The 130,750-nt window shown below is 44.0% G+C and overlaps 8 protein-coding genes, 2 non-coding genes and 1 pseudogene across 11 annotated transcripts; 7 read left to right on the top strand and 4 right to left on the bottom strand.

The window, feature by feature from the left end:
- Positions 1 to 35,696: 35,696 nt before the first annotated feature.
- LOC139370295 (transcription initiation factor TFIID subunit 5-like) lies at positions 35,697 to 43,759 on the top strand. The gene is made up of 12 exons (XM_071109686.1): positions 35,697 to 36,120; positions 37,319 to 37,559; positions 37,819 to 37,966; positions 38,091 to 38,258; positions 38,466 to 38,629; positions 38,967 to 39,102; positions 39,332 to 39,452; positions 39,652 to 39,781; positions 40,317 to 40,481; positions 40,724 to 40,901; positions 42,718 to 42,895; positions 43,109 to 43,759. Exons 1-12 carry the CDS (start codon positions 35,715 to 35,717, stop codon positions 43,321 to 43,323), a joined length of 2,250 nt encoding a protein of 749 aa, XP_070965787.1. The 5' UTR covers positions 35,697 to 35,714; the 3' UTR covers positions 43,324 to 43,759.
- Positions 43,760 to 43,766: 7 nt separating this feature from the next.
- Positions 43,767 to 45,085, bottom strand: LOC139370296 (ATP synthase membrane subunit K, mitochondrial-like). Its single transcript, XM_071109688.1, has 4 exons — positions 44,998 to 45,085; positions 44,269 to 44,367; positions 44,090 to 44,180; positions 43,767 to 43,891 (listed from the first exon to the last, which is right to left on the bottom strand). The coding sequence occupies exons 2-3, from the start codon at positions 44,353 to 44,355 to the stop codon at positions 44,091 to 44,093; spliced, it is 177 nt and encodes a 58-aa protein (XP_070965789.1). The 5' UTR covers positions 44,356 to 44,367; positions 44,998 to 45,085; the 3' UTR covers positions 43,767 to 43,891; position 44,090.
- Positions 45,086 to 45,250: 165 nt separating this feature from the next.
- On the top strand, positions 45,251 to 68,020 carry LOC139370294 (protein RRP5 homolog). The gene is made up of 35 exons (XM_071109685.1): positions 45,251 to 45,343; positions 46,306 to 46,435; positions 46,982 to 47,119; positions 47,381 to 47,545; positions 48,343 to 48,504; positions 48,810 to 48,930; positions 49,247 to 49,422; positions 49,705 to 49,812; positions 49,997 to 50,203; positions 50,642 to 50,766; positions 51,202 to 51,265; positions 51,516 to 51,662; positions 53,943 to 54,194; positions 54,654 to 54,779; positions 54,979 to 55,173; positions 55,441 to 55,614; positions 56,032 to 56,245; positions 56,447 to 56,599; positions 56,837 to 56,946; positions 57,248 to 57,741; positions 57,894 to 57,956; positions 58,048 to 58,144; positions 58,243 to 58,332; positions 58,513 to 58,618; positions 58,899 to 59,076; positions 59,803 to 59,859; positions 60,066 to 60,188; positions 60,509 to 60,631; positions 60,914 to 61,082; positions 61,532 to 61,798; positions 62,123 to 62,373; positions 63,990 to 64,158; positions 64,403 to 64,556; positions 64,907 to 65,072; positions 66,932 to 68,020. Exons 2-35 carry the CDS (start codon positions 46,328 to 46,330, stop codon positions 67,101 to 67,103), a joined length of 5,424 nt encoding a protein of 1,807 aa, XP_070965786.1. The 5' UTR covers positions 45,251 to 45,343; positions 46,306 to 46,327; the 3' UTR covers positions 67,104 to 68,020.
- Positions 48,574 to 48,719, top strand: LOC139371726 (small nucleolar RNA SNORD15). Its single transcript, XR_011627405.1, has one exon. It is a non-coding gene; the product is annotated as a small nucleolar RNA SNORD15 (small nucleolar RNA).
- Positions 62,399 to 62,641, top strand: LOC139371745 (small nucleolar RNA SNORA53). Its single transcript, XR_011627423.1, has one exon. It is a non-coding gene; the product is annotated as a small nucleolar RNA SNORA53 (small nucleolar RNA).
- Positions 68,021 to 69,615: 1,595 nt separating the features above from the next.
- LOC139370291 (RING finger protein 122-like) lies at positions 69,616 to 75,988 on the bottom strand. The gene is made up of 7 exons (XM_071109683.1): positions 75,768 to 75,988; positions 74,733 to 75,147; positions 72,853 to 73,010; positions 72,038 to 72,080; positions 71,771 to 71,812; positions 71,442 to 71,524; positions 69,616 to 71,155 (listed from the first exon to the last, which is right to left on the bottom strand). The coding sequence occupies exons 3-7, from the start codon at positions 72,954 to 72,956 to the stop codon at positions 71,035 to 71,037; spliced, it is 393 nt and encodes a 130-aa protein (XP_070965784.1). The 5' UTR covers positions 72,957 to 73,010; positions 74,733 to 75,147; positions 75,768 to 75,988; the 3' UTR covers positions 69,616 to 71,034.
- A 16,595-nt stretch (positions 75,989 to 92,583) lies between these two features.
- On the top strand, positions 92,584 to 94,932 carry LOC139369345 (inositol 1,4,5-trisphosphate receptor-interacting protein-like; annotated as a pseudogene).
- Positions 94,933 to 96,015: 1,083 nt separating this feature from the next.
- Positions 96,016 to 99,710, bottom strand: LOC139369344 (zona pellucida sperm-binding protein 3-like). The gene is made up of 9 exons (XM_071108638.1): positions 99,171 to 99,710; positions 98,891 to 99,003; positions 98,642 to 98,742; positions 98,382 to 98,550; positions 96,778 to 96,889; positions 96,579 to 96,667; positions 96,423 to 96,502; positions 96,127 to 96,231; positions 96,016 to 96,035 (listed from the first exon to the last, which is right to left on the bottom strand). Exons 1-9 carry the CDS (start codon positions 99,708 to 99,710, stop codon positions 96,016 to 96,018), a joined length of 1,329 nt encoding a protein of 442 aa, XP_070964739.1.
- Positions 99,711 to 105,107: 5,397 nt separating this feature from the next.
- LOC139370289 (ras-related protein Rab-40C-like) lies at positions 105,108 to 113,488 on the top strand. 2 transcript variants are annotated; one of them, XM_071109680.1, is made up of 7 exons: positions 105,424 to 105,817; positions 106,036 to 106,096; positions 106,188 to 106,248; positions 106,381 to 106,458; positions 108,246 to 108,302; positions 108,473 to 108,695; positions 110,591 to 111,150. In XM_071109680.1, exons 1-7 carry the CDS (start codon positions 105,664 to 105,666, stop codon positions 110,902 to 110,904), a joined length of 948 nt encoding a protein of 315 aa, XP_070965781.1. In that variant the 5' UTR covers positions 105,424 to 105,663; the 3' UTR covers positions 110,905 to 111,150. The 2 variants fall into 2 exon arrangements, with proteins under 2 accessions (XP_070965782.1, XP_070965781.1); XM_071109681.1 differs by lacking the exon at positions 108,246 to 108,302 and having other exon boundaries at positions 105,108 to 105,817; positions 110,591 to 113,488.
- On the top strand, positions 113,466 to 117,771 carry LOC139370288 (WAP, Kazal, immunoglobulin, Kunitz and NTR domain-containing protein-like). Its single transcript, XM_071109679.1, has 2 exons — positions 113,466 to 115,596; positions 115,809 to 117,771. Exons 1-2 carry the CDS (start codon positions 115,288 to 115,290, stop codon positions 117,354 to 117,356), a joined length of 1,857 nt encoding a protein of 618 aa, XP_070965780.1. The 5' UTR covers positions 113,466 to 115,287; the 3' UTR covers positions 117,357 to 117,771.
- On the bottom strand, positions 117,763 to 120,161 carry LOC139370290 (methyltransferase-like 26). Its single transcript, XM_071109682.1, has 6 exons — positions 119,810 to 120,161; positions 119,387 to 119,549; positions 119,189 to 119,248; positions 118,735 to 118,802; positions 118,560 to 118,638; positions 117,763 to 118,328 (listed from the first exon to the last, which is right to left on the bottom strand). Exons 1-6 carry the CDS (start codon positions 120,001 to 120,003, stop codon positions 118,272 to 118,274), a joined length of 621 nt encoding a protein of 206 aa, XP_070965783.1. The 5' UTR covers positions 120,004 to 120,161; the 3' UTR covers positions 117,763 to 118,271.
- Between the last annotated feature and the right edge of the window lie 10,589 nt (positions 120,162 to 130,750).

Raw genomic sequence — 130,750 nt, 5'->3', positions numbered from 1 at the left:
TAGTTATGCAGTTTGTTGTCAATACCTTAAACCATTTCACATGGTAAAGCACAATTTGCAGATCTCACTTAGACTTCTCAGCAAAACTCTAAACACATTCTCATTCTCAAAACACATTCTACACTCTAATGCACATGTCATCCATACTGGTAAACACAAGTGGCAACAATCAAATACAAATAGAGAACATAATTGATTGAACACAACCACTCAAAATTGATTGAACCTGTTTCAAATGATGCGACACATCCAATATAAGCCAGTTCAGAGAGCAAACAGGTTGTTGAAGGTGGGAAGGAGAAAGTCTGAGAATGGATACTGTAGTACAGTGCATTGTAGGCTGTATACTGTACAATGGACAAATTGTATGGCCCTGAACATTGTGCTTTCCATTTATTAAGAGGTTAACAGTACTGATTGCTCAATAGATTTTGATTGGTTGCAGGTTCATATCAACAAAGAACAAGAATTACAGTATCACAGAGACAAAGGACAAGTTTGTGAGATGCAGGGTACAGTACTGTAAAAATAGGGGTACAAGGAGGAGGAAGAACAAAAAACAAAATTGCAAAGAGCAAAGCAGAGTAGTAATTTCTGATCGATTTTGAGCTACTATGATAGAACATGTTTTCGTTCATCAAAAGACAATGACGGAAAAATATGAATATTTTTTTTAGATTAAAAATGTACTTCTCCCTGAGAATTGTATGTTTTGAACAATGTGTTTTCTATTTTTCGGTGTATTGTTTACTGACTGCTTGAGAGTGTATATCATTTTGATCACTTTGTTTATGATTTGAGAGCAGTGTTTGATTTTGAACACAGGTGAAACTGTTTTGAGGCGAATGTTTCATTTTGCAAGAGGAGTCAGAGGTTATGTAAATAGTGCTTGAAGATGAGGTTTTGTGTTTCATGTTTTCAGGAAATGGAGCAAGGTTTCAGAAATTGTGTTTTAGCAATTGAGAAAAACTGTAAACACACTGTATTTGGAAAATGCAGATGGCATATGCAGATGGCATATGCAGATGCTGTGCAGGACCTATGATCTATTTATCCAATCTTTGTAATGTTTCAAAATCCTTTTTTTCTAGGCAGACATAGACAATCAACGTGTAAAAACAACAAATATTAGGAAAACACTTCTTTGCATAGCTTGGTCTCGTTACCTGTAAACAAAGTGTTAATTCGGGGTCGCTAGCGGCTGCTGTTGCCTTGGATACTGTTGCTAACGTCCCGCTGTGCTCTAGCGGCCTTGAGAGCGACCTCTCAGACAAACTGGGCAGTCAGGAAGATAGACAGACAGGCACGCGCACGCACGCACACACACACACACACACACACACACACACACACACACACACACACACACACACACACACACACACACACACACACACACAGAGAGAGTCCTGTCAGTGCCTGGTTTTGCATCCAAAAGACGAAGAAGATCACAGTTTAAACTCATGGACAAGTAGTCTCTCAGTCGATAGGATCCCAAGCCTACAGGTTCAGTAGTCAGGGACCAGTAACCTCTCAGTCGATAGGATCCCAAGCCTACAGGTTCAGTAGTCAGGGACCAGTAACCTCTCAGTCGATAGGATCCCAAGCCTACAGGTTCAGTAGTCAGGGACCAGTAACCTCTCAGTCGATAGGATCCCAAGCCAACAGGTTCAGTAGTCAGGGACCAGTAACCTCTCAGTCGATAGGATCCCAAGCCTACAGGTTCAGTATTCAGGCACCAGTAACCTCTAAGTCGATAGGATCCCAAGCCTACAGTTTCAGTATTCAGGGACCAGTAACCTCTCAGTCGATAGGATCCCAAGCCTACAGGTTCAGTAGTCAGGGACCAGTAACCTCTCAGTCGATAGGATCCCAAGCCTACAGGTTCAGTAGTCAGGGACCAGTAACCTCTCAGTCGATAGGATCCCAAGCCTACAGGTTCAGTAGTCAGGGACCAGTCATTGTTTCATTCAGTGGCTGCAGACAGAGCTCCAGCTGGTCATAGTACAGAGGCTATTACAAACAGGACAGTATGTTTTTTTTATCATGGTGAATTCTCATAGAGGTGTGTTGTGTGCTGTCGTGGCAGTTTACTGTGATTGGAAGGTGTCCCACATCCAGCAAATAATAGGCAAGCGTTGTTTTAGTAGCCTGCTGCCAGCAATAGCTTTATCTCAGTACTCCGACAGTCTCCAATGTCCCGGCCCATTACACAGGCGTATATGTGGTGCCCCTCTGGGAAATCATAGAAATAGCATAAGTCAAATGATGTGGGAGCCCAGAGTCCAACAATCACTATTACTGCAGATAAAAGGGAACATCAAAAACAATAGGTGTCTTCAACAGAAGAGCTGCAGGGGCTAAGAATAATACAGGATATTGACATGGTAAAGGTCTAAAAATAGAATATTGATAAAGAAAATCCCGCTGAGCACACACACTGGTTGAATCAATGATGTTCCCACGTCATTTGAATGGAATTACGTTGAACCGACATGGAATAGATGATGAATTGACGTCTGTGCCCAGTGGGATAATCCAGAAACCAAGAGTATGTCCAAGCAAAATACAATACAGCTAGCAGCTACACCAAACCACATCTCCAATTACTACAATCAGTGTTTCTGTCACGGTCTTCCTCCTCTTCATCTGAAGAGGAGAGGCGAAAAGGATCAGAGGACCAATATGCGGCGTGGTAAGTGTCCATGGTAAATCTTTAATAAAGAAAGACTGAACACTATACAAAAGAGTAACAAAAAACAATAAACCAAATTCGACCGTGAAGCTGCAAAATGAGACCTGTGCTGACACAAGCCACTAACATAGACAATCACCCACAAACAAACAGTGCAACCCAGGCTACCTAAGTATGATTCTCAATCAGAGACAACTAATGACACCTGCCTCTGATTGAGAACCATACTAGGCCGAAACAAAGAAATGCCCCAAAACATAGAAAAACAAACATAGACTGCCCACCCAACTCACGCCCTGACCATACTAAATAAATACAAAGCAAAGGGAATAAAGGTCAGAACGTGACAGTTTCCCCATGAACGAGAAAAAAACTGTGTCACATTACCCAAAAGGATAAGTGACTCAGGACTCTCCCTGCTATGAAAACAGCGTGTTTTTTCCCTCCAGCTGGTGCTGATTATAGATCAGACCGACTCAACAGAGCGAGACAGACAGAAGCAGTTAAACCCTGAACACAGGGATCGGCTGTGCTGCTGCTGTCACCATGGACACCGTGCACTAGTCTTATATAATCTCACCTGGAGGAGATGGAACAGTCTATTCCCTGGTATTATCTGTACTGAGCCCAGAGCCCTGAGCCCTGAGCCCTGAGCCCTGAGCCCTGAGCCCTGAGCCCTGAGCCCTGAACCCTGAATCCTGAAGCCTGAGGGGTCCAGCAGCAGAGACAGAAGAAACAGAACAGACCTACAGTATCTAACCCCATTAGAGACTCAGAAACGGTTCAACAAGATACATACACACATACACACACACACACGCACCCACACATCCCACCCCATCAGTCTAACTGTTCAGATGGATAGACAGACCAGCCTGGGGAGGAAGACAGTGTTATTCTCTGTCTCTTTATACAGCTGACTGGGTTGGTGTGCAATATGAGAATCCAGCTGAGCTCTCCCCTGTCTGTCATACAGCAAGCTAGATGGTCTTTATGATAGTGATACTGCATAAGGCATTTAAATGCTCTGCTGTAATACAGTATAGACTGATAATCATACAGATGTAGGATCTTAATCCGAGGCAGTTTTCTACAGCAGGAAAATAATCCTGCAGCAACAGGAAATGTGAATCTTTATGTGGATTGTAATTTCTGGACATTTTTGTAGGGGTTGATACATTTTTCACAAGGGAAAATCAAGTCTGACATTTGTAAGTGGAAATTACAAACTTCGGAAGCCTTTTTTACCCCACCCCATTTTTCTCCCCAATTTCGTGATATCCAATTGGTAGTTACAGTCTTGTCCCATCGCTACAATTCCCATACGGACTTGGAAGAGGCGAAGGTAGAGAGCCGTGCGTCCTCTGAAACACGACCCCGCCAAGCTGCAATGCTTCTTGACACAATGCTCGCTTAACCCGGAAGCCTGCCGCACCAATGTGTCGGAGGAAACATCCTACACCTCGTCGATCGTGTCAGCGTGCATTGTGCCCACCCCGCCGCAGGAGTTGCTAGAGCGCGATGGAACAAGGACAACCCGGCCGGCTAAACCCGCCCCTAACCCGGACGATGCCGGGCCAATTGTGCGCCGCCTCATGGGTCTCACGGTCGCGGCTGGCTGTGACACAGCCTGGGATCGAACCAGGATCTGTAGTGATGCAGTGCCTTAGACCGCTGCGCCACTTGGGAGGCCCAGAAGCCTTTTTAAACCTTAAAACAACAAGTTTTACATTTCAGCAATGCAGGAAAGTTCTCCTGCAATGGGCTGATCAAATTTAGATCCTACATCTGTATCCATTGAGGATAAAAGCACTGTCTTTAAATTCAACATTCTGGAATATAGGCCTTAGATATATAACTGCTATACATATATTGATGGATGTTATAGTTAGTGTTGTGAGTCAGTGTGTTGATGTGGAGTGTGTCTCTGCAAAACTCCTCTTAAAGCCAAGCCTTTTCTCCTCCTGTCCCTGGGGAGCCCAACACCACGTCACGCCACTGCCGTTCTGACTGCGGCAGAGGATGGCACACACAGAGAGAGAAAGAGAAAGAGACAGTGTGGGTAGATCAAAGCATAACGCAGGATAGCATTTGTTTTCATTTGCATTAGTTTACATTACAAGTTATTGTTTTTGCAGACTTACAGTATAACACATTCATCTTAGAATTGCATAGCAACATGTTCCTTGTTGTACATCACATGGCAGAGAAAAGCAGTAATAAAGCCCACATAAAAAAATACTACAGTATATAGAATACTATAGTATTTACAATGGAATTACAGTGCATTCGGAAAATATTCAGACCCTTTATCCATATTTTGTTACGTTACAGCCTTATTCTAAAATATATTCAATTCACAAGCTCTGTCAGGCTCTGTCACAAGCTCTGTCAGGTTGGATGGGGAGCATCGCTGCACAGCTATTTTCAGGTCTCTCCAGAGATGTTAGATGGGGTTCAAGTCTGGGCTCTGGCTGGGTCACTCAAGGACATTTAGAGATTTGTCCCGAAGCCACTTCCTGTTGGAAGGTGAACCTTTGGCCCAGTCTGAGATCCTGAATGATCTGGAGCAGGTTTTCATCAAGGATCTCTCTGTACCTTGCTCCGTTCATCTTTCCCTCGATCCTGACTAGTCTCCCAGTCCCTGCTGCTGTAAAACATCCACACAGTATGATGCTGCCACCACCATGCTTCACCGTAGGGATGGTGCCAGGTTTCCTCCAGATGTGACACTTAGCATTCAGGCCAAAGAGAATCTTGTTTCTCATGGTCTGAGAGTCCTTTAGGTGCCTTTTGGCATACTCCAAGTGGGCCGTCACATGCCTTTTACTGAGGAGTGGATTCCGTCTGGCCACTCTATCAAAAAGGCCTGATTGGTGAAGTGCTGCAGAGATGGTTGTCCTTCTGGGAGGTTCTCCCATCTCCACAGAGGAACTCTGAAGCTCTGTCAGAGTAACCGTAGGCTTCTTGGTCACCTCCCTGACCAAGTCCCTTCTCCTTCTATTGCTCAGTTTGGCCGGGTGGCCAGCTTTAGAAAGAATCTTGGTGGTTCCAAACTTCTTCCATTTAAGAAGGATTGAGGTCACTGTGTTCTTGGGGACTTTCAATACTGCAGAAATGTTCTGGTACCCATCCCCAGATCTGTGCCTCGACACAATCCTATCTCTGAGCTCTACGGACAATTCCTTCGACCTCATAGCCATGGTTTTTTCTCTGACATGCACTGTTAACTGTGGGACCTTAAACAGACAGGTGTGTGCCTTTCCAAATCATGTCCAATCAAGTGAATTTACCACAGGTGGACTCCAATTAAGTTGTAGAAACATCTCACGGATGATCAATGGAAACAGGATGCACCTGAGCTCAATTTCAAGTCTCATAGCAAAGGGTCTAAATACTTATGTAAATACATTTGAAAAAATATCTAAAAACCTGTTTTCGCTTTGTCATTATGGGGTATTTTGTGTCGATTAATGAGGGAGAAAAAAAACTATTTAATCCATTTTAGAATCAGGCTGTAACATAACAAAAGGTGGAAAAGTCAAGCGGTCTGAATACTTTCCAAATGCATTGTATGTGTGTGTGTGTAGTCTAGTAGGCCACAGGCCTGAGACAATGGACATTCAATATGTAGCCTAGATGTAGTCTAGTAGGCTGAGGTTAACTAGCTAGCTAACTTCGCTGGTTCATTGTTGCCCATGCGAGTAAGTTAGGCTAGCAAGGGTTTTCAGCTAGGTAGCCTATGACAACAACAACTAAAAGTGTACTGTATGACAGAGCCACAGACCGTTTTGCCAACATGAAAGAGAGGAGGATGGCATTGGTTTTCAGCTAGTTTGTAAGTAGGGAGAGTCAAAAACATGTTTTTACTTGCGCAAAAACGCTACATTAAATACTATAGTATATACCACATTATCCTTTTACAGCAGTATTTATACTATAGTTAACTGTAAATATAACAGTACACTACAGTCAATACTATGGTATTCACTGTATCGTTTCTGTAGACTTTAGTCTTGTCACGAGAATGTTCAATCCCAATCATAATAACTGACAATCAATAGCTCTGACCAATCCCCGAGATCTGTAAGACCATGGGTTTATTAATAATTAGTCAAAGACTCAGCTTATGCAATAAGATAGTACAGTTTATTCACGAGAACATTCTAAAGTCCATTATACAAAGACATCCATTGTATAGCTGTGGACATACTTCCACACAAACAGTAGGTATCCTACGCACATACTTCCACACAAACAGTAGGTATCCTACGCACATACTTCCACACAAACAGTAGGTATCCTACGCACATACTTCCACACAAACAGTAGGTATCCTACGCACATACTTCCACACAAACAGTAGGAAGGTTTTATCTCCATAGTCCTCACTACTGTGTATCACTGCCCAGCCGACAGTTCCATTCCCCCGAGATTAGGGAAACCTTGAGAAGTACTCCCTATGCTCTCATAGGTTCCTCCGAGGCCTAGCCAGGCCAGTTCAAACACAGTTTGAATTGTTCTTCTGTATTTTCCAAGGCACCCACACACAAGTTCAAATCCTAAGCTACGCCTTGCTCAGACAGTCAGATACAGATACATTGTTCCACCTAGTTCCGACTAAAACTGCACACATCCTCAGATTATAATTTTATGATTCTAATCAATTTCATACCGTTATAAGGTTCCAGAGTGGAATTATTTTATCGTTATCTTTCAACATGTGCATTCTTTTATCAAGACCTCAGTCTGCAGAAACACTACAGTGAATACAGGGAGTATTTTTTCATGTGGGAGACTGTGGCAAAATGCTATTGAGGGAAAGACTTTTAACCAGAATCCACTTCACTCAAAGGCCGCTGATCAAAGAAACAGTGAAAGAATGAGATTTCGCCCCCAACTCCCCTCAGGCCTGGCAGAGAGAGAGAGAATTGAGAACAATCGTGTTCGTGAATAATTTCACAATACTGTACCTCAAGCAGCCTCTCACAGCAGAACAGAAGAACGTTTTCAGGAGATGTTAAAAAGAGAGACACTTAAAAACTCTTAAAAGACGGACTCCAACCTCAATCAGCAAGGACACTTTCTTAGCCATCTGCAGCAGCAGAGTCCTGGAGGCAGATAGAACTCTTCAGGGTTCCTCTAGTTCCTCTAGGATGCTCCTGAGATGCACTTCAAGTGGAACACTAGTTTTCAACAGATCGAACGCCAGTTTGCCTTCCAGGAAATCGGAGGAGTTAGACATTTTTTTTTAGTTTTCTGCCCATATGAAAGTATGAGTTTGAGATGCAGGACTCTTGATATGGTTGCTGTCTATAATTTGGATGTGGATACGTTTCTGGATACTAACTATCCCTGTGGGTGCATTCTGAATATACATGGCAAACCAATCCATTGTCTCCCTTAGAATGTACAACACTATACAAACGCTCCTCCACTCCAGTTTTTGGCTATATTCTACCATTGGAGTATTCCCACAAAACTCCAGAAACCTTCTTAGACTACAACACAGAGACCTTGAGCTGCGTACAAATCAAACAGTTACATTCGAAAGCTTTCCTTTAACGATTAGGCCTCTTTGTCTCAGCAAATGTCTTTGACTCTAGTTGTAATTACTGCTCAGGATTTCCAGTGTAAACTGGGAGGGGAAACAGAGAGATGTTTAATCTCTATTCAGATGGGACTCGTTATTTTTTTTAGGGCGCATCACAGGAAAAACAACCCTGTCCAATGGGGAGTATCCTGACGCCGGTGACATTGCAAAATGGAGCATAAAATAGTCCTGGGCATCAGAGAGATTATGTTGCATGGCAATGCTGAAAATGTAAAGTACAATCAATATCAGGGCAACTCAACATTATAGGGAGGAGAGAGACAGCATGACATTGCAAAATGGTGGTGACTGACAATTATTGATAACTCAAGGTTGACAATATATTGATATCTATGCTCAATAATATGGATGGCCTCCTATTATAAAAAAATATATAAATGTTGCGACTACTCCACCTCACTCAAGCTAGTCATTCATACTCCCAGCTAAATATTCCATAAAATCTCACTCACTCATCTCACTACAAGCAGGGTACAGCATTTATTATAAATCAATGACGACTGGCCAGGTTAAATCAACAATGATTCAAGGTTGCACTCCAACAATCCTACAACCGCCTAGGGTGACTTGGCACTTTGAGAGAAGGGACGAAAAAAAGCTACAAAATGAACGGACCTAACCAAGCCGCACCGGTCAGGGGAAAATAACACTTTGGAAATAAACGCCACAGTAGGTGACGATAACCCGAAGTGACAAGGTGTTCTGTGGAGTGCAGTGACACTTTCGGGGGGGACTCGACTGCGGTGGAGGCTGATTTCATACATCAGAGATGGAACGGATTGATATGTGGGTGTATCAGACAGAATAAATAATAGAACGGATTTTGAACTTCCTGTCTCTTCAGAGAATCTCTTCAAGATTGAAAAGGCAGAAATAAGGCAAAGGAAATACTTTTTTTTTTAATGGTCTCATTTATCATTTCTGTCAGGAGAAACCTGATTTTCTCAAAATAATTTTTTTCTACCTTAAAAAAATCGTATTGAAAATAGCAAGAAAGCTGATTTACATGTAAGAGTGGTTAAGTTTCAGTAGGCAGGCCTATGTGGAGTTATCAATGTACAGAAAACACTTACATCTGCAACGACAAGATTTCATGGCTTAATTACAATTAACTGGTTCACAGCTTAATTACATCAGCCCAGCTGACTTTTGGCCGGCTTAGGCAGTCATCCCCTTAGTGGTATAGTAGTCCAGCTGTTAAACAGGTGGAAGGGTGGAGGAGACGGAGGGGGACCCTACCCTTCTCCAGACCTCTCTCAGGAGGTGTGTGTATGTACGAGCCAAGGTGTGAGTGGTGGGGGTAGGAAGAGGGGGTTGTGTGTGTGTGTGTGTGTGTGTGTGTGTGTGTGTGTGTGTGTGTGTGTGTGTGTGTGTGTGTGTGTGTGTGTGTGTGTGTGTGTGTGTGTGTGTGTGTGTGTGTGTGTGTGTGTGTGTGTGTGCGTGCGTGCGTGTGTGTGTGCCAAGGCACTGCACCACATTCCTAGTACTTGCTCTATCTGAACTAGAGGACACGCAGCTCTCAGAGGTTCTCTCAGGTTATTAATAGCACTGCTCCATCAGAGGAGATTTTTTTCAAAGCCGTGTTTGTGAGCTTTTCACTTAGAGCATCAGGATACAAATAGAGAATAACAACATCGGCTGCGTTTGGCATATGCTTTATTTAACCATTTCCCCTCACGATCTGGGAACGATTAGTCTCCACACAGTATATTCTATGAAGCTAAATGACTGGATGTAGGGAATAACAGTAGCTCTGCCACATTGAGATTCTAGCTAGCGACTATTTTCCGTGCAACCAAATGGCAGGTTGACGTTTATTGTCATGTCCTGGAGGCAGAACTGACCGATTTCTGCTTAGATAGGCCAGCTGCAAAGTCAAAATTGGCTATATTGTAAAAATGTATGAAAACGTATTTTTTTTGTCTTAGTTTAAGGTTAGGGTTAGTAGTGTGGTTAAGGTTAGGTTTAAAATCGGATTTAATCACTTTATGGCTGTGGTAGCTAGTGACCACTCTGCTGAGCTGCCTGTGGAACAAGGGTCATGGCGAAAAAAGCTAACCTGCTTCCAAATCACTATACAGTACAAGCAATCACATTATTTGTACTCTACAGTCTTCAGCACACCCGTGTTGATTCCAACAAATGGGCCACAGTCAGATTCTAGCTGGCGTGATGGGAGAGATAGAGACACACCCATACGGAGTTGTACTGCAGGCTGGTGTGCTGCAGAGATAGCGATTACACCAGAGGTGTGTTTAATTGAGAGATAAATCTGTTTTCGTATCAAAGTGTCACTGACTGAGCACTGTGTTGTCCCACCCTAGGGCATCTGTTAGACACAGAGCACACACACTGCGTGGGTAGGTGTGTGTGTGTGTGTGTGTGAAACCCACATGATGGAACCCGCCCTATATCTTCCAGTTGAGAATTGATACATCACTGGTGCTGGAGAAATCTTATTCACTGCTGCTTCCCCTGCAATACTGTAGCACTGCTCAGAGACAAGATCAGACAAAATACAAGAAAGATATGATTAAATGAGATGACACAGAATATAATTAAACCTTGCCATTGTAGTATCCAACTTTTAACCAAAGGACAAGGGAGAATACTAAAATCTAACAAAATAGGGGCTGATATGATTTGGTCAGGAAAGATGGCCAAACCTATTGCAGTTCCATTCGATAGTGTGTGTGCTAGTGGGTGTGTGTGATGCATGTTTCCCCAAAACTGCATACATGTTACTGCAGAGGTCTTAGAGAGAGAGAGAGACAGAGAGGGAGGGAGGGAGGGAGGGAGGGAGGGAGGGAGGGAGGGAGAGTGAGTGAGAGAGGGATAGAGGAGAGCAAGAGAGAGAGAGAGAGAGAGAGAGAGAGGGAGGGAGAGAAAGAGGGATAGAGGAGAGAGAGAGAGTGCGCAAAGTAGTACCTGCAAATGGACAAAGCTTGTACTAGCTGGTCCTATGAGTCTGTTACAACTCTATTGTAAACAGGACAGTCTATCAAAATGCTAAACACACTATCTGTCTGTCTGTCTGTCTGTCTGTCTGTCTGTCTGTCTGTTTGTCTGTCTGTCTGTGTTGTTTGTCTTTGTAGGAGGTCTGTCTCTTGATGCCAGGTGGGTGACTGAGAGAAAATGTATTGAGTGCTGCTACATTATCACCATCACCATCTCTCCTGTGCCCTTACCTGCCAATGGGAATGTCTATTTTAACCTTCAGGAACGCAACCGCAGGCACGCACACACACACGGGCGCACACACACACACACACACACACACACACACACACACACACACACACACACACACACACACACACACACACACACACACACACACACACACACATATACAAAATCCCCTTAGAATTACAATAGGGGATTTTTCAGGAAGTGGGTCTCCATCTAACCTGCCAGTCACACGTGACTGGAAGGCAATTACGAGGCATCATTCAGAACCGTAACGTTGAATTAATTTATCACCATTCGATTTCCTCCGATGGCTTGGCTAACACCAACAGCAGAGGCAGAAGGCCAACAGTTAATGGAGCCATTACTCTCTGACCAACAGTGAATTTGTTCTGGGGAAATGTCACCGGGTCTGACTTAATGGTAATGCTGGTATTAATCATGTGTTCCTGTACCTTAGAGAGGGAAGTGAGTGGAGAGAAATAGAGACAGATGTTGTTTATATTATGTTGTTATGTGGAATCCATTTGTTACGGGTTTGACAAAACAACTGTACTGAAAAATTACATTGTTTAAGTCAACGTATTTTATTGCAAATATGATGAATGAAAAATGTGGTTGTTTAAGTCCATTTGCAACGGTAATGACAAGCATTATGCCGTGTTATGGGTTTGACAAAAACACTGCGTATGTCCAATGAAGGCAAACAAACTGAGGGTGTAAAAATAGGATATCAGTTGTTAATACTAATTTAAGGCCATATGTTACGGTAATGACAAGCTGACTAAACAACTGCACACATATGAGGCTCTATGGAGATCTGTCACGGAGGAATCAGGAACTGTGTATCTGTCTACTTCCATGCCAGGTAGTTGCAGATGAAGCTCTGTGCAAAGTTAGAGGGGAGAGGGAGCTAGGGGCTGTGTAAGCCCTCTAGAGTTGATGGAGAACACACACACACACACACATACTTACACACACACACACACACACACACACACACACACACACACACACACACACACACACACACACACACACACATACTTACAACACACACACACACACACACACACACACACACACACACACACACACACACACACACACACACACACACACACACTTTTACTCCATATCTCTCCCTAACTATGAAGTCTCCCTCCTCCCTACCTCCCTCCCTCCCTGCACAGCAGTGCTGAAATCATGACAGACCCTCATGATGAAAGAGGGTCCTTCTGTAGTTTTCATTCCCACCCACACTGAAGAGACAGATATGAACCCTGACACCCCTATAATGAAATCCATTAAAGATTCTCTCCAGATTAGAGTGGAGAGCATCATTTAATTATATTGTCTATTTTTGGCCACAGAAACATAAATTTAGGTTTTGAGAGATGTTCCAAAGCCAGAGAGCCTGTCCATAAAACACTGATAATGTCCTGCCAAGTTCATGGTGATAGTGAACTAATAGTGACAGAGTACTCATCATCGGCTACTAGTGACAGAGTACTCATCGGCTCTCGGCTGTCCCACTGGAGGGGTACTACACTTCAACACCTCTATGGCACACTTAAAGATCCATATTAACCAATCATACACAATAAAACAGTAGGTTTTATTCTCACAAGCCCCAGTCATCCAGACAACAACACGTGCAGTAGAAGGGCTTGTTCTCCTGGTGTTTTGATGCTAAAATATTTACCAGGCATCTGCAGCAAAGCGAATCACAGTCATTGGATAGGGTGGAGGGGTGTGTGTGTGTGTGTGTGTGTGTGTGTGCTTGTGAAGTGTTCTATACTATGCCAAGCCCCTATAATTAGTGAGCAGCGGAGCATTGGATAAAGCAGGATCTGGTATTAAATAAAATGTAGCTTAGAGAGGGTTTGTTCTGTCAGCAGGTGGTGCAGTCAGGGAGGGGTGATATATCACTGCCTGCGGTGTCTGTGTGTCTGTCTGTGTATAGGGTAGGGCAGGTTGGATAGCCAGGATAGCAGTCTGGCTGGAGCAAGCAATGCCAGCTCAGTGACTCTGCAGGGTATGAGAGTGACAGGCAGAATGATAGATGATGATAAGAGATTTGAAATCATCATCTCTCACTACTTAATGTATTTTAACCAGTGCTCTCTCACTAAATAGTCATCATCTTGACCAGCTGAAAATCTTGCTCACTTGAAATAAAGGGCATTATTGGAATACTTTTCAATTTAGAGAATGAAGGATTTGCCAAGTCTTCCTCACCTTTGCAGAGGTGCAGTTTACAAAGCAGTGAGTGTGTGGGTGGTAGTCAGGAGATGAAGAGCTGACACAGAGGATCTCATACCCACACACCAAGCCAGTTTACCAGACAGATAGAGAGATTCCTAACTGATCCCTGAAACTGCTGCTCCAATCAGGCTTTGAGAGCCAAGATGGATGCCAACTTCAGTGTTAAATGTGAAATATGCCCTGGCTCTCACTGTAACTGTCTCCTCTGCCTCATTAAATCCCCCGTAGAGCTTCATTTTGACACACGGAGTGTCCATCATCGCTAGGGGATATGCAAATAACATGGTAATCGTTCTGACTTAGCGTTTTGAGAAGATCGTAGAGTAGACAACATTTCATTAATTTACATATACTGTTAACCTCTAATAGAATGAGAGTTGCAAACTGTTCAATTAGTCCAGAGCCACAGTCTCTCTCTCTCACGCTCTCGCCACTTATTATCGTTGTTCGTAATGTTATCTCTCGCCGTGAAATGTTTCTCAGCTGAATCTGTATTAAGCTATTTGAGGCGTCTTTCCTCTTAGCTTTGAGTGCCAAATTGAGAAAAGGTTGAAGTGTGAAATTATAATCGGTTTGAATATGTGATGATACTGAATGAATGTGGAATTAGATTGGATGAGTAAAAAGAAGAGAAGAGGAAAGGAGAAAAGTCCTCAGAACAAATGGTACCCTATTCCCTATGTAGTGCACTACTTTACCCTATTCCCTATGTAGTGCACTACTTTACCCTATTCCCTATGTAGTGCACTACTTTACCCTATTCCCTGTGTAGTGCACTACTTTACCCTATTCCCTATGTAGTGCACTACTTTACCCTATTCCCTATGTAGTGCACTACTTTACCCTATTCCATATGTAGTGCACTACTTTTGAGTGCACTACTTAGAGAATATGGTGCCATTCGGGACGAACACCAACTATATTTCTGTATAACTGGGCGTTTCGGAGGCGTGATTTTCCCATTTCTCCATCCAAAGTGATTAGGATTTTTCATAAATACAAAAAAGCATTTTCTGTCTCATTCTGTCTGTGGCATTGTATTACTGTTACTGTAATGTACTGCTCACAGATTAGAAGAAAGATAGGGATTTTCCAGAGCTGTATTTTGAGCCGTTCATACCTGAGGCGGAAATTAAACTGTGATGCAATGTGTTTGAAAGCCCACTGTCTGTGTGAGCATATGTGCATTCTCAACAGATATGTGGCCGCAGAGGGAGGGAGGGAGACAGGACAGCTCGGACGGACAAAGGTGAGTGTGTGTTTGTGTTCGTGTGTGTGTGTATGTGTGACATGAAGGACGGGCTGTTTTGACAGTCACACTGTTTACATAGGATGGCTGGTCACTAGGGACAACCCCTCCTCCCCCTCTCCTTCAATCTCCCCACCTCCCCCTCTCCTTCAACCTCCCCTCCTCCTCCTCCCCCTCTCCTTCAACCTCCCACCTCACCCTCTCCTTCAACCTCCCCACCTCCCCCTCTCCTTCAACCTCCCCACCTCCCCCTCTCCTTCAACCTCCCCTCCTCACCCTCTCCTTCAACCTCCCCACCTCCCCCTCTCCTTCAACCTCCCCTCCTCCCCCTCTCCTTCAACCACCCCACCTCCCCTTCAACCTCCCCCCCTCTCCTTCAACGTCTCCACCTTCTTCACCCTCCCCTCCGTCCCTTCCACCTCCCCTGTTACTACGACAAACCAGATGCTGCAAACACACACACACACACACACACACACACATCCTCCAGCATGTGTGTGTGGACTGGGGATGATGAGTTACTGTTGGCCCATGCAGCAGCACAGGCAGCAGAAGCCAGAAAAGTAATACGTCTTCTGTAATAAATTGAATGGTAAGCCAAAATGAAGAGATGTCCCAGATGACTCCTTTGCAGTTGTCAGAGCGTGTGTGTGTGCGTGCATGCATGAATGCGTGCGTGTGTGTGTGTGTGTGTATATGTGTTACGCACGCCTCTATGAAGAGGGAACGCAACACCCTGCTACAACTCAACTCTCCGTGAAGTGAAAGAGGTATGGACTGTAGGTGCGAGTAAGGATGACAACAGGCAGAATGTGGTACCGTTTACAAGGACTTTATTCCTTCATACGGTAATATGGGGGAAAGGGGGCTGGACGGAACCAAAGCAAAGAAAGTAAATCTCAAAGCCCCCTCTCCTATCTTACCTGCCTAACCACTACTTACCTAATTTAGCACCACTTGGTGCCCTAACAAAAAAACAGGGTGTGGTCCGCCCAGGTCTTACCTTGTGTGCCTAGACAGTGAATATACTACGGGTATATGTATGCCCGCGGGCCTCTTGCCTAAGCACTCCCTAGGTGCCTTCCCCTTCCCCCCTGGGAACAAATGAAACAGAATAACACAAACAAGTTCAATAATCAAAACACTGCGTCCTACTGACACACAGACATAACCAATCAGCTCTCTCCCTCAACCAATACAGGACACACTAATCATCTCCCTCTGAGAACAACCAAGACAGCATATCACCCTCAGCCATCAGCCTCCTCTCTCAGCAATGATCTTTCTGCAATCTATATCTCTGCAATGACCTCCCAGCAATGATCTCTCTTGATCTCTCTTCTGAACAGAACACTGTATAGCTTCAGAAGGAATGGGAATTTGGAGACAGTTGCATCTTGACGAGGGGGCGGGGTCAGCTCCAATTAGCCATGGAGTCGACCAATCGGCTGCTTGGGGGATTTCAGGAAGCCATCCTGAAACACACAAAACAAACCACCACCCAGAAACTGGGTAACGTAACAGTATGTATGTGTGTGTTTGTGTGTTTGTGTGTTTGTGACAGCCATGGAGAACTGATTCGATTTTTGTCCCCGGACCAGCCAGGCGTGACATACAGAGACCCTCCACCCATCACTCAGCGACCCCACCGAAAGTGCCACTTCGCTGGGTTAGGATCAACAGCAACCTATCCCCCTCTGAAAGATTCCTGGTTGACGTGGATTGTGGATCCCGTGACCCACCGCCTGATTAATTTGACCTCGTAAGGGTGACACAAAGCTGGGTAGGGCAAGGGCTTAAGCCCTATAGTCCTGTGGGACAGTGGGGTGGAGAGCCTACTGTGTGTTCAGTGGTGTCAGTTTCTGTAGCCCCTTTTACACTGAACTAGGTTTCTCCAGGGAATAACATGGGATTCTAAACCCTAGCTGGTGAAAGCAGAGTGTCTGGTAAAAGCAGAGTGTCTGGTAAAAGCAGAGTGTCTGGTAAAAGTAGAGTGTCTGGTAAAAGCAGGGTGTCTGGTAAAAGCAGAGTGTCTGGTAAAAGTAGAGTTTCTGGTAAAAGCAGGGTGTCTGGTAAAAGCAGAGTGTCTGGTAAAAGCAGAGTGTCTGGTAAAAGCAGAGTGTCTGGTAAAAGCAGAGTGTCTGGTAAAAGCAGAGTGTCTGGTAAAAGCAGAGTGTCTGGTAAAAGTAGAGTGTCTGGTAAAAGCAGGGTGTCTGGTAAAAGCAGAGTGTCTGGTAAAAGCAGGGTGTCTGGTAAAAGCAGAGTGTCTGGTAAAAGCAGAGTGTCTGGTAAAAGCAGAGTTTCTGGTAAAAGTAGAGTGTCTGGTAAAAGCAGAGTGTCTGGTAAAAGCAGAGTGTCTGGTAAAAGCAGAGTGTCTGGTAAAAGCAGAGTGTCTGGTAAAAGTAGAGTTTCTGGTAAAAGCAGGGTGTCTGGTAAAAGCAGAGTGTCTGGTAAAAGCAGAGTGTCTGGTAAAAGCAGAGTGTCTGGTAAAAGCAGAGTGTCTGGTAAAAGCAGAGTGTCTGGTAAAAGCAGAGTGTCTGGTAAAAGTAGAGTGTCTGGTAAAAGCAGGGTGTCTGGTAAAAGCAGAGTGTCTGGTAAAAGCAGGGTGTCTGGTAAAAGCAGAGTGTCTGGTAAAAGCAGAGTGTCTGGTAAAAGCAGAGTTTCTGGTAAAAGTAGAGTGTCTGGTAAAAGCAGAGTTTCTGGTAAAAGCAGAGTTTCTGGTAAAAGCAGGGTGTCTGGTAAAAGCAGAGTTTCTGGTAAAAGCAGAGTGTCTGGTAAAAGCAGAGTTTCTGGTAAAAGCAGAGTTTCTGGTAAAAGCAGAGTTTCTGGTAAAGTTTCTGGTAAAAGCAGAGTGTCTGGTAAAAGCAGAGTTTCTGGTAAAGTTTCTGGTAAAAGCAGAGTGTCTGGTAAAGTTTCTGGTAAAAGCAGAGTGTCTGGTAAAAGCAGAGTTTCTGGTAAAAGCAGGGTGTCTGGTAAAAGCAGAGTTTCTGGTAAAAGCAGAGTGTCTGGTAAAAGCAGAGTGTCTGGTAAAAGCAGAGTTTCTGGTAAAGTTTCTGGTAAAAGCAGAGTATCTGGTAAAAGCAGAGTTTCTGGTAAAGTTTCTGGTAAAAGCAGGGTGTCTGGTAAAAGCAGAGTTTCTGGTAAAGTTTCTGGTAAAAGCAGAGTGTCTGGTAAAAGCAGAGTGTCTGGTAAAAGCAGAGTTTCTGGTAAAAGCAGAGTTTCTGGTAAAAGCAGGGTGTCTGGTAAAAGCAGAGTTTCTGGTAAAAGCAGAGTGTCTGGTAAAAGCAGAGTGTCTGGTAAAAGCAGAGTTTCTGGTAAAAGCAGAGTTTCTGGTAAAAGCAGAGTATCTGGTAAAAGCAGAGTGTCTGGTAAAAGCAGAGTTTCTGGTAAAAGCAGAGTGTCTGGTAAAAGCAGAGTATCTGGTAAAAGCAGAGTGTCTGGTAAAAGCAGAGTGTCTGGTAAAAGCAGAGTTTCTGGTAAAAGCAGAGTTTCTGGTAAAAGCAGAGTTTCTGGTAAAAGCAGAGTGTCTGGTAAAAGCAGAGTATCTGGTAAAAGCAGAGTATCTGGTAAAAGCAGAGTTTCTGGTAAAAGCAGAGTTTCTGGTAAAAGCAGAGTTTCTGGTAAAAGCAGAGTTTCTGGTAAAAGCAGGGTGCCTCTAAGTAGCAATGCTGTGACCTTTTAAACGTTTATTCCAGTCTCTCTCTCTTATCTCGTCCTCACAGCAGCTGTCAATCAAGCAAGGAGGAGGGCCAATAAACCATTATCTTTAGACACTGTCACTAGAGCATACAAAGGCCCTGTTTAAAATGAGCTATCGAAAGAGGCTGTGTGTGTGTGTGTGTGTGTGTGTGTGTGTGTGTGTGTGTGTGTGTCTGTGTGTGTGTGTGTGTGTGTGTGTGTGTGTGTGTGTGTGTGTGTGTGTGTGTGTGTGTGTGTGTGTGTGAGAGAGCTATCTAAAGCGACTGTGAATGTGGGACAATAGCCTTCATAAAGTCCAGGATGTAATTTCAACAAAGCAGCGATAATGTTATAACAATGTTGTTACATTGTTACATTGTTACATTGAACAGGAACAAGGTTTTGTTAAAACTCAAAGGGAGCCTGGACTTTAGTCTTTTTACACATTTTAGCAAGTCTGTCATGACACGACAGTGGAGCAAAATGGCTAACACGGACACAGACTGAAACACGGACACAGACTGAAACACGGACACAGACTGAAACACGGACACAGACTGAAACACGGACACAGACTGAAACACGGACACAGACTGAAACACGGACACAGACTGAAACACGGACACAGACTGAAACACGGACACAGACTGAAACACGGACACAGACTGAAACACGGACACAGACTGAATACAGGAATAAAATACTTCCAACTTGGATGAGGAAACACAAGTAACAAGGTAAAAAACAAACTGAGAAACTTCAAATGGAAGTGGTTTGGAATGAAAAAGTCACAATACTGGTAAGTGATCCTTCTGTAAACTGTGTTGTGTCGCGGTTCTGTGATGTCGTGCGGTGCACTGATGTAGCGAGGAGCCTTATTCATTTTAGATGCATTATTCAGACTAATAAAGAGACTGGGGAGATAAACATTGGTGTTCTGAAGAACCCGTGGCAGTGAGGACGGGGATCGGGCTGCCTGGTGTGTGGGAGGGAACAGAGAGACAGAACTATAGAGCGAGAAGGAGAGAGAGGAATTAGAATTCTGCAAAAACTTAAGTTGACAAACTAAGGCTGGTACGGAACAATTTAACCCACTATATCAGACTTTGTCCTTCACAGTACAGTCCAAACCCAAGATCACCAACCATGAAGTCTATTTAGGTCCTCATGCTTCATCATAATTCATTTAAACCAGGTACTACTCCCATGCCCCCATCATTGTATTTTATACTGCATGCCCAGCTCCAGCTCCATCTTGGGTTGGGCTGGTACTGAATAATGGAGGCTCCCCACATTTTCTCCTGAACAGAGCAGAGAGACCACTGGTCCCAGAACTCTGCCTGACAGCCATTATCATGCTACACTGGGCAAAAGGCTCTGAACGACCCCCTACACACACACACACACACACACACACACACACACACACACACACACACACACACACACACACAGGATAAGAGCAAGAAAGGTGAGGTGAGGACAGAGGAGGGGAGAGAAGGTGAGAGGAAGGGAGAAAGAGGAAAGGAGAGGAGAGGAGAGGAGAGGAGAGGAGAGGAGAGGAGAGGAGAGGAGAGGAGTACGGAGTGGAGAGAGAGGGGAGAGGAGAGGAGTATGGAGTGGAGAGAGAGGGGAGAGGAGAGGAGTACGGAGAGGAGAGAAGAGAAGTTGAGGGGAGAGGAGTGGAGGAGAGGAGATGAGAGGAGAGAGGGGAGAAGAGTGCGGAGAGGAGAGAAGATAAGAGGAGAGAGGAAAGGAAAGGAGAAGAGAAGACAGAGGAGAGAGGAAAAGGAGAGATGAAAGGAGAAGAGAGACGAGAAGAGAGGAGAGGAAAGAAGCGAGGATAGGGGAGAGGGGAAAGGAAAGGAGGGGAGAGGAGAGGTGAGGTGAGGACAAAGGAGGGGAGAGGACAGGAGGGGAGAGGAGGGGAGAAGAGGAATGAAGAGAGGATATAGGAGAGGAGAAGGATAGGAGGGGAGAGGAGAGGAAAGGTGAGGTGAGGACAGAGGAGGGGAGAGGAGAGAAAGGGGAGGAGAGGATAGAAGAAAGGATATTCGATAGGGGAAAGGATAGAAGAGGAGAGGAGAAAGGAAAGGAGAGAGGAGGGGAGAGGCGGGGAGAGGAGAGGAGAAGACAAAGGAGAAGGGGAGAGAGGGGAGAGGGAGGAGGGGCGATAGAGGACGGCAGAAGAGATGAGATGAGAGTAGAGGAGAGGTGAGGTGAGGACAAAGGAGGGGAGAGGAGGGGAGAAGAGGAAAGAATAGAGGATATAGGAGAGGGGAAGGATAGGAGGGGAGGGGAGAGGAGAGGAAAGGTGAGGTGAGGACAGAGGAGGGGAGAGGAGAGAAAAAGGAGGAGAGGATAGAAGAAAGGATATTCGATAGGGGAAAGGATAGAAGAGGAGAGGAGAAAGGAAAGGAGAGAGGAGGGGAGAGGTGGGGAGAGGAGAGGAGAAGACAAAGGAGAAGGGGAGAGAGGGGAGAGAGGGGAGAGAGAGGAGGGGAGAGAGAGGAGAGGAGAGGAGAGGAGAGGAGAGGAGAGGAGAGGAGAGGAGAGGAGAGGAGAGGAGAGGAGAGGAGAGGAGAGGAGATTGGAAAGGAGAGGGGATTGGAGGGAGAAGAGGAGAGTAGAGAGAAGAGGCAGATGAGATGAAAGGAGGGGAGAGGAGAGGAGATGGGAGGGGAGGAGGGAAGGGGAGGGAACAGGAAAGGAGAGGAGAGGAGATGAGAGAGGAGGGGAGATGAGAGGAGAAGAGAGAGGAAAGGAGAGGAGCGAGGAGAGGACAAGGCATGAGAGGATGAGGGTGGAGGAGAGAGGAGGTTGGAGAGAGGAGATAGGAGTGGAAAGGAGAAAGGAGAGGAGAGCGGAGAGAGGAGAGAGAAGAGGATATGAGAGAGGAGAGAGGAGAGGGGATAGAGGAGAGGAGTTAGAAGAGGATATGACGGGCATGATAGACTAGCACAGGATGCCGCGCGGTGAAACATTAATTTCATTGGAAGGAAAGCGGTGAGAAGCGGAGAGGACGGAGGACCTTTGGGCAGTGAAAAATATCAACTTGCACCAACTTTATCTTAAACACCAGTGGCGAACGCTAGGCTGTGACCAATCATATTGAGTCGTTCCCATGACGAATTTGACACTATGCGACCCAAGGCTGGAGACTTTCTTCAGCAAATGATGGCTGAAAATTTCAAAAAATGTACAGTTGACAGGAATATGTTAGTTAATGTTAGTTAATGATTATGCATATTTTTTTATCATAAAGTTAATTTACGAAAATCGTGATTTAGCAAGCTAGCTGACTAGCTAACAATCACCAGCTAGCTTTATGGGTGTTGTGACATGAGTATGAAATTGTAATTCTGGTTGTTTAAGGTTTTAGGGACAGAAACAGCCAGCAAACCAGGCTGTCGTCGTCTGAAACAGTGGATGTAAAGAATCTAGCTAGCTAAAGGATTTACTGCAAAATGAATGTACAATTTTGTAAGCTTGCCTTGCTGATATTTGCCATGCAATGCAGATAGATAAAATAACGTAGCTAGCTATGCTCTTGCTTATTGTGCAGTGGAGGATATAAATACCTGTATGCCTATGGATGTGTAGCTAGCCATCTAGCCAATCTGTGTATGGACCCAAACGTTTGGTATACATAAAAGTTCAGAACCGAGCTATGAACCTCAGCTCTCATAGCCAGTAGTATCAACTTCAAAACAGTCTGAATGATATTAATGAAGCCTATGGATTGAGTAGAATATAATATCACTTTGTGCCAAGGATGCAAGTCGTATATACATGTAGTTATTACCATGTATGAGATCCCCACATTGTAGCCTGTACATTTAATATAGTGACTGGTCATGTACTCTACCTTGGCAAATAAAGGTGCAATTCAGGTATGAATGTCTTTGAGATGATTTTTCAGTCATATCCAATACCAGGAGTATCGAATTCCAGTCTTTGAATGATGCTGTGTCTCCATGTATGTATTACAATTATACACTTTAACAGTGTTTACCAATCTTGGTCCTGGGACATCAACGGTTACACATTGTAACTAGTAGACTAGAAACAGGATTTAGCTAGTTAAAGGCTGATTTGTCGTTCATATATACAGAAATATAATTAAAAAAAACAGTACACTGCCCTTCCTATGCATCATGTAAATACTCTAAAACCGGTTCTTCTCAATATCTAATGCCCTTCATCTGCATTGATCTGATAAACACAGGATAGGTGTAGTATTTCGTCAAATGAGAGACTTAATTTCAACCAGTAGAGAATGTGAAACGCTTTATTGAAAGAAGTTCATCGTCCAAGTGTTATAAATACATGCATTCTAAATATTATAATTGTAACATTATAAATACAAGTTCAATCTGTACTTCAATGCACATCTGTTGTGTATCATAAAAACAGAGGAAGAAAGAGAAGGTGGCGAGAGAGGTGTAAAAGCGGGTGAGGTGGCGATGACGGGACTGGGGGTTGGCATCTTATCTCACATCAAAACATATCTGCAGACGAGATGCAGAGGGAGAGAGAGATAGCATTGTTTAAGCCTTGTGTTTCTAATTTTTATTCTTGTGTTTCTATTTTTTATTCTAACACTGTCAGTCATCATAATCATCAGGAGGTGAAATGCAAACCTGACCTTGGATCCTTATCTCTGGGACGACTGCATCTCTATCTGCATTTCAATGTGAGGCATCTCCTTAATAATACTTCCTGTTGACCTGACCAAGTGACCTCTCACCTCTGATCGTGCTGTGCCCTCTACGTAGCCAGTTCAGATGCGGGAGGGGTTCACCGACACAGCTGATATAACCTAGAGGATTTATGGAGAAGATGAGAGAGGGATGAAGTGAAGGAGAGAGACTGTTATTGAGAAAATAAGGTAGTTAAAGAGACGGTGTTCAACAGGAATCTGTGTGTGTGGCCTCACCTGGTGTCCACACTGAGTGGCTGCAGAGTACTTTATGCTGAAAAACATGAACGGACACACGAGGACAAACAATATAGCGTAGTTATAAAAATAATGAAGTGTCTTACTATTCTCCATGGTTGGGCCCTCTTGCCTATTCTTTGAAGGTGGAAGGAGCCACAGTTATACACCTGAGCCTGCTCACTGCACAACACAATCCATCAATCAGATTGATATATGAATGTGTAGGTGTGGGTTATAGGGTGTCTAATTGTTCTACATTTTTCAATATGAGTGATTTAAAATGTCCGTTCAAAAACAAAACAGGCTATCACACCCTTACCTAAACAGCACCCTCACATGAGACGTAGAAATCAAAGGGAGAGAAACTGTGAATTGAATAACTGCAGTTGACATAGCTAAGTAAATGGAAGAATACTCATATTGCAATGTGAATGGCTCTAAAAAGAGCCTCTGGTGGTGCATAGTGTAGTCTATGGTGTTGCCAGGGAACAGCACCCTCTTTCAAGAAGTAGGAGGTGAAGATCTCCTGCACACTGACTACCTCTCCTGCTGTGTTGTTGGACTCCATCCTTGAAACGTCCTGCAGAGCAGCAGACTTCTCCTCTGGCACATGGTGGCGAGATGCAGATCCCCTCCTGGTCCTGCTGTCCACCCTCATGAAGTTATGCAGGACAGAGGTAGCCTCCACATACCTGAATTCCTCCAGGAGGCAGTCTCAGATGGCCATGGTCACCCAACCTTGCAGTGCCCTACAAGTTAACTGTAGGCAATCGTTTTGAAGGAGTCTCCAGTTACAAGGTATCTGTAGGAATATGGAAGACAATGTCATTATTAGACTTACACATCACCAGGTCATCGTGGATTACTAAAGTATAATATCCCTGATAACAAATCATGATAACATTGGATTGATAGATGCACGGGCACACATACATTTGAAGTCAGAAGTTTACATACACTTAGGTTGGAGTCATTAACCTCTCTGGTACAAGTGGGACGCCTTGACAACAGCCAGTGAAATTGCAGGGCGCCAAATTTAAAACAACAGAAATCCCATAATAAAAATTCCTCAAACATACAAGTATTATACACCATTTTAAAGATAAACTTCTTGTAAATCCAACCACAGTATCCGATTTCAAAAAGGCTTTACTGCGAAAGCACACCATGTGATTATGTTAGGTCAGCGCCTAGTCACAGAAAACCATGCAGCCATTTTCCAGCCAAGGAGAGGGCTCACAAAAGTCAGAAATAGCGATTCAATTAATCACTAACCTTTGATGATCTTCATCAGATGGCACTCCCAGGACTCCATGTTAGACAATAAATGTGTGTTTTGTTCGATAAAGTTAATCTTTATGTCTAAAAACCTCATTTGAAATTGGCGCGTTATGATCAGAAATGCATTGTCTCAAAGAGTGTTTTCTATCCAAATCTACTAATTATATGCAGTTTAATTTGGGCATGCTTTTCATCCAAATTTCCGAATGCTGCCCCCTACCCTAGCAAAGTTTTAAAACTCGTTTTTCAACCAGTCCACAAATGTCTTGTTAACAGAACATAACTAGGATAGGAGAGGGGAGAGAGGAGAAGCAGAGGAGAAGAGAGAGAAGAAGAGAGGAGAGAAGAGTGGGGGAGGTCAGACCGGAGCCACACAGAGAGATGAGGGAGTGTTTTCATCAGACCTGAATTCAACAGCATTTGTTTTCTTTCAGCATTCTTTGAGTGTTTGATTGAGACTGCCTGATGTGCCAGGTGGGAGTGTTTTGCACTTTTGGGACTAATCCATTAATTCCATTGCGCCAGGCAAGCCCAATCAAGCCCAATCAAGTTCAGCTAGAATATTTGCAAGAAAACAGATACTATTTGAACCTAGGTCTGGTGAGAGGGCTAGCCCAAGGCTAGCCCAACCCTCTTCACCATCAGATCTGTCTTTGAGGTTGGCAATGAAACAATGTGGGGGTTGGATGGAACAGTAATTGGATGTGGGGGGATGTGGGGGATGTGGGGGATATGGAGTGGGTTGCCAGATTGCCAGATGAAAAGGTTCATATGATGACTGGTCTGCTGGTGCCTCAGTTTGCCAGGTCACCTGTGTGACTCAGGTGCAAATGAAAGACAAGAGGCTGGTATCTGCTGTGATGTGAGGCAGCTAGGTGGAAGCATCTGTTGGTGCATGCCCGTTAGGCATTCAGGGGTTGCCCTGGTAGCCATAGGCGAGGGATTATTTACTCTCCATTAGGTTTGGATTAGGGAGGATGGGGGCTGATGAAAGAGGTGTGCCTCAAGGAGAAAGAGGGAAGGTCTCCTGGATTCACTCTCTCTACCTCCTTCCCTCTTTTCTACATCTCTCCCTCTCTCTCTTTTCTACTACTTCCCCACGTGCCATATTCATCTCCACCTCCTCCCTTTCTACCTCTCACTCTCTCCTCTCACCTCTCTCTCTCTACCTCCCTCTCTTCGACACATAGCCCATTTCCACTTTTCATCCCCATCACTCTTTCTACCTCTCACTCAATTTCTCTCTCTCTCTCCTGCACTCTCCTCTCTGCTACATCCTCCACCTCTCTACATCCTCCATCCTCCACCTCTCTACGTCCTCCAACTCTCTACGTCCTCCACCTCTCTACATCCTCCAACTCTCTACGTCCTCCACCTCTCTACGTCCTCCACCTCTCTACATCCTCCAACTCTCTACGTCCTCCACCTCTCTACGTCCACCTCTACATCCTCCACCTCTACATCCTCCACCTCTACGTCCTCCACCTCTCTACATCCTCCATCCTCCACCTCTCTACGTCCTCCAACTCTCTACGTCCTCCACCTCTCTACATCCTCCACCTCTCTACATCCTCCACCTCTACATCCTCCACCTCTACATCCTCCACCTCTCTACATCCTCCACCTCTACATCCTCCACCTCTACATCCTCCACCTCTCTACATCCTCCACGTCTCTACATCCTCCACCTCTCTACATCCTCCACCTCTCTACATCCTCCACCTCTCTACATCCTCCACCTCTCTACATCCTCCACCTCTACATCCTCCACCTCTCTACATCCTCCACCTCTCTACATCCTCCACCTCTACATCCTCCACCTCTACATCCTCCACCTCTACATCCTCCACCTCTCTACATCCTCCACCTCTACATCCTCCACCTCTACATCCTCCACCTCTACATCCTACACCTCTACATCCTCCACCTCTCTACATCCTCCACCTCTACATCCTCCACCTCTCTACATCCTCCACCTCTACATCCTCCACCTCTACATCCTCCAACTCTCTACATCCTCCACCTCTACATCCTCCACCTCTCTACATCCTCCACCTCTACATCCTCCACCTCTACATCCTCCACCTCTCTACATCCTCCACCTCTACATCCTCCACCTCTACATCCTCCACCTCTACATCCTACACCTCTACATCCTCCACCTCTCTACATCCTCCACCTCTACATCCTCCACCTCTCTACATCCTCCACCTCTACATCCTCCACCTCTACATCCTCCACCTCTACATCCTCCACCTCTACATCCTCCACCTCTCTACATCCTCCACGTCTCTACATCCTCCACGTCTCTACATCCTCCACCTCTCTACATCCTCCACCTCTCTACATCCTCCACCTCTACATCCTCCACCTCTCTACATCCTCCACCTCTACATCCTCCATCTCTACATCCTCCACCTCTCTACATCCTCCACCTCTCTACATCCTCCATCTCTCTACATCCTCCACCTCTACATCCTCCACCTCGACATCCTTCACCTCTACATCCTCCACCTCTACATCCTCCACCTCTCTACATCCTCCATCTCTCTACATCCTCCACCTCTACATCCTCCACCTCTACATCCTCCATCTCTACATCCTCCACCTCTCTACATCCTCCACCTCTCTGCATCCTCCATCTCTCTACATCCTCCACCTCTACATCCTCCACCTCGACATCCTTCACCTCTCTACATCCTCCACCTCGACATCCTCCACCCTCTACATCCTCCACCTCTACATCCTCCATCTCTACATCCTCCACCTCTCTACATCCTCCACCTCTCTACATCCTCCACCTCTCTACATCCTCCACCTCTACATCCTCCACCTCTACATCCTTCACCTCTCTACATCCTCCACCTCTACATCCTCCACCTCTCTACATCCTCCACCTCTACATCCTCCACCTCTACATCCTCCACCTCTACATCCTCCACCTCTACATCCTCCACCTCTCTACATCCTCCACCTCCATTTCCCTTTACCCCTTTGTCCCCCCTCCTTCCTACCCACCCTCCAGCCCCCCCCCCCCCCCCCCTCTCTCTCTTTCTCTCTCTCTCTGGGTGTTTTCTGCTTCATCTGTGAGCCACACCTCATGAATTATTCAATGTGCAACACAGTGGGAGGTGAGGAGCCGCACCCTCACCATTTGCACATACACACGCACGCACACACACAGCTCAAATACACCCACCTCAGCAGGGACCTTTCAAACAGCAGATGCATAGTCGCTCGCTTGCTAAGGGTAAGCAATGCCTCGAATACTCACGACTTTGGCTAAAATATGAAAATCTGTGTTCAGTGAGCAGTAAGGACACATTTTATGATAAACTACAACCCAGCACTGAGGAAGGGCAGCGAACACAAGGCCACCAGCATCTTATCTTTCGAGAAACAGCTTGAGGAACTAATTCACTGACCAGGGGCTTGAGCAATGACAGAACACAGCTATTACAGAGTCTGAAGGCAGTTAAAGACAGCAAAGCAAAGGCCTTCTCTCACAGACTGAACAGATAGAGAGGGGACCAAAGACTGACAATACTGCATGGCTATTATTTTACACACACACAACAAAAATCATTTTGGCAGTGTGTATCATCCTCTCACAGAAGACCTAATAAATGATAAATGATAAATGATTTGTTAAAAAGTATAACATACAACTTGTTATCAGGATTTCACTATCTTTTTTGTATCTTCTTGTTCTCTGTGCCATGTGCTTTCCCTGAAACACAGACACACACACCTAACAAGAGGGGTAGTGAAAAGGGGGAAGGGAAGTGTGGATGTACCACGCCCTATCTCAGTCCTCCTCTGTCATAGAATGGTGTTACATTGCTCTCCTCTGCCAAGTGGAAAACACACACACACGCACGCACGCACGCACACACGCACACACACACACAGCCTTCACACATTTCAATCTAATAAGAAAGAAGACTATTCACCAGACTGGGCATTGAAGGGAATTACATGATTTTTTCAACTCAATGACTGCAGATTGATATCAGACTAATTGGAAAACCCCAGCAGGGAAAGAGGGCTCTAGAGAGTTCTGCCATCAGAGTACCTAGCGAGCACCTGAGTGTGACAAAGGAGATCTCTATGGCTACAGTCACCAATGCTGCAGACTGCAGTGCACTTAACAGACAGTCAATGGCTGTAAAACTCCCAAACGATCTCATCTCCAGGGCAGCATTTTACAAACAGGTTAAACAAGACAGCTTTAAAGGGTCATTCATCAGATATTTTAATAATGTTCAGTTTGGCATGTGGCTTAGATTTACGCAGTGCTACTGAACTGTAGATAAAATAGTCCTTCTTGTTTCTTGGAGTGCTGGCGTGAGTGCGTGCGTGGTTGCGTTTGTTTGTTGTGCATCGTTGGTAGTGTTTTTGTCATGCGGTGCGACAGTGGTAGTGCCACACCCTGTTGTGTTTCCACACAGTCAACGTGAGGGATGTGTTGTAAATGCAGGAGGGAGGGAGGGAGGGAGGCAAGGAGGGGGAGAGAAAAGAAAAGAGGAGAGAGAATGGGTTTGTTCTGACACCCAGCGTGTGACTAGGGGAGTTGTCACTCTCCTTCTGTGAAGCTACTGAACATGTGAACCGTCCCCCCTCACACACAACCAGCGGGCAGACACACACAGACGCTCGGAAGAATATGATGGAGTGCACTGCACACGTATAATATGGAACAGCACGCACCCGATGGTATTAAAGCACACCAGAATACACACACACACAAACACAAGCTCACAGCGTACCCCATGAATATTCATAGGACACTAAATCCAACAGCACTGCAAGTTTGGGCACAGAACACATGACCGTATAACATTACACATCAACATACAATACATCCACTTCCTCTCAAAGTATCCCACAGAGAAAGAGTAGCAAACTGTAAAACAATAGTAGCGGAAAAACAATAGTAAAAATACAGGAAAAAAAACACATTGGCATGGTTACCTCTTTAATCAGTTGGATGCTTTCACAAGATTTACTGGCGTCCAGGGTGTGTTCATTTCACAAATCAATCTGGCACTGTATGTCTTGACGAGAAATCGAATTACTCCGTTTTATTTCAAATCACTGGCAGCCGCAGTGCCAACTGCCAAGATACTTTCAAGCTCTTAGACAAGCATCTGGGTCATTGCCAACCAGAACATCATTCATTTGTTTCTACCAAACAACATTTCTGTTTCATTTCCTTACAACAAACAAACTACTACTACATCCATTCCCCAACAGTCTGTTGTATTTTGTAACGGCAGGAGCAAATGAAACAACTAAGGAGAAACAGACAGAATAGAAGCTGTGATCTACATATTGATATCTAAAGGATGGGCACGTTTGAGACGGACTACCTTGTGCTGCACATGATTCCTGATCTACAAATCACCTTGTGCACACACACACCGCACACAACGTCATGGCGACACAAAGATTCAACGATGCACCACATGGACACTCGGGAAGAGAGAAGCTGCTGTCTGTACGTTGATGCTACAGGAGGTCTGCAGCATGTCTATGTGGCATTTCAGGAGGCAGGCGGCAGAGTACGCATTAATTAAGACGACACGCTGCAGGTCCAGTCTCTGGTAATTGCTTTTGGAGGTGAGGAGCCAAACAGCCATTGATCTAAAATCAATAACCTTAGGCCCTTTTACGTGTTCTTCTGCCCTGAGCCAGCATTAGTAGGGGGCAGATCTACAGTTCTATACATTATAGATCTATCTGGGGGGGGGGGGGGGGGTTATTAAAGATTTTGTTTTTAGGTGATGAAGAAAGCATTAATATCGCTATTAACAGAAACAGTAACCCATCTAGGAAAGTTTGGCTTATTTCTAGGGAGTTGTCTGCGTGACAGGTTCCTCCTCATCTCCAGCAAACTACTGATGTCCAGATTCTCTGTAGACCGCTGCTTCCTCCTACCTACAGGGTGTCATTACACTGACATTCCAGCACCAGGTTTTACATGGACCAGGGTCCTTTTACAGGGGAGGAGGAGGTGTAGCTGGAGCACTGCGTTTGTTGCATAACAGCTGCAGCAGTCTAGGGCGGTGTGGGGGCGAGGAGAGGGGAACGCACAGACGTTAGCATTACCCAGCCCAGGGTGTTGGCCATCAGTGCTTGACTTGGCCAGGAGCTGAGTACCGGCACCTCAAATGTTCTACTGCTTGAGCTCCTGTTCCTCATATAGAATATTAGCTCAAAAGTACCGGCACCTATTTCAGTCCATGTCGAGCATTGGTGGCCATGCGTGTGGACTCACAGGGCTTTAGCACTGTAGACACATACACACATGCTGTTCCTCCTCCACATAACTTGTGATCTTTTTATGTGGTTTCTCACCTACCAAATACACTCATGCAGGAGCAGATGTGGGACTGAAAGTCCGTTCTAGTACCCTCATCTTCATCCCCCAGACAATCTCTCTGTTGTTTGATCCAGAAACAGACATTCGAAATGTTAAACGCTCGTGTTTCACTAACTGCTTATTCTAATAATAATAGATGCAGGGGTTAATTAATTCATTTGTGACCAGAATGGTAGCCTAGCGGTTAAGAGGTTGGTCCAGTACCCGAAAGGTTGCTGGTTCAAATCCCCGAGCTGACTAGGTGAATAATCTGCTGTTGTGTCCTTGAGCAAGGCACTCCACCCTACTTTCTCCAGTAAGTTGCTCTGGATAAGAGTGTCTGCTAAATGACTAAAATGTCAAATGGATGGACCGGTCCCCACAGAGTATAACTTTCAACAGAAACCTATTGAATTTCCAACTTTATGCTGACAAGACTTCCTGCTATGATATTGTATACGAAACATGCTAGTTTGCCTTTCAACTGAAATTGTGCATAGTCTTCCTGTACTTTGTCTATGTAATTGATAATGAGGTCTGGTGTACAGCCCATACTGAGGAGTCTGGGGGATTCTGTACGAAGGACTGCAGTGCAAGCTCAGCAGGTGTGCTGCAGAAGGGGATCTGATAACCCCCTCTCCTTCCCCCTTTTCTCTCCTCCCTGTAACACCAATCACATTGAACAACAGAGGTCCCCCAACTCACAAAGTGCATCCAAAATGGCATCACCCTGATCTGTTTCACCTGTCTAGTGCTTATCCCCCCCCCACCACCCACCACCAGGTGTCTCCCATTTGTCCCCATTATCTGTGTATTTATACCTGCGTTTTCTGTTTGTCTGTTGCCAGTTTGTCTTGTCCTATCAAGCCTTACCAGCGGGTTCCCGTGGTTCCTGTGCGCTAGCTTTTGGTTTTCCTAGTCGTCCCAGTTCTGACCTTTCTGCCTGTCTTGATCCTGTCTGCCGTCCTATACCTGCCTGACTCTGAATTGGATTATGAATCTTTGCCTGCCTTGACTTCCCTTTTGCTGAACGGATGTTCTCTGCATGTGTGGTTCCCACCGTGAAGCATTGCGGAGGAGGTGTGATGTTCTGGGGGTGCTTTGCTGGTGACGCTGTCGGTGATTTATTTAGAATTCAAGGCACACTTAACCAGCATGGCTACCACAGCATTCTGCAGCGATACGCCATCACATCTGGTTTGCGCTTAGTGGGACTATCATTTGTTTTTCAACAGGACAATGACTGAACACACCTCCAGGCTGTGTAAGGGTTGTTTGACCAAGAAGGAGAGTGATGGAATGCTGCATCAGATGACCTGGCCTCCACAATCACCTGACCTCAGCCCAATTGAGATGGTTTGGGATGAGTTAGACTGCAGAGTGAAGGAAAAGCAGCCAACAAGTGCTCAGCATATGTGGGAACTCCTTCAAGACTGTTGGAAAAGCATTCCAAGAGAGTGCAAAGCTGTCATCAAGGCAAAGGGTGGCTACTTTGAAGAATCTAAAATATATTTTGATTTGTTTAACACTTTCTTTTGGTTACTACATGATTCCAAATGTGTTATTTCATATTTTTGATGTCTTCACTATTATTCTACAATGTAGAAAATAGTCCAAATAAAGAAAAACCCTTGAATGAGTAGGTGTGTCCAAACTTTTGACTGGCACTGTATCTACATTAAAATAGTCATGGGAAGCACAAATATAACATCACAAATCACCCAGAAAAAGAAAAAAAAAATACATTCCTCAACTAAGTCCCCAATCAATGTTTTAAATTGACCGACTGGCATCAGAACATCAAGATGAAATGTACACTACCGTTCAAAAGTTTGGGGTCACTTAGAAATGTCCTTGTTTTTGAAAGAAAAGCACATTTTGTGTCCATTAAAATAACCTCAAATTGATCAGAAATACAGTGTAGACGTTGTAAAATAAGTCCTGCATCCCAGAGTCGCCGCTTCCCTGTTGACGTTGAGACTGGCGTTTTGCGGGTACTATATAGTGAAGCTGCTAGTTGAGGACTTGTGAGGCGTCTGTTTCTCAAACTAGACACTCTAACGTACTCGTCCTCTTGATCCGTTGTGCACCGGGACCTCCCACTCTTTCTATTCTGGTTTGAGACAGTTTGTGCTGTTCTGTGAAGGGATTAGTACAGTGTTGTACGAGATCTTCAGTTTCTTGGCAATTTCTCGCATGGAATAGCCTTCATTTCTCAAAACAAGAATAGACTGACGAGTTTCAGAAGAGTTATTTGTTTCTGGCCATTTTGAGCCTGTAATCGAAACCACAAATGCTGATGCTCCAGATACTCAACTAGTCTAAAGAAGGCAAGTTTTATTGCTTCTTTAATCAGACAACAGTTTTCAGCTGTGCTAAGATAATTGAAAAAGGGTTTTCTAATGATCAATTATCCTTTCAAAATGAAATACTTGAATGAGCTAACACAACATGCCATTGGAACACAGGAGTGATGGTTGCTGATATTGGGCCTCTGTACGCCTACGTAGATATTCCATTAAAACAAATCAGCCGTTTACAGCTACAATAGTAATTTACAACATTAACAATGTCTACACTGTATTTCTGATCAATTTGATGTTATTGTAATGGACAAAAACTGTGCTTTTCTTTCAATAACAAGGACATTTCTAAGTGACCCCAAACTTTCAAACTTTTGAACCAGCAATAGGGTGCATTCAAACTAAAAGCGGATTGATGCCCCAGACCGAGGGTGATTGACCGTCATCATGAACTTCTTCCATTTTATAATAATTGCGCCAACAGTTGTTGCCTTCTCGCCAAGCTGCTTGCCTATTGTCCTGTAGCCCATCCCAGCCTTGTGCAGGTCTACAATTTTATCCCTGATGTCCTTACACAGCTCTCTGGTCTTGGCCATTGTGGAGAGGTTGGCGTCTGTTTCATTGAGTGTGTGGACAAGTGTCTTTTATACAGGTAACGAGTTCAAACAGGTGCAGTTAATACAGGTAATGAGTGGAGAACAGGAGGGCGTCTTAAAGAAAAACTAACAGGTCTGTGAGAGCCGGAATTCTTACTGGTTGGTAGGTGATCAAATACTTATGTCATGCAATAAAATGCAAATTAATTACTTAAAAATCATACAATGTGATTTTTGTTTTAGATTCCATCTCTCACAGTTGAAGTGTATCTATGATTAAAAAAAATGACAGACTTTGTAAGTAGGAAAACCTGCAAAATCGGCAGTGTATCAAATACTTGTTCTCCCCACTGTATGTACGTTGGAAATCTACACAAAAATCTTTTCCATATATAGTGAATTCATGATTCAGAAATCTGTGAAATGTTGTTTTATTGAAAGCCTCTGGCAGAATTAGCTATTTTGGTCAAAAGTACTATAGGTTTGAGTCAGGAAATGTTTACTTATTCACCTAAATTTCTCCTTATTGTCCGATCAGGTAGCCTGATTTCAGATGTGTCCATGTAAACTGGATTATTAGGAAAATCGTTCTTCTTGCAAAGCATGTAAACAGTTTAAACAAACTATTATATTAATCTGGCTATGCACAATAATAAAATCAAAATTGCATTATTGTATTATTGTGTGCATGTAACCGTACTCAATATGTCTTTCTCATAAAATAGATTGACAGCACAGCATTGCTGAAGGAGCAACAGGTAGCTTGGCGATTAAGAGCGTTGGGCCAGTAACCGAAAGGTCGCTGGGTCGAATCCCCGAGCCAACTAGGTGAAAAATTGGTCGATGTGCCCTTGAGCAAGGCACTTAGCCCTAATTGCTCCTGTAAGTCACTCTGGATAAGAGCGTCTGCTAAATGACTAGAATATAAAAATGTATTGCTTTTTCTGTCTTTTTTTTACACCATTTAATTGAAAACATCAGCAATAAAAAATATACTGGTATTGCGGAATCCCTTTAAGGAGATTTGATCTCTCAAACGTCAGGGAAAGTGAGTGGGCACAAAGTGCCACCTACTGGTACAACTGACACATGACTGGCACATATAGATCACAGATCCCCAGCCAAGGATAATCATTTTTTGTATATTTTTGTCAGCAGGTGAAACATATATACTAACTAAAACTAAAAGCAATACAAGTAATGCAAAAAATATTTACCTCTAAGCTATTAGCTGTCCTCTTCAATAATGTTAAGTTACAAATACAAGATTTTCATATAATACAAAAATGTAAACATCATAGCACAATATTTCTACAAGCAAGAAATATGATTTGGCCATAATAAATCGTTTCTAAAATATAAACTCGAAATTTGATTGGCTGCTGTACAGGAATGACGGTCCTCTAAGAATTCGCCTACACCACTGAGAACCAACGAAACTACAATTTCTTCTTTGGGAGGACCAATCAGAATTTTAGATATTGTGCGGTCCACGTTTTTTTTTTTTGCCCGTACATGCGCACTTCATTTCGAAAATGGCGGCTGTGCAAGATGGTCAGCTCAATATGGAGGTCGAAAAAGACATAAAAACAGAAATAACAAACGATGGGTCTGGAAACATAAATGCAAACTCTTCGTCACCCGGTTCTACGTCTTCAGGCGGTAAATCGAAATCTCCAGCGGGATCGGGTGAAGATCAACAGACACTGCTCGCGGTGTTGCAATTTCTCAAGAGGAATAAATTGACCGAGTCGGTCGACATTTTGCGGCGAGAAGCGGGCTTATCTGCAGATGCAGATGATTCCCCTGTATCCGATTCGGCAGGAGCTGGATCGGGTGGCGTCCCAAATGTCAGTGCTGATGGGGGGGATGCCAACTCTCTCCTCAGCCGAGTGTCAATCGCCACCCCCGTCGCACCCCCGGCCACCGCACCCCCAAAAGGTCTCGTGCGATCACATTCAAAAGTCATGCGTATTGTTTTGATTTGCCTTGTTAGCTAGCTACCCAGCTAAGATACCAACATACATGATATTATGCATATTCACAAGAGCATGCAATGCAATTGATTTGTTATTGCCAGTTGGCATACTGTTGAATGAATGAGGGAGCTTGACAGCCAGTCCTGAAACTGCTGTTTTTGTTCCTCATACTGTTGCTGGTAGATGTATGAAAACAGTTCTTGCGATAAGACCATAGCCGCGGGAAGTATGGGTGCTGAGTTTGTGCAACACCCCCTGAAAAAAACATAATAAAACATTTAAAAAATAGTAATGCAAAATAGTAATATTTTTGGAAAAAATATTTTCACAAAAGTAGTGCGCTCGGCCTTTATTAGTATAAGCGGACTGATATAGAGGTATGTTACCGCGAAGCACTTGTTTTCCCTCCAGCTTCTCTGCTTTGGCAAAAAAAGGTAGTTGTATCATTGCAGGATTCAATAGTTGGAGTTGTTGCCCTGTCCCTTTCTCTGAGATTGTCATTCTAATGGAATCTAGAAAGAACAAGACCCTGTCCTCAATAATTTACATCAAAAGGTAGAAAGTTATGGGCAAAGACACAAAACATCCAGTTCAAATTAAATATTTTTTCTTGACCAAATAAAATTGAAAAACCACAATTTAACATCCTTACAAACCACTTAATGTAAATGTACATTACTGTATTGTACATAGGCTGGTCATCTAGGTTTGTACCTGTAGACTTTCCATCACCATGAAGAACAACAATGCACAATACAGTAATTGAGAGCATTGAGACATCAAGTGGTTTCTGATGTGGCTCAGGTGGTAGAGCATGTCGCTTGCAGTGTTAGGATTGTGGGTTGGATTCCCACGGGGGGCCAGTATGAAAATGTATGCACTCACTACTGTAAGTTGCTCTGGATAAAGAACGTCTACTAAAATGGAAAAGGAAAGAACAGACGGTTTTGTACAGATAATTATCAGACTCTGGTTACAAACGCTGGTAAACACTCAAAATAGATTTAGCTTCTGTTTTCACAAAAGTAGTGCACTGGGCCTTTACTAGTCGCAGCACCCCAACCCCAAAACTACTATGGATAAGACCAATAGTTATATTACTATTAGTTAGCTACTCTAATATATTCATTCTTCTAACAACTACTACTGTGCTTGTACAGTGGTGGCAGCATCAGGTGGGGAAGACCAACCAGACGTCAACGTTGTCTTGTCGGCCTATAGCCAGCAGGGGGACCCTGTCCTCTACCCACTCTACTATAACGGCCTGAAGAAGTTTATAGAGTCTGTCCTGGACTGCCACAGAGCTGAACTCTCCCAGGTCTTCTACCCACTGTTTGTCCACATGTACCTGGAGCTGGTCTACAACAACCACGAGAATGAGGCTAAACAGTTTTTTGAAAAGTAAGTGTTGTGGACTGGTAGTGTTGTTGCTCCTTTGTAGCGTCTCCAAAGTTCCTGCCTGTCAAGTACATGTCTTTTATTGATTGTAGGTCCAACTGGTGTATTGATTTGTCAGGGACTTTTAGGGAGTTCCACAATCAAATGGGAAACAACCTGTTCTATTTGTAGCTGCCTAACTCAGTGTAATGTGACACTATGCATGCGTTATTTAGTTGTTAGATCCACTGACTCTGCTCCCTGCTGTCTCTCCCTACCTCAGGTTCAGCGGTGACCAGGAGTGTTACTACGAGGAGGACCTCCGCATCCTCTCCAGCATGTCCAAGAAGGAACACATGAAGGGAAACGAGACCATGCTGGACTTCAGGACCAGCAAGTTTGTCCTCCGCATCTCCCGAGACTCCTACCAGGTAAGTAGCCTTGGTGGGCCAGCAACTTCAAATCCCAGCACTGACTGAGGGGGGGGAGGAGAAACCAGAAATGTCAAGGTCTCTGTGGCAGTTGACAATAATGTATCGTATGTTATCTTACCAGCTACTGAAGAGGCACCTGCAGGAACGTCAGAACAACCAGATCTGGAATATTATACAGGAACATCTCTATATTGATATCTTTGACGGGATGCCTCGGAGTAAAAGTCAGATTGATGCCATGTCGGGCAGTCTGGCTGGGGAGGGCAAGAGAGATGCCAACAAAGCCAAGGTGGGTGTGGGGGGGGTTGTCGGTGTGAGTGATGCAGAAGCAAAAATCTGTTATAGCTGGTTTGTTTTAAAGTGGTAGTGTTATCATTGTATGTGTGAGCAAGCCAGTGAGTTCATTTTAGATATGCATTACTGTATTTTCTGATTTGAGAGATTAAAACTATCTGTACTGACTAGACTTACTGTACCACTCCTGGCTGTTGTGCAGGTGTTCTATGGTCTTCTGAAGGAGCCAGAGATCGAGGTACCTCTGGACGATGAGGATGAGGAGGCAGAGAACGAAGAGGGCAAACCCAAGAAGAAGAAACCGAAGAAGGACAGCATGGGCTCCAAGAGCAAGAAACAGGACCCCAACGCACCCCAACAAACTAGGTACGTCACCACGGACACGCATTTCTTTAGTTTTGCGTTGCTTTCCTTAGTGCACACGCCCTAGCGAACCGTTTTGCTAGGGAACATTTTTATTTTTTATTGGACCAGTCCAGGTAGTCCCTTTTTCAGTCCGTTTTCATTTGGTGCCTAATGAACACAGCCCAGATTTCCTTGTGTTTCAGAGACCACGAACAACATTTGTACTCTATTCTTGCACTAGAGTTAGCCACGAAGCTTGTTAGCATTTGCAGTCCCTCCACATTGTAACAACTGTTACTGCCTGATTATGACTTATGAATGATGTATAAATTGACCATGTTCATTTTTAATATCCAAGAATCCCCCTCCCCGAGCTGAAGGACTCTGACAAGCTGGACAAGATCATGAACATGAAGGAGGCCACTAAGAAGATCCGTCTGGGCCCAGACAACCTACCCTCCATCTGTTTCTACTCCTTCCTCAACGCTTACCAGGTCAGCCATGCTTGGATATGGATTTTGAATGTTTGAATGATAACTTTATTAGTATTTATTTATCAAGTATTAGTACTTGATTTCAATATTTTTGTGATGAGCTCAGTGTTATCAACATGAAGCTTCTAAAGCATCATTTTTTAAATATTTTGAATAAAATTTTATTCACAGTATTACCACAAAACAATGCAGTAACATACAGTATTCTGTCTTGACCTTTGACCTGTAGGGTCTGACAGCGGTGGACTTCACAGATGACTCCAGTCTGATCGCGGGGGGCTTCGCTGACTCCACCGTTAGGGTGTGGAGCGTCACACCCAAGAAACTACGCCGGGTCAAATCTGCAGCAGGTAAATGACAACGGTGACCACAGAGATAACATACAATGCATCGTGCACACATCCAAACACATGTTATGACCAAGGCTGAAAGTAGCATTCCACAAGCCATCTATAACCATTGTTGAACTTGAGATCATAAGCTTGCACATAAATTGATAGTAACCATGACTTTAAATCTGCTACCTCTCTCTCTCTCATCTCCCTGTAGACCTGAGTAATATTGATAAAGAGTCTGATGACGTGTTGGAGAGGATCATGGATGAGAAGACGGCCAGTGAGTCTAAGATCCTGTACGGACATAGTGGACCAGTATACGGCATCAGCTTCAGCCCTGACAGGTAAGATGTTATAAAGGGATCATTGGGGGGGGGGGGGGGATTTTCCAAACTCAGATTAAACCTGGTCCTGGACTATGAAGAATGCTCAATGAAGAATGCCTAAGGTAGGGGTGTCAAACTGATTTTGCCCCGGGGGCCGCATTCGATCTTCAATGAGGTCTGGAAGGCCGCACTGAAACTGTCTTATTTCGTTATCGTCAAATTTTCAGTCCACTATACATCGTTAATGGAATTTTTTATGCTCCCTGACTGTCTAGTGATTAATTAGCGAGCTGGATAGTCAAGAAACAGTTTTTATTTGACACCCCTGGTCTAAGGGCTTTTTAGTCCAGGACGATGCTTAATCTGTGTGTGGAGAACTGGACCTGGGTGTATCATGTAGTGGGGCGTATTGGACTAATGTTAAAGAGGAGGCAAGGATGCATAGTTTGAATTAATGAACCTCATAGAGATTTGAAACACTAGAGTTACTGTCTTTTCTAGTGTTCTTATTTCTACGGTTAACTTCAATTCTCCTCTAATCATGTATTTTTAGGAACTACCTGTTGTCCAGTTCTGAGGACGGTACGGTCAGACTGTGGAGTCTGCAGACGTTCACCTGTCTGGTGGGGTATAAAGGACACAACTACCCTGTCTGGGACACTCAGTTCTCACCCTATGGTTACTACTTTATCTCTGGGGGACATGACCGAGTCGCTCGGTAAGAACCCTCATTAACACCTAATGTTCCATTTGTTTCAATGCAATTGATGAATGGCATTCTTTGGGCCTGTTTCCTGGACTGAAAAGGATGTTCAATGGAAATCCTCTATTGAAAGGACTTTCAAGGTTTAATTTATGTCTAGAGAAAAAGCCTGACTGTAATTTGGTTTTGTTTACCTGATGGGTCACAAGAAAACAGCCACTGGTCTTTTTGAGGTTTTGCTTGGTCTTCTTCTGCAGTCTGTGGGCGACTGACCACTACCAGCCCCTGCGTATGTTCGCTGGTCACCTGGCTGACATCACGTGCACCCTCTTCCACCCTAACTCCAACTACGTGGCCACGGGTTCAGCTGACCGTACCATCCGCCTCTGGGACGTCCTGACTGGAAACTGTGTCCGCATCCTCACGGGTCACAAGGTACGAAGAGTTCAAGGTCGTAGGGCACCTGGTGGTCTGTTCTCTTCCAATAGAATGTGTATAGGATGGTTTGGTGTTCAAGGTCATGTTTAGTAGGCGCGAAAGGAACAACTTGAATTCATTTTTTTCACAGCCCTGAGTAACATGTCCTTTTGTACAAATGTACACTGCTCAAAAAAATAAAGGGAACACTTAAACAACACAATGTAACTCCAAGTCAATCACACTTCTGTGAAATCAAACTGTCCACTTAGGAAGCAACACTGATTGACAATAAATTTCACATGCTGTTGTGCAAATGGAATAGACAACAGTTGGAAATTATAGGCAATTAGCAAGACACCCCCAGTAAAGAAGTGGTTCTGCAGGTGGTAACCACAGACCACTTCTCAGTTCCTATTCTTCCTGCCTGATGTTTTGGTCACTTTTGAATGCTGGCGTTGCTTTCACTCTAGTGGTAGCATGAGACGGAGTCTACAACCCACACAAGTGGCTCAGGTAGTGCAGCTCATCCATGATGGCACATCAATGCGAGCTGTGGCAAGAAGGTTTGCTGTGTCTGTCAGCGTAGTGTCCAGAGCATGGAGGCGCTACCAGGAGACGTGGAGGAGGCCGTAGGAGGGCAACAACCCAGTAGCAGGACCGCTACCTCCGCCTTTGTGCAAGGAGGAGCAGGAGGAGCACTACCAGAGCCCTGCAAAATGACCTCCAGCAGGCCACAAATGTGCATGTGTCTGCTCAAACGGTCAGAAACGGACTCCATGAGGGTGGTCTGAGGGCCCGACGTCCACAGGTGGGGGTTGTGCTTACAGCCCAACACCGTGCAGGATGTTTGGCATTTGCCAGAGAACGCCAAGATTGGCAAATTTGCCACTGGCGCCCTGTGCTCTTCGCAGATGAAAGCAGGTTCACACTGAGCACGTGACAGTCTGGAGACGCCGTGGAGAACGTTCTGCTGCCTGCAACATCCTCCAGCATGACCGGTTTGGCGGTGGGTCAGTCATGGTGTGGGGTGGCATTTCTTTGGGGAGCCGCACAGCCCTCCATGTGCTCGCCAGAGGTAGCCTGACTGCCATTAGGTACCGAGATGAGATCCTCAGACCCCTTGTGAGATCATATGCTGGTGCGGCTGGCCCTGGGTTCCTCCTAATGCAAGACAATGCTAGACCTCATGTGGCTGGAGTGTGTCAGCAGTTCCTGCAAGAGGAAGGCATTGATGCTATGGACTGGCCCGCCCATTCCCCAGACCTGAATCTAATTGAGCACATCTGGGACATCATGTTTCGCTCCATCCACCAACGCCACGTTGCACCACAGACTGTCCAGGAGTTGGCGGATGCTTTAGTCTAGGTCTGGGAGGAGATCCCTCAGGAGACCATCCTCCACCTCATCAGGAGCATGCCCAGGCGTTGTAGGGAGGTCATACAGGCACGTGGAGGCCACACACACTACTGAGCCTCATTTTGACTTGTTTGAAGGACATTACATCAAAGTTGGATCAGCCTGTAGTGTGGTTTTCCACTTTCATTTTGAGTGTGACTCCAAATCCAGACCTCCATGGGTTGATAAATTTGATTTCCATTGATAATTTTCGTGTGATTTTGTTGTCAGCACATTCAACTATGTAAAGAAAAAAGTATTCAATACGAATATTTCATTCATTCAGATCTAGGATGTTATTTTAGTGTTCCCTTTATTTTTTTGAGCAGTGTATATTGTATGTATGATTTAAAATAGCTTGTTGCATACTGTACACCAAGAGTAGTGTGTATGATGTTACTGAACCTCCATCTCAATAAACCGGTTTGGTTCCCAGGGTCCCATTCATTCCCTGGCCTTCTCCCCCAATGGGAAGTTCATGGCCTCGGGGGCAACTGACGGCAGGGTTCTACTGTGGGATGTTGGTCACGGCCTGATGGTCGGAGAGCTGAAGGGACATACTGACACCATCTACGCCCTCAAGTTCAGCAGGGACGGAGAGATACTAGCCTCAGGTTGGTGCCCCTTTAGTCTAACTGGCATGTAATAGCCTTTTTACACTACAGAGCCCTTTGTGCTGGCCTGGTCATGCACCCACCATACTTGAAAGGACAATGCGAAAAGAAAATATCTGAGCAAGCACAGTATGGTTTAGGGGGATATTGGGTCTACAAGAAATGTATGCTTGTAGTTTTACACCACTCCACTTATATAATATTATTTTCCAGGCTCAATGGATAACACTGTTAAACTGTGGGATACACTGAAGGCCTTTGATGATGTGGAGCTGGATGACTTCACCGCAGCAACAGGTCACATCCATCTACCAGAGAACTCCCAGGAGCTGTTGCTAGGCACCTACATGACCAAGTCCACCCCTGTCATTCACCTGCACTTCACCCGCAGGAACCTACTGCTGGCTGCAGGGGCCTACAACCCATGAGGACATTCAAAGAAGCCCCTGCTAAAAAAAAAAAGACTAGGGTTGTGTGAGATGAGAAATGACAAAAGTCTTATCCAACCACAGACAGTGGATCAAAGCAAAATGCCCAACCAGTTGAATTGGCTAACTGAAGTTTATCAACTGTGATGCAGACCTAAGGACCTTGCTTGTTCCAAAAGCTGATCTAGGATCTGAGCCCACCCAGCCTAAAATTACTCTGGGGTGGGTGAAATTGCCACTAGATACTGATCCAGGATAAGCTTGTCCTCGCAAAACTGACCCAGGACCAGTGTCACCTTACTCGCCTAAAGAGTGCCATTACTAGCCTATTAAAGAGAATGTTTTTTTTCACTGCCACAAACAGCTTTATGTGGCTGTCATGCTATAGTCTTTTATAACGGTGCATATTGTGTAAATAAAACACTTTTTATTGACTTGGTGGGTTAAAATTTACATTGTTTTTATTGTTAATAACATGGCGATGCCAAGTAATATGGCCTTAATTCTTGCAAGCACATCCAGCTGCCGTCAAGCTTCCAACCACTATACTACAGAACAGTCAGGACACCTGTGGGGAAACGAGAACACATGGGATATATACAGTTAGCTTTCCACCAGAAACATGTGTTGTCCATACAAAGACTCCTGATTAGTCAAATACACATTTCTGAATAAAACAGTGCAGTCTTAACACAATTATAAAATGGTAAGTTTGCTAGACAAAATGGGTACGAGAAACTGACGGTATCCTATGCAATACACTCACATCACTTTGCCGTGACAGCCGCCTGTTTCTTGGGCTTCAACTTGAAGAAGAGGGCAATGGTGGCTATGCTTGCATATGTGAGCAAGACACACTGTGGACAGAATAACACACGTGTGACCTTTCTGAGAATGTGAACTGGTTGTACACCATCTTGCACAGTAATTCATGCATGAACTTACGTTCCTCCTGCCTGTGATTGTGTATGCATTGAAGTACTTGGCAAAACCAGTAAACTGGTGACTGGTTCCTGCGTCGTGTCCGCCCATGTTGGATAGTAGCTGGTCCCGAGAGAAATATATTACTCAGTCAATTACAATGCATTGAGGATTGAGGATGACAGAGGGCAAGTAAAAAGTAATGCCAATGCCAAATGATGGATAGGCCTATTTCTAAACACCCACGAGCAAGTAGTTATCAGTACTCATTGTGTACTTATTGTACTGGGGGAAAAAATTATTACTCAAGACAACTTGCCTGTCAAACATTGAAGCTCAGTAGCCCTAGTTGACAAGCCTGACGGCCTGCAAGCCAGACAGCTTCATCCCACAACAGTGGAGACAAATGGGCTAACAACGTTAGCTAGTTACAGTAATTGTGTGGTACCATTCAACCCAAAGCGGAATGCTATATGTGTGGGTATTGTTTGTTAGCTGGTTCACTTTCATTCAAAAACAGTAGCTGGCCAGGCAGTAGCTAGCTACCGCTAGAGGTTAACGTTAGCAAACAATCTGGCTTGTCTTGAGCTACCTCGCTAACGTTAGCAATATTGGCTAGCAAGATTAGTTGGTACTGACAAACTAAACGGGCATTTTAGAGACACCACAAGCAACAGCGTCCTGGACAAGGCTGTTATAAAACATAGGAAAATTAATAAAGCTAGATGTTATACTGATTGTCACTTTTCTTACCTTGTGCACGGAATTGTACAAGTGCCCTTCAACGAGAGAGGCCGAAATGCTAAAAGTATCAGGAAATCCCGCCTACTCTCTACAGCGCATGTTCAGTGGTTAGTATTTAGTGAACCAATGTTTGTGGACGAAGCTAACGCCAGTCAATTAATAACCCCGCCTTTTTCAAGTAAAATTGAACAGTGACAGGTTTGTTGAAACGTCAATCACTCGAAAGATGGACGTGAATGGACACTTAGGGAAACACCTACTCAAGACCGTTTCCGGTTTGAAAACATTGCGTGCTTCTGATCCACACATGTGAGCTTGCGTACCAACTTCTGAACTGGATATTTAAAAGAAAAAGGTAGAGTTTGCTGGTGGATGTTACATTTTTATAAACATGTACAATCGAGGAAAATGTTGGCACGTTTTGATTGTTGTATTTTTGTGTTTTAACCGATTGTTTGGTACGTATAGCTTGCATGCTAATGGACTGTAGCTTACTAGCTAACGTTAGCAATGTTGCTGATGTGTTTGGGATGTGCTAGTGGGGATGTAGCTAGCTAACAAGTCATCGAGATTCTAGTTAAATATTTTGTGAAGCAGAAGGTAAATAATACACTCAATGCCCATGTAGCAATGCCAAAGTCTTCACAATCAAAAGTTGTATTAGAAATAGTAGATATATGAAACTGTACAATCATACATTGCTTGACATGTGCAGTGGTGTAAAAATACTTTTAAGTACCACTTTAAGTCGTTTTTTTGGGTATCTGTACTTGACTTTAGTATTCGTATTTTTGACTACTTTTCTAAAGAAAACAACGTACGTTTTACTCCATACATTTCCCTGACACCCAAAAGTACATTTTGAATGCATTGCAAGACAGGACAATTGTCCAATTCGCGCACTTATCAAGAGGACATCCCTGGTCACCCCTACTGCCTCAGATCCGGCAGACTCACTAAACACAAATGCTTCGTTTGTAAATTATGCCAGTTTTGAACTGTGCCCATGGCTATCCTAATAAAAACAATAACACTGTGTCGTCTGATTTGCTTAATATAAGCTATTTTAAATTATTTATACTTCTAATTTTGATACTTAAGTACATTTAACACCCAATACTTTTAGACTTTTACTCAAGTCGTATTTTACAGGGTGACTTACTTTTACTTGAGTCAATTTCTTTAATGGTATCTTTACTTTTACTCAAGTATGAAAATGGGTTGCTTTTTCCACCACTGGCATGTGTTCTAAAAGAGCCCTTATCACCCCCTTTCCTCTCTGATTGATAACATTCACTGTGTATTTTGTCTCTGTAGACCTTTAAATCAGTTAACAACCATGGCAGCAACAGAGGAGGACTTCCCTCGCGGAGGTAAAACCAAGCAGACGACTGAAAGTAAAGCAGAACCTGTGAGAAGGCATAAAGAAGTAGACAATCTGTTCGAGGTAAAAACACGAGTCTTGTCAATCATCAAGGTGATATACGAACCTTATTGTTGTTTTAACTCAAATTAGCTCTGGTCCAGAGATTAGTTTGCGACAGTGCAGCCGACTGACACTCTGGCGACAGTGCAGCCGACTGACACTCTGGCGACGGTGCAGCCGACTGACACTGGCGACGGTGCAGCCGACTGACACTCTGGCGACGGTGCAGCCGACTGACACTCTGGCGACGGTGCAGCCGACTGACACTCTGGCGACGGTGCAGCCGACTGACACTCTGGCGACGGTGCAGCCGACTGACACTCTGGCGACGGTGCAGCCGACTGACACTCTGGCGACGGTGCAGCCGACTGACACTCTGGCGACGGTGCAGCCGACTGACACTCTGGCGACGGTGCAGCCGACTGACACTCTGGCGACGGTGCAGCCGACTGACACTCTGGCGACGGTGCAGCCGACTGACACTCTGGACCAGAGCTAAGCTCAAATGTGCATCTCAAACAGTATTCTGTCCGTCAGTAAAGATACTATTGTGGTTGGCTCTTTCAGACACATACAGCAGAGGAATCCAAGAAAAGGAAGGGACAGAAAGGGGATGCCTTGAAGAAAGCTAAGAGGCAAAGGACGAGCAAAGAGGAGGCGCTGAAGCTCAATACAACAACCTCTGTTGATATCCTACAGTTAAAAGTAAGTTCAATCAACAACATACTTTTTAACATTTTATATTTCTCTCCCATCTCATTTCCTTTGCACACCCTTTGAATGTGATCTGAACCTGGGTCGTGCTCATAAGGGCACAATGTTGCATTTTTTTTTTAAAAGGTTGTGTAACGGGGAAAGGGGTAAAAAAGCGTTTCTTATTGGACAAGTCCAGGGAGGCCCTCTGTTTCAGTACATTTACTTCTGTTTGATTACTAATGAACACAATCCTGTTTTTTTTACCCCCAGAGCCTGAAGGTGGGTACCCTACTGCTGGGCTGTGTGAAGGAGGTGGCCGATTTTGAGGTGACGATTAACCTGCCCAGCGGCCTTTTGGGATACCTGAACATTTCCAATATCTCGGACTCGTACACCAAGATACTGAGTGACCACCTGGACTCTGCTTCTTCAGAGGTAACACATTTAATGTAACTCCTACCGAGGGGATTGTTCTGTCTTATATAGGTAAAAGGCTATGCACTAGTTTCTGAGATGTCTAATAAGGCAGTTCTAAGGGCATGTCTACACTTGACACATAGATGCTACTTCTGCTATCAGAATACGATAATCACTTAAAAGACAGTTCTAGGCGCACAAAAGTCGCACTGGGTTCATATAAGGCTGATCACCTCAGGGACGCATTGTGAGGATCGTGTTTGCTGGCTTCATAAATGCAACCCAGCTGGCTAATATTTTGAAAAACACAATTGTGTTTGGCTAGAGTTCTAGAGATGGTTATGCTAACCCCTTTAGCTTTCCGAGCTTGCTGGCTAGCTACAGGGGCTAGTAGACTAGTTACAGTGTTTTGCTACTGCCATCAAGTTCTTGTGCTATTATCATCTTTTGCCTATGCCACCGTTTTGCAGAATGCTTACTGACATTTGAATATAGTGCGGGGAAGGGAATCCGGACACGGTAGACCATGTTTAAATGTGGCGTAGTTGCATGATCAAAACTCCTCGATCAGAATACAAAAACTTAATTAACTGTAGTCTATACACGGCCTGTGAGGTCTTATCCTCGTATTGTACAATATTTAGAACTGTGCTCTGAGTTTTAAAAAAAACGTATACAGCTTTAATATTTTTTTTTTTTGCTTGGTGCACCCTGGGGCTCCCGACCTCACGGAGTTCAGAAGACAATTCCTGATACTGTACGAATGAGGTGTGAACAACACATCCTAATGGATCCACTTTGCTCTTTCTCTCCAGGAGATCTTCTCTCTCCACAGTCTCTTCTCCCCGGGCATGCTGGTCAGGTGTGTGGTAGCCAGGTTGGACACTGCCAAAGGAGGATCGGTCAGCATTCAGCTGTCAATCAAACCCAAAGAGGTCAACAAGGGCTTGAGTACTGGCTTTCTGAAGGCTGGCTTGGTGAGTCAACACCTACAGTATACGTGATATAGTACAAATTAAAAACAGGATCTGGGCCTGTGATATCCTCTTCAGTGATGATACGATGACGAGTCGGAACGGGGCACAGTCTGTCTTGGGGGGTCACTGAGTCAGTCATGTTTTGTGTCTCTGGGTTCAGTTCCCCAGAGCAGTGTCTCTTCAGTTGAAGACATAGAGGCATTTGTCTAAGAAGAGCTAGAAAAATAAAGAAAAGTTATGATATCCTGTTTATGTTTTGAGGTCATGCTTTAGGCTTAGACGGATGTGTCACGTTTTTGTTTCAGATCCTGAGTGGTTGTGTGGAGAGTATTGAGGATCACGGCTACCTGGTTGACCTCGGCATCAAGGGAACCAAGGCCTTCCTGCCCAAGCAGGCAGCCAAAGACAAAACGAATAGTCCGAAAGGTATCTAAAGAGTCCCCTTTCACATCAAATATAGTACGCTTTCCATTCAATGTCACGCTGTTAGGTTCTCCAGAAGTCTGATACATTTCTTCAATGTACTCTGTAGACGTCAAAATGACTAATGTGTTATTAACTGTGTTGAATGTGACTTTTCTGGGTCATGTTCATTGTGGCTCGCAATTGAAAAAGTTTAAAATGTTTTGCAACGGAAAATATAAATGAGTATTTCTTGTGGGACAAGTCCCGGTAGCCCCTTCCCGTTTCAGTCTGTTTTCTTCCGTTTGATGCCTAACGAACACAACCCTGGTGTTCGCAGAGCTGAAGGTGGGCCAGTATGTGACTTCTCTGTTGGAGGAGGTGAAGAATGATGGGTGTGTGGTCCGTCTGTCCATCAGCCCCACGGCGGTGGCCCAGGCCGTTGCAGACACCGCGCACGGCTGGACCCTTACCAACCTGCTGCCTGGCCTACTGGTCAAGGCCCAGATCAAAAAGGTACATTGACTGAGTACTCTTGTATTCTAATAACAATCTTCTACATATTAGTAGTCTAAGCACAGAGAAGTGTTGGCTTACTATGATTATAAATGAACAATTACACCGTTTCGTGGTTTAGTATTGTTGGCAAATGTCTCTTGTTGCTTGACATATAAACTTTTTGTAATATTGATAGCAACTAGAGAACTTGCAATTTTGTATATCCTGAGAGGTCTCTTTTTTATAAAGTCAATAATATGTTGATGTCCTGTTTCATTGTGGTTGACCCTGTGGTTCTAGGTGACCCCACGTGGTCTGATTCTGGAGTTCCTCTCCTCCTTCACCGGCCTGGTGGACTTTATGCACCTGGAACCAGAACAGGCCTCCACATTCAACGAGGGAGACAGCGTAAGAATTTACAGTCTATTAGGCTAGATGCAAGAGTTGTACTTATTTCTACCTCAAATAACAAAACAAAAGCCAAGATATTCACGAGAATTTCAAATTGGCCGATTATGACTGTAATCTAATTTAGACATTACATTCAGTTGACCTTTATTGACCTTTGACCTCTTACCTCTTTCTCTCCCAGGTGAAGGCCTGCGTCCTTTATGTGGAGCCGTCCACCCGGCTGGTGGGCCTGTCCCTGCGCAGCCACCTGCTGCAGCCAGGGGGCGACGTGGACCTGGTGGCCACTGAGAGGATAGGGGAGGTGGCGCATGGCTGCAAGATGACCGCTCTCCATCACCTGTCTGGAGCCATGCTGGAGCTGCCTGACCAGACTGTGGTGTTTGTACATGTGAGTCCGTGTTGTTAGACCATACTTGCGTTGTCTTGTGAGTATAAGTACCAACTCGGGTCTTCGTACATGTTAGTTCCTATTGTTGGTAGACCATATTGTTGGTGTACCATACTAACTATAGCCAAGGCCCTCTTTGTAGACCTGGTAGAGCACCTTACTACTGCCAAAATGCTAAGGATTAGCCACTATAGGACAAAGACAGTGTTGTAGAGAATATTGTGATGTGTTTTGTAAGAGGACGTTCTTCGGCTATGGTGAGAACATAATGGTGAGCCCATGCCCCTTGGATCATGTGACAAGCCAACATTAAAAACAATACAAAAACCTCAAACCCATGGCTGCTTTGACCTGGCCCAGTGAAAGTGGACTAATGTGGTCTGTGACTGGCCTAGTGGCAGTGGTTTGATTTGATCCGTCCGTTTCTCCCGTCTCCAGAGGAACCACATGAAGGAGCCCATGGAGGCGTTCAACCTGAACCGTGTCATGGCCAAGCCTGAACACACCTGTAGGATCATGGACTTCAGCCCCATGGAGCAGGTGCACCTGGTCAGCCTGCGTCAGTAAGTGTGGTGTGTGTGTGGATGGACATCCTGTAGTGCAGTGGTATTCAAATGTTTTCATTTTCTTGGCCAGATTTCTGGCGACCCCAACCTCTCACCCAAAATCAAATGATTGACATCGACACTTAACCATCAATTCATTATATTTCAATATTTTCTATCAAAATTAGGGGAACCAATAAATACATTAATGAAATAAAATAGTATTTTCAAACAATCTTTCTCAAACGTTTTGTATATTGTCCCATATAATAATCTGTATGTTTGTTCCAGCTTGTAAAGGACGTCTGTTTGTTCCAGCTTGTAAAGGACGTATGTTTGTTCCAGCTTGTAAAGGATGTCTGTTTGTTCCAGCTTGTAAAGGACGTCTGTTTGTTCCAGCTTGTAAAGGACGTCTGTTTGTTCCAGCTTGTAACCTTGCTGTCTCTCCTATAGGAGCATCGTTGATGCCCCGTTCTTCAGAAGATACCATGACATCCAACCTGGACAGATTGTTCAGGTAAGATATTTTGTCTCTCTCTCGCACAACACCTGAAAGGTCTTCAAAAAAAGATACCACATTAGCCCATTAAAGCGTCATTGTGATTGTTGCGTAGGGTGGCAAAAATCTGGTAACTTTCCTGGGTTTTCTAGAAATCCAGGTTGGGGGATTCTGGATGATTTGCTCCTGATTCCAGGAACCTTCCAACAGTAAATTGTGCATTGCTAGTGGCATGTGTTTAACCCAGTTTGTCCTCCCTCTCTCCCAGGGCATGGTGACGTCCCTCCAGAGCCATGGCATGATGGTGAAGGTGACCGACTACATCAGAGGCCTGGTTCCATGGACACACCTCTCTGACATCATCCTCAAGAACCCAGAGAAGAAGTACACAGTGGGCATGCCCATCAAGTGCCGGGTCAGTAGTACTATGTGACCTTTAACCTTAGGGAACCAATCATTCATGAAACACCTACTCATAATTCTCTTTAGCAAATATTAGGTGTAGGTTAATCTACCTAATAAGTGTCTTGTAAGGATCTGACCCTTTTTTAAAATTTTTGCCTAAAATGACATGAATCTAAAAAATGACCCAAATCTAACTGCCTGTAGCTCAAGACCTGAAGCAAGAATATACATATTATTCATACCATTTGAAAGGGAACACGTTGAAGTTTGTGAAAATGTTAAATTAATGTAGGAGAGTATAACACATTAGATCTGGTAAAAGATAATACAAAGAAAAAAACATACGTTTTGTACCATCGTCTTTGAAGTGCGAGAGAGAGGTCATAATGTATTATTCCAGCCCAGGCGCAATTCAAATTTTGGCCACTAGGTAGCAGCAGTGAATGTGCAAAGTTTTAGATTGATCCAATGAAACATTGTATTTCTGTTCAAAATTGTCAATACTGCCCAAATGTGCCTAATTGGTTGATTAATAACTTTTCAAGTTCATAACTGTGCACGCTCCTCAAACGATAGTATGGTATCTTTCACTGTAACAGCTACTGTAAATTGGACAGTGCAGTTAGAGTAACAAGAATTTAAGCTTTCTGCCAATATCAGATATGTCTATGTTCTGGGAAATGGTCTTGTTACTTACAACCTCATGCTAATCGCATTAGCGCACATTAGCTCAACCGTCCCGTGGGTGGAACACCGATCTGTAGAGATCCTTAACTTCTCTGGGATATGTGGGACTGTAGTGTTCCACCTCGCCAACAGCCAGTGAAATTGCAGGACGCCAAATTCAAAACAAAAGAAATCCCATAATTAAAATTCCTCAAACATACAAGTATTTTACACCATTTTAAAGATAAACGTCTTGTAAATCCAGCCACAGTGTTCGATTTCAAATAGGCTTTACGGCGAAAGCACACCAAACGATTATGTTAGGTCAGCACCTAGTCACAGAACCATACAGCCATATTCCAGCCAAGGAGAGGGCTCACAAAAATCAGAAATACGATTAAATTAATCACTAACCTTTGACGATCTTCATCAGATGGCACTCCCAGGACTTCATGTTACACAATAAATGTCTGTTTTGTTCGATAAAGTTAATCTTTGTCCAAAAACCTCATTTGAAATTGGTGTGTTCAGAAATTCATTGTCTCAAACAAACATCCGGTGAAAGTGCAGAGAGACACATCAAATTACAGAAATACTCATAATAAACACTGATAAAAGATACACGTGTTAAAACATGGAAATGTAGATAAACTTCTCCTTAATGCAACCGCTGTGTCAGATTTCAAAATGGCTTTACGGTGAAAGCACACCTTGCTGTTAGGTCAGCGCTAGTCGCAGAAAAACACCCAGCCATTTTCCAAAGAAGGCGAGGTGTCAGAAAAGTCAGAAATAGCGTTATAAATATTCACTTACCTTTGATGATCTTGATCGGAATGCACTCCCAGGAATCCCTGTTCCACAAGAAATGTTTTTTTGTTCGATCAAGTCCATAATTTATGTCCAAATACCTTCTTTTTGTTTGCGTGTTTAGCCCAGTAATCCAAATGCATAATGCACAATCACTTGTTCCGACGAAATATTTAAAAAGTTATATTACAGTTCGTAGAAACATGTCAAGAATGTATAGAATAATCTTTAGGATGTTTTTAACATAAATCTTCAATAATGTTCCAACCGGAGAATTCCTTTGTCTTTAGAAATGCAATTGAACGCAGCTACCTCTCACAGGAGCACGCGTGATCAGCTCGTGGCACTCTGCCAGACACCTGATTGAAACCGCTCTCTTTCTCTCCCCCTCACAGTAGAATCCTCAAACAAGGTTCTAAAGACTGTTGACATCTAGTGAAAGCCTTAGGAAGTGCAATATGACCCCATAGACACTGTATATTCGATTGGCTATGACTTGAAAAACTACAAATTTCCCACTCCCCGGTTGGATTTCTTTCTCAGGTTTTTGCCTGCCATATGAGTTCTGTTATACTCGGACATCATTCGAACAGTTTTAGAAACTTCAGTGTTTTCTTTCCAAATCTACTAATTATATGCATATGCTTTTGGGCCTGAGTAGCAGGCAGTTTACTCTGGGCACCTTTTTATCCAAGCTACTCAATACTGCCCCCCAGTCCCAAAGAAGTTAAGAGGTTAATGTACTCTGTGCTTGCTTGTCTGGTTTGCTGTTTAATCTCTTAGTTGAAAACTGTTTCCCTCCATCCCTCTGTCTCAGGTGTTGTCAGTGGACCCACAGGAGAAGAAGCTGACCCTAACCAGGAAAAAGGCCCTGATAGATTCCTCCCTCCCCCCATTCCTGACCTACGAAGATGCCCGCCGCGGTCGCGTCTCCCACGGGTTCATCGTCTGTGTCAAGGACTTTGGCTGCATCGTCCGTTTCTACGGCGACGTCAAGGGGCTGGTGCCCCCCAACGAGCTCAGCACGGAGCCAGTGGTAGTTCCTGAGAACATGTTCTACGTCGGACAGGTGAGGGGAAACAAAATGGCTGCCTGGAACTTTTCTGTATCTTGATCATTCTTATGCGTTGTAGATTTGCTGTTGTTTTTCTGTGTTCTTCTTGCGATATAGGCTAATTGTCCTCTTGAATAACTTTGAAGTAGCCTACTGATAGTTATTGAACTTTGACACATAAAACAGTCACTTTAACTGAAGTTCTTCCACAAGTTTGTCTTGCCGGTGTCAGAAAAGGTTCTGTTTTAAACTTCTGTATCAAAACAGGGAAGTCTTAGTTTAGACTGACAGCCCAATTCGGATCTCTTTTTCATTAATTGGTCTTTTGACCAATCGCATCTGAAAAAGATCTGATGTGAAAAGGTCTGATGTTAATTGTCAAAATACCAATTATTGTATAAAAAAAACTATCAGAATTGGGCTGCCTTTCTAAACGCAGTCTTAACGGCTACCTTGGTTCTCTGTTCTGTTCAGGTGGTGAAGGCTAAAGTGCTGAACTGTGACGTGGAGAAGGAGAAGCTCCTTCTTTCCTTCAAGGCAGTGGCAGGAGGAGACACTGAGGGACCGCCTAAACCCAAGTTTGACTTTGAGGTTGGGAAGGTAAGAAAATGGCAGCACATCCTTTCATATTGTTAACACATATAATCATTTCTGAATAAAAACATTTAAAAAGATGGTCTCTCTTTTATATAGTTGCATGTTCTATGCAGTTGTTAAATGTGTTGGGTTAATCTCGGTTGTTGGCTTGGATTCTAGACTGTTCTTTGCTTTCTGTTTTTTGTCTTTTTTATTGTTTTAGAAAGTGGAGGTTAAGGTGGTGAGTAAAGTCCTTACCGGTCTGGAGGTGTCCATTCTCCCAGAGGAGACCACCGCCTTGCTACCCATGATGCACCTCTCCGACCACGTGTCCAACTGTCTACTGCTGTGGGAGGGGCTTCAAGAGGGTGACATCATCTCCAACATTGTCTGCCTCAGCGAGAAGAAACCGAATATTGTATCCTTTTCATACTTTTGAACTTCAGATCGCTCACTTACCTTCACACATTGATTTCAGACACACAGCCCAAAACATAACAGAACGCTCATCAGTGTGGCTGAATGCTGTGTTCGTCTCACCATTGCGGTTGGCTGTCGTGGTTGTGTTTAGAATGTAGTGGCTATACCAAGGAAATGACTACCTCTTACTAAAGGACATCGTAACCACTTTTTACTGTAGTACGACTACACAGTACCTCTTTCCCTTAACCCTGCCTGTCTCAAGACCCTGACTAAAAAGCCCACTCTGAAGTCATTCCTGGAGGAGGGGGGCGTGGTGGCTAAGGAGTTCTCTGACATCACAGTTGGGGTGCAGCTGATTGGCTGGGTCAAGAACATTATGCCCTACGGAGTGTTTGTGGAGTTCCCCTATGGTCTGGTTGGCCTGGCCCCTAAAGCGGTGAGTTGGTAGGAAAGGAGTTACTAGTGACCCCTACTAACTCTTAGTAAATTCCAATTTACTCCCACTAACTCAATTGGAGTAAATTGGAATTTACTAAGAGTTAGTAGGGGTCAATGGGAGTTAGTAGGGGTCAATGGGAGTTAGTAGGGGTCAATGGGAGTTAGTAGGGGTCAATGGGAGTTAGTAGGGGTCAATGGGAGTTAGTAGGGGTCAATGGGAGTTAGTAGGGGTCAATGGGAGTTAGTAGGGGTCAATGGGAGTTAGTAGGGGTCAATGGGAGTTAGCTAAGAATATATTATGCAGTTTGTTGAAAATGTGCAGCTCACGTCTCCTTTCTCCTTCAAATCATCAATAACATTGTCTAAAAGCCATTACTATAGAATAATTGAAATTGACATACTCTTTCTCCTCTAGGCCATGAGTGACAAGTTCGTCAGTGACACGACATCTCACTTCCAGCTGGGCCATACGGTGTTTGCCAAGGTGACCAACTTGGATGAGGAGAAGCGCAGGTTCCTGGTCAGTCTCAAGGTGTCAGAGGTCCCCTCCCCTGAGAGAGACGGCCAGGCCAGGCTGATCCGAGGCCTGCAGGAGAGGAAGGAGGTGATGGAGATGATGGCCAGCAGAGGTACGTGGGTGGAGTTGTAACGTTGTTGTCAACTGTTCTAGGAACTATTAGTTTTCTTCCGTTTGCTAAGTTCCCTTTTCCTAGTAGGTTCAAAAGTGCTATTCCAATACATTTAAATTGATCAAAATGATTATGCTAAGAGTTACCTTTAACTCCCTCTTTTCTCTTGTTCCTCCTCTCTCCTCCCTCTGTCTCTGACAGGTGACTCTGACCTACTCAAGCAGCTGTCTGCGGTGACCATAGGCCAGAGGATGAAGATGAGCGTAGACGAGGTGAGGGAGGACGGGAGTGTCACCTTCAAGTCAGACGAACTCAGCGCAGCCACCGTACTGGCCACCAAGGACCATGCGCCGGGTGAATATTCACTATATGTCCAATCAGGGTCGGGCTCAATCCTCTTTCAATTCAGGAAGTGAATTGAAATTACAATTTGTAACTCCTGCATTGACTGAATTTACATGGAATTGACCGTGTACCCAGTGGAACTTCTACCAGACACAACACAAGGAATCTTTTGAGTGTGACACTCGGGGAATGTTTTGACTGTTACATCATAGTTATAATGTAAACTAAATGTGTGTAATGTTTCAGGTAAGTTGGCGACGGGACAGGAGTGCATGCCGGTAATCCTCCACGTTGACCTCGTGACCTCTGAAGTCTACGTGTCCCTCTTGGCTAAACTGACCGGCAAGAGGAAAGCGGTGAGTACTTGGCTGCATCTCAAGTGACACCCTAGTTCCTATATAGAGCGTTTGGAACACTGCCCTACTATAGCTAGTTTCATTTGGGACTATGTGAAGCTTCTTTATGAGTGGTTGGGTGGCTGAGAAGTCAATAGTGGTTCATTTGGTTTAAAAAAAATCATTAAATGAGCAACTATTCAATGCAATAGATCTGTTTTCTCCCTCAAGTTGAAACTCCCTGCACCCTTATGGACTAAACAATCTTTAACACTTTGAAAAGCCTTCAAATCTTGATAGTTTATAACCTGTGTCCTTATAGGTGGAGGCAGGGTCCACGCACACTGCCACTGTGCATCACGCCGACCGCGACTTTGCCGTCATCTCATTGGGCGACACGGCCCAACTGACGGTCATCCAAACCACCAATCACCCCAACGAAACTTTCCGCTTTGACTCTGAGAAACTGACCGCCGGTAAAACCCTGACGATCACCGTCACCAAATCCAGCTGCGAGGAACTAGAAGGGCTCCCCCTAGTGTCCTGGGAACTCGCCCCGCCCATAAGCAAAAGATTAATCTCCGTCTCCAAGGGGTCAAAGGGCACGTATCGCTACGGCGACGTGGTCAAGGGGAAGGTGAAGACAGTGAAGCCTACGTGTGTGCTGGTGACGCTAGAGGACGGGAGCACGGGGTGCGTGCACGTGTCCGAGATACAGGAAGTGGTGTGCGTGGGAACGTTCCCCACTTCCCTCCTCAAGATAGGAAGTGAGGTCACAGCCCGGGTCATCGGAGGACGGGAGGGCAACAGTCACAGGTAAGGATAACAATATAGTAACAGATTTAAGTAGCCACATTTTGTTATATAGTTTGATAATTTGAAGGATATATTTCTGAATTACAGGTATTCTGTTTGAAATATCTGCGTTATTTTAGAGTTGCAAATATATATTGTCTTTTTTATTTTAGGTTCTTGCCGTTCTCCCATCCCAACTTCACGTACTCCATGCCTGAACTCACACTTCTTCCCAGGTAAATGTTCTGAACATTTAGAAGAACGTATTCTGTTATTATACTGCCTTTTTGGTTTCTTGTTAGATAATCTTTCCCTCTCTGGTCACAGGAACCTGAAAGAAGACGCAGATGTTAAGCCTGTCAAGACCAAAGAGAAGCTGAAGCGTTATCAGGTCGGCGACGACGTCATTTGCTTTGTGTCAAAGGTGAGTTTGAACAAATGTTAAGTGACTTGTTATACAGAATGTGTGAAACATGTTTAGTAGTAGTACTAAGTTGTGTTAAATGTGTATTTCTTCCTCAGTACTTTCCAAAGAGGAAGTGTCTAGAAGTGACTACTGGTCCCTCAGTAACTGGAACTGTTGAACAACTGGCCATGACCTCTGACCCTGAAGTATGTTTTATATACACTTAACTCAATGTTTTTCTCATTAATTCTATGGGGAATTCCTTCAAAGACCTCAAGACATTTTTGTGAAACGGTAAAATGAAGATGTTGATGTCCCTTATACTGTATGGATCTGTGTTCACCCTAATAGGTTCACTAAAATCATTTTTAATTGTACTTATTCAGGGTGCCAAACACCCAGAGAAGCTGTTCAAGCTGGGCCAGGCGGTCAGTGCTAAGGTGGTGATAGTCAGCTCCTCCAAGCCCTCACGCCTCTCATTGTCCCTCAATGGTAAGGACACAAAATAAACACAAGAAACACAACCCTCTTCTGACCGTCAATACAGTGAATATCCAACCATCAATAGTACATTGAATATTACATAGAACCTTCTAAACATCAGTACATTGAAAATAGGCCCTGCTAACCACCAATACAGAAATATCAACGCATAACCAACTTTTAACCTTTGAACCATCGATACAGACATGTCGACTCACCATATACAGCTCTCTCGCTATGTTGTGGTTGCATTTACTCACTCGTAGTGTTGGTTGTCAATCGCTGTCAGGTGTACACAAGTTGGAGAAGGGCCATGTAATCATGGGGTTGGTGCAGAAGCTAGATCCAGTCCTGGGTCTGCTGGTGAAGCTGCCGTTCAGCGCCATGGGAACGGTTGCCATGGAGGACCTAGCCGACAAATATAAGCCAAAACCTCTGGAGCGGTACAGCAAGGACCAGCTGGTCAGGTCAGTGGCACACTTTTTAAACCTGGGTTAAAGGCTAACTGGACCAGCTGGTCAGGTCAGTGGCACACTTTTTAAACCTGGGTTAAAGGCTAACTGGACCAGCTGGTCAGGTCAGTGGCACACTTTAAACCTGGGTTAAAGGCTAACTGGACCAGCTGGTCAGGTCAGTGGCACACTTTTTAAACCTGGGTTAAAGGCTAACTGGACCAGCTGGTCAGGTCAGTGGCACACTTTAAACCTGGGTTAAATGCTAACTGGACCAGCTGGTCAGGTCAGTGGCACACTTTAAACCTGGGTTAAAGGCTAACTGGACCAGCTGGTCAGGTCAGTGGCACACTTTTTAAACCTGGGTTAAAGGCTAATTGGACCAGCTGGTCAGGTCAGTGGCACACTTTTTTAAACCTGGGTTAAAGGCTAACTGGACCAGCTGGTCAGGTCAGTGGCACACTTTTTTAAACCTGGGTTAAAGGCTAACTGGACCAGCTGGTCAGGTCAGTGGCACACTTTTTAAACCTGGGTTAAAGGCTAACTGGACCAGCTGGTCAGTTCAGTGGCACACTTTAAACCCGGGTTAAAGGCTAACTGGACCAGTCTAAAAGTTAGTCAAGTTAAAAATGGTTTTGGAGTGTTAACTCTCTAAAGCTGGTCTTTTTATTTATGTAATTCTTCAAGTTATTTCAAGGTCATACTAAGTAATGTGTTAATGTTTTTGTGCTCTTTCTCTAGGTGCTGCATTGTAGGAGAGGCGAAGAGCAATTGGCAGTTGTCCCTCCGCTCTTCGAGGTACGATTCCCCAAAATTAGAGTTCAAGTGTATTAGGAAATGACTCCCAAAGCAATAACGACACCCTATTCAACCCTATACATGTCTCTCTCTTCGTTCTTCTCCTCTATTCAACTGGTCCATTCTAACTATCATATATCTATGTTAGGCACTTTGAGCACTGGAAAAGGGCATTTTCTAAATGAATCATTTGAATGATCTTTCAGGACGAACCCAGAGAAGGCCTCGGTAGTACAGGACCCAGAGATTGTGTCTCTAGAAGACCTGTCAGAGGGGCAGATCGTCAGAGGATATGTGAGGACTGTCAATGCACAGGGAGTCTTTGTTAGGTAACTCAGTACATTATCTCTTTATAGAAACCAACCCTTTTATTAAAAAAAAAAATGACATACCTTTACAATGTCCTGGAAAGATATGAAACAATGAATGGAAAATACATGTACGGTATTCATTACTTCTGTATTATACTTAGACAATATATCTCAGATTCACAGTCCCTTTAGTATACATGTACAATGGTCTGGGAAGATATTAAATTATCATGCAGCTTTTTCCTGAAGAACGATTGTGATTATGAAAACCCAATGTAGAAAAGCTGTTGCTATGGTAATATAGCTAATTGAAAATGTTGCCTTTTTGTTTTTGACAGTTTGTCTAGATCCATAAAGGGCAGAGCCCAGTTCCAGAAGGCCACTAAGTACTTTGTGGCTAGCCACCAAGACTATGCCAAGAAAGTACCGCAGGCCACACTGCTCACCACCAAGATCCTCAGGTAAGACCCCTCCCCCTCCCTACAATAATTTGGTACAACCCCACCATCACTGCTAGGGGAATAGGTCGGCCCTTACTGACCATCTCATTCTAGAATAGGGGTGTTCCATAAAACAAGGAAGTTGTTAGTCATATTTTTGGGTAATAACCTAGATTTATTTGTTATATTGAACATGTCTGTAACCCACAGGGTTATTATGGAGCAAACACGAGCCCCAATGTGTAGGAGTTGTTAGGTTTCTACGTTTAGTTTTTTTTAACACAAATGTGTTGTTCCTCGCAGCATCGACAAAGAAAGCGGGCTGGTGGATCTGTCTCTGCTCCAAGAGGACACTGGGAGACCAGACGTGCTCCCAGAATCCCTGGGGCTGCACCTGCGCCTGACAGGAGAGGCCAAGGAGAAGCGTGACGCCACCAAGAAGAGGAAACGCACGGAGTCGGAGAGCATGCAGGTGTCTATTTGTCCCCCTTTTGTTAATACAAGGTCATTTAACGTAGGAGGCGTCTGAGCGGGGTCACCACATCCAGTTTTCAGAGGTAAAGGAAGCTACATTGGAGGTGTTGTATCCCTGAAAACCAGATGTTTCTAGTGACCCCACTGAGTGTGAAATACAAGCTAATCCTTTTTAGTTTGAATAAACAAAGTGATAGGACACCTGCAACAATATAACTGAGATGTGTGAGTGCTTTTTAATTATAAAAAATGAATACATGTAATACAATTTAAATAATTAGCTATTTTAAAAGGAAACCTGTCCTCTTCCGTGATGTCACTGATACTAATACTACTACATAGAATAGAGGAAGCACTGATCACTGTATAACTTGGGTTGCCCTAGCAGTTTGACCGGGGACTGGAATGTCTAATCCATATAATCACTTATCTTCTGTCTTAACGCAGGGAACCGCAGAAAATGTTTCAAAGAAGAAGAAGAAGGGGAAAGTGGAGGACAGCGACAGCGGAGTGGAGGTGTACTTCAGAGAAGAAGAGGAGGAAGATAAGTTGGAGCCTGCGGAAGTAGAGAAGCCCGTCCCAGTGCAGCCGGCCAGACTGCAGGTGACCGGAGGGTTCTCCTGGGATGCAGCGCTGAGCGCCCTGAAACCAGCGTCCGCTGCCCTGGGGGGAGGGGACTCCAGCGACGGGGAGGACGGCGAGGTGAACACTAAGGTAACGAGTAATGCTGGGGTTGTACGGCGAGGGGAACACTAAGGTAAGGAGTAATGCTGGGGTTGTACTATGAGTGGCACCTACTAAAGGAAATCACTTAGTTAAGGAATATTTGCTTTGCATTTGCTATGAGGGTTAGAATGGCTGTACAGCCTCAAATGTTCATGGAGGTGTTCGTTTGACCTCTCCCTTGGATTATTTATAGTACTGGTATTGTTTTCATGTTCTTGTATGACCTTTCTCTATCTATCTTTAGCTGCTCTCTCCTCTAAATCCTTTCTTTCTTTTCTTCTTTCCTTGCTTTCATCCCCCTCGTCCACCCAGCCCCAGAAGAAGTCTCACCATAAGCAGGAGGTGGAGAAGCGGGAGGCTGAGAAGGCCCTGACCAAGCTGGAGACGGAGCTGATGGACCCAGGCCTGCGACCCCAGACGGCGGCTAGCTTTGAGCGCCTGCTACTCGGCTCCCCTGACAGCTCTCTGCTCTGGCTGCAATTCATGGCCTTCCACCTGCAGGCCACACAGATCGAACAGGCTAGAGCGGTGGCTGAGAGGGCTCTGAAGACTATCTCCTTCAGGTTAGTGGTGTGTGTGTGTGTTCATAACACGCTCCTTAGATCCACTTCTGGAGGGTTCTCCTGTGCTGGTGCTGTCGTCGCTCTCTGAGTGCTGCAACTCCAGCCTGGAGGCCCTCAACAGCTTTCTGGCTGTACAGTTGGAGGTGCTTGAGTCATTGGTGTGTGAGAGCAGTCTACCTGCCCCGCCCAGCCCCACTGTTGCTCTGGCAACCCTCAGTCCTACTGGGGGGGGATTCTACTAGAGCAGCTAGGCTGGGGGGCGGACAACACGAAGAAGAAAGCGGGCCCTGTGGGTGGGTTGGCGTGGAGGGATATGAATATGTTGATTAGGGCTGGGCAGTGTACTGTATTTTATGATGTACCGGTATTGATGCACGGACCACTTTTAAAAAAAAATGTTTTTTTAACTTGACCTTCTAAAACGGTATTTGAATGTTTGGTTTGTTAAATGTGATACCCTGTGTGTAACGTCCATTTTTATAGTTTACTTCGCTACTTGGGTCATCTCTCTGCTCTCTCTCTCGCTTCATGCCTGTTTCCACACACCGAGCCCCACCCCCCGTCACTCAAGGAGTGCATTTGTTGTTCCTCGACCACGAGACACTTGAGTTCAGTCTGCATGGTCGAATGCAACAATGTTGATGTTTTCACTTTGCTTCTTAATATAAATCCACTAGTGTTCTACAATTACACTTCATTTTTGTTTCTTACATCTGCAAACAGCTAATTTGTCTTTTCTTAGAAAAATTGGGCCTTAATCTTATTTACCGCTAATGCTAATCCCTAGTTAGCTGGCTAGCTATTTAATAAATGTACTGAGTCAGAGCAAACGTAATCAGCTATACAGCCTGATAATATGTGTATCTTCTAAATCAGAGGAATACGCAAAGCATGAATATGTTAGCTAAATTAAGTAGCTTGAAAACATTCAATGTAGCCAAAGATTATAGGGTCCCCAAGGAAACACTTCTCAACACTTTGGTTCCTACCCTGTCACAATAACTCCTCCCTGGCATTTTCATTCATTGTCATGTCAAACAACACTATTCAAAGTGCCCACTATTACATTCCAACTATAGAATGATTATTCTAATTCTATTTCCATGGTTCCAACAGTTCACCCGTGTTTTTGCTCTGAATTGCAAGTCAAATCGCAGTTGCAACATTTCGTTAAAAATAAGGCCTAGATTGTTTGCCCGTATCGTGCAGCCCTACGTGGCAGTATGAAAATGATCTCAAGTTAGAGCAGGAAATACAGAGATTTATAAAAAATGTAGATAAATATTTTTGGTTGAATTGAACAGTATTAAACAATCAGAATGCAGAAAGACCCAGTTGAAATCACTTAGGATGATGTATGTGTTGCCACCCTAGGGTCACGCACTACTCATAAAGCACATTTACAACTTTTATTATTCAAATAGATAAAATACTATCATTCTGCCTTTTAAAAAAAATATATAAAAAATAGTGTTGATTGTGTGTCATGTCTGTATCCTGTCTGTCATCAAATAATTCTTACAAAAATTGTATCACAAAAAAAAAGTGAAAGAGAGAAAGAAGGAAAGGGTGTATATAACGTATGTATTCTATAACACGTGTGTATTCTCCCTCAGAGAAGAGCAGGAGAAGCTGAATGTGTGGGTGGCTCTGTTGAACCTGGAGAACCTGTATGGGACAGAGGAGAGTCTTCAGAAGGTGTTTGAGCGAGCCGTGCAGTATTGTGAACCCATGCCCGTCTACCAGCAGCTGGCTGACATCTACGCCAAGTGTCAGAAGACTAAGGTAGCTTACTGCCAGGGCTCACAAACATTTATTACAACGGCTAACATTCCTTAATGAACAAAAAGTGATATACTTTGCGTATTTACTTTGTTGTATTAAAGCCCGTTAGATGTTCTATTGGGAGTGTTTTTTTTCTGAGCTTCTTGTAGGTTTTCTTCTGTTGAATGTTCATACTAGCTCGCTGTTTTTACTGGTACGGTTTGGAGTAGGTTCTCATCAATTGTGTGTGTGTCTGTGTGTGTAGGAGGCGGAAGGTCTGTACAAGACCATGGTGAAGCGGTTCCGTCAGGAGAAGGCTGTGTGGCTGAGCTACGGGACCTTCCTGCTTCAGCAGGGTCAGAGTGACGCGGCCAGCGCCCTGCTACAAAGGGCCATCAAGAGCCTGCCGAACAAAGACAGTAAGGCCCCTGTTATCGCCTTTAGGACTCATACACACCTTTTGGGAGCCCCTTACCTCAACACATTCCCTATTCGACCTCTAGCTCCTATTGGACACTGGGTTGGATTGATATAAACAAGATGGCAAATAGCACTGTCTTGTGGAATTTTGGCTGTATTGCTTTACGCCAATCTTTCCTGTCCTGTTTCTACTAGTCCGTTTATCTTTCAACAGATCTACTCACCAAGTCATTTGTCCAGGTTGACAGCTCTTAGTTACTACCTTTTTGTCATAGAGTGAAAAAGGTACTAACACCTTACATACAGTATCTCCATGTTAACCATCCACCTTCTCTGTCGTCCTCTTCAGATGTGGATCTGATAGCCAAGTTTGCCCAGCTGGAGTTCCGCTACGGAGACGTAGAGCGAGGAAAGGCCATGTTGGACAGGATCCTGACCAGCTACCCCAAACGCACCGACCTGTGGTCCGTCTTCATAGACCTCATGGTCAAACACGGCTCCCAGAAGGAAGTCCGGTGAGTGAGCCCGACGGCGCCTCACTGGTTTTTGTTATGTTTACGAAATGACGTTGGAATAGCCTGATCCCAGGTCTGTTTGGCATGACAATGACCATAGGAGTTGGCAATAAAGCACCAACACATCTGGGACCAGGCTGACCCGGTAATATTTCATTTACGAAAACATGTAATATTTGAATATTAAATATGATCAACTTTAGTCTAGGAAGTGTAAGTTCTTCACCACCTCAACTGACAAACTTGTATTCATTAATTTGGGGGCGGCAGGGTAGCTTAGCGGTTAGAGGGTTGGACTAGTAACCGAAAGGTTGCAAGATCGAATCCCCGACTCGATCTTTCCCCCGTTCTGCCCCTGAACAAGGCCGTCCTAGGCCATCATTGAAAATAAGAATTTGTTCTTAACTGACTTGCCTAGTTAAAAAAAGGTAAAATAAAATTAAAATACATTTGACTTTTGTAACACATAACTAGTCATGAATTTAGGTGTTAAGGGCATATGCTAACTACCATATACAGTGCATTTGGAAGGTATTCAGACCACTTGACTTTTTCCACATTTTGTTACAGCCTTATTCTAAAATGGATTTAAAAAATGTAAATCCTCAATCTGCACACAATACCCCATAATGACAAAGCGAAAACAGGGTTTTGGAATTTATTTTGTACATTTATTCAAACTAAAAAACAGATAGCCCTTTGCTATGTAACTTGAAATTGAGCTCAGGTGCATCCTGTTTCCATTGATCATCCTTGAGATGTTTCTACAACTTGATTGGAGTCCACCTGTGGTCAATTCAATTGATTGGACATGATTTGGAAAGGCACACACCTGTCTATATAAGGTCCCACAGTTGACAGTGTATGTCAGAGCAAAAACCAAGCCATGAGGTCGAAGGAATTGTCCATAGAACTCAGAGACAGGATTGTGTAGAGGCACAGATATGGAGAAGGGTACCAGAACATTTCTGCAGCATTGAAGGTAAAAGTCACATGACGGCCCGCTTGGAGTTTGCCTTAAGGCACATAAATGATTATCAGACCATGAGAAACAAGATTCTCTGGTCTGATGAAACCAAGACTGAACTCTTTGGCCTGAATGCCAAGCGGTATGTCTGGAGGAAACCTGGCACCATCCCTTCGGTGAAGCACGGCGGTGTCAGCATCATGCTGTGGGGATGTTTTTCAGCGGCAGGGACTGGGAGACTAGTCAGGATCGAGGGAAAGATGAACAGAGCAAAGTACAGAGAGATCCTTGATGAAAACCTGCTCCAGAGCACTCAGGACCTTAGACTAGGGAGAAGGTTCACCTTCCAACAGGACAGCGATCCTAAGCTCAGGGCCAAGACAACGCAAGATTGGCTTTGGGACGAGTCTCTGAATGTCCTTGAGTGGCCCAGTCACGGACTTGGGCCTGATCGAACATCTCTGGAGAGACCTGAAAATAGCTTTGCCTTGACGCTCCCCATCTAACCTGACAGAGCTTGAGAGGATCTTCAGATAAGAATGGGAGCAACTCCCCAAATAAAGGTGTGCCAAGCTTGTAGCGTCATACCCAAGAAGACTCGAGGCTGTAATCGCTGCCAAAGATGTTTCAACAAAGTACTGAGTAAAGAGTCTGAATACTATTGTAAATGTGATATTTCATTTTTTATTTTATTTTATAAATTTGCAAACATTGTCATTATGGCGTATTGTGTGTAGATTGAGGGATTTTTATTTCACTTTAGAATGAGGCTGTAACGTAACAAAATGTGAAAATAGTCCAGGGGTCTGAATCATTTCAGAATGCACCGTCATTGGTAGCAAGGTGTTTCCTGTCATGTGACCTGGTCTAACATCCTGTTTGCTGTGTTCAGGGCTGTGTTTGACCGTGTGATCCACCTGAGTGTGGCGGTGAAGAGGATCAAGTTCTTCTTCAAGCGTTACCTGGAGTATGAGAAGAAGAGCGGCACGCCAGAGAGCATCCAGGCTGTCAAGGACAAGGCTCTGGAGTATGTGGAGTCTAAAGGGACAGAGGCCGCCAGATAGAGACACACACACACACGTCATGTTTTGGGTATTTTCCAACAGCTGTTGTGCAACTGTGGGAAAAGAAGCAAAGAGCTCAAGGGGGAAGCCTGACCTGAGTGTCGTAACAGCCTCGACACACACACAGATGTAGCCACACAGATACACACCCTGCTGTTGCATATTCAGAGAAGACATTTTGTTAATTGCGTGAAAGCTTTCAAATGGTGACATGTCACACATGATATGGACTTGGAAATGTGGGAGGTCATTCTACCTGGTCGTTTTAACCCATTTTGTATAAATAGCATAATTTAAAATAAATATACTTTTTTGTGTGTATGTATGGATGAAAAATCACGCTGTCCTGACTGAGTAGAATGACAATCATTTTGTAATCAAATAAATGATACTAAATAACCTGATCACGTCTTATATACCATCTACTAATCACCACAGAAGATAAATCAAATCAAATTTTATTTGTCACATACACATGGTTAGCAGATGTTAATGCGAGTGTAGCGAAATGCTTGTGCTTCTAGTTCCGACAATGCAGTAATAACCAACAAGTAATCTAACTAACAATTCCAAAACTACTGTCTTGTACACAGTGTAAGGGGATAAAGAATATGTACATAAGGATATATATAATGAGTGATGGTACAGAGCAGCATAGGCAAGATACAGTAGATGGTATCGAGTACAGTATATACATATGAGATGAGTATGTAAACAAAGTGGCATAGTTAAAGTGGCTAGTGATACATGTATTACATAAGGATACAGTCGATGATATAGAGTACAGTATATACGTATGCATATGAGATGAATAATGTAGGGTAAGTAACATTATATAAGGTAGCATTGTTTAAAGTGGCTAGTGATATATTTACATCATTTCCCATCAATTCCCATTATTAAAGTGGCTGGAGTGAGTCAGTGTCATTGTCAGTGTGTTGGCAGCAGCCACTCAATGTTAGTGGTGGCTGTTTAACAGTGATGGCCTTGAGATAGAAGCTGTTTTTCAGTCTCTCGGTCCCAGCTTTGATGCACCTGTACTGACCTCGCCTTCTGGATGATAGCGGGGTGAACAGGCAGTGGCTCGGGTGGTTGATGTCCTTGATGATCTTTATGGCCTTCCTGTAACATCGGGTGGTGTAGGTGTCCTGGAGGGCAGGTAGTTTGCCCCCGGTGATACGTTGTGCAGACCTCACTACCCTCTGGAGAGCCTTACGGTTGAGGGCGGAGCAGTTGCCGTACCAGGCGGTGATATAGCCCGCCAGGATGCTCTCGATTGTGCATCTGTAGAAGTTTGTGAGTGCTTTTGGTGACAAGCCAAATTTCTTCAGCCTCCTGAGGTTGAAGAGGCGCTGCTGCGCCTTCTTCACAATGCTGTCTGTGTGAGTGGACCAATTCAGTTTGTCTGTGATGTGTATGCCGAGGAACTTAAAACTTGCTACCCTCTCCACTACTGTTCCATCGATGTGGATAGGGGGGTGTTCCCTCTGCTGTTTCCTGAAGTCCACAATCATCTCCTTAGTTTTGTTGACGTTGAGTGTGAGGTTATTTTCCTGACACCACGCTCCGAGGGCCCTCACCTCCTCCCTGTAGGCCGTCTCGTCGTTGTTGGTAATCAAGCCTACCACTGTTGTGTCGTCCGCAAACTTGATGATTGAGTTGGAGGCGTGCAGTCGTGGGTGAACAGGGAGTACAGGAGAGGGCTCAGAACGCACCCTTGTGGGGCCCCAGTGTTGAGGATCAGCGGGGAGGAGATGTTGTTGCCTACCCTCACCACCTGGGGGCGGCCCGTCAGGAAGTCCAGTACCCAGTTGCACAGGGCGGGGTCGAGACCCAGGGTCTCGAGCTTGATGACGAGCTTGGAGGCTACTATGGTGTTGAATGCCGAGCTGTAGTCAATGAACAGCATTCTCACATAGGTATTCCTCTTGTCCAGATGGGTTAGGGCAGTGTGCAGTGTGGTTGAGATTGCATCGTCTGTGGACCTATTTGGGCGGTAAGCAAATTGGAGTGGGTCTAGGGTGTCAGGTAGGGTGGAGGTGATATGGTCCTTGACTAGTCTCTCAAAGCACTTCATGATGACGGAAGTGAGTGCTACGGGGCGGTAGTCGTTTAGCTCAGTTACCTTAGCTTTCTTGGGAACAGGAACAATGGTGGCCCTCTTGAAGCATGTGGGAACAGCAGACTGGTATAGGGATTGATTGAATATGTCCGTAAACACACCGGCCAGCTGGTCTGCGCATGCTCTGAGGGCGCGGCTGGGGATGCCGTCTGGGCCTGCAGCCTTGCGAGGGTTAACACGTTTAAATGTCTTACTCACCTCGGCTGCAGTGAAGGAGAGACCGCATGTTTTCGTTGCAGGCTGTGTCAGTGGCACTGTATTGTCCTCAAAGCGGGCAAAAAAGTTATTTAGTCTGCCTGGGAGCAGACTAAATAATGCACCACAGAGAGGATACAGATGCACCACAGAGAGGATACAGATGCACCACAGAGAGGATACAGATGCACCACAGAGAGGATACATATTTTATTTAAAAGCGACAAACAATACAAAATTACAAGATGGGAGGGGTCACAACGTTACATACATACAAGCAAGACTAGCTGTCTATCAGTCTTCGAGGTTATGGACCTGGTTTGTGTCAGAAATGGCACCCTATTCCCTATATAGTACACTACTTTTGACCAGGGCCTGCATAGGGTTTTGGTCAAAGGTAAGTAAGGACTCTGTAAGGACACTGTAAGGAATAGGGTGCCATTTCAGACACACTCCTGGATATATAGTTCTGTACATCAGAGAGCTGCTGTAATGTTGGTATTGGACTGGTTTTGTGATTCCAGCCTTTGGCCGCGTTCCAGACCAACTACATTGCAGTCGCTTGCCAGATCTCAATGGCTGCGTTCCAGACCGACTACATTGCAGTCGCTTGCCAGATCTCCACGCCTGGATAAGTGTTTCACATATCAGCTAACCGCATACGACTACGCAGTCTATGATGTGGCATAGAACCATTTGTTGCTGCGTGTGGCACGACTGCAATGTAGTCGGCCTGGAACGTGACCAATGTTTTGACTACCTCAGTATAGTGTTGCCTTGGTTGGAGTTGGCAGTGTTGGACATGTTCTGTGTGTGGCACATGGTATTGAATGGCATGTTTGTGCTGGCTTGTATTGTAACACCCCTGAGGTATGAGAGGTATCCATTTACATCAATCCTGATACTCGACCAATGACCTTCTCAGAATGCCAGACGTGTCGTTTGTGATTGGCTGTTTCTGGCAGTGTTGTACCAGGCATCGTCCAATGACGGGGAGAACTCGATATTCTAAAGTGGCTCCCGTTCCTATGTCACTTTCCTCTCATTCTCACTGGAGATACCATTAGTACGCTGCTGAAAAATGAATATTTGGGTCAGGAGTGTCCGTATAGCCTTTACTCATTCTCGCTGATCTAAAGGGGGAGGCTAGACGGCAGCTTTATGAAGCTCCACTGCTAAGCTAGGAGGGCCCAATCCCAAACTGACCTGCTGCACCCGAGCCCCTACCCTATCCTTAATTTCGTGTGGGAAGCCCCATTGGCATGCTAGTATGGCCAAATTCCAAACACCACATCCCTCAAGGTTAGAGTTATCATTTTGTTTTTAGGTTCCATTGCTAAACTAGTAGGGCCCGATCCTGAAACACACTCTTGCGCCCTGCCCCCTCGGTCATCGTTGACTTTCTTGACGATCTGAAAGGCCTGGACGGGTGTAATCAACATCCATGTACAGTACCCAAAACCCAGCCATATTGATTAATGCTCAGTCAAAGACTAACACCATGGAAGCCACTTTAAGAATACAATCGACTCTGTGATGTCCATAAAATGACCATCAATTCCGTGTAAATGCGTACAGGTGCGTATGGCGGTCGTGGTGGCCCCTGAGGGTCCTTCACACCTCCTCTGGGTCCTGGGGCCCCTCAGTTCCCTGTGTGGGGTCTGGGTGGAGCCTGAGGATGGGCTTATTACACATGGGGCACACGCTACGGATCTCCAGCCACTTCAGCAGGCACCTGGATGGGACACACAAAATAGACCGATTTTCCTCAAAGTGCATAACCTGTTTAAATATTATCGAGATGCATCCTTCATTTATTCTGTCTGTCCTTCATTCCTTTCTTCCATGAGCTAATCATTGATCTGACAAGGATGTTAACTTCAAGGAAAGGGGGGATGGAACCAGAAGGATTTATGATGTGATCATGTTAGTTTCAGCTGCCTCTGGAACGTCATTATGACCACAGACGTGTTGACATTTTGTAAGCTCTGTCTATAAGGCGAGCCTGACGGTTAACTCACTTCTTGTGAAATGCGTGCGAACACGGACACACGGCTAGCTCATCTCTGGTCCGAAACTCTTCCAAACATACTGCACACGTTTGCTTTAAGGGCAAGAAGAAAAAAATGGTGTTAGTGTGCGTGTGTGTGGTCACATTTACAAGAACAATGATCGAGTCAACCCGCCCTCAGCACGAAGTTAAATACATCATCTGAGTTCAAACACTCGACACCAGGTTAAATGAACGGCATTGCATCGCCCACACAGAAATGGGTCAGAAAATGTTACATTATTTTCCAAACGATCTGCATATTGAAATAAAAACGTCACACAGAATAACACGACTTACTCCTAGAAGGCTCAGCTTCTTGCCTGCCCCTTTAAGAACCACCTATTGAGAACAAAAGAGCAGTTTGTACATATGTTAGATGTAAGCTACTTGACACACACACAGGTATTGGCACAAATCCAAGGTTGACGTAATGGAAGGTTAACTATAAAGAGTAGTGGGCGTTGTTTCAACGCACGCTGACGACAACAGTGTGAAATACTGTAGTAGTAGTTGAACCCTGGTCAGACCCCAGTGCTACATGTGCTCGTGTAGAGAAAGGCCTACCTCATTGTAGCTAAACTGCTCCCTCGTCCCTTGCTGTTTCAACCTACAAAGAGAACAATACAAAATGGCCGTGTATAAAGATGGAGTCCGGGAAGCACTTAAGTTGACAAATAAACTTTGATTTACAAATTTGAAACATATTGTGTGAATTGGAATTCATAACATTTCTTATTTGGGGGGGGATAACGTACACGAAATGGATGACGTAGTACACAATTTGGCATCACTTTAAAATGTCTGTCATCAACGCAAAGGGTGGCTACTTTGACGAATCTCACATATAAAATATATTTTGATTTGTTTAACACTTTCTTGGTTACATGGAATCATGTAATGTGTTATTTCATAGTTTTGATGTCTTCACTATTCTACAATGTAGAAAATAGTAAAAATAAAGAAAAACCCTGGAAGGAGTAGGTGTGTCTAAACTTTTGACTGATACTGTATATAAATAATATCATAGGCCTATAATATGATATAATACATAATTAATAATAATGCTCTTGAAGCATAGTAAGTGAAGCCTCCATGTGGATAAGTCTACATGTTAATATCCTGATTGCAATGGCAACCAGCCAGCAGCCATCTTTGTTTGTGTCCTTCCCCCTACAGTTTCCAAGCCACAAAGTCAAAATTCACTATATCGTAAAAATTAATGAGCACAAAAAGGAGCTTTTTGGTCTTAATTTAAGGTTTGGGTTAGGCATAAGTTTAGCAGTATGGTTAATGTTAGGTTTAAATTCAGATGTTAAATTGTAGAAATAGGCAGGGTTTATCACTTTGTGGCTGTTCCAGCTAGTGATGACCCTACATACCTGAAGAGGTAGCAGCAGAAGATGAGGCTGAGCATGAAAACGAACAGGCCGATGCCCAGCACTATCACATAGACATTGAGTGGCAGGTGGTAAGTGGTATCCATCTTGCTATGTCCACAGTACTTCTCAAAGTGCTGGAGACCTAAACCACAAGCATCCTGAGAAGAAAAATATATATTTGCACACAGGTTGTTGTCATGAAAGAGGTTGTCAAAACAACAGAGGGACATGAACGAAAACATGTCACAGCTTACCTCACTTACCATATAATGTAAGTGTTACAAATACTAATATGTTTTCCCCTCTCAAAACAGAGGAGCCGGGGACATATCCCCACATGCAAACGGCTCACAGCTTCTTGTTTACACACCTTTTAAAACAGGAGAGACACTAAAATGGAACGCAGAATCTCTCGCTGGTTCACTTCTCACGTAGGTGTTATAACTAGAGACATATTTATACATGGACTAATATATTTCAGTCTAAATATAAGGCTCTCGTTATAACTGCGTTGCTTATTGTATGGTATTCCTCCCTTAGACATCTCCATTATACCCTCCATGTAGGACACCAGAGCCACCGACATGTGTTTTACTATCTAGGGCTTCATGTTAGAAAGCCTAGTAAGCCTTGTATTGACAATCCAAACCACAAGGTCAATATTTGGTGGGGAGGGAGGGGGAAGTGACTGCCTGGTATTTGGCTCCCATCCCACCCGTACTGCTCTGTATTGCTCTGCTCTGACTGGAGCCGAGGCACGTAATTGGCAGTGAACTAAACCAACATGGAGTACGGTGGCTCCACTTCCGTCGGTGGGCCATCTGTTCCACAGACTCCCCTTCACAGACTAGGTGGCTGGTCTGTGGGTTGTGTGTGTGTGTGTGTGTCATGGGTGGGGGTTGGTTGGGGGCTTTAGCTAGCCTTTTCATGAACAGACACACAACACTCTAGGGACTGAGGCACCATTTGGCAAGACAATGGTAACCAGGAAGCATCACTTCCACCCATATGCCCCATGTGTTCTGTTCTTGTGAATTTGCCTCACCACGGACGAGATGCCCCCTTACCCCCCTCTCTTTGCCAGTCTGTTTTAACGGCCATGGCCATGTCACTTAATGAGTGATAGAACGGGTACAGCTTGAGCACAGTGGGGGGGGATGGGATCATTCATTTGACATTGGGGTTAAGGGAGGGGCGAATGGGAGTAAGGGGGGGGTCTTAGAATTGAAACATGGTTACATAGACAGTTTATTTTCTCAGATGTAGAATGGACCATATGCAGAGACCGGCTAGGTATTGAATAGCTAAACAACCTCTAGTCGTACCGTTAGTTACAGTTACATGATGGTTGCTATGTAGCCTATATACAGTGGGGTAAAAAAGTATTTAGTCAGAAGTTACAGGTCTGTGAGAGCCAGAAATCTTGCTTGTTTGTAGGTGACCAAATACCTATTTTCCACCATCATTTGCAAATAAATAAAAAATCCTACAATGTGATTTTCTAGATTTTTTCTTCTCATTTTGTCTGTCATAGTTGAAGTGTACCTATGATGAAAATTACAGGCCTCTCATCTTTTTAAGTGGGAGAACTTGCACAATTGGTGGCTGACTAAATACTTTTTTGCCCCACTGTATATATAACTAACTAAACATCACCCTGGAAAATTGAATTATTTTGAGTGCCGTTTCACCCTTTCGACAAAACCCAACTGAACCCACATTCAATTTCGTCATTTCTCAAGCATATCAATTACAGAAGCCCTGTTAGCAGTAAGTAAAGAGTTGAAGGGAGGGGGGAGAGTTATAGTGGAACACACAGGCTGTGTAAGCTACAGACTGCGTTACATTGACTTGGCAGAAGGTTGGGGGAAAACACTCACCGTTACACCATTGGAATGGTTGCATGAAATCTGACTCCCAGGACTGCAGCAGTAAATCCAGGCCCTGTCAGGAGAAGGCTGGACCTGTATGAGGGCCAAACTACCAGGTTACCCCGACGCCCGGAAGCCCAAAATCAGTCTCTAAACTGGGGCTAAAAGAAGACAAATGAGTCGCTGGGGTGGTTTGAGGTCGTGGTGGATCGTCCACAAACAAAACCATGAAGATGATCAGAATTCCGAGAAGAAGATTGTGCAGATTCTGGCTGTGCGGTTTTGTCCACTCAGCAATCCATGCGCAACATTCCCAAATCTGGATTAGCTCCCGACAGTTAGGAATGGGAGATGTGGGATTGGGAGTGCTGCAGTCCTCGTGTGTGCTCCTTCTCCTCTCTCGACATTGACGTCCAAGTGATGACTGTCAGAGAGAGATGAAGAAATCAGTTTAGTCACATGGCTCTTACCTCATGTCAATGTCCACTGGTGAAATCTTCTCTCGACACGGAGCAAAACAACACACATTTCCTTTCCTCCCAATCAAAACAACACACATTTCCTTTCCTCCCAATCAAAACAACTTGCATTCAGGAGAAAAACAGCCCCATAAATTGCAATCCGGTAAACAACAACTGTCCAGTTCATCACAGTGACAGAAAACCATTCCAAACGACAGAGTCCCTGCTCTTATTCCAGTGTGGGAGGTATTAGTCCCTGCTTTGTCCCCCTCCAAATCCTTCTGAACAGAGGGATTTTCACAAGCCTTATCCCCTCTGTCTGCCCTCTCTTCTCCTTCTCTTCCTCTACTCCTTCAGGGCTCTGATCTACTAGAGGGGTAGAGCGTACTCTTCACAGCAGGAAAAACATGATTCGCCCAAAACACAAAGGACAGTCTTCTAGCTGGGATATTTTGCTAGTGTGTACATGTCTGTGTGTGTGTACGTGTCTGTGTGCGTATTTAGGAGGGGGAAGTTCCTACTCTCCCTCTAACCATCTGCTGCTTCGATTGAGAAAAATGTTGAGACAAAGACAGTCTCCCACCTCCAGCTGGCCTGGTCATGGTGGCAGGGTTCCCTCTTCGTCTCAATCCATAATGGTGGTCTAGAAATCTGCCTCGATCCTCCTCTGCTGCTTCTGCTATTGCTGCTGCTGTTCCTATATTTCTGCCTCTGCCTCTCTCAATTCAATACAAGGGTCTCTCTCTCTCTCTCTCTCTGGTTTGTAAACAGAGCTCTGGCTGTTGGTCATGTGACCAGTCCTTTGCCTCGCAACTCTCGTTTCCCTCCCCCCCTCCCTCTCCTTTGGACCCTCCCCCTCTCCCTCCGTCCTCCAATCCCTGTCTCTCTCCCTCTCTCCCTGGGAGAGATGAAAACAGGCATAGGCAGGAGGGTAGGCAGAGGGGCTTAGACATAGACGAATGAGACGACTGGATACGGTGTGAGGGTTGTGAGTTTCTCCCTCTGTGTGTGTTGGAGTCTTGCAGGAAAGACAGGGAGGGCCCAGTCAGTGACATGTGCACTGCTGCTGTCCAGACAACCAAACAACATCCCAGTTGCTCATTAATTATGTGCTATATGTACGTTGCAACCCAGCAATGCAAAGCCAGGCAGGGTGAGGGAAAGGCCAGCAGCCAGCCCTTTTAGTCAAAACAACAAAACGATCACTGGGCAACAAAACCAACATGGCTACCACAGCCAACGCATATAGGGGGATTGGGAAGCTAGCTCTATCAGTCAAAGCCCTGATTATTTTCCAGTTTTGTTTCTCTTGATCTATAGTCTATATATAAACGTGTTGCTATCATGTTGGTAGAGAGACAGGAGCAGGGTTGGAGAGAGGGAAATACCGAGAAAGGGAGATCAAAAGAAAGCAGAAAGAAAGATAAATACTAGAGAGTGAAAGATGGCCAGAGACATCCCTCCTTCCACCCCCACACGTCAGTCCTGCCAGGCCAACAGGCCTCAGAGACAACAGCTGCAGGATTTGGGCTGTAGGGTAGGGAGCTAGGAAGGAGGATATATGCTTTCCTGGCACCCTGGTTCCCTGGGCCATGTTCATTAGGCACCAAACAGAAGAAAACAGACTAAAACAGCCCTTATGGGGAAAATAACAAATTAATTTCACATGTGAAGGTTCCCTGGGACATGTTCATTTGGCACCAAACGGAAGAAAACAGACTAAAACAGCCCTTATGGGGGAAAAAACAGATTCATTTCACATGTGAGGTATTCCAAAAACACGTTTTCATGTTATCATGTGATCTTATGTGAAGTTAATGTGTTAACACATGGCAACATGAAACTACATGTGAAAACGTGATCACGTGCAGTGTTCCAAAAACACGTGAAATCATGTGTTTTTCTGTCATATTTTTTTTCTAGAAAACCATTTTTACATTAGCAGATGTCACAAAGTGATTATACAGAAACTCAGCTTAAAACCCCAAAGAGCAAGCAATGCAGATGTAGAAGCCCAGTGGCTAGGAAAAACTCACTAGAAAGGCAGGAACCTCAAGGGAAACCAGGTTCTGAGTCGTGACCACTCTTCTTCTGGCTGTGCCAGGTGGAGATAATAAGAGTACATGGCCATTATAGCCAGATTGTTCTTCAAGATGTTGTAAAAGTTTAATAGATGACCAGCATTGTCAAATTATATTCACAGTGGTTATAGAGGGTGCAACAGGTCAACATCTCAGGAGTAAATGTCAGTTGGCTTTTCATAGCTGAGCATTCAGAGGTTGAGATAGCAGGTGCAGTACAGAGAGAGAGAGGGTCAAAACAGCAGATCCGAGATAAGGTATCACGTCTGCTGAACAGGTCAGAGTTCCATAGCCTCAGGCAGAACAGCAGAAACTGGATCAGCAACATGACCAGGTGGACTAGGGAGGGGACGGCCAGGAGTCCTCAGGCCAGGTAGTGCTGAGGCATGGTCTGGTCCTAGGGCTCAGGTCCTCTGGGAAGGGAGAGGAGAGAGAGAGAGAGAGAGAGAGAGAGAGAGAGATGGGAGAATTCGAGGAAGCATACTTAAGATCACACAGGACACCAGATAAGACAGGAGAAATACACCAGATAGGACAGACTGACCCTAACTCCCTCGCTCATCAGGGAACACTGTGGCCCTGTCTGACGATACCCTGCTCTCCCATAGCATACCAGGGAGGGAGTGACTCCCTGAACCTATCTAATGAGAAACTGTTGTTTTCTTACTAATGAAAATGACCAGTGTGTGGGAGGATACCCTGTTCCCAGATCTGCTCTATAGGTCATACAAGTTGGCTATACAGCCCAAACTGATCTGGGACGAGCTGCTATGAGGAGGAAGTAGAGGCTTCCGCGGGATCCATTACATTCTCATCATCCTATAATTATGACATCATCATTATCCAGCACAGCTGTATTGTCTGTCGGTCCAAGATGAATCTCTGCTCCCAGAACCAAATCAGCTACTCTGTTCAACGCTTCCACGAGAGTGTAGTACAAAACAAGATGAAGATGTTCAGTCGATATGGACGTTTTTGATTTATAAGGATGCCCCAGGCTCCATTAACATCCTCAAATCAAATTTCATTGGTCACATACACGTGTTTAGCAGATGTTATTGTAGGTGCAGCAAAATGCTTGTATCTGGTGTCCTGTGATTTAAAAATGAGCAGGGTGTTGACCATTCTTTTATACCTCAATGGTGTTGACAAGCAGCTTTGGGAGGTTAGATTTGGCATTTGTAGTTTTTCTACCCTCTAGTGGTATGCTATAGGAGAGCAGTGTTATGTCAAACCGTCAACAACTCACTGATATATGAGGATAAATGTCATCTATCGCCATGCATATGTAATTAAATAAATTGAATTTTAAGTAATGTTATTTTAAAAGCTTTATGACAGATAAAGTGAAGTAAACATTGATTGCCAATGTTGACTGATTAAAAAGCACTTTACCTGAAAGCTTGGGAGATAGGATGAAACGAAAGATAGATGCAAATCCTGACCCTGTTTCTATCCCATCATGTAAATTGTTATGGCCGAATGTGTGTGTGTGTGTGTGTGTGTGTGTGTGTGTGTGTGTGTGTGTGTGTGTGTGTGTGTGTGTGTGTGTGTGTGTGTGTGTGTGTGTGTGTGTGTGTGTGTGTGTGTGTGTGTGTGTGTGTGTGTGTGTGTGTGTGTCCAGTGTACATGCAATGACTGAGTGAGATGGATTATCAGGTCATGAGGACACTTGTCATGGTTGAGAGAAGGCTTGGAATTCTTAATTGAGTCCCACATGTAAGTACCATATGGAATTACATACAGTATGCTGATGTTTTAGTATCTGGGTTACAGTTGACAGATGTTCTTCAATTTGTAAATTCTGTTTTTTACAGAATTGTGACAATCAATAAAAGTTCCTTTTGAGTGTGTCAAAGAACATTCCAGAACAACAATCTAACACTATCGGTCAGCATTAGAGTATGAAAGGAAGTTTAAATCATTGATTGTTTGCAAAATGCCAGTAATACAAACCGTACTACTCATGGTAGCTTTTAAGCCAGCATTCAGGGCATTCTGATCAAAATCAAATCAAATTTATTTATATAGCCCTTCGTACATCAGCTGATATCTCAAAGTGCTGTACAGAAACCCAGCCTAAAACCCCAAATAGCAAGCAATGCAGGTGCAGAAGCAGGGTGGCTAGGAAAAACTCCCTAGAAAGGCCAAAACTTAGGAAGAAACCTAGAGAGGAACCGGGCTATGAGGGGTGGCCAGTCCTCTTCTGGCTGTGTCGGGTGGAGATTATAACAGAACATGGCCAAGATGTTCAAATGTTCATAAATGACCAATATGGTCAAATAATAATAATCACAGTAGTTGTTGAGGGTGCAGCAAGTCAGCATCTCAGGAGTAAATGTCAGTTGGCTTTTCATAGCCGATCATTAAGAGTATCTCTACCGCTCCTGCTGTCTCTAGAGAGTTGAAAACAGCAGGTCTGGGACAGGTAGCACGTCCGGTGAACAGGTCAGGGTACCATAGCTGCAGGCAGAACAGTTGAAACTGGAGCAGCAGCACGGCCAGGTGGACTGGGGACAGCAAGGAGTCATCAGGCAAGGTAGTCCTGATGCATGGTCCTAGGGCTCAGGTTCTCAGAGAGAGAGAAAGAAAGAGAGAAAGAGAGAAAGAAAGAGAGAAAGAGAGAATTAGAGAGAGCATACTTAAATGCACACAGGACACCGGATAAGACAGGAGAAGTACTCCAGATATAACAAACTGACCCTATCCCCTCAACACATAAACTACTGCAGCATAAATACTGGAGGCTGAGACAGGAGGGGTCAGGAGACACTGTGGCCCCATCCGATGATACCCCCGGACAGGGCCAAACAGGAAGGATATAACCCCACCCACTTTTCCAAAACACAGCCCCCACACCACTAGAGGGATATCTTCAACCACCAACTTGCCATCTTGAGACAAGGCTGAGTATAGCCCACAAAGATCTCCGCCACGGCACAACCCAAGGGGGGGCGCCAACCCAGACAGGAAGATCACGTCAGTGACTCAACCCACTCAAGTGACGCACCCCTCCTAGGGACGGCATAAAAGAACACCAGTAAGCCAGTGACTCAGCCCCTGTAATAGGGTTAGAGGCAGAGAATCCCAGTGGAGAGAGGGGAACCGGCCAGGCAGAGGCAGCAAGGGCGGTTCGTTGCTCCAGAGCCTTTCCGTTCACCTTCACACTCTTTGTTTGGTATTCTACAAAGGGTTTAGCAAAGAAACAACGATGCTTTTAAGGAAGACAAAAGTTGATTCCACAAGCATGAGACGCACCCAACAGGGTAATTCTGGCTCGAAGTCTCATTGGTTTTGGAATTACAATATCTTTGTCGTGGAACCTCTCATAGCCAAGTTGATCACACCAATGCTGCATTCATACAGTTGAAGTCGGAAGTTTGCATACACTTATGTTGGTGTCATTAAAACTCGTTTTTCAACCACTCCACAAATGTCTTGTTAGCAAACTATAGTTTTGTCAAGTCGGTTAGGACATCTACTTTGTGCATGACACAAGTAATTTTTCCAACTATTGTTACAGACAAACTATTTCACTTACAATTCACTGTATCACAATTCCAGTGGGTCATAAGTTTACATACACTGAGTTGACTGTGCCTTTAAACAGCTTGGAAAATTCCAGAAAATGATGTTATAGCTTAGAAGCTTCTGATAGGCTAATTGTCATCATTTGAGTCAATTGGAGGTGTACCTGTGGATGTATTTCAAAGCCTACCTTCAAACTCAATGCATATTTGCTTGACATCATGGGGAAATCAAAAGAATTCAGCCAAGACCTCACAAATCTGGTTCATCCTTGGGAGCAATTTCCAAACACCTGAAGGTACCACGTTCATCTGTACAAACAATAGTACGCAAGTATAAACACCATGGGACCACACAGCCGTCATACCGCTCAGGAAGGAGACACGTTCTGTCTCCTAGAGATGAACGTACTTTGGTGCGAAAAGTGCAAATCAATCCCAGAACAACAGCAAAGGACCTTGTGACGATGCTGGAGGAAACAGGTACAAAAGTATCTATATCCACAGTAAAAACGAGTCCTATACCGACATAACCTGAAAGGCCGGTCTGCAAGGAAGAAGCCACTGCTCCAAAACCGCCATCAAAAAGCCAGACTACGGTTTGCAACTGCACATGGGGACAAAGATCGAACTTTTTGGAGAAATGTCCTCTGGTCTGATGAAACAAAAATGGAACTGTTTGCCATAATGACCATCGTTATGTTTGGAGGAAAAAGGGGGAGGCTTGCAAGCCGAAGAAAACCATCCCAACCGTGAAGCACTCGGGTGGCAGAATCATGTTGTGGCGGTGCTTTGCTGCAGGAGGCACTGGTGGACTTCACAAAATGGATGGCATCATGAGGAGGAAAATTAAGTGGATATATTGCTTGGTCGCAAATGGGTCTTCCAAATGGACATTGACCCGAAGCATACTTCCAAAGTTGTGGCAAAATGGCTTAAGGACAACAAAGTCAAGGTATTGGAGTGGCCATCACAATGCCCTGACCTCAATCCTATAGAAAATTTGTGGGCAGAACTGAAAAAGTGTGTTCGAGCAAGGAGACCTACAAACTTGACTCAGTTACACCAGCTCTGTCAGGAGGAATGGGCCAAAATTCACCCAACTTATTGTGGGAAGCTTGTGGAAGGCTACCCAAAACTTTTGACCCAAGTTAAACAATTTAAAGGCAATGCTACCAAATACTAATTGAGTGTATGTAAACTTCTGACCCACTAGGAATGTGATGAAAGAAATAAAAGCTGAAATAAATCATTCTCTCTACTATTATTCTGACACTTCACATTCTTAAAATAAAGTGGTGATCATAACTGACCTAAGACAGGGAATCTTTACTCAGATTAAATGTCAGGAATTGTGAAAAACTGAGTTTAAATGTATTTGGCTAAGGTGTATGCAAACGTCTGACATCTACTGTATTTCCTGGTAGGAAAACTAAATTAAATCTTAGAAACACATTTTTGGGGGGGTTGATCTCAGAATTATGCTTTTAATGTAAGCTAGGATTAATTAAAAAGTTCTGTATGTAGGCTTCCACAGTAGCGTTAGGCTAAAGGAAACATTTCATCTTGATTCTACAAGGAGCCATTTGATGTTTGGTTTAACTGATAAAGAATTTTTCAAAAGTCTACACAGAGCAGTAATAACAACAAACAGACTGTACATCATCATGACATATCTGACACATTATGTACAACAACTCAATTAAGGTTCTCCCCTTTGGGTACTCTAACAAAAAAATACAGTTAACCATCCTGAAACCAAGGAGCAACAAAAGTGCCAATGTGGGAGTGTTTGATGTTGGATGCCAGGAAACATTTCCAACTAAGCCCTCCATCAACTAAGCCCTCCACAACAAGGACTTCAATTCTATCTTTAAACCACAGACTAAATCTTCAAGGACAATCAGTCTTATCAGTCTAAATAGTCAATCAGTGCATATCCCATCCTACAGTGAATGGTGCTTTTCCCTCTTGAAATGTTCAAACTTTGCTGTAGTATACCGCCCATTCCCTCTTAGGCAAATCAGGAGCGTGACCGTTAGCATATCCATTTGGTCCTCCACTGACTCCATGGACGTCTCCATTTGGTATGAGCCCTTCATGGGATTCCTCAGTGCCAGAGGCGGCTTACACGTGTGCCAATTCCACAGAACTTTATTCATATCGTCCTGGTCGCGGATCCCGAGAAGCTTGTCCCCGTCGGTCTTTTCCACTCCTCAGCTAACATCGAAACATTGTTATTCAACACGAACCCTAGTAGGAAGAACCAGTAGTCCAATCCCATAGGCATAGTTGTACTCCGGGATACAAGGGCAGCTAAACTCGAAGGCTGAGTAGAGCTGGGCGCTAGCTAGGGCCATGATACCACAGATGCCATTCATGAAGGACTCCTGATTGGATTGGAGGAACTGGAACATCATACGGAACTTATCCATCTTGAATGGTCTGCTGGTGGCGCCTTTTTTAAATGTACTGAGATCTATAGAAAAAAGATGGATCCAGTTGTTTGAAAGCAATTTGATAGTGCTGCCTCTGAAGTATTCAAATCTGTGGGAAAACACGGAGGCAGATGTTTGAATTCAACAACAACAAAAATGTGACCGGGCCCAAAATGTGAAAGGCACTCAGTCATTTGATGTTGGAGAAATCTTGTAGCCCTGTGTCTGTGTAAATTGATGTTGTTTACAAGTAGTACTGACTAAACAATTGAATCAATCTCCCACTGCTTTATAATGAAACATCAATGGTTTGAGTGTCTGAAGAGCTCACAAATCATTCAAGAATGACTTATTTTTTATTGAACAACTGGTAAATCAATGTTCAGTTTCTTTCCAGCAAGCCCTAAATGATTTACGTGTCTGAAAAAGCCTTAACAAAATAGACAGTGAAAAAATCAATCATCTAAGTAACTGAAAAAAAAGGCCTACTTGTGTCACAATTGGCTTTTCTCCTCTTTCAAGTATGCAGGTGGTGAAATAATCTCAAATGATGATAAGGTAACAAATGGACGATCACAAATATGTCTTCAACTTCTCTTGATACACTCCAGCGTTGCCAAACCTCTTGGTATACTAACTATCCTCTTTCTAGTAGGCAGTCTTTGATTAAATCAAGATCAAGTTCAATGAGCTCAAATGACGATACGGTTGAAAATGTATGGCAAATAGTTCTCCAGGTACTTTTGGAATATTGTTGATTCTGATGCTCACTCAACCCTTCAAGAACAGTCTATGGGGATGTGGAATGGTAGAAAGCAAAGGCAAGGTCACGTCATCTGCCATCAGCTAGGCCCCTCCCTGTGAAGGCACCTGCACTCCTTTCTCTGTTGTACTGATGTAACAGGTTTCCGATCTCCCCCTCGCCATTGTCCCAAGAGCAAGAAGAGGTTTGATATGTCTATTTGCAGTTGTCTGGAGAGGATGAGGTGGTTTTCTATAACCAGAGTGGCACAGCTGAAATTCCCACAGCTGAGATGCAAGAATAGTTTCAGCCCATTCAAATGATCTGGGTTATTCTCTGAAATATTTGTTCATAGATTAATGAGTCACTGTTTCCACTTGGGAATCACAGTGATGTGACTGGCATCTCTGTATTTAACAATATTATTTATAGACCAAATCCATTACTTTATAATGAATTATACCAGTACACATACAGTATACTGCTGTCATCTTATATACCCACGTGACTTTTACCATAGTACATAAGGTTTAGGCATCCTCTGGCCTGCCTTTCTGTGTTGAGTCTTGCCTATACAATAGTAATGGGCTTTACGTGGCATCCAACTGCACCTAGGAGAAGGAGGCACAGCCGGACAAACCAGTCAAAGCTAGCTAATACCAGTTCATACCCCACAGGACCATATAAAAGCTTGTGTTTAGTCCCCTATTGTGGGACACAAGTCATTTTTCATACATTGTTAGCTTTTGTTTGAACAGCATTGTTAATGCTGGGTTATGATCAAAAACATGGAATAGTCTATTATTCTACTCATGGCATCACATAATGATATATTACTATTGTCTGGTGTTGTCCTGCTATCCAGTAGTGTAAAGTACTTAAGTAAAAATACTTGAAAGTACCACTTAAGTAGTTGTTTTGGGGTATCTGCACTGTACTATTTATATTTTTGCCAATTTTTACTTTACTACATTCCTAAAGAAAATAATGTACTTTTTTACATCATCCATTTTCCCTGACACCCAAAAGTTATCATTACATTTTGACAGGAAAACGGTCCAATTCGCACACTTATCAAGAGAACATCCCCTGGTCATCTATACTGCCTTTGATCTGACTCTCTAAACACAAATGCTTCATTTGTAAATGATGTCTGAGCGTCCCCCTGGATATCTGCCAATAAAAATAAAAATGGTGCTGTCTGGTTTGCTTAATATAAGACATTTGAAATGGTTTATACTTTTTCTTTTGATAAAGTACATTTACTTTTGATACTTATGTATATTTTAAACCAAATACTTTAACTTTTGCTCAAGTAGTATTTTACTGTGTGACTCCCTTTCACAGGAGTCATTTTCTATTAAAGTATCTTTACTTCTACTCAAGTATGACAATTGAGTACTTTTTCCACCACTGCCAGTAGCTTTGGATGTATGTCAGTAGTAGAATCTTTCTACAGACGGCAAAGGAATTTACTCAAACGAAGTACAGTTTACTCTTGGATTTACTCTGATAGCCACAGAAGGATGTAGCAGACTTGAGAACTTTGGAAGAAAACGGTCTTCTCCCCTGCTTTTTAAATGATAGTTGATCAACAATTTCAGAGAAAATAAAATCAAAAACATGGAAGAAAGGAACATATTGAAGCATTTTCAGAAATTAAGCAAGAATGTGTGCTTTTGAATGAATAAAATCTAAAGTCCCAAATCGATTTTAGTCATCCATTGACTAACGAAAGAGATAAATGTAGTCTTGGTTTTATTTGGAAAAGTAAGTTTCTCCACCAACTGTGTGTTTAAGTTTTTGGGGGGAATAGTTCATTAATTTACAAGATTTCCCATTAGACATTTATTTTCAGATTCAAAATGGCTTTATTGGCATGACAAACATTGAGCTAATGTTGCCAAAGCACCACTACAACTGCATTGAATGGTATACATTGTAATAAATAAAAGATACAATGACAACAGCGAATAACAATAAAAAGCACAATAGGCTAAACATGGTAACAATAACATGCTACTACCATTAGGTCTCACACAGAATAGCTACTGTGACGATAAGGCAGGAAGAAAATTTGGTTTTTAGAATACTGTGGTGCAGGTGGTATAGCCTCGTGTTCTACTGTGCACATTCAGTATGCATGATAGCCGCTCATTGGTTAGTGGGCGTGTCATGTTCACCTTAGCCAGGTGTTCCCACAGATAGGTTTGCTCGCATGCTCATCGCACGGACGTCGATCTGTGCCCGAGCAAGAGCGCCGAGACAGATACTGGTGATAACACATGCGAAGAACAAATCTACTGAATGCCAGTATCGTCATGCGAATTCCCATCATCATACCTGTATCATCTGCAGTGCCTGACTTGGGCAGGAGCTCACTGGAGCTGAGCACTGGCACCTCACATGTTCTACTGCGTGAGCTCCTGTTCCTATCGTATCCTACTTGAGATACGTCTATAGTTGACTCTGCTTCCTCATGTACATGAAGCTCGAGGTCAAAAGTTCACATAAAGTGGAAGGTCTGTGAGGCAGTAGAGAAATACGTTTAGCAGAACCTACACCACTCCAGGTTTAAACAAACGCATGGGGAGCTATGCCAAACACACATGCAGGTTCTTAAAGTTTGGGTTGAGTGGATAAATAAAGTCAAAGTGTTGTATTATTTTCTCCTTCACCATTAGTCAAAACCTCAGACTATCTTTTAAGCCTGGTCAAAGAGTACACATGGTGAAATACACAAACAAAAACAGGTTTTGGTTCAAGGGAATCACTACCTAAACTTGAATTCAATTTCAAATCATGATACTGTAAATATATTCTCTAAAAACTGAGTCAGTCAAACACTAAAAAGGCCACAAGGCAATTTCCCCTTACCTGCACCTTTCCCCCATAAAGCCATACCTTAAAAAAAAGAGACCCTAATTTAAAGAAACAGTCAACCACTGAAATGATATCAAATTGTATTTGTCTCATGCACCGAATGCAACAGACCTTACAGTGAAATGCATACTTACAAGCCCTTAACCAACAATGCAGTTAAGAAAAATACCTAAATAAACAAGAAATAAGGTAACAAATAATTAAAGAGCAGCAGTAAAATAACAATAGCGAGGCTGTATACAGGGGGTGCTGGAACAGTCAATGTGCGGGGGCACCGGTGTCGATGTAATTGAGGTAATATATACACACACGTGGGTTAAAGTGACTTATGCATAGATAATAACAGAAAGCAGCAGCAGTGTAAAAGGGGGGGGGGGGGCAATGCAAGTAGTCTGGGTAGCCATTTGATTAGATGTTCAGGAGTCTTATGGCTTGGGGGTAGAAGCTGTTTAGAAGCCTCTTGGACCTAGATTTGGCACTCCGGTACCACCTGCCGTGCGGTAGGGTGGCTGGTGTCTGACAATTTTTAGGGCCTTTCTCTGACACCGCCTGTTATAGAGGTCCTGGATGGCAGGAAGCTTGGCCCCAGTGATGTACTGGGCCGTACGCACTACCCTCTGTCGTGCCTTGCGATCGTAGGCCTAGCAATTGCCATAACAGGCAGTGATGCAACCAGGCAGGATGCTCTCGATGGTGCAGCTGTAGAACCTTTTGAGGATTTGAGGACCCATGCCTGATAGGTGAGAATTGTCTGTTAATTGAATGATTAGAATATTCCGCCCTGAAACATATAATTGTATGGAATTGATTCGAATGTATAAAATCATAATCAATAAATGTGTAGTCCTAGTCAAAATTAGGGTAAAACAATATGTCTTTATGGTGTTTTAAACACAGACTGTCTGAGCTTGGTGCCGACCTGACTAGAGATTTGGGAGAGAACGGTGTCACGCTCGCTATCCTCAAACTCCCTGTCATAAATCGACCAAGGCGCAGCGTGCATGTAGTTCCACATCTTTTAATGAAAGTAAAACCGAAATAACCAAAAAACAAACAGGTAAACAGCAAAGAGTGTGACGCAACCGAGGTGCACACAAACGGAAAAATAATTACCCACAAAACACAAGTGGGAAAAGGCACCAAGGTCTCAATCAGAGACAACGATTGACAGCTGCCTCCGATTGGGAACCATACCAGGCCAAACACATAGAAATAGAAAAAACACATAGAACGCCCACCCCAACTCACGCCCTGACCAAACCAAAATAGAGACATTAAAAAGGAAGTAAGGTCAGGACGTGACAAACGGGGAGTACGTCTCACGGACAAGGTCACTATCTCTGTCGGCTGGGTAGTGAGACAGACAGTGTGTGCGTAGCAGGACATGTGTGTGCGTGTGTTTGTGTGTGCGTATGTTTGTGTGTATGTGTGGGCGTGAGAAGTCAGTATAAAATGAATTGTTTTGTATTGACGGGAGAACGTTCCTGTGAATAAACCTTTTTGTTTATTCAGCTGGGCCTCCGTCTGTTTCTTTAAACCAGGATCTTACAAATTCTGGTCTGCAGACAGAGTAATATAATTAAATTTGGTTATGTAACTGGAGAACATAATTCTCTTATCAATGCCAAACCTTTTCAGTCTCCTGAGGGGGAATAGGTTGTCGTTTGTTGGTAATGTGGACACCAAGGAACTTGAAGCTCTCAACCTGCTCCACTACAGCCCCGTCGATGAGAATGGAGGCGTGCTCGGTCCTCTTTTTCCTGTAGTCCACAATCATCTCCTTAGTCTTGATTACGTTGAGGGAGAGGTTGTTGTCCTGGCACCACACGACCAGGTCTCTGACCTCCTCCCTATATGCTGTCTCGTCGTTGCTGTTGATCAGACCTACTGCTGTTGTGTCATCCGCAAACTTAATGATGGTGTTGGAGTCATGCCTGGCCGTGAAGTCATGAGTGAACAGGGGGTACAGGAGGGGACTGAGCGTCACCCCTGAGGGGCCCCAGTGTTAAGGATCAGCGTGTCGGATGTATTGTTACCTACCCTCACCACCTGGGGGCGGCCCATCTGGAAGTCCAGGATCCAGTAGGGAGGTGTTTAGTTCCAGGGTCCTTAGCTTAGTGATGAGCTTTGAGGGTACTATGGTTTTGAACACTGAGCTGTAGTCAATGAATAGGATTCTCACATAGGTGTTCCTTTGGTCCATGTGTGAAAGGGCAGTGTGGCGTGCAATAGAGATTGCATCATCTGTGGATCTGTCAGGGCGGTATGCAAATTGGAGTGGGTCTAGTGTTTCTGGGATAATGGTGTTGATGTGAGCCAGGACCAGCCTTTCAAAGTACTTCATTGCTACAGACGTGAGTGCTACAGGTCGGTAGTCATTTAGGAAGGTTACCTTAGTGTTCTTGGGCACAGGGATGATGGTGGTCTGCTTGAAACATATTGGTATTACAGACTCAGACAGAGAGAGTTTGAAAGTGTCAGTGAAGACACTTGCCAGCTGGTCAGCACATGCTTGGAGTACACGTCCTGGTAATCCGTCTGGCCCTGCGGCTTTGTGAATGTTTCCCTTTTTAAAGGTCTTACTCACATCGGCTGTGGAGAGTATGATCACACAGTTGTTCGGAATAGCTGGTGCTCTCATGCCTGTTTCAGTGTTACTTGCCTTGAAGTGCCTGTGATAGCTTGCAAGCCCTGCCACATCCGACGGGTGTCAGAGCCGGTGTAGTACGATTCGATCTTAGTCCTGTATTAACGCTTTGCCTGTTTGATGGTGCGTCGGAGGACATAGCAGGATTTCTTATAAACTTCCAGGTTAGAGTCCCGCTCCTTGAATGCGGCAGCTCTACCCTTTAGCTCAGTGTGGCTGTTGCCTGTAATCCATCGCTTCTGGTTGGGGTATGTATGTACGGTCACTGTAGGGACGACGTCATCGATGCACTTATTGATGAAGCCGGTGACTGATGTGGTGTACTCTTCAATGCCATCGGAAGAATCCCGGAACATATTCCACAGTCTGTGCTAGCAAAACAGTCATGTAGCTTAGCATCTGCTTCATCTGACCACTTTTTTATTGACCGTGTCACTGGTGTTTCCTGCTTTAATTTAGAATTATGGTCAGATTTGCCAAATGGGGGCGAGGGAGTGCTTTGTACGTGTTTCTGTGTGTGGAGTAAAGGTGGTCTAGAGTTCTTTTCCATCTGGTTGCACATTTAACATGTTGAGAGAAATGAGATAAAACGGATTTAAGTTTCCCTGCTTTAAAGTCACCCGGTCACTAGGAGCGCCACTTCTGGATGAGCGTTTTCCTGTTTGCTTATGGTGGTATACAGCTCATTGAGTGCGGTCTTAGTGCCAACATCGATCTGTAGTGGTATATAGACAGCTATGAAAAATACAGATGAAAACTCTCTAGGTAGATAGTGTGGTCTACAGCTTATCATGAGATACTCTTCTATTCATGCCGTCGTTCAGCCACAACTCGGTGAAACATAAGATATCCCAGTTATTAAATGTCCCGTTGCTAGGATATACGTGCTTTTAGCTCATCCAATTTATTTTACAGTACTACGGATGGCAAGGGCAGATTAGCCACTCGTCGGCACCCCTATCAAGGCACCCCTATCTCTTTCCGCAATATCTTTGCCTTCTCTTCCTCGTGCGAATGATGGGGAGGAGGGCCTGTTTGCTTGTCTGGAGTAAATATCTCTTGTCCGACTCATTAAAGAGAAATTCTTCACCCAGTTCAAGGTGAGTAATCGCTGTTCTGATTTCCAGGAGCTTTTTTCGGTCATAAGAGACGGTAGCAGCAACATTATGTACAAAATAAGCCATCCTCTCCAGCGCCAATTACAGGATCAATCATTCAATTAGCAGGGCAGAAGCATGCATAATAATCAATGGAGGCTCATTGTCACACTTGTGAAAAGTTGAACCATTCTCCCTTACAAGTCAAAGTCTTCAGATTTTACTGACAATTTTTTATTTATTTTTTATATTACATAGGATTTTTTTCTATCAACGTACACAATCTACTCCACATTTCCAAAGTGAAAGAACAATTATAGAACATTTTCCAAATTTTGGGAGGGATTACTCCATTTAAAAGAAAACTCATTATTTATTTATCTCCCTTTTTGTGCATATTCAAATACTTTACCGTCAACGGATAATATATGTATATAAAAATAATGTTGACACTAGGATATAAAAGCATGCTGATGTCATTGACATTGAGATAACGAGTCAGATCGGCCTCTGTGTGCCATTGTATTTGACATTTTTGTGGTGGCAGCATCATGTTATGTGTATGCTTGCCACCGGCAGGGGCTGGGGAGTTTGTCAGGATCAAAAGAAATATGAAAGGAGCAAAACCCAGGTAAAAAGTTAGAGGAATACACATCTCAGTCTTCTGAAAACCCTGGGATAGAGTTGTATCTTTCAGTGGGGCAATTACACAATTTTCTATGCAAAAGACACACCAGAATAGCTTTCCAAGAGGTGTTGACTGTTCCAGCCTCAGTCCTGACTTACATTTCAGAGACAAGGAATGAATATTGCTGTCCATCAATTAATTACAACTCAATTTACTGAGCTTGAGCAATTTTGACAAAAACAATGGATAAATGTTGCCCTAAAACAGCTTTTCCCAAACTCGGTCCTGGGGACCCCAAGAGATGCAGATTTTGGGTTTTGTCTTAGCATTATACAGCTGATTCAAATAATCAACTTAATCATCAAGCTTTGATTATTTGAAGCAGCTGTGTAGCACTAGTTCAAAAACCAAAACGTGCACCCCTAGTTTGGGAAACGCTGCCCTAGGAGTTGTTTAAAATTGTTAGAATCTTATTCAAAACAATTCATAGCTGTAATGGCTGCCAAATGTGCTTGGGGTGTTAAAAAATATATATATATAATTATTTGGAAAATGTTCTGTAATTCACTTTGAAAATGTGGAGTAGGTTGTGTAGATTGCAAAATGTGAATCCTTTCACAAGCGACTGTATGTACAGTACCTCTATATTTGTCCCCGCTGTGTTGTGTCTGATGACCCTGATTTTATCTGAACAGTACAGGAGGTGTGCGCTATCCGGTTTGCTCTGTGTATTGCAAAGTAAAGTGTCGCACAGCCACAGCACATGGGCAGGGTGCTCACTCAGGAGCTCACTCACAAGTCAACCTGCCACTGCATCTAAAATAGGAAGAGATAGCAGTGTTTCTGTGCAAGGATCTCTTTTTCGTTTCCTCCACTACAGCACATCCATAACGACCATTGCCGAGTACAACTAAATGTACAACTAGACTACTTATTCCAGTCAGGTAAGTGTTATTATTGCAACTTTTATTTTGATTGAGAAATAATGCTGTTTTGTGTGAATTTCTCAAAAGTTAGATGCTTTTGAGTCAACAAGGAAGTCCCCATCGGTCTCTCATCCACTCACTGTTCTTTATGCTAAGCATTGTCGTTTTTCAACTGATAGGACACATCAATATGGATTTCTGCCAAATCAGAATTTCACAGAAACTACCTGCACCTTTGATTTCATTGTGCACACTGATGCAGCCATCGAAAGTTTGGTATAATTTATCATACTGTACGTTCTCATATTGGACTTCACATGTGTTTTGAATGAGAAGGATGGGAAAATAGATATATATCAACATGATACCATAGAATATAAACGGACATTTTTCATATGTCTTATTCTACTCCACAGAGACAACGTTAAGGATGCAAGATACCATTCTTCGGGTGTTTGTGCTGGCAGTTAGTCTATCGTATCCCGTCCCCAGAGAGGACAGAACAGGACAGGTTCAGGAGCAGGATGATCACATAATGGGCATGCAGGAGCGTGAAGATTGGCTGCTGAGGGAGAGGGCAAAGCTCAAACAGGAAGTGTCACCACTGGTAACCCAAGAGGAAGGGCCCATCGACCAAAAACCCTTACAACTTGAAGTACAACAGGTCTATCAAATTGACCAGAACCATTATCAAAAGGGCTTGGAAGAGACTCTCATCGAACAGAAACATTCTCAAGAGAACAAAGAGAAAGATGAAGAGAAAGAGGGATCTCACATTGACCATAAGCTTTCACAAGTACACCAAGATGTACCTAAGACAGAGCAAAACCTCTCACCAGAGGACAAGGAACAGTCTACCATTGACCTCAGGCTATCATTAACGCTTTCACAAGGAAACGACCAAGAGCAGCCTGCTTCGGACACAGAGGCATCTCACAATGACAAGAAGCTGTACCACTTGGACAAGGACATGGCGAATGTCAATCGACAGTGGCCACAAGAGGTCCAGAGTGGTAGTTGCCATAGTGACCAATAGACATCACCAGAGCGTCAGGAAGAATCTCAGGTCGACCAACTGCAATCGAAAACAGACCAGGAAGCAGAACAGGAGGTGCCACTCATCTTCAGTACATCATCAGAGGGGAACCAGCAAGAGCATCTCACAGACCAGCCGTCTAACACACATCAGGAAGTAAAAGTACCACCTAACCTCAGAAAGTCAGACGACCAGCAACATCTCACAGAACAATATAACATAAACCAGGAAGAGACACAGATTCTCAGCGAATCATCAAAGGATGACCAGCAGTAGGAGCATGTCAATAATATCATAGACTCGGAGAGCGACTACACCTGGTACCTATCGAACACATACTCCCTCATCTCTTTTGTTCATTTCTCCATTACATTCTTTAGAAGACGTTTACAGAAGAACCACCATCCAGGAGAGATAATTCAGGAGGATATGAAAGACATCTCTGTCATGAAAAACCTCTCGGCTGAAGTTCCGCTACTGGACTGTGATACACAAGTTTTTATGACAAATGTGTCAAAGTCTCACCCAATGAGAGCTGGAGGGTGACTGAGATTGTGGAGGGGTTTGCTAATGACCTATTAGAAGCCATGAGGAGCATGAGTGATGTGGAGGTTGGCATGGTGATTGAAGACTTTGTGGTGGAGGGCAGGATCAGTTCCCTTGTGTGTGACATCATCGTCCCCATTGCCCCGTTAGAGACATACAGTTTCCCGTTTCAACTCTTGTGTAACCAGGCTATTGATGATATGCCACCTGAAATGGAGGGCTGTGGTAGAGTCAAAATGGTGGATGGTGGTGTGAACCAAAATGGCTGCCCGTGTCGCACAGCTGCCATAGGAGATGATGATATGCTATGCCTGCTGTGTTGTGACAATGAGAAAGTCAAAGTGGTAAAAGTCACTGATGTATTGGATAGCACTCTTTGCTCAAAACACACCCCTTACCTGGCCAAAACCCAGGTTACCAAATGGTTCCAGACCACAATTAGAAAAGCTTGGAGACAGATATCCCACAAATACGAATTTGAGCTGACATTTCTCAACATAGACGCCCCAGGAGCTCTGATGGTTCTATTCAGATCAGGGAAGGTGATAGCCTTCGATATGGCTCCCGTGGTGAAACTCAAAGACACGGAAGCTTATTTCACCATTTCTCCTTCCACCTCAACTACGAACAACTCCTTGGACACATACTGGAGCCTCTCATTGACCACTTACGAGGACCACTTCCTGAAGTACCTGGCCCATCACCTGCCTGAAAACTCCTGCCACATTCACTGCCTTGGAATTGTAGCATTCCTTCACAAAAAGCAAACGGGCCTCACAGGCAGAAGTATCCTGACAGATCATCACTTCAAAAGTGTTAATTCACTTGCTTTTGAGTAAAGAGCCTTCTGACTGGTAACCTGAACACTTGGCTAGCAGGTTACATGATGCATTGAGCTTCCTAGAAAATAGCCTTCAGGGTAGGAAGTTGCTTCACAGCTTTATTGGAAAGCCTCTGGTTCCAAGTGAGATTGGACTCCCTGCTGTATTTAGTGATGCAGAGCCTGTAAACCTCTTCCGCCCTCTTGGGGTACAAAATGGCAGCTACACCAAGACTGTAAAGCACTTGGAAGAGATGCTCAGGAACTCTTCTATGCTGATACAGGAGTATTTGCCAAAGCCGAAGGAATGCAACGGTCTGGACAAAACTTCAACTGGTAGAGTGTTGAACAATTTAAGGTTAATACTGGACAATTAACTGTAAAGAGATGCCAAATCTATAATGCCATTGAAATGCAGAGAAGTACATCATGAGGAAACCTGCTTAAGTGGTTTCATGTTAAAATCAGAAGTTCCAACCCGGACCCAAATAACTGCTTATTTGAAAGTTACCTGAAATACTTCAGCATTTTCCAAATGTGGCCCAAAACTACATTGGAAACATTTCAAATAATTTCTTTTAGCCTATTTGAAAAAGTAACAAAAAAACCAAATACCAAACAGACCAGGGTTCAACTGCATGGGAGTATAGACACTGAACAAATTATTTTACTAAGTTCAGTTCTTAAGGAAATCAGTCAATTTAAATACATTAGGCCCTAATCTACATATGTCACAGGACTGGGAAGGAGCACCGCCATGGTGGGAAGGAGCACAGCCATGGTGGGCCCTCCCACACCCACCAACTTGGGAACAAGGCAGAGCCAGGCTCAGAAATACTTAGGTTTCAGCTCTGAGTGGCTGGTCTCCAATGATCCTACAGGTGAAGAAGCTGGATGTTAAGGTCCCGGGCTGGTATAGTTACTCGTGGTCTGTAGTTGTGAGGCCAGTTAGACAATATCCAGTTCTAAAATGTGCAGCAGTTTATGGTAGTAAATTTACAATTCTGCACACTCCCTCAATTTAGACATGTCTTGTGTGACAACTGCGAATATAAGAGTGGCCTTGTGCCCATCACAAGGTCCACCTGTGTAATGATCATGCAGGGTGATGGAGTCTCTTGACAAAGGAGAAATGCTCAAACATGGATTTCAACAAATGTGAACACTTGAACTAAGCTTTGTACGTATGGAACATTCCTGGGTTCTTTCATTTCAGCTCATGAAATTAAGTTCACATGTTGGATTTATATATTTGGGGATTTTAAAATGACATACCAATAATTTCCAGACACATGCCAATAGTCAACTACTTCAAATAAAACACCCAAATATGTATGTCTGAAAGTAATCAACTTTAATATTTCAACCCAGTTCTGCCTGTACCTCTGCAGCCATTTTGAATGAAGTCAATACACATGATAGTTTAAAAAGTTTATTTTATCAAAAGAACTGTCCACTGCTCAAACCCTCCCAACAGCACCTAAAACAATGAGGGAGAAAGCTATTATTTTCAGAAATTTGTGCTCATAATATATTAACATATGAAACATTCTTAAGAATTAACCAGCTACCTTCAGTAGACCCATCGGTGAAGGTTTCCACGCTCCATGTTTTATTTTTAGCATGGTCGTCATGGGCCATCGTCATAAAATGACTGGTCACAGTTTGTGCGTGAGCTATGAGAGCGTTTTCAGATCATTATTGCATTTTCCACAGAGATTAGTCAAACCATAATGTAAAATGGTGGTATGAATGCCCGCATTAAGTCGTCAAAATGGCTTCCCATTCCCCATTCTCTAATGCGCTCAGATGAAAGGGTTGGTGACAATGAGACAAGACTGGTCATGAACCGGGCCTATACACTCACCGGAGGGTTGTAGAGAAGGAGAAGGACAAGAGCCGACACAGCATGAGCAAACCGCAGCTTCACCACACAGTTCCACCCACCTAGGACAATCACAATAAATATTAAACCTCATAGCAAGGAGGTCCCTCAGAACTCAAATCACTCAGGTGAACCTACTTTTTAGTCTTTGTGTCATAGTTGCAGGATTTGAAACTTGGAGTTGGAGTGACATTCCCTGTAGTTATTTCACAGTGCAAGTGGAGTTTCTGGAAGAAAATAAAATGTACGTTCTTTAAGGTGCATTACTGTAGGCCTATAGTATTAAAGAAGCAAACCATCATGATTAGTTGTTTGGAGAGTCACACATGAGTCAGACCTGATTGTCCAGGCCCTGGAAGATGAAAGCTCCAACAGTGAACCTCAAAGCATTGTTGGTTGTGTGTGACAGGAACTTTGACTGGACAGTATTCTTGCCATCCACCATGCATCTAGTGAAGAGAAGATCGTGTACTTAGCACTCCAATTCGGGACAAGGTTCACTCGCTGGTTCTTATTCTCACCTTGTAAACCAGGGACTGAGTTACAAAAGACACTAGGGCTGTTTATACAGGCAGACCGTTCTGATTTCTCTTGGTTGAGGTTTAACAGCACTTGGCATCCCATATATTGCATTACCACCCCCAACTGAATTATAGGCCCATGACACTGTGATACAAAATGGTAACCAAAAATACACTGAATATTACCCTACTTTAACCTCATCTGATCCTTCCCCAGGCCAATGGGCTGAGAGGACAGGACACTACCATGCTACACACGCTGCGCTAGTCCTCTGCACCTTACTGAAGCATACATGTCAGTCATTGGCCTATCCCTCTGTGCTGTCAGACATCCCATTCACAGGAATCCTCCGAATTGCTCACCCTTGACCCATTCTCTACTTCACTCCCTCAGCACTACTCTGACTAGCCACCGAACACGTCTGATCCCCAGCGACATGTGCACCCTACAGTTGACCACTTCATCCAACGGCACTACACAACCCTCTATCCCATGCCCTTCTGCACACATCCACATTTTGGAATCTCCCTCCTACACTGTGACAGGACCATAAATGTTGCAGCTGAAACAGAGCAGTGGATTCAGCACAAAAGCGCCAACAGGATAACTGATACATCCTAACATGATCTTGTCAGGTAAAGACTGACTCAACTCAAAAGGGCTGACAGTGACAGTGTTGCCACTGGGTCTGCGTCGCACCAAACTTCACACAGGAATCTTCAACTTCCATTGCACCACCCCAGAAATCACTCCCTTCAATGGTGCGCAAAGCAAGACTATACTAGTTGCGGCGCACAGAGCGCCTGCTCCCTCTGATCTAAAGAAACAAGTCCAATCCACCGACTCAAAAGCACACCCTCTTTTCCACCCCTGGATCAGCCAAAAGACCTGGTTCCATCCTCTTCCAAAATCTCAGTCCCACTGGACCAAAAGGCATCATCATCATCACCATAACATCAACACAAGGCTCATGCTCCTCACAAACCTTTACCCCTTCAATTTCACCTCCATAACTCGAACTGGCATCTGGCCCACTTGCAACTTCAGTCTTCCTCGACATACCCCTTTCCCTGTTATTGCTAGAGTCAAATTCAAACCCATCCCCTTTCCCTCCAATCCTCTTCCCTTAACCAATTACCCGACTCCTGAAAATAATCCATTTCCACAAACCAAAATTTCTTTAGCCTTGGGAGACATGCTAAGCTCTGTACTCCCACAACAAATGTCAATTTGACCAATCAGATAAGTTGACTTGATGTGATTGGTCTTTCAAGCAATTAGTGGACAAAGAGAATTAGGCTGCCTGTGTAAACTGCCCAGCTGTGGAATCTAGCCAATTAACAAGCAAGAAATTAACTACCATGAACAAAACAAAACCAGGCCAAGATAAATTGTAGTTCTGTAACAAAGTAGTTTTACCCATAGTTGTCGACCACAGTGTATTTGAGAGTGGAGTTGGGGCTAGCAGTCACATAACAGTTGTTAATATACACCCGCCGATGCAAAGAAATAGTGGGAACTTTGGCCTCAAAGTACATTGGTTGTCCAATGATATAGGTTTTATTTCCAGTGAGCTTGTTCCATGATTCTGAAGAGAAAGGATAGAGTTAAGGTTCATCAATAGAAAACAATACTGCAAGTGCATTCAGATTTAGGTGACATCTGTCAAGTCAACTCACCATCATAAGATATGAGGGTGACGCCAACCTTGGATTTAAGGGCCTTGAAGACTTTTCCCGCCAAACGAGGATGAAAGCCAAACTTGTAAGAGTGGTGGATCCTGTAGAAAATGGCCATTAGTGCAGTCAGACACTCAAATAATATCCAGACTAGCATACTACCTAGTATGGAGCCATGTATAGGATATGCTAGTGTGGACATTGGAACGTAGTCATCAAATGTGAAATCATGATGAAGTGGTGGTTCACCGATTGTAGCGGCATTCGATGTGAACAGAGAATGGCAACTCCCTCACAATACCGCCTATGGCCTCTGGCTCGTACTTCAGCACGTTGGAGTAGGAAATATAGTCAGCGGTACACTGGAATAGGAGAAACAACTCTAAAAACCACCAAGACATCTGAACATACTCAATCATTACAGCCATGGAAATATAATCCCTTCAGACCATTGCAAATTGACTGGATCACATTACATTTGATGTCTGAGTGACAGGGGATTGTATTTCTGATGACATTGGTAGCCAACCTTTCTATGGAAGTTACAGCTTTTGATGTTGTAGAGCATGTAGTAGTGTTCTGCGGTGGATTGGTTGACTTTGCATTTGTGGAGTTTGAGGTACTTGCAGGCGTCGGGGTTGGTGAACGCGTCCTTTCTGATTCTCACATAAATCCTGTCGAGGTGGCACAGGACCTCAACCTTCTTAGAGTGAACTGGAGGAGTGGTGGGCGGAGATGCGGTGGGCAGCAGGATGTGCTTGACTGAGAGTGGCAGCGGCCTGAACTTCCCTTCAGGCTTGAAGACATCCGCTTGGTCCTCAGAAGCACGAATAGGGATGTATTCTGGTAGCTTCAGATAGTCTGGCTTACGAGAATGCTCCAACATGGGAGTGGCCACGATTTGGGAACGAGATCTGACCTTGGGTTCAGATTCGTCATCAAACCTCAACTTCTCACCCCACAGAACCTCAGTGTCAGTCCCATCATCAACAGCTAAAGGGAAGCCCTTACCTGGCAAACCATAGGCAGAGTAGTAACTCATGAGCAAAAGCATCAATTTCACCACCATCTTGTCATTCACCACCAAATCTCTCTCAATAATCCAGAACAGTAAAAAAGGTGTATGAGAGAACCACCATTTGCTTGTGTGTTTTATATACTAGCTACAGCACCCAAGTAATTGCAACACCTGGTGATGACTTTAATCAGTAGCAGAATCAACCAATCAGCAGTCACCAGGGCCCAGTTTTTCAAAAGTTATATGATCACAGTTTCATTTTAAAGCAGATATAAATCGCCTTGTGACGGGGAATGGATGTTTATTATGTTCAACAGGGAGGGGCAGTTGAAAGTAAGATTCAGCCCATCTGCTTTTATACTATAGTTTGACTATAAGTTGTTAAATGTTTCTTCTGAAATAAATATTTTAAAATAAATATAGTTTTACCACATGAAAACAAGAGCTCAGTTCAGAGTTGACCTTAAAATTAGGGACAGACGCAAATTAATCACATTAAATTAATAATCTTCAGAAATGATTTTGTCAAAGCAGCAAAATAACAAAGCAACACAATAACTAGGGCTTTACAATGATGGTGGACTCTTGGTATTAAGTAGGGTTAAAATCTTCCATAGAAGTCAGAGGGTGCGCAGTCACATGTCAAAATTAGTCATTTTGGCACTTTAGCAAGTCATTATTCATATTAAAAATCTGTTTATTGAATATGTGGTATATATTTAAGGGCACTTCAATTAATATAACAGGCTTTTAAAATGCAATATCGATGCACAATTTTGACCTTTCTTAAATAATCAAAGAGAAGCAAAAGGCACTCATTTTGTGGAACGACCCAACTGCTGGTAGCAGTAAATCACCAACCTTGGTTTTATACCTTTTCAAACAATACACTCCAGGTGGCAGTATGCACCCTTTCAGTTTGTTGACCAACTCAAAGAAGTAGTAGAATAAGAAAATGGGCTACTTCAAAATGGAGATGAGATGGCCTCAATGTTGCTGCCCATGCTCTCACAGACACCATAATGGGACAGATACAATGTTGCGTCAGAGAGGAAGCCCAGTGGCTGGAAGTGGGAAAGTATGGAGCGAGATGGAACTGGGCCGACATTTGGCTGATTTTCTCATCGAAGAAAAGCCTGATCTCAATACAGTTTTCTGTTCCCAAAACTATGATCAGTTACGAACAGAGTACACTAAGTTTTGTAGATGTGACCCTTTGCCAAAGTTTTTAAAAATGGCATTGTTTACATTGAATTGAGTTATCGCACACTTCACAGAGAAGGCGTTCCCTTCTTCTTCTTCTTCTTCTATTTTGTATTTTTCTTCGGTGGGGTTTAATGAATGTTGGCAATATTTTGCATTACCGCCCCAACTGGACTCTAGTAGAATATTTTATTTTATAGAAATAGTTACATGAGGTATAAATGCACAGTGAATAACAAATAACAATAACAAGTAAAAAATAACATGACTATATACAGGGAGTATCAGTACCTAGTCGATGTGCAGGGGTACGAGGTAACTGAGGTAACTTTGTAACTTTGTACATTTACAATAGTATTCAGACTCTTATTCAGTACTTTGCTGAATCACCTTTGGCCGCGATAACAGCCTCGAGTCTTCTTGGGTATGAAGCTACAAGCTTGACACACCTGTATTTGGGGAGTTTCTCCCATTCTTCTCTGCAGATCCTCTCAAGCTCTGTCAGGTTGAATGGGAGTGTTGCTGCACAGCTATTTTCAGGTCTCTCCGGAGATTTTCGATCGGGTTCATGTCCGGGCTTTGGCTGGGCCACTCAAGGACATTCATAGACTTGTCCCGAAGCCACTTCTGCGTTGCCTTGGCTGTGTGCTTAGGGTCATTGTCCTGTTGGCAGCTGAACCTTTGCCCCAGTCTGAGGTCCTGAGTGCTCTGGAGAAGGTTTTCATCAAAGTTCTCTCTGTATTTTGCTCCGTTCATCTTTCCCTCGATCCTGACAATTCTCCCAGTCCCATTCCGCTGAAAAACATCCCCACAGCATGATGCTGCCACCACCGTGCTTCACCATAGGGATGGTTCCAGATATGACGTTTGGCACGCAGGCCAAATAGTTCAATCTTGATTACATCAGACCAGAGAATCTTGTTTCTCGTGGTCAGAGTCTTTAGGTGCCTTTTGGCAAACTCCAAGCGGGCTGTCATGTGCCTTTTACTGAGGCGTGGCGTCCGTCTGACTACTCTACCATAAAGGCCTGATTGGTGGAGAGCTGCAGAGATGGTTGTCCTTCTGGAAGGTTCTCCCATCTACACAGAGGAACTAGAGCTTTGTTCTTCCCTAGATCTGTGCCTCGACACAATCCTGTCTCGGAGCTCTACGGACAACTCCTTCGACGTCATGGCTTGGTTTTTGCTCTGTCAACTATGGGATCTTATATCGACAGTTGTGTGCCTTTCCAAATCATGTCCAATCAATTGAGTTTACCACAGGTGGACTCCAATCAAGTTGAAGAAACATCTCAAGGATGATCAACAGGATGCACCTGAGCTCAATTTCGAGTCTCATAGCAAAGGGTCTGAATACTTATGTAAATAAGGTATTTCTGTTTTATATTTTTTATAAATTGGCAAAAATGTTTTTTTTTAAAAATATTTTTGCTTTGGCATTGTAGGGTATTGTGTGTAGATTGATGAGGGGAAAAAAATAATTGTAGCAGTTTTAGAATCAGACTGTAATGTAAAAAAATGTGGAAAAAGTCAAGGGGTCTGAATACTTTCCGAATGCACTGTATACGGTTTATTGCATCGGCGCTATAGATCTATAATCCATAGAAGGTTTATGGAACCTCTTACCCTGGCAACTTGACTATTCATCTCATGGGTACACTAGCAATGGCTGCCAGTCCTGACTAGAATGGGAACTGCCATCTGTGGATTATATTTCTATGGTTGGGTACAGCTGTTATCCTTTGGCAAATGTAAAAATACAAAAAACGTACAGTTTGGAAAGCAAATGCCCACTTCTGACAAGAGAAGACTAACCTGTCTGTAGAACCAATAGTAAAAAAAAATTCTCAACAACTCCCATTTTTTTGCAAACAGCAGCACTGTTTTTCAAAGTAGGTTACCTCCTCTTGAGACAGGCTATTGCCAAGACTCGTGCATCGGCCATCACCGTGAGTAGTAGCATATGGCTTCATCTTCATTATTAGGTGAGTCAGTGTGCCAATGTAAATGTTATTTAGTAGCCTACTGTAGCCTAAAATGTTCCCCATGTGTGAAAATCCTAAAAACACCTCAGTTCAATTGTAGCCTACGCCACATCACAAATGTTGTTATAGTTTTATTATAAAGGGGCTTTTTCTTCAACAGTAATTGTACCACGCTTTCGAATTGCATCTTGGTGCATGGATTTGTATACAGTACGAGAAGAAGATGAAGACGTCTTGGCCAAAGTATCCATGGAATTGTTGCTTGAATCTGAAAGTACGGCAAGTGAAGTGTGTGACAATGAGTGGAACATGGTGAAATCAAAGAATGGAACGAAACGAGCTAATCAAATCAAATTGTATTGGTCGCATACACATATTTAGCAGCTGTTATTGCGGGTGTAGCGAAATGGTTGTGTTCCTACAGTAGCTCCAACAGTGCAGAAATATCTTACAATACACATACACAAAAATACACATAAATCTAAGTCAAAGAATGGAATTAAGAAATGTATAAATATTAGGACTAGCAATAAATATATGATGGGATGTATAAATATTATGGACAGTATATGAATAGAATATGTAGTATATCTGTAGTATACCTGGGATAGAATAGTATATGTACAGCAATAGTTGAATAGGATAGAAAAGCAGCGTGATTTTGTTTAGTTTAAATAAAATGTTGATAGTTTGTATAATTTTTTCACCCCACTTTGTTTCCTTTTTGGGATCCTTATCATCCACCCAAACAGTAGGTAGCTTTATGCAAATCAAATGGTTGCGAACGCCATTATACCAGAGAAGAAGAAGAAGAAGAAGAAGAAGAAGAAGACCGGCAAACTGGATGTAAGGATATTTAAGTTAATCTGTAGGAGCTTTTGTGCCGAATACATTACGTTGTTACAGGTGTCAAGCATATGGGCATGTGGCAGCAGTGTGTAGGAGGGAGGTTCCTAGGTGTGAGAAGTGACCAGAAGGGCATGAGACAAAGGAATGTGTAGCATTGGAGAAAGTAGTAGTACACTTGAAGTCGGAAGTTTACATACACTTATGTTGGAGTCATTAAAACTAGTTTTTCAACCACTCCACAAATTTCGGTTAGGACAAGTCGGTTAGGACATCTACTTTGTGCATAAAAATTTTAAAAAGCCATACTACGTTTTGCAACTGCACATGGGGACAAAGATCATACCTTTTGGAGAAATGTCCTCTGGTCTGATGAAACAAAAATAGAACTGTTTGTCCAAAGAACACCATCCCAACCGTGAAGCACGGGGGTGGTAGCATCATGTTGTGGCGGTGCTTTGCTGCAGGAGGGACTGGTCCACTGCACAAAATAGATGGCATCATGAGGAGGAAAATTAAGTGGATATATTGAAGCAACATCTCAAGACATCAGTCTTGAGCTTGGTCTATATACACATTAAAGCTTGGTCGCAAATGGGTCTCCAACTGGACCATGACCCCAAGCATACTTACAAAGTTGTGGCAAAATGGCTTAAGGTCAACCGAGTCAAGGTATTGGAGTGGCCATCACAAAGCAATGACCTCAATCCTATAGAAATCCTATAGAAAATTTGTGGGCAGAACTGAAAAAGCGTGTGTGAGCAAGGAGGCCTTACAAACCTGACTCAGTTACACCAGCTCTGTCAGGAGGTTATTTATTTGGGAAGCTTGTGGAAGGCTACCCGAAACATTTGACCAAAGTTAAACAATTTAAAGACAATGCTACCAAATACTAATTGAGTGTATGTAAACTTCTGACCCACTAGGAATGTGATGATAGAAATCAAATCTGAAATAAATCATTCTCTCTACTATTATTCTGACATGTCACATTCCTAAAATAAAGTGGTGATCCTAACTGACCTAAGACAGGGAGAGTGTGGTAACATCTCACAGCAATAACTAGCAAAGCTGGTGCAGTCCATCACTGCAGTACTTAATGTAGCTGGTGTCCACACCAGATACTGACTGTTACTTTTGATTTTGACCCCCCCTTTGTTCAGGGACACATTATTCCATTTCTGTTTGTCACATGTTTTTGGAACTTGTTCGGTTTATGTCTCAGTTGCTGAATCTTGTTATGCTCATAAAAATATGTATTAAGTTTGCTGAAAATTAACGCAGTTGACAATGAGAGGACGTTTCTTTTTTGCTGAGTTCTTAAGGGAGTTGAACTCCAGTCTAGTGGGTGGCGGTAATGCAACATATATTTGATGCCAACCGCTATTAAACTTAATCAAAGAAGAAGAGGAACCGGAAAACCGGATGTTGATGCTGGAAAAAGCTAAATCTAGGTTGATGTTATTTGCGTTGCTTTGATACTGACGCGTACTCGAAGGCAACTAATTGTTATTTATGGACTCTTAAATGAAGTAACATTTTCGTTTTGAATTAACATTTCAAAAACAATGTTTTACCTTGTAGAGGACATTTGGTTTTGGAGGCAGAATGGCCCAGATTAATTAATGATGTTTTCGTAAATTACTTTAGGTAGCTAACGTTAGCACGGGGTATTTTTCTTTCACATAAATTTACTAGATAGCTAACTAACGTTAGCTAGGTAATGGATTTTCAAAGAAAACATGATGGAATTGGAGATAATTCGTGCTCAACGCTCATTGTATGTTTTGTAGCTAGCTAGTGGTGGGCGACACTGCTAGCTAGTAACCTTCATTTCTCTGTGGCTAACGTTAGCTATAGTATCGTTAGCTACTAAACAACGTCGTTCTCCCTTAGTGTTCGACAAGGCATTCCACACATAACTTCTCCCACCCGCAGTGGATCTCCAAACTCGGTCTTAACTTGATACCAATGCGTGGGATGATGGCTACACAGGGCAGCCCTGTCAAGAGTTACGACTACCTCCTGAAGTTCTTGCTGGTTGGAGACAGTGATGTGGGGAAAGGAGAGATCCTAGACAGTCTGCAGGACGGATCAGCAGAGTCTCCCTATCCCTACAGCAGTGGTGAGTGTATGTAACTAGTTAGAATACATCAAGTGTATACATTATATGAAGTATAAACATACTAGTCAGTGTTTTTAAAAAACTTTGGAATCAAACTGGCCATTTGCCATTATACTCTCCATCATAGGCTATCAAGCTTGTTGATGAAAAATCAATCCCTTGTAGTTTGAGCTTAAGGTTGGGCTGGCTGTCTGCTATAATCATGTTTATTTTCTCAGGGATTGACTACAAGACTACCACAATCCTGTTGGATGGGAGAAGAGTCAAGTTAGAGTTGTGGTACATGTAGAAAATACTTGTCTAATACTTGCATTAAACTCATTGACAGAAAGCTAAACGGAATCTAATAGGGTCATTCTTTGTTCAACAGGGATACGTCTGGACAGGGACGATTCTGCACAATCTTCCGGTCATATTCACGTGGGGCACAGGTGGGTTAGACCCCTTCATTCCAAATGCTTCAGGTTCTAGGCTATATCATCTGTGTATTCAGGGACAAGTGGACTGTTTGCTGATTAAAGATGTATTGCTTGTTCATGTCCCCCCACTCCCCCAACCCACAGGGAATCCTGCTAGTTTATGATATCACAAATGGCTGGTCGTTTGATGGCATTGACCGCTGGATCCGGGAGATCGATGAGGTAAGCTAGTTTGCTGACTGATCATTTAACACTGCACGTCTGACGATGTGACTCAAGTCTTCATTCTAAAGAGCATATGTGCCTCATCATGCTGCAGTAATAGCTCAAATGAAATCCACCATACCGGTTTGTAGCTAGTAGAATCACTAGCCATGTAGAGCTATTGCCAGGCGGGCAGGTTGTAGTCTGAGGATCTGCTGCTGTTATCAAAAGACTCCTCTCTGACAAACGGTTTAGGTCAGTCACGACCAAAACCTCCCACAACCTGAATAGCTTTTCCCTCTGTGCTGTGGCCTTCACCAACAGGCCACTGGTAAGCCTTTTATCTTCCCGCTCATAGACTTTACACTCTGCACTATTGTGGCGGCATGTAGCCTAGTGGTTAGAGCGTTAGGCCAGTAACTGAAAGGTTGCCAGATCAAATCCCCGATCTGACAAGGTAAAAATCTGTCGTTCTGCCCCTGAACAAGGCAGTTAACCCAATGTTTCTAGGCCGTCATTGTAAATAAGAATTTGTTCTTAACTGACTTGCCTAGTTAAATAAAGGATAAATACAAACAAACAAAAAATCCGCAAGGTTGTAAACTCATCACTTTTTGGAGATATTCGCTGTTTTCATTTCAAAATAGGTTGTCCACGTGAATCGTGTCGATCCGCAAAAAAAAAAATGGAGGAGAAGCCGAAAATATCGTCTCCCTCTGTGATCACTGAATGATGGTGCGTTTCTCATTTAGAAATGAATGACTGAGCACAGAATGCTTCCCTATGCGTCCTACAAATAGAATATTAAACAGAGTTAAGAGTGTGACGTCATATCAGAATGACCACATCCCCTAACCAGCCATTAGCCTACCTCAGCTGCTCCTCTCCATCTGTTCTCCATCAGTTTATAAATGTTATTAAGCTGTGATGGTGAGCTGGGGTGTGCAGACAGTGATGAGGTTTGTTGTTACATTTGTTTAGTTATTGGAGCGGCATGGTAGTTTTTGGTTTGATAACAAACAACCTTGTTTAGCCATGCTACCTGGCTGGCTAGCTAACATCATGGTACCTTGTCTGTGCACACATTTGGATGGCACTGGAAAAAGGGATAGATAGTCCTCTCAAAGAGATGCTTCAAAGGTAGGATGCATATGCCTGATAAATGTATTCTAAGCTAAATCAGAATCTAAAATCTATTTTTTCTCTTCTGTTTTTTCTGTTCCTTAAATTCTGTTTGGTGCCTAACTTTTGGTGTGTGTGTGTGTGTGTGTGTGTGTGTGTGTGTGTGTGTGTGTGTGTGTGTGTGTGTGTGTGTGTGTGTGTGTGGTCTAAAGATGGTTTCATATAGGCCTAGTGTGTTTTCCCCTTACTGCCACAATGAAAATGCAGATCATTATGCATTTCTATTCCCTTACTACATTCCTCCTGCCCAATCACAGGTAGGCCTTTGGATATGAGCAAATCAGCTCTTTTCTGCAGTAGCCTTTTTTATTATACAGTAAAAAGTGTGAAGTTAAATTCAGAGGTGTGAATATCAGGGACAGGTTTTCGTGCAGAACGTATAGAGAACGGAAACAGTAGATTTAACAACTGACATCAATAAGGGATCATAGTTTTCACATGGGTCCACCTGGTCAGTCTGTGTCTTGGAAAGAGCAGGTGTTCCTAATGTTTTGTTTTGTTCTAATGTAGTTTAAAGTGTTAATTATATAGTCTGTAGTTTTTAGCTTCAGTGTACTTGCTGTGTGTGGATTCTGTGTCTCTATATTTAGTATTTTCTGTCTATTGTCTGTCTGACTCTGTAGCAGCACCATTTCACCAAGAGACATTCCTGGACATGCAAATGTATTTACAGAATAAAGGTGATTTCTGCTCTTCCTGTTTCCTGCTTTGAGAAGGCCGGTGTGTTTCCTGTTCAAACAGGGTTTGTGTGTGATTTGATTAAAGGAATCGTAAACAAGATGGGAGTTATTAACAAAACAACCCCTACTCTCAATATCATCCTCCTATTGATTTCTCTCCTTTCCCCCAGCATGCCCCGGGGGTGCCCCGCATCCTAGTTGGCAACCGGCTCCACCTGGCCTTTAAGAGGCAGGTGCCCACGGAGCAGGCCCGCGCCTACGCCGAGAAGAACGGCATGACCTTCTTTGAGGTCAGCCCTCTGTGCAACTTCAACGTCATCGAGTCGTTCACGGAGCTGTCGCGCATCGTGCTGATGAGGCATGGCATGGAGAAGTTCTGGAGACCAAACCGAGGTGAGGAGACCAGGGAAGACTAAAGTTACAGCCACTGTAGGGTCTTGGGTTGGGAAGCCTTAGGGTGCAGTAAAACAATGGGAAAGGTTATTGTTGGTGTGAGGAAACCTGGGTTTGTTTGTTATTTTATGTTGCTACCCTTCAAGTCTTTGATTTGATTCATATATGTAATATATCTAAACTCAGCAAAAAACAAAGAAACGTCCCTTTTTGAGGACCCTGTCTTTCAAAGATCATTCGTAAACATCCAAATAACTTCACAGATCTTCATTATAAAGGGTTTAAACACTGTTTCCCATGCTTGTTCAATCAACCATAAACAATTAATGAACATGCACCTGTGGAACGGTTGTTAAGACACTAACAGTAGGCAATTAAGGTCACAGTTATGAAAACTTAGGACACTAAAGAGGCCTTTCTACTGACTCTGAAAAACACCAAAAGAAAGATGCCCAGGGTCCCTGCTCATCTGCGTGAACGTGTCTTGGGCATGCTGCAAAGAGGCATGAGGACTACAGATGTGGCCAGGGCAATAAATTGCAATGTCCGTACTGTGAGATGCCTAAGACAGCGCTACAGGGAGACAGGACGGACAGCTGATTGTCCTCGCAGTGGCAGACCACGTGTAACAACACTTGCACAGGATCGGTACATCTGAACATCACACCTGCGGGACAGGTACAGGATGGCAACAACAACTGCCCGAGTTACACCAGGAACATACAATCCCTCCATCAGTGCTCAGACTGTATGTAGTAGCCTGAGAGAGGCTGGACTGAGGGCTTGTAGGCATGTTGTAAGGCAGGTCCTCACCAGACATCACCGGCAACAACGTCACCTATAGACACAAACCCACCGTCACTGGACCAGACAGGACTGGCAAAAAGTGCTCTTCACTGACGAGTCGCGGTTTTGTCTCACCAGGTGTGATGGTCGGATTTGCGTTTATCATCAAAGGAATGAGCGTTACACCGAGGCCTTTACTCTGGCGGGTGATCGATTTGGAGGTGGACGGGCCGTCATGGTCTGGGGCTGTGTGTCACCGCATCATCGGACTGAGCTTGTTGTCATTGCAGGCAATATCAACGGTGTTCGTTACAGGGAAGACATCCTCCTCCTTCATGTGGTACCCTTCCTGCAGGCTCATCCTGACATGACCCTCCAGCATGACAATGCCATCAGCCATACTGCTCTTTCTGTGTGTGAATCCTTGCAAGACAGGAATGTCAGTGTTCTGCCATGGCCAGCGAAGAGCCCAGATCTCAATCCCATTGAGTACGTCTGGGACCTGTTGGATCGGAGGGTGAGGGCAAGGGCCATTCCCCCCCCAGAAATGTCCGTGAACTTGCACGTGCCTTGGTGGAAGAGTGGGGTAACATCTCACAGCAAGAACTGGCAAATCTGGTGCAGTCCATGAGGAGGAGATGCACTGCAGTTCTTAATGCAGCTGGTGGCCACACCAGATACTGACTGTTACTTTTGATTTTGACCCCCCCCCCCCCCCCTTTGTTCAGGGACACATTATTCAATTTCTGTTAGTCACATGTCTGTGGAACTTGTTCAGTTTGTGTCTCAGTTGTTGAATCTTGTTATGTTCATACAAATATTTACACGTTAAGTTTGCTGAAAATTAACGCAGTTGACAGTGAGAGGATGTTTCTTTTTTTGCCGAGTTTATTTGGAATAATGAAAGGTGGTTGTCTCTTGCTTGCTGGGTTCTCATTTGATGGGAGGAAGCGCACTGGGCTCTCCTCGTCATTGACGCAACAGCAGCTGTCCCACCTGCAAAATAAACCAGCAACACAACTAGATTGTTGTCATGTCCTCTACTATATCGTTATAGCATGTAATACAACATGACTATGTCCTTCCCTGTCCATCCCCTTCCCCACCAGTGTTCAGCCTCCAGGACCTGTGTTGCCGCGCCATCGTCTCATGCACCCCTGTTCACCTCATTGACAAGCTGCCTCTCCCCGTGGCCATCAAGTCCCACCTCAAATCCTTCTCCATGGCCAACGGAATGAATGCTGTCATGATGCATGGACGCTCCTACTCCGTGGCCACCAATGCGGCGGGCGGCAGCGGCGGCCTGAGCGGCGGCAACAACAGCAGCAGCAAGGGAAACAGTCTCAAACGCTCCAAGTCCTTTAAACCGCCTCCGAGCCCCCCCAAGAGTAGCAGCAGCAAAAGTAACTGTAACATCACCTAGTGAGGGGCGAGGGAGGAACTTCTGAGGCCTCCCATTGGGCCTAATGCTATCGCTGTATGAGGCGCTCAGGGGCCCCAATTTGGAGATGCATAAACACACAACAGGAACTGTAAAAGCTGTGAGTGAGTCCAATATGGCTTTCACTCTTTCTTAGCCCCCTAGCGCCATCTTGTGGGTCGCCGTTAAACCTACAGCTACCACCCACTGTAACCAGTAGAGCTCGCTAGCTTGTCGTCCTAAAACCCAGAAGTGAGTTACCTCTGTTTTTTTCAGCCTTTCCTATGGGGAAAGAATAGGGTTTTTGGATAAACACTGAAAATAAGGTCTGAGGTAAACACAGGCTTAGGAGATCTTGTACGTTTTGTTCTATGAGATAATAGCAGCCAGTTAACATGACCTTTATTCATTATGAAGCCTTTATGTGCTTTTTTTATTACATAAATGCATCAAAATTCACAAAGTGATGTTTGCTGATGAAGATTATCTCCTAGAACAAAATGTATAAGATCTCCTAAGCCTGTGTTTACCACAGACCTTATTTTCAGTGTTTATCCCAAAAAAACGACAGTCATTTTCCCCAGTCCATCGAATCGTGGCGTAGTGCCTACAAAAAGACAACATGACTATTTCTCTCCATACAGCCTCTTGGACTTTAAGCTGTGACGTCATCACTCACCTTCCTGTCAACACTACAAGAGTATGAGGACTCTGAACAGATTCACTGGGTATATTTAAGTAGACTTATTGTACATGCGTGGTAATCGGTCGGCTTGTTTTCCAGTGGATGTTTTGCACTGACTTCTTACGTGATTCGTCTTGAATGTTTTGTGAGTTTGTGTGGGATTGTGTTATTATGCCTGTCCGTTGACTTTGTCCCTCTTCAACACTTATAGCCTATGTCTGGGTCGTGTTCATTAGGGCATGCGATGGAAAATGTTTTGCAGCGGAAACCGAAAATTTGAGCGTTTGTTATTGAACAAGCTCAGGTTGTCCTTTCTTGTTTGTCTTTTTTATTTTCATTTGCTGCCTACTGAACATGACCCTGGTTTGATATGGCTCAGAAACACATTGAGTGATTATTCTTTCCAAATCTCACACGGATTTGCCAACAAATGGAACACTTAAAATATTGAAACTTTAAAAAAAACTGTTTTTACTCTCTGACAAAGTTTTCTTGTGTCTTAATGTTACCTTTATTTAACTAGGCAAGTCAGTTAAGAACAAATTCTTATTTTCAATGACGGCCTAGGAACAGTGGGTTAACTGCCTTGTTCAGGGGCAGAACGACACATTGTTCAGCTCGGGGATTTGATCTTGCAACCTTTCGGTTACTAGTCCAACGCTCTAACCACTAGGCTACCTGCCACCCATCCATCTGTTGGTCTTCTTCTGTGTGTTGCTCTGTCTGTTGACTTGGGTCCTTGTCCTGTTTGGCACCAGAATGTATAACACCAGTCTGGTCTGTGCTCATATGATTGATTTAAAAGCAAATGGGGTCAAGCTGTTATAGCATAGGGTCATTGTAGATTTCACTGGTTTCATTTCAGAATAATGGGTGCAATATCAGACTGCTCTCCCTCACTGTTTGCAGTTTAAAGATATACTCAGCAATATGACGTAGATGCAGAAAGTAAACCGCATTGGGGGGGGGGGGGGGGGGGGGGGGGGGGGGCTTCCCTAAGGCTCTACTTCGTGTGAGAGTGAAGTCTTGCATCATGATCATCTCCATGTCTGCTGTGCTGCTCGTGGCAATGTCATTTAGCTGAGTCTACCTTTTAATGCTGATCAGAGAGCCAATGGTGTGTTGATCCAAGTCTGTTTGCTCATTCATGGCCCTTTGCCCTGAGTGACCCTGTGAGTAACCAATATGTGCCTGGCTTTTTACCGGTATCATGATTTATCTTGAAGTATCAGTAGGATTTTTGGGGAAATGCCGCAAAGGGCTAAAATATCTTTCATCTGAATCACTTTGATAAGTGGTTATGTTAACTTGTGACTTACTAACTTTGGACTCCAGTAAACTTAAATGTATCCACATAAAGCTAAATCCATACAAGCTTAATAAAAAATAGAGTTCATATTCACAATTTTATTTATACCCATTTGTTTATAAATAATATTCAGGTTTTTGTTGGTGTCTTTTATATTTTTGTAAAGGACAAAATTCTTAAATGTATTTACACAGACATTCCCTATGCTCATTGCAAGAGAGGAAAACCAATGCATGCCATTTCTGTTTCTACACCCTTTTATTAAATAAAAGGTCAAGGAAAATAATCATTATTCAGGGTATTCTAAGCACTACCTGTATGTGGTATAAGCTACTGAGTTGATTGTAAGGATGATGAACGGTTTTGCAAATAAATGTGGCTGCATAGTTGCCATGGAAATCAATGGTTTTCCCCAAATTAAACTGTTATACTTTTTTTTTCTTCAAAATGATTTATTACTGAATAACTGTATTGTATATTTTTGATTAGTTGATATACGTTTTGCTCATGTGCATATTTAGCACTTACCCTACTCTTCCTGGGGACCAAATAGGAAACAAAACACAACAAATAAAATACATAATACCATGTCACCTGTTTTTGCCTCACGCTTCAGAAAACAGGAAACAGGAGATGGCTCCTGGCGCCCTATGAGCCGTTCTGGCTCCTGCCTTATGAGCCGTTCTGGCTCCTGCCCTATGAGCCGTTCTGGCTCCTGCCCTATGAGCCGTTCTGGCTCCTGCCCTATGAGCCAGTCTGGCTCGCACAATCAATGGCTCATGCAAGGCCACTTACCTACATAATACAGTGCAAATTACAATACAAAATATATTTTAAAAATAGCTGTCTCTCTTCACAGTCCCCGTTGTGCCGTAATATGTTCTTTTATCTGGTTTTATTGCTAGCTTGAGTTTTGTAGTGATATTATTGGCTATTCAAAGCTTTGGCAATGTCGGTGCGGGAGCGGTGGGAATTATTTGTTTCTCTTTGTCCTCTCCGACCCCTTGGCTGTCGGTATCAAGCTCAATTGAAGTAAAACGGTGGGGGGTCTGAATTGATTAGTCGCCCCGGGGTTATTGGCTCGGCAGCCCCTGGCTCGCGGCCTCTCCGCAGCGGCTCTGAATGCCGGCGGTCAAAAGTCACGCGAAGGTTGAAGGGTCACGTTCAATGAAAGCGAGGGGAGTTTGCTTCTCATAGACCTTTGAGCCGTGTCGAGACAAAGATGAGTCGCACACCATTGAAAATGTGTCGCTTTACGTCTTGCCACCTGACCGTGGCATCTCGGAGCTTTGTGTGAATGATGGGTGTAAACTGACCGAAGCGTCTAGACTTCGACTTGAACACAACCAAACGTAAACAACATGTTTAAATGCATGCACTATCTATCAGTGTCAAGTTGCGCATATTTCTTGCCAGTTCTCCTGTGCGCGCCTCCTCAAAATGTTTGATTCTTTCTCATTCAGATAGCCTATCTAGTCTAATTAATCCCACATTTAAAAAGTTGTCTATGTTCATCATGACATATTCAATATTTAATATCAACATGTTGTATGTTCTAGATACACTGGATCAAATTACACCATAGTCTACTCATTGCGTAAAAAAACGGTCTTTATCAGTGTGCATTTATTTTATTGAACCAGGTAGGCCAGTTGAGAACAAATTCTCATTTACAACTGCAACCTGGCCAAGATTAAGCCAGTGCATGTTAGGAAACTTCTCAATCATGGCCCATTTATATGAGCAACACTTCTAGAGTTTTTGTCTGGACGCATGAAACATTGATGCATTTCTCACCGGAATGTTTGGCCCGGTGCGTACTGTTGTTGGGACAGCTTGACAACACCGCCCTATCAAGATTCCTTTGATGTCTTTACAATGTTTGTCCAGTTGCTTAGCGCATGGTGCTGCTTCATAAAAGTTTCAGACACTGGACAACCATGGGGGCGGTCAGAGGCGCTGCCCTTCCTACCTCTAGTCACACCAAAACCGATATTGCTTCTCTCTATCTCTTTGTGTGGTGAGTTGACTCCGCACGTCTTGGAAGTCAGCGTAGATATAGCCTGATTTTTTTTTTTTTTTTTTTGTGTGCAGTTTTTTTGTTTTAGTCTAACCGTTTTGCGATGTTATCAAACCAGACTGGATTCACAGATGTTATTTTTGTTCTCTTATTCGAGGCTACTTGTTGAATCAATGTACAGTGCAGAGGGAGATGTTTTTGTTGGACAATGGTTTATTCATCAGAAATTTGAGAAACGTTTCTCTTGCGTGGCGAGCAACAAAATTGGCACTTGTACCCAGATTGGTTACGCACAAACTGGATGGCTGCATTTGAACAAAATGGAGGTATTTTCCTGAGGGGCTGCACCGAAGTTATGGAACTTGTTGATGGATGACTTTCATGAAAGTTCCTTTTAAAATGAATATATCTTCCCTTAGCCGTCGAGGGGTTGGAGGTGGAAAGAACGTGGACACAAACCAGCCACAAGCACTTATATACCCAAAAGGACTCTTATCAGGACACGTTGGTTGGTCCTCTCTTGTGTTTTTGGTTTGCCTCTGCGTCTTCCCACAACAGACCAGGAGTGCAAGTCTAGCTGGTTCCAAAGTGGAACATCCAGGAGTTTGTCCCAACAAGCTGAATGCTAACCTTTGGGTTGATGCACAAAGCACCTGCGAACGGGAATGTGAAGTTGACGAGGTGAGGCATTTATATGTATTCAATATTTAATTCCACAATCCATTGTCTGTCATTTGTTTATGACAAACGTAAACAGTTGTAAGGAAATGTGTTATACTGTATGACTACACGTTCATTACATTTTCTTTTATTAGGTCTACCACTTGGTGTTTGTTGTATTGAAATATACTATGTATTTTTTGCCTCAGTAAATGCCTGTTGTTATTCCCCAGGACTGTGCTGGCTTTGAGAAATGCTGCACCAATGTGTGTGGACTCTTCAGCTGTGTGGCCGCCCGTTTTTCTGATGGCACCCCTGCTCAGCCGGATGGCCAGGGCGGAGGAGAGAAGGGCTCCGGGGGCCAGGGCTCCATCGCCACCTGCCAGGGCTTCATCTGCAGCCAACAGGGGGCCACCTGCGACATCTGGGAGGGCCAGCCCATCTGCAAGTGCCAGGACCACTGCGAGAAGGATCCCAGCTTCACCTGCGCCTCCGACGGACTCACCTACTTCAACAAGTGTTACATGGATGCTGAGGCGTGTACACAGGGTGTGACGCTAACTGTGGTGACCTGCCGGTTTCATCTATCTGGGCCTCAAACAAGTCCACTCCCTCAGGACACAACAGCCAATCCAACGCTGACGTCCTTCCTGGAAGACCCCATTCCCCCAACGCTCTTTTCCAACCCCAGCTACCAGTCGGTCTACATAGGCGGCACGGTAAGCTTCCACTGCGATGTAATGGGAGTACCGCGGCCCGCCGTGACCTGGGAGAAGCAGAGCGAGCGCCACGAGAGCCTGGTAATGCGGCCCGACCGGATGTACGGCAACGTGGTCATCACCAACATCGGCCAGCTAGTCGTCTACAACGCCCAGGTGTGGGACACGGGCATCTACACTTGCGTCGCCCGAAATGCAGCTGGGGTCCTCCGCGCCGACTACCCTCTCTCTGTCATCCGTCGGACCGAGGACGACATCTTCTCGGAGGACCCCGAGATGGCGGGAATGCCCATGGGGCCCCCGTTTTCACCCACCGACTGCCTGGCAGAGGTGGACCGGAGGGAGTGCTCCGCCGAGCGCTACGTTGACTGGTACTACGACGCCGAGCAAGGTACCTGCCTGGCCTTCTCCAACGGAGGCTGCGATGACAGCCGCAACCGCTTCGAGACCTACGAGGAGTGCCAGGCATCCTGCCAGAGGGAGGGGATGGGGATCTGTTCCTTACCTGCGGTCCAGGGCCCCTGCAAGAGCTGGGAGGCCCACTGGGCCTGGAACTCCCTCTTGAAACAATGCCAGGCCTTTGCTTATGGCGGTTGCCAGGGCAATGGCAATCGCTTCCGATCCAAGAAGGAGTGCGAGGCAAACTGTCCGCAGTCCAAACGACGAGTCTGCAAAACATGCCGGGTCAAAGGTAAAATCGTCCCGAGCCTGTGTCGGAGCGATTTTGCCATCGTCGGTCGATTGACGGAACTGATCGAGTACCTCGATTCTGGGATCGCCCGGTTCAGTCTAGAGAAGATCCTCCGCGACGAGAAGATGGGCTTGGCATTCTTTAACACCCGCCACCTGGAGGTGACCCTGGCTAAGATGGACTGGAGCTGCCCCTGCCCCAACATCACCATGGAGGAGGGCCCCCTATTGGTCATGGGGGATGTACAGGACGGCATGGCCGTGATACAACCTGACAGCTACGTCAGACCCATCTCCGATAAGAGGCTGAAGAGGATTCATGAAGTCTTGGAGAAGAGGACCTGTGAGATGCTGCAGAGGTTCCGGGACTAGGGGCTCTATTCGATTCATATCTCGGAAGCTCAGCGTTAGTGCGATTTCAATTTAAAGGCAATTCTCCCGCATTAGAGGAGACTGCATTCAAAGTTAACACTGCAAATGTTGGCTCAATAGGAAATTACCTTCACATTTCTATCACGCAATCTAACGCTTCAGCGAGACAGATTGAATAGAGCCCCAGAACTGATCACCTCAACTTGGGCTGTTATAGCAAGACTAATATACAGTGGCATAGCCCTACAATGACTGTGAGAAACTCTTGGGTGGAGTTTGTGCCATGATGTCCTGTATCAAATTACAGTGCATTTCTTTCTGACACTGTTTTCATTACCCAGAAAAATCAAGCACGGACTTTTCAAACAATGCCAATGTTTAACACAATCAAATCGAGATGTGTAAATACCATTATTCAAATAGGTTTATTCAAATGTAATGTTTCATGTGTAAGATTTGTATTCACTGTAATGTGCCGTACTGTTTTCTAGTGATAATTCTATGCTGAAGTGGTGTAATGTTTCTCCTTTTTTGAAATCCCATAACTTCAATGCATACTTCTTAATAGTAAATTAATACTCCAAGTTGATTGAAAAAAATGTTATACTTTTTTCTGCACTTTTCTGATGTGGGTGTCATGCAAAAGCACCTTCCTACAACAATCCTATTCATTTTAATCAAAAGCGAGCGCCATACATTTTGAAGTTACCAAACAGATCACCTATGAGGAAATTACTTGTGTAGATAGGAGTTGAAAACTGAGGGAATTATTAGATTTGGCATTGATTCAAATAAGGTATCAGTTCAGGTTCATTTTCAACCAAGTGTTAAATATCCATTACTGGTCATGTACAGACAGGAGCGCGATGGTGCATTTGTGATGTTGGAATGGAACCCCAGAGAGGGCAGTGGACTTCACACCAGACTCTCCTTCCGGAACAGAAGGCACTTGTTGTTAGCTGGCATGTCGACCTAACGTTACAATGACAAGAGAGAGTGGTTATAAGCCGACATCAAAGTATTTCACACATTTTGAAGTAAGAAATGGGTCAAGGATGTTTCAATGTGGCATCTTTTGCTATTAGAATACATTTGGTCTGACAGTTAATTTAACATGTTTGTGTTACTTACGCAGATCATTGGGTTTCATTCACATCGTTATGAAAATCCTAAATGACTGATATTTGGAGTATCGCTTCTTACCATTTTCTCCAGGAACAAGCCACTCCTCTCTGCCACAGACCTGAGCAGGGTGACGTCCCTTAGGCCCCACTCTGGATTTCTATAAGATATCAACAGTTTGAGTTATTTGCTTCGATAATGTGTGGTCAAATAGCAGATATATTCAGATTCCGGCATTATTGTAGTTCTCACTTACCTCGACCTTAGACTGAGGTCAAAGTCGATGTTGCTTTGTGGAGTGATCTGTCCATTTAGCGCATAGGGCTAGAGAGACAATATTATAAGACGTAAGACAAGTTCATGGGGGCAATTTCACAGTGAGTTCGAAATTGGACTCCCTAAAAACACGCCACTTCGATACAAGTGACTTTTAGTAGCAGTTTAGGAGAGCATTTTCCCCAATCCTTTCCCTAACCTTAACCTAATTCTCCTAACTTGCTACCTACATTTTTGTAACCTGCTGCGTAAGTTCTGCTAACCTGCAACAAAAAGGTATATCAAAGTTGCATATTTTTAGAGAGTTCCAGTTCTAAAATATGGGAAATACACAAATATTGCTTCCAACATCCTTTCTTCTACATGCTTATTTACTGCCAACATCCGGTTGAGGATATAATCAACACTGTGCTTGTAACACCATTATAATATACCCCGTATGTCAGCAGTACTCCTTGTGGTTTCAGGATGGTTCCCGCTCCTTTGAACAAACCCTGTGGGTAAAAACATAACATCACACGATAATGAGTAGTATGCAATAAAAGTATCATGTATCATCAGTTAGTGGACCATTAACTGTGCATTTATAAGAGCATCTCTATAGACAATATGTAGGCCTAAACAGTATTCACCTCAGTGCAGGCCATAGGGGAGATATGGATCATGTTGATGTTGAGTACCAGGTCCAAGGACTCGGGTTGGATCCCACCCCAGTTTTCACAGGGTAGAGAGGCGTCGAGGTGGATGGCAGGCTTCACGTTCGGCAGGTTGTGATGCGCTCTGTATGCGTCTATACTGGTGGCGGGGACAAAATAGATAATTCTCATTGTAAGCATCAACAAAAAAATAATAGCTGCTGAGAATAGGCCTAAAGAATGAGTTAGGCCTACTATTATTATCAACATGAATTCATTGTAACCTATTTTGAATAACGGTCAGCTTTGGATTTTCGGGAAAAACAACTCAGATCGGGACTCACTGAACCGTTAACTAATGCCTAGCGTTACGACATTACACATTAATTTGCAAGCTAAAAAAAATATCTTTAAACTCACCTGGCTAAAGATTGTCGGTCAAATTCTGACGGCTGCCAGGTAATATTTCGTAAACCCTGTGCGAAGTGGGTGACATGTTGCCCCGTACCAGACGATATCTCCAGTGCATTCAACGGTTTCGCCGTATCCACACTCTCACGGAGCACCGCAAGGATGGGTTCCTTATTTCTCTCGGCGGCAGGTGCATTGAGCATTTTGGCAACTCCTGGATACACTCTCCGCGCTAAAAGATGCAATTGTTTCCACCACTCCAGTTGAACTAGTTGGCTGTGCAAGTTAGTCACAACAGAGCTCTGAACAATATCGCCTCCGGACTATAACAATATTAATCGACTTCCGCGTTGTGTCACGTGATTAAACACGTCACCTGGCCTGGTGTAATAACTGCAACGTTATAAAAAGCTGCACAATGTGCACTTTTCCTGAGATTGCAGTTCCTTAGGATGGAGAAGCAGGGTGATTCTTCAACTACAGGGCACTTCAATTTCCTCTTGGTACATTTTGTGGATTTGATTTAAATATATATATATATATATATATTGTTGTTCTTTATAAGTATTATATTAAGTTCACACTACAATCACTCCAGATTTTTTAAACACCTCTCTGTCAAGTATTTTAGCTTCTTTTCATATGCATTTTATACCTCAATTTCACTGTTTAGCCCTTGTCCCTGACGCAGATTTATGTGCTTCTACTATGTTTTGCTATTAGAAATCATTAATAATTACACATAAGGTTATCTACTCGAGAAAGAGTCAATTCAATTAAATATATATCAATATTTATTGTGAGTATGCCCTTTATATTGTTTTTTTTACACAAAAATGTCCACCACTGAGGGCAAATTCCTCATAATGTTTTTGTCAAGAGAATGTTAATTTGGTTACCATGGAAACGTATTGTGACACTGAAGCACACGGCTGCAGCAGACAGTTGTTCCAGATGTGATGTCCAGAACTTAAAGAAAAATCGAGGTAAATATTGCTGGTGAAGAGAATATTTTTTATTGTCAGTCATTTCCAAACGAGCTATAATTTATTTAATTTGTGGTAGAATTGAGATGTTTTTAAAACAGCATGAAACAGCACAGAGGTCACAGACATAGAAACAAAACAAAAATGATCCTCTTAGTTTGGAGTATTGGTGTTGAATGTTGTACACCTGTTTCCCCAACTTCTCTTTCAATCCTTTGAAGAAGTCCTCCAGTAGAATCTGCAGTGTGCCACACTCCCTTTCTTTTACTGTCAAATGTACTGTGAACTTCTCCATGTTTCCCCTAGTTGTTGTTCTTCCTCTCTCTTCAGCTTTGTTTTCCCAACCAAGCCACCATGTCTGCTCAACAGCATCAAAGTCAGATGTTTTAAGCTCTTTGGCTTGACAAAGGGAGCACTCTGTGTACATTCGCTCTTTCTTCAGGTTCTCACAGCACAAAGACTCAATAAGGTTCTCAATGTTGCTGCAGCTGATCCCTTTGTGATACTATAGTTTGTCCTCCATGAACTGGAGGTTGGCGTGGGGTTTTGCAGAGGCATGTGTCCCTATCTTGGACTGTTACGCTTTGCAGTAATGCATAAACGTTGTTATGGTGTTATGACACTAGTTACTCGTTTAAAAAATATATATATATTAAAATAAGAAATTAAACTTGTTTACATTTTGTTTCATGGCTGGAGCGTGTGGTAAAGCGAATTAGAATTCCATTCTGATTCGAAACAATGTGTAAAGACGTATTCCATCTCTATGGGACCGAGAGGGTCACAATGCCGACGCTTCACATGGAACACCAGAACCCAAGAGATATGTCCAGAACACTCAAAAAATCTTCAGTTCTTGATCGACAAACAACGAGAGAGACAGCATTATTATGGCAAGCTTTTCATTCATCTTCCCCGAAGACAGACGTTGTTCCATTAAGGACAACGAAGTCAATTCAGGTAAGAACAATAACGTTCATTTCCGTCTTTAAATAAAAATATTAATTGAAGGTGTAATTCCTACTGGAAAGGAAATAAAAACAACATAGAAGATACGGCTTTATTGGTTTGTTGTTAGTTACCAAACAGTGTAACCATGCGAAATGAGGTTTTCCAGCTGACAATGGGTTATTTTGCCAATGAAAATAAATGATGTCCCAATTATCTCTCCTTCCACCCAAAATGTGCACTTGTTCACCTCCCTTTACTGATTTGAAAGGAAATGACTGGTATATTAAATATGGCTAAAACTCTACCTAGCCCCTACTAGCCAATGTTTTTAGATTTGTGGGAAGTGGTGAATGAGTGCACACTTCAGCAGAAATGAGATGTTATTGGGATGCATGAAGAAAATGAAGAATGCAATGAGGAATATCCCTTGTTTGTAATGCTGAAATCAGTTTACTTAACCCTGTGTTGGTGTTTCTTTCAGGGTGGATGTCAACGGTAACCAAACTCAACACCCATGGCGGTCCAGAGTCAGAGAGTCAGAACATCCATCAGTGCGTTACAGATGTACTTGGTGACAAGTACCACTACGCGAATGCCATTGACAGCTCTCTGCTCTGGACTGTTGGGTACGCCCCCTACATTCCCCCAGCTCTGAAAGGAAGAAGCTTCCCCTCTGCCGAGAGCTTCTTCCTGGATGAGTGGGAGCCACTGACACTCCTGCAGACTCCTCAGGTTCTGTCCACCAGTGTTTCCATCGAGGAAGACAACCTGATCCAGTCTGCTGCAGGCCTAGTGTCTCTGGTTCTGTCATCCAGTGTTCCCATCGAGGAGAATGACCTGATCCAGTCTGCTGCAGGCCTAGTGTCTCAGGTTCTGTCATCCAGTGTTCCCATCGAGGAGAATGACCTGATCCAGTCTGCTGCAGGCCTAGTGTCTCAGGTTCTGTCCACCAGTGTTGCCATTGTGGAGAATGACCTGATCCAGTTTGCTGCAGGCCTAGTGTCTCAGGTTCTGTCCACCAGTGTTACCATCGTGGAGAATGACCTGATCCAGTCTGCTGCAGGCCTAGTGTCTCAGGTTCTGTCCACCAGTGTTGCCATCGTGGAGAATGACCTGATCCAGTCTGCTGCAGGCCTAGTGTCTCAGGTTCTGTTCACCAGTGTTACCATCGTGGAGAATGACCTCATCCAGTCTGCTGCAGGCCTAGTGTCTCAGGTTCTGTCCACCAGTGTTACCATCGTAGAGAATGACCTGATCCAGTCTGCTGCAGGCCTAGTGTCTCAGGTTCTGTCCACCAGTGTTGCCATCGTGGAGAATGACCTGATCCAGTCTGCTGCAGGCCTAGTGTCTCAGGTTCTGTCCACCAGTGTTGCCATCGTGCAGAATGACCTGATCCAGTCTGCTGCAGGCCTAGTGTCTCAGGTTCTGTCCAGCAGTGACGCTAGAGTGAAGGATCATGATGATTCCACACTGAGAGACGCCATCCAACTTGAGGTCCATGTGGCTGATGTCTCAACCAAGAGAAGTAGACTAGTCATCACTATTTCTATAATTTCATCCGAGAGTTGCAATGCTTCGGTCCATGAAGTTGATGCTATTGTTACCAGCCTGGAGCACCCGGCTGAGAAAATGTCTACCTCTACCGCTGATGGCCACATTGTTTCATCCACTGCTGTTGCCAATCAGAAGAAAACAAGGGGTGGATTCGTCTCATCTCTACGGAGACTGTTCACAAGAAAGAATAGGAAGCCTGTCAGTAATACTTATATAGTGTTTTGTACTGTAATATGTTATCATTTATTAACTATTGTTATACTAATATCCAGTGTTAATGGTTGTCTTTAAAATATTTTTCTCTGTTGTCTACTTGTCTGTTTTCAGGCTAAAGTGGCTTCCAAGAAGGAGCACATTCACTTGGTTGACCGCCTCAATGCTGAAGTCACCCACTGAGGACACTCACTCACTGCTTAAAGCATCCAGAATGATGCTTCAGTTTCTCCTCAACGCCACCTACACCCCTGCCCCTCTCCCCCACACCAAACCCTACCAGGGTTGGGGTTTATTCCAGATAAATTTAGTCAATTCAGGAAGTAAACTTAAATTCCAATTTCAATTGTTTCTCATAGGAGGCAATGAGGTAAATTTGAATTGCTATTGGAATTTCAGTTAAATTACTGAATTGACTGAATTAAAAATGAATTGACCCCAACCCTGATCCCTAAGCCTTCACCCCATCCATTTCTATCTTCAGTAAACTTTGTAGAATTTAATTTAAATGTGTTTTGTATCTTCATTGAAACCACAGTACATCTCTAATGAGGGTCACTCATGTTACACATCTAGATTTATCATCAAATATCATAGAATTCTACAACAAATGCAGTGGTTTAGCAGTTCAACTTCAGTACTTGTCAATGAGTCACTGCGCTGTGACCTTCAGAAACATGTAACATTGTGGAATAACTGAACACGTTTGCTGACATTCTGTTACAATGTAACTACACTGAACAAAAACATAAGCGCAACATGTAAAGTGTTGGTCCCATGTTTCATGAGCTGAAAGAAAATCCCAGAATTATTCCATATGCACAAAAAGGTTATCTCTCTCAAATGTTGTGTTTACATACCTATTAGTGAGCATTTCTCCTTTGTCAAGATAATCCATCCACCTGCCAGGTGTGGCATATCAAGAAGCTGATTAAACATTATGATCATTACACAGGTGCATCTTGTACTGGGGAAAATAAGAGGTCACTTTAAAATGAGCAGTTTTGTCACACAACACAATGCCACAGATGTTGGATGTTTTGAGGGAGCGTGCAATTGGCATGCTGACTACGTAAATGTTCACCAGAGCCGTTGCTAGAGAATTCAACGTTAATTTCTTTACCATAAGCTGTTTCCAATGTTGTTTTAGCGAATTTGGCAGACCACACCAGGGGCTGAGGAGTATTTCTGTCTGTTATAAAGCCTGTTTGTAGGGGAAAACTCTTTCTGATTGGCTGGGCCTAGCTCCCCAGTGGGTGGGTCTGGCTGCCAGGTGGGTGGGGCTATACCATTCAAGGCCCTCCCATGGCTGCACACCTGCTCAGTCATGTGAAATCCATGGATTACGACCTCATTAATTTATTTCAATTGTCTGATTTCCTCATGTGAACTGCACCTCAGTAAAATCTTTCAAATTGTTGCATGTTGGGTTTATATTTTTGTCTGCACATTTTCTTGAGAATGACATGCATTCTCACTCATTACTTGAGTTGAGCTGAGTTGATTTTATTTTTACAGTGACAGTGCACATTAATCAGCGTTTCAGTAAAAGTGACAGACGGCTAATTTTCAACCGCAGTCCCTGGGCAGGTTATTAAAAACAATTACAGTATAGACAATCATTGAGCAGTGAGCACACGCAGAGCAACATAGGACAAGCAAGACATAGCATACAGACAGAGCAACATAGAACAAAAAGCACCAAGACAAAATTCATAAAAGCAACACAGTGTTTCCATACCTCACAAGCTACAGACAACAGACAACATGGAAAGCGGCAATACACAGCTAGGGATTATGATCACAAATCTGATTGACCTTTAGCCATGTATTCATACATTTTGTGAAAGTGTGAAAGGTGGTGCAGTTGTGTGTCTGAATGCAGTGCATTCCAGACATGAGAAGCTCTCACAGAGAAAGTGGATTTACTAAAGGTGGTTTTCCTTAAGGGAACTATACAGTCACCTCTCATGGCGGACCTTGTGGACCTGCTGCCATATGTTTGGGTTTTCTGTTTAACAAAAATACTGAGTGGAGGGGGAGCCAGGCCATTTAGGATCTTGAATACAAGACATGCGTCGGTGTATTGCACAAGATTTTCCCAACTCAGGAGCTCATGCTTTCTGAGGATGTAACAGTGATGATGGTTATTGGGCTTCCTATCAAGCACTTTGAGAGCCTGTTTGTAGACAGACTGAATAGGTTTTAATGTTGTACAGCAAGTTTGGGCCCAACTACTCAAGCAGTATGTTAAGTGGGGGAGTATCATAGATTTGAAGTACAGTTTTGCTACCTCTGTAGTCAAACAATTTCGTATAAATCGGAAATTAGCTAGGTTGAATTTGGTTATCTGAATGACCTTTTTCACATGCTTTTTAAAAGAGGGGTTGGAATCAAGTACGATGCCAAGGTACTTAAAATCAGATACCACCTGGAGCTTCTCCCTTGACACATAGACATCTGGTTCAGTAGCATCTGTTGCCCTCTTTGTAAAGAACATGCAAATAGTTTTTTCACATTGAGATGCGAACACGAGTCACTGAGCCACTTCTAGAATCAGAAATGAAAACAGACTCAACGTAATATATTAAAGGAATGAAAAGGGCTTTATTCAACTGTGGCTCCTGAAGTCCCTGCACACATTTACATTTACAAGGTTTCATCTTCACTGAGGACAGTCTCAGTATTGAAAAGCAAGCAAAAAAACAAGCTGAACAAACCAAACAAAAACACAGTCCCCACATGACACATGACACGACACTCAACCGAAGAACCATATTGGTGAGTTTTTCCTAATCAGATTATTACTGATTGTGTTTGTTGTTATAAGTTCACTGTAATGTCCGGCGTGGAAATAAACTAACAAGGTAATGTAATGTACATGTTGTCTACTAGTCTGTATGTAATATCAACACTCTGGACAGAGAGCTATGGTTTTTCGGTTGAAGAGTTTATGTGTATAACTAGATCTACCGAATAGGAACAACAAAAAGTACATATGAATAGGGAGTTGAAGCATTTGTAGATTGACACGGCCTATAAACACAAATAAAAACACAAATATCAACACAGACTTATATAAACACTAATAAAAACATTGTCACACTCTGACCATGGTTTGCGTTATTTTTTTCTTTGTTTTGTTTGGTCAGGGTGTGATATGAGTGGGCATTCTATGTTGTATGTCTAGTTTGTCTGTTTCTATGTGTTTTGGCCTGATATGGTTCTCATGGCAGGTGTTTGTCGTTGTCTCTGATTGGGAACCATATTTAGGTAGCCTGTTTTGTATAGTGGTTTGTGGGTTATTGTCTATGTTATGTTGCATGTTTGCACTCAGTTTTGATAGCGGTCACGGTTGTCTTGTTATTTTGTTGGTTTAGTGTACTTCGTGTTTTCGTCTTACATTAAAAAGAATGTATTGACATCACGCTGCGCATTGGTCTCCTCACTACGACGTTCGTGACGAACAGGCTGCATAATACTGACAACTTTTGTCAAACTACCAAGGAAGATTGTCGATGTGCTTTTTGGAAAACAACAACTTATTCCCTAAAAGTACATTTTATTTACATCTTCAATAAATATACAAATCTGTACATTAGTGTAACGGTTTTCTTGATGCGAAGGAGAGTCGGACCAAAATGCGGCGTGTAGATTGCGATCCATGTTTATTAAACAAACGTAAAACACGAATCAAAATACAAACACTACAAAATAATAAACGTAATGAAAACCGAAACAGCCTAAACTGGTGCAAACTAACACTAAGGACAATCACCCACGACAAACTCAAAGAATATGGCTGCCTAAATATGGTTCCCAATCAGAGACAACGATAAACACCTGCCTCTGATTGAGAACCACTTCAGACAGCCATAGACTTAACTAGAACACCCCACTAGCTACAATCCCCATACATACACACCACATACAAAAACCCATGCCACACCCTGGCCTGACCAAATAAATAAAGATAAACACAAAATACTTTGACCAGGGTGTGACAGAACCCCCCCCCTAAGGTGCGGACTCCCGAACGCACCTCAAAACAATAGGGAGGGTCCGGGTGGGCGTCTGTCCATGGTGGCGGCTCCGGCGCGGGACGTGGACCCCACTCAATCAATGTCTTAGCCCCTTCTCCTCGCGTCCCTGGATAGTCCACCCTCGCCGCCGACCATGGCCTAGTAGTCCTCACCCAGAACCCCACTGGACTGAGGAGCAGATTGGGACTGAGGGGCAGCTCGGGACTGAGGCAGCTCGGGACTGAGGGGAAGCTCAGGAGTGAGAGGAAGCTCAGGAGTGAGAGGAAGCTCAGGAGTGAGAGGAAGCTCAGGAGTGAGAGGAAGCTCAGGCAGGTTGATGAATCTACCAGATCCTGGCTGGCGGGTGGTTTCGGCAGATCCTGGCTGACTGGCAGATCCTGGTCGACTGGCAGATCTGGAAGATCCTGGTCGACTGGCAGATCTGGAAGATCCTGGTCGACTGGCAGATCTGGAAGATCCTGGTCGACTGGCAGATCTGGAAGAGTCTGGTCGACTGGCAGATCTGGAAGAGTCTGGTCGACTGGCAGATCTGGAAGAGTCTGGTCGACTGGCAGATCTGGAAGAGTCTGGTCGACTGGCAGATCTGGAAGAGTCTGGTCGACTGGCAGCTCTGGCTGCTCCATGCTGACTGGCTGCTCCATGCTGACTGACAGCTCTGGCTGCTCCATGCTGACTGGCAGCTCTGGCTGCTCCATGCTGACTGGATGCTCCATGCTGACTGGCAGCTCTGGCTGCTCCATGCTGACTGGCTGCTCCATGCTGACTGGCAGCTCTGGCTGCTCCATGCTGACTGGCTGCTCTGGCTGCTCCATGCTGACTGGCTGCTCCATGCTGACTGGCTGCTCCATGCTGACTGGCGGCCCTGGCTGCTCCATGCTGACTGGCGGCCCTGGCTGCTCCATGCTGACTGGCGGCCCTGGCGGCTCCATGCTAACTGGCAGCTCTGGCGGCTCCTTGCAGACTGGCAGCTCTGGCGGCTCCTTGCAGACTGGCAGCTCTGGCGGCTCCTTGCAGACTGGCAGCTCTGGCGGCTCCTTGCAGACTGGCAGCTCTGGCGGCTCCTTGCAGACTGGCAGCTTTGGCGGCATCCTGCAGACAGGCAGCTCTGGCGGCTCCTTGCAGACTGGCAGCTCCTTGCAGACTGGCAGCTCCTTGCAGACTGGCAGCTCTATGCTAACTGGCAGCTCTATGCTAACTGGCAGCTCTATGCTAACTGGCAGCTCTATGCTAACTGGCAGCTCTATGCTAACTGGCAGCTCTATGCTAACTGGCAGTTCTGAACAGGCGGGAGACTCCGGCAGCGCTGTAGAGAAGGAAGGCTCTAACAGCGCTAAACAGGCGGGAGACTCCGACAGCGCTGGAGAGGAGGAGGGCTCCGACAGCGCTGGACAGGCGAGGCGCACTGTAGGCCTGATGCGTGGTGCTGGCACTGGTGGTACTGGGCCGAGGACACGCACAGGAAGCCTGGTGCGGGGAGCTGCTACCGGAGGGCTGGGGTGTGGAGGTGGCACAGGATGGGTTAGACCGTGAAGGCGTACTGGAGATCTTGAGACCGGTGCTGGCACAGGACGTGCAAGGCTAGGGAGGTGCACAGGAGGCCTGGTACGTGAGACTGGCACCATCTTCACCAGCCGACTAACACGCACCTCAGGACGAGTATGGAGCGCTGACCCAGGTGCCATCAAATCCCCGACACGCTCCGTCGGGCGAATTCCATGTTTAAAACACCAACACAGCAACTCCCTCATTTCTCTCTCCTCCAATTTCCCCATTAACTCCTTCACAGTCTCTGTTTCGCTCACCTCCAATTTCCCCATTAACTCCTTCACAGTCTCTGTTTCGCTCACCTCCAACACCGGCTCTGGTCTCCTCCTTGGCTCCTCACGATAAACAGGGAGAGTTGGCTCAGGTCTGGCTCCTGACTCTGCCACACTCTCCCTGAGCCCCCCCCCAAGAAATTTTTGGGGCTGACTATGGGGCCTCCGTCCGCGCCGCCTTGCTTGCTTCGCAAACTCCATTCTCCTATATCCTTCCCCGCACTGCTCCATCGAATTCCAGGCTGGCTCCGGCACTCTCCCTGGGTCGACCGCCCACCTGTCTATCTCCTCCCAAGAAGTATAGTCCATACTGTACTCCACTTTGGGCTGTTCTTGCCTGTTGACACGCTGCTTGGTCCCTTTGTGGTGGGTGATTCTGTAACGGTTTTCTTGATGCGAAGGAGAGTCGGACCAAAATGCGGCGTGTAGATTGCGATCCATGTTTATTAAACAAACGTAAAACACGAATCAAAATACAAACACTACAAAATAATAAACGTAATGAAAACCGAAACAGCCTAAACTGGTGCAAACTAACACTAAGGACAATCACCCACGACAAACTCAAAGAATATGGCTGCCTAAATATGGTTCCCAATCAGAGACAACGATAAACACCTGCCTCTGATTGAGAACCACTTCAGACAGCCATAGACTTAACTAGAACACCCCACTAGCTACAATCCCCATACATACACACCACATACAAAAACCCATGCCACACCCTGGCCTGACCAAATAAATAAAGATAAACACAAAATACTTTGACCAGGGTGTGACAATTAGAGAAACAAGTATAGTATGTGAATGTGTCTTTGTATGTTTTCAGTTCATCTTATCATTATATACAGTCTATATACTCACCCAAAAACAGAGATCTTATAATACTGTATAGCACAATGTTATAATGTCTAGGACTTCATTGTGAAAAGTGCCTAAAACCAAAATATCACTACTAAAAAGTACCTGTAGGGAGAAGAACAGTTACTGCATCAACACAATAGGAAATCATTATAATGTTTGCTTCTCTTTTAAACAATGTTGGTACTACATTGGTAATGGTTGGTACTACATTGGTATTGACATTCACAACTCCCTGATTCTATTGCAGAACTCAATTCCGGACTGTATACATGCAACTACAAACTGCTTGTCATCAGCAATTAGCACTGAGTGATTTCCACAGTCTTCTTGTCCTCCATTTTGGCTCTGTACATTGTCCATGTGTCCCAGTGCCGTGCCGTTAATGGAATCCAGCCCCAGAGGCGGGCAACTGATGTTATGCTCCAGATTTGGGTCCAGACAGAGGAAAGTCTGGTTCTTATCGTTATTATTGCTGCTGCTACTAGTAGTGGTGGTGACTACCGACTCGCTAAAGATAGTGTC

This window comes from Oncorhynchus clarkii, chromosome 17 (assembly GCF_045791955.1).
Source record: "Oncorhynchus clarkii lewisi isolate Uvic-CL-2024 chromosome 17, UVic_Ocla_1.0, whole genome shotgun sequence".
NCBI classification, from domain to species: domain Eukaryota; kingdom Metazoa; phylum Chordata; class Actinopteri; order Salmoniformes; family Salmonidae; genus Oncorhynchus; species Oncorhynchus clarkii.
The sequence above is the reverse complement of the archived record's forward strand: the minus strand, read 5'-3'. Positions and strand labels throughout refer to the sequence as shown.

What these genes read in the sequence shown, in the direction of transcription:
- LOC139370295 (XM_071109686.1), top strand. Translation starts at nt 35,715, where the DNA reads ATGGCGGCTGTGCAAGATGGTCAGCTCAATATGGAGGTCGAAAAAGAC. An exon ending in ATCAGCTTCAGCCCTGACAG is followed by an intron (nt 39,782 to 40,316) that starts GTAAGATGTTAT and finishes ATGTATTTTTAG; the next exon opens with GAACTACCTGTTGTCCAGTT. An exon ending in GGACATGACCGAGTCGCTCG is followed by an intron (nt 40,482 to 40,723) that starts GTAAGAACCCTC and finishes CTTCTTCTGCAG; the next exon opens with TCTGTGGGCGACTGACCACT.
- LOC139370296 (XM_071109688.1), bottom strand. Translation starts at nt 44,355, where the DNA reads ATGGGCGGACACGACGCAGGAACCAGTCACCAGTTTACTGGTTTTGCC. An exon ending in CAATCACAGGCAGGAGGAAC is followed by an intron (nt 44,181 to 44,268) that starts GTAAGTTCATGC and finishes TTCTGTCCACAG; the next exon opens with TGTGTCTTGCTCACATATGC.
- LOC139370294 (XM_071109685.1), top strand. Translation starts at nt 46,328, where the DNA reads ATGGCAGCAACAGAGGAGGACTTCCCTCGCGGAGGTAAAACCAAGCAG. An exon ending in TCAAGGCCCAGATCAAAAAG is followed by an intron (nt 49,423 to 49,704) that starts GTACATTGACTG and finishes CTGTGGTTCTAG; the next exon opens with GTGACCCCACGTGGTCTGAT. An exon ending in ACGGCGAGGTGAACACTAAG is followed by an intron (nt 61,799 to 62,122) that starts GTAACGAGTAAT and finishes TCGTCCACCCAG; the next exon opens with CCCCAGAAGAAGTCTCACCA.
- LOC139370291 (XM_071109683.1), bottom strand. Translation starts at nt 72,956, where the DNA reads ATGGATACCACTTACCACCTGCCACTCAATGTCTATGTGATAGTGCTG. An exon ending in TTCTGCTGCTACCTCTTCAG is followed by an intron (nt 72,081 to 72,852) that starts GTATGTAGGGTC and finishes TTCTCTTTGTAG; the next exon opens with GTTGAAACAGCAAGGGACGA. An exon ending in TCGCACGCATTTCACAAGAA is followed by an intron (nt 71,156 to 71,441) that starts GTGAGTTAACCG and finishes TGTCCCATCCAG; the next exon opens with GTGCCTGCTGAAGTGGCTGG.
- LOC139369344 (XM_071108638.1), bottom strand. Translation starts at nt 99,710, where the DNA reads ATGGTGGTGAAATTGATGCTTTTGCTCATGAGTTACTACTCTGCCTAT. An exon ending in GCTGTAACTTCCATAGAAAG is followed by an intron (nt 99,004 to 99,170) that starts GTTGGCTACCAA and finishes CTCCTATTCCAG; the next exon opens with TGTACCGCTGACTATATTTC. An exon ending in ACTGTGGTCGACAACTATGG is followed by an intron (nt 96,890 to 98,381) that starts GTAAAACTACTT and finishes TCTCTTCACTAG; the next exon opens with ATGCATGGTGGATGGCAAGA.
- LOC139370289 (XM_071109680.1), top strand. Translation starts at nt 105,664, where the DNA reads ATGCGTGGGATGATGGCTACACAGGGCAGCCCTGTCAAGAGTTACGAC. An exon ending in TCCCTATCCCTACAGCAGTG is followed by an intron (nt 105,818 to 106,035) that starts GTGAGTGTATGT and finishes TTATTTTCTCAG; the next exon opens with GGATTGACTACAAGACTACC. An exon ending in AGAGTCAAGTTAGAGTTGTG is followed by an intron (nt 106,097 to 106,187) that starts GTACATGTAGAA and finishes TTTGTTCAACAG; the next exon opens with GGATACGTCTGGACAGGGAC.
- LOC139370288 (XM_071109679.1), top strand. Translation starts at nt 115,288, where the DNA reads ATGACTTTCATGAAAGTTCCTTTTAAAATGAATATATCTTCCCTTAGC. An exon ending in GGGAATGTGAAGTTGACGAG is followed by an intron (nt 115,597 to 115,808) that starts GTGAGGCATTTA and finishes GTTATTCCCCAG; the next exon opens with GACTGTGCTGGCTTTGAGAA.
- LOC139370290 (XM_071109682.1), bottom strand. Translation starts at nt 120,003, where the DNA reads ATGCTCAATGCACCTGCCGCCGAGAGAAATAAGGAACCCATCCTTGCG. An exon ending in GAGTACTGCTGACATACGGG is followed by an intron (nt 118,803 to 119,188) that starts GTATATTATAAT and finishes TTGTCTCTCTAG; the next exon opens with CCCTATGCGCTAAATGGACA. An exon ending in GCTTGTTCCTGGAGAAAATG is followed by an intron (nt 118,329 to 118,559) that starts GTAAGAAGCGAT and finishes TTGTAACGTTAG; the next exon opens with GTCGACATGCCAGCTAACAA.